Below are 127,260 nucleotides of genomic sequence, written 5' to 3' on the forward strand. Positions count from 1 at the left end.
GGTGATTATGACACCAAATGCTGCATGTGAAACCAGGTAAAAAAAATGCAAGATAGGTTAAAAACATGTCCATAGAGAGGTAATAATTATTCATTGTCATACTGTCAAGAGAGAATATCGCCCACGTCTTTGCTAATTTATGCTATTCCTGCTTCCGGTTAAGTCTTCCGAAGATAATAGGAAGAGTGAAAGGCAGATAAAATTCATTTGAAATACTCCTATCAAGTGTTAGAAACTATAAAATCATAACTGAAACTCATTAATAAGAAACTAGATCCACAAAATTTTTATGATTAAATTTTAGCATTTCAAAATGGCTTGCAAACTTTATTTTCATCGTATTGTCGGCAATTTACAACTGTACGGATCTTGATCTAAGGAAAATAGAGTTCCCAGTTCCTTGAAAACAGCCAATATAACGTATTTATCGAAATTATATTAAGGGGAAAAAAATCCCCACATTGATAGTACCAAAACCGGGCAAAAATAATACGTTCCAATAAAACGGGAGGGGATTCAATTCAAAGGCATCAATAAATTAATAAGAGGATTCAATTCAAAGGCATCAATAAATTAATAAGAGGATTCAATTCAATGGCATCAATAAATTAATGAGATACACTTGCAGAATGGTTGAACTCATGTTCGTCTAAACGTTAACAATCGAAAGAGATCTAGCTACACTATAAAGATCTCAATCAGACTTATATATTAGAGCCGCATGGATCTAACCCCTTGAAAATAATACAACTCACTGAAGACTTGGACCAAGTACAAACAATTATTCTTGGATTAGCCCTAACACACTTCATGAAGAAAAAGAATGAATATATTTCGCTAGGACAGTAGGACCGGGCGACCCAATAACCTAACTAAATCTTCCTAAAATCTTAGATTTGTAAGCGATCTGTGTGTGCAAGCACCATTTTATGGATTTCTTCAGCTGTAGGACGTTTGCTTGGATTTTCTTCCACGCACTTATGAAACAAATCAACAAGGAATTTCAGCATGTCTACCCCAGCATCTGATTTTTCCAGCTCTTCACCAGATGGAATCATTGTGGGTCCATTCATTGAACTCAATACTCTCAGCTCATCAGTCAATTGTGGTCGTTTACCCATCTGTATTGGTCATTGTAATAAAATTAATTAAAATAGGTAGGTTAGAGTTGCACATGAACCCAAATAGTACAAGCACACCAAAAGTGGTACAAAAGATGACCATACCTGCAGACTATCAAGGAAGTGTGAATCTGAAAGTCCAGAATATGGAATTTGCAGAGTCAGCATCTCCAAAAGCAAGCATCCAAACGACCAAATGTCAGCTTCCTGTCACAAGATAAAGATAGATAAATTACAACCCAAGATACTATATCTGGTTCCGGGGCGAATTAAATTATTTTCACTATACATCTATTCTTGACCAAAGTCGTGAAGCAACATATGCACCTGCACCTCTAACCAAAACAAGGGGGGCACGGGGGGAATGCATCAGCAATTTGGTCTTACTACACAGGGATATCATACAATTTTGATAAACTAGCTGAATTTTAAGAGGCAGCAGAACAACAAAATTCCTAAAATAATTTTATTATTACTGATGTTTTTATTATTTTAGCTAATGCAATTGTGGTCTCTTCCAAATTATGGATTACGTGACATGTCCATCCAAATTAGTGACTTAGTGTCCTAAGGAACACCTGATGCTATTGAAACACTAGAATAAAAGGGGAATCCAAAAAGAAGACATCAGACAATAAATTTATCTATAAAGTTCAAATGAGAAGCAAACCTAGCCCCACACAAGATCCTCAGGAAAGCACATAAATCATAGTATCATACAATGAAAATCTTATGAACAAAGTTCTCTTAACCTAAAACACAACTTTTCACATTATGTAAAACTAAATTTTTAGTTTTTTTCTCTTTTAAATAGTTTTTATTCAACAATAGAATATACAAAACATTTAAATTTCCTAATACTATGTCTTCATTTTGTGAACATGATTCAGTTCTAAAATAAAATAGTAATTAGTTACTCTCTTCAAAAAATTGGCCCATGCATTGCACCAGCTTACATACTAGTATAGTAACCTAAATAAAACAGAAGACAACTTTTCAAATTATATAATATTAATATCAGTTTGTTTTACTGGTTATCCATGTCAAGAATACTGTTAGATATATACATGATTTGCTTTTGAGGTATCTCTTTCAAGGAGATTATTATATAATAATACAGTCAAGAATGCACTGCTGGTAACATCAAAACAAATTATTTATAAAACTAATCTAGTCTCCGATAGTCTCATAATAATTTCTCTTTTCACATAGATTAAAATATCTAAAAAGCACAATCAAAATAATCCAACTTCAGCCATGTACTTTAATGAATAATGAATTTACCTAAATTACTGAAACTATTTTGAAACTAAGGAGGTGTTTGGTAGAGGGATTCTTTTAAGTTTCCAAGGAATCTTAAGTTGAAAATGTTAATTTCTATGTTTTGTATGATAATTTTAAAAACCATTCATAAAAATCTAACATTCCCCCCAGGAATCATTTTTTAATTATGTTTTTCACTACGACTTTCCCATGAGAGGGGATAGAAATTCCAAATTACCCTCATGAAGGGGGAATTTTTTTTATAATAATTATGTCTCTCATTCCAGGGAATATTTTAGACATACCAAACATATATATGACATTCCCAAGAAGCATGATTCCTGGGAACAAAAAAGATTTTGTAGACTAAACGCCTCCTAATCTAAGACTGGGTCTCCAGTTTCATTCCCTCTAATTTTGCCAAAGTTTATATTCACTCCCCATTAGCATATGTAATATAACTACATAAAATGGGTACACAGCTATGTGCATGAATAGGTGGGAGATAAATGGAGAAATACAATAATAGGGACAGTGAAAAAGAAAAGTGTTGAAGAAAGCTAGGAAATTGCTGAAAGAAAGGGAGAAGTCATTATTCCAATATATATTTTACTTTATCATAGAGAACTACCTCCCATAATTTTGCATGCATAGACACAATACCTTTTTCCAACATCACAGATAATTTCAAAATCAAAGGACCAGGACCTATAGTTTAACTTTTGAAAATTAAATGTCAGTAACACCATTAGTGACATTGTTCATATATTTCAAACTCAAAATAAATAGCTGATCAGTAGGAAGAGGATCTTACCAATCCATAGGAGTTTTTTTTATACATAGTCCGCATAACCTCTGGAGCCATCCACCGAGGTGTTCCAACACATATACAGGGAGGAGGTGTTCCCGCATGAGCAATACAACACACATGTAAAGTTGATCTTAGTGGCACTGCACTATCAAAATCACAGAGCTTCACAGTGGGAGTTCCATCATCTCTCTTCCTATCCAAATTAAACAGTATGTTTTCACTTTTTATGTCACGATGAATTATGTGCTTTGAGTGCAGCTCTGACAAAGCACATGAGACATCTTTGGCGATATGCAAAGCCAACTCCACAGGAACATGCTTTTCACCAGCTTCTGACAGCTTCTCCAGATAATTCTGCAAGAAAATAGAGTGTGAATTTAAATAAAAGCAACCAAAAATGTGTTAATAATAACAAAGAAATGTAGAGAAAATCTTACTTTTAAGGAGCCCCCTTCCACATACTCCATAAAAATTGCAGATCTTAATACACGGTGTTCAGGATTACCATCAGCTGAGACAGACCATTGACATGAAATTTGGTGTCCGTACATTTCCACTATGCAAGGGTGTTTTAAAGCACCAAGAATTCTAATTTCTCCCAAACAATTATATTCGAAGTTTTTAATTTTGTCTGCCGAACTCCCCTGCTCTTCCAAAGTACGCACCTACAATACCACACAAGATGTGTGTAAAGTGCACCATATTATATTTATATTATATCCAAATAATCACAACAATTTAAATAACAAGAGGAAAGTGGAACAAGTCATGACCATAATGCTTAATTACAAACCTTTGCTGCAGCCTCAACTGATCCAAATTTGCATTTAACTAAAGTAGTTGAAGCCTTTGTCTCAAGTTCATCACATGTAGTGAGAGATGGAAAAGAATAATCAGGACCTGGACTTCCTATAGATGATATAGGAATTGTGGTTCGATTAAGAGGTATGTACCTGGAATCCAAGTCGTCAAACACTCAATAACCCCATATAATTTCACAGAAGTCAAATTTAAATAAAGTTCTCAAACGATGAATAAATCCATAGTAAGAAATTTTAATTAACATGAAGAATTCTGCCACTGCCAACCAAGTACCAAAGATAAACATTTGGGTCCAAATTTTATTAATCATTGCAATTGTAATGCTGACTAAACACCTTATCCAACAGTACAAAAACTATGATTTTCAAAGTCACTAATATTCATTTAGTTTCATACTGGACAGGGTTCCATAAAGATATTTCCAAAATAATTACAAAATGTGATGCCAACTTTCATAAATATGCTTGAAACCTTATCCAAACATGCACTGAGGCTAAGACTGAGTTTGGAGAAATCTATGATATTCAGTAATTTATACAAGATTAGGCTCCATGAAGATACTATATAAATATTTTAACTAAAATTGGATCCAGGTTTGCTGGTTTTAGTTTGGTAATTTTAAACCATAAGCAATATTCTTTACATGCTACAATATGATATAAGATTTAATTTCAAAATCAATTGAAGTTTTAAAATGCCAAATGATTGATGATTATTTAACATATACTAAATTTATAACAGGATTGGGAATAGAACTAATACCAAAAGTTATCTTTCAACATGAATCAAGAATAACTAAACTTAATTGACAAATAAAATTAATCTTAAATATAGCCAACTCAAGTGAAAGCAATATAAATATGACAACACTATACACTACCAAGCCAAACTGTGTTTTGCAAAAAGAAAAAGGTGTTCCACATCCACTTTTGACTCAGGACGTACATACCTGCAAAAATATTCAGGATCTTTCTCTTCTCTTATATCAAGAGGTCGACAAGCATCAATCAGCATTCGAACCCATGTAGCACCCCTCTTAATCAGAATGATATTCCAGGCATGTGGTGAAAAATCTAGGTAACCCCTGACAAGCTCACAAGGAACTGGTGGCTCCATGTGATCACATAAATACTGTAAAACAAATCAACTAGCATTAGATCATAAGGCGCAAAAAATGAAAAGCTACAGCACAAAACTATAGCATGAACATAGTAACCGATCACCTTAAAGTCACCAAAATAAAATGATCACCTTAAAAAGCAGAGCTCTATGTCTACATACACCATACTGCACAGAGCCAATTGGAATTATGATCGAATTTCGCCTTTTTTTTATAGAGTCGAGAGATTTTTCCGACATCTTCGAAAGAGTGATATCTTCTATGGTGTTTGCAACTGGTTCAGTGGGAGAACTTATACTGGTGCTGCTTCCAGCTGAGCATGTACAGACAAAAGGCTTATTATAGTTTGAACCGGACACAGATTTCCGTGTCCTTTCTACAATACCACTTCTATCACTGCCACCAAAATGATCAGATACAAAGAGTGCAAGCAGTGATGCCATCTGCAAGTTATCAACCCCATCCTGGTTCCCATATCTGCTTAAACCATTTAACTTCTTCAAATTATAAACCAATGCCTGAGCAGCTAGCATAACAGCATCCAACTCTTCATCGATTTTTCTGGAAGATAACAAACAATCTAAATACATTAGGAAGAAAATTAGTGTATCATATGCTACCATTACTACTAGTCTGCTACTCTACTACTAAGAGTAATAATTGTAAAAAAAACCTGTCCAAAAGGATGACTTCACGAGAAGCAAGACAATGATTTTGCTCATAACACTCAAGAGGCATAAACAGCCGATCTCGTCCTGCATCATAAAAGCCATCTGATAGATGGTCTTCAATGCCACAAAATGAGATCTTGCTGTACTTGCAAGACAATAATGAACTAGAACTAATTGACTTTCTAGACTTGCATGGTTTAGGATTATCAAGATCACGATCTAAATGTCTCTTTGATTTAGAAACACACTCCAAAAGTTCTAAACAAGATGCTTCATCCTGTTCACTTGGCCTCTTATCTAAGGAGCACAAGGATTCCTCTTTTTCATCTTTGCTTTCGGTAGTGCAGCAATCTTCTCCAGAAAACTGCTTTTCAGTAATTACTTCATCATTGTTATCATTATCAATTGCATTGTCATTTACTGCTCGTTCAGAGGATATTCTTTTATTATTATCATCCAGGCTCCCATTCTCTGATACAATTTCTGCACAACTTTCAGAAGCAAGACTATCATGATTTTCTGGTTCAGAAATTCTGTGAATCTTCTTGCTCAACAACTGGTCATCATGATCTACAGCTTTCCACTTTCTACTATTGTTCAAGCGTTCTTGACGAGCTTTCTGCTGTAAATGATGTCGCCTTTTCCACCGTTTGCCTGACTTCCGGGAAGCAAAACATCTGCTGCTAGACGAGGAGCTTGTTAACATGCTTGATGAGGTATTATGAGGGCCTGCAAAAGAATTCATAGAAGAGTACTTAGCTTTAAATACATGAACTCAATCATTCACACTGCAAATGGGAAGAGAAAACACTAAATGAGGGGGAATAAACCAAAGATGGAAATACATTATAGACCTATAAGCCTCACCGTCAGAAAGGGTTTCATCATTTTCCTGAAAGTTGCTTTCATAGAGATCCATTTCAACAGAAGAACTGCAATCATCTTTGCATCTAGCTTTATCATTTCCATCCATATTACAACATATCCATGAAGGAATTTGGAAAATCCCAAGCAGCTTGTTGTACTTGAACAATAAATATACATACAAATATGTTAACAGCTATTTATGCATATGAAAATCATACGATTTAAAAAGAAAATCAAAACATTAATATATAGCTAGAACTTAATAACACACAGAAGTAATGTAAAATGTAGATAAATGTGCAATCCCATTTACACCCAGAACTATTATCGTTTGTTTCATATGCTAGCTACAGCTACAAAATCAATACCTTGGATGCACAGAGGCACCTTCAATGCGGTCCCTCCAGTTAAAACACTGTCAGATTCCACCAAATTAAATGCATATTAAACACCAATTCAAGCAAAGGAAACAGGACAAAGATTGCATATCAGACACTAGTACGCACAATCAGCCATAAAAGGAATGCAAACATGCACTGTCGGTTATTTAGTTTAGACCAAAAAGCTGATCTAAAAAACCAAAACAAGTTTACACTTACAGACCTTAAGATGTAATTTAAAACAACTATAATAGACACCCAAAATTTTCATGCAATGAATCAAATGAGTAAGAATTTATTTCTCCCATCATATGTGTGTGTGCATTTAAGGTAAACAAAATTAGCTTCAACATATGTTAAAACAACTAGCAAAGTCTGAAACAGCAAAATCCCCAACCGAGAATAACACATATTTAACTAAGCACCTGAAGATTTAACTCTTGAAGTCTATGCATTGAGGCAAGTTCAAGGGACCCTAACGAAGTCAACCTATTATTCGACAGGTCCAATCTCTCCAACCTTGACAGAGAAGACATCGCTGCCGGCAGTTCCACTAATTTATTATTCGCAACCTTCATCGATATCAAGCCTTTCAAATAACTAATCTCCGCCGGCAATGTCTTCATTTTATTGAACGAGAGATCAAGATACTCCAGTTTCTTCAAGCATCCAATTTCCGGAGGAAGGTATCTATGAGTTCCAAAACATACATACACACATAACTTAATGCTCCAAAAAAAAATCACATCTTTGTAATCTAAAACCAAAATTGATTGAAAACAAGAAAAACGCAAATTAAGTGGAAGTTTAATAGCGAAAGAGGAACGAGCACTAACCGAATAGAGAAATGGCAAATGGAAAGCTTGGTCAAACACTTGAGACCCGAAATCTCGGTCAAAATCGGAAAAGCCGAAGGTCTGGGAGGTCCTTTGGAGAGTTCGAGTTCCTTCAAACCCTTGAGCGTGTGCAACTGCAAGCCTCCAATCCCCGGCGAGGAAATCTTCATCTGCAAGCACTCCAACGCCGTCAAGTTCCCGAATTCCGGCGCAAAAAGGTTAATCTCGTTTCCGAAGAACTTCAACGTTCGCAACCGCGCGAGCCGCGACACCGACTTCGGAATCAAGCTGTAAACGTTCTTGTACACGTAAAGGCTCTCCGCGGAGTCCCCGGCGTTCTCCGCCGCCGGAAATTCGACGCTTTTTCCGGTCACGTCGAGAGCGGCGCCATCGTCGGTTCCGGGGTCGAGGGAATCGGTGTCAGCGTTAGGGTCGTCGGGTTTCTCCGGCGAGTCGCCACGCTCGGGCGCGGGTTCGTCGGAGTGAAGAAGCTGCATTGGCTCCGATGGGGTTCGCGAATTGGGGAGTGGAGAATGGAAAAGGGAAAAGAGAAACCCTAGGAGGCTAGAATCTAGAGGCAGCGTTTGCGGTGGATTAGAATATTTGGGGAGTAGTCGCGAATCGAGACGTTGGTTGCCAAACGCTGCGTTAGGGCAAGGTACGATAATAGCCCCTGTTTTCGGCACTATTTACTAGGTTTTCAGGGGTCACGGTCAAAAGAGGCTGCGGGGTGTATCATCATACTTAAAAAACAGGAAGAAAAAAAAAAAAGGTAAAAACCCGTGCTCTTTCAGCTTTACCCAGATTACAATTCATCTTGTTTTTTGGAAACTTTTTTTTTTTTATAAAGAAAGGAGAGAGAGAAGTAACCAGTATAATATAGGATTCAATCCAAAGATTCAGTGTGTATTTTGATTTTTTGGAGTATGAATTTTCAAACCATTGAACATACAAGTACGTGAGAGAAAGTTTTGAAATCAATGTATGTTGAGGGTGAGAAAATGGAAAACCAAACACACTATAAATTTTTGTTGTAATTTGTGGATCGAACAACATGATTGTGTGAAGAGAGAAAAGCTTCAATCAACAACGGTATTTTATCTTTAAAAAAAAGTTTTTTTGTTACAATTAGATATGACAATGCGTAAAGTATTCACTGGATACCCACAAAATCACTAATAATAAGTAAGATATATAATTACCCATTAAATGAATATGAGCACAAATTTGAGTACCTTAATACATAATTCTTTCATTTTTTTATGAAAGATTATTATGGCATATCATTAAGAAGAACAACAAATACAATCAGGAATATTATGAAACATATGTGGACTAGCATAGAATCAAGACGCTCAAGCTAATGAATGAACGACTAGATTGATTTGTCTACGAACTAAACTCATAATGAGTTATGGACTAAGCTCAGATTTTGTTTACACATGGCAATAATGGAATAATGGACCCGACTCTGTAATGGAACAAGTTGGACATATGTTGTCATACACTTGTTTGCAGTCGACTTCAAAAAATGACATTTTTGCAAGCGCAAGTTAATTGTCTAAGATATGGTTTTGAGAGAGTAGAACCAAAGTTACTTTGACCATTGTGGATAAGCAAGCTCCTAGGTCTGCAAAGATTGAAGCATCAGGCTTAGTCCATCTCGAGACATGGTCAGCGCCAAGAGTATGAGGGGCTCAGGATGTTAGTTACGAGTGAGTGATCTTTTTTGGTCACCAATGCAAGACATAATCCTTAGCTATGCCCCAAGACAAATTAATTGGCTTCTCCAAATCTTCCCAAGCTTTTTCGTTTCTTCTGCGACACAATGTCCAGAAGGTCGAGATGAAAGTTACTTAATTGCTGACCAGAGTTCAAGTACTTTAATGCCCAAAAGATGCATTTACAGACAATTTTTTTTATTACCAAAAGAATCTTGATATGATTCCACACATATAATAATAATAATAATAATAATAATAATAATATTTACCGAATAAATCATGTTCCTTAATCCATCAAACATAAGATCATTCCATCATTTGCTAAGATATAGATGTCATATTATCATTTAATGTTGTAACAAAAATTAAAAATAAATAAAGGATTAAAATCAAAACAAAAATCATTAAAAAGACTAAAATAAAAAATATTCCTTATTTTATAGGGACCAAATGTTTATTTAAGGAAAAAAAAACTTAAATATGTTTGTTGCGCCGATAAATATATTAAATCAATATGTAGTAATATATCATTCATAATATATATAACAATATTTATTATAATTTTTTAATCTACATATTATCTTTATCATATATATATATATATATATATATATATATATATATATATATATATATATATATATACACGTGTGTTGTTATAATAATTTATACACATAAATTTTAATTATAATATTAAAAATATTTGAATAATAATCATTATGTTACAAAGCTTACATAATTTCTTAATAGTTATAAGAAAAGTATTTGCATGAATAAAATATTGTTTTGTATAATTTTATATTTTTCATACTCTGTAAAAAAAGTAAGTTGAAAGCTATTTTTAGAAAAATATATGTATGCTTGATAAAACAATAATTTTATCAATAAATAAAATAAAATAATAATTTTTCAACTTAATTTATAATATATCATAATGTTATTTGGTTTATTATTTAACGTGTACTAAATATTTGATAAAGCTAAAGTTTATCACGTTATTAATCTATTATGATTTTATCTTATTCTTGTATTCTATTTTATTGAAACCATCAGATACGTCTTAAAAAGAAAAAGTACTTTAAGATCATTTTAGTCACTAAAAGGTTCACCTGAAAGAAAAATATTGTTTACAATGAAACATTTTCTCAGGTATCATCAAAGGATTCATTTAGAATTGTCATTTCTCTTGTAGCATATTATGATAATGATTTGGAATTTTATTAAAAAAAATGAATGTAAAGACAACTTTCTTAACTGCATCTCTACGAAAACATTTATACGCAAACAACATGAGGTTTTATAGATAGTAAACAGGAGCGTTGTTGAAAATTTTATGAATTCGTCACTTGACTTCCACAAATTTTTTTAAGGAAAATAAAGTGGATCAATATCTCAAGGTTTGTGGGCTTAAATTTATGGGTAGTTTGTTTAAATTTATTTATTGAAATAAGTATTTATTTTATTAAAATAAGTAACTTTTATTTATTAATGTATTTGTCTACCATATTTTTGTTTTTAAAAAATATTTATTTTAAGAAATAAATTTTATTTGTTTTTTAAATAAATGTTTATCTTAAAGTTGTTTTTTATTCTCTGTATAACGAAATGATGGACACATATGACGTAATACAAAGGAGTGACGGACTAATATTTTTGGTGAGCTTAAATCACGTTCTGTTGGTGTGCTATGTGCCATTGCATTATGCCATTGTCAAAAGCATTTTAGACTATGTTGCAATTAATTAAGCAATGTTTCTTTAGTAACAGCTAGTTCAAAATTTCAATTTTTAGGTGGAAAATCATATATATATATATATATATATATATATATATATATATATATATATATATATATATATAAACGATTGAAAGTCGTGTTTTACACATTCAAGTTTTTGCAATAGAGATTCAAAATAATAAATTATACTGAGAAGAACTAGTAAATTGCACATTAAACATCACAATACATGAATACAACATATATAAAAATAATAATAATACAATAATTTCCCAAAGCAAGAATACAAATTCTAATAAATCTCACTATCTTTAATGACTTTTTTTTACTTAATAATACTTATGTCATTTAATTATAAATTAAATATTATCTCATTTAATTATGAATCGAATAATACTTACTTCATTTAATTATGAATAAAACATTCAATACAAAAATCATATAATCAAGCATAGGTTAAGGAATAATGAAGTCATACTTATTAATTCATGAGCAACTCCATTAATTTATCTTTTAACAAATCTTATTGCATAGGATGAATAAGTAACTAAAATCTTTTTACATTCAACAATAATATTTCTCAATTATATCGGTTTATTTTTATCATTTTATCATTTAATTCAAATACTACATGATTAAATTTCATTATAATTACAAAATAAATAGTTGTTAATAGATTCCCGTTTCACTTTCTTTAACATTCATGCATAGTTGTCTCCATAATGTCATTAATAAAACCAATCTTTCTTAATTATCACGAACACACAAACCAATTCCAGTATTATTATGAATTATATGAAAACTATAATTCATGTTGCATTTGAGTCATCCATGCTATGATTTTTGTCACCCTTCAACGACACGATTTTAAGTGTCAATTCTCCTCCATTGATCTTTTATCTTTGCACACTCTTAACTCTAATGAAACTCCTCATTACTTTCCTAAACCTTGTCATTCCTCCTTCTCCATATGCTCCATGACAAGATATTGATCTTTCATTTCTTCCTATAGTTTTGAAAACAAGGTGAAGAAAAATTTCTTACATGATTCAGTTTGTAACAAGATCTCCTTTAGACAATTGTTTAAGTCAAGCTTCAACCCACGATTTTCATTTTTTGTGCAGGTAAAAAGCATGTGAATAGTTGTTTCAACTTTAAATTTATATAACAGAAAAATAATGAGATACAATACGCCACTAGAATTCAAAGTTGCTCTAGTTGGAATGTAGCCTCTAGGTATTCTTCATATCAAATTTCTTACTCATGATGAAATATTTGCTTTCTAAATTTCTTATTCATTATCCATTAGCTCATTTATTATCACTCTATACGCACTATTTACTGAATATACTTCATTTGATGTATAATCTCATATTTTAGTGTTTTGTTGATCAACATTTAACAATAATATTCTTAAGATGAGCTTCACATCCTCCACTTTAAAATTTTGCTCAAGAAATACGTAGTTCCAACAAAAAGTGTCTTTATCATCAAACTCTCACTTTTAAATCCTCCACGCCACTTAGAGGTGGAGTTCGAATGAGTGCATAATCCTTATGCCTCAACCACAATTCTCCCAAAACATTACCATTCTCCCAATTTCCTAGCTTCCACCTCACACCTTCCTTCAATCCCGTTTTAAAAAAATATAATATGCTTCGCTAAAAATATGATGGGTTATTACACAACCCATAAAATCCCCTTTTAATGATCTAGAGCAGTAATACCATTGTTTTATGCTATTATCTTAAAATTTAAATGAAATCTTATTTTACTTTAAATTCTAACAAATCTCATTATAATTATATTATTATCTTAAAAATTAAATTAAATGTTCTTTTTATAATAGTTTATTTCATTTAAAGTATAATCAAATGATTTTTTGTTTATCAAAAAAAGTTTTAGTAAATTGAGTCTGATGATTCAATATGATCACGGTAGATCTCAAAATTCAAAAAAACATGTTAGTTCTCTATTTTCCGATATACTTATAAATTATTCAGCATCAAACTCCTCACATTAACAATAAAAAACAAACACACATGTCTTTGTTAGATATGAATTTGTTCACCATTGCCAGACCAACATTTATTGGTATAATTAAATGCTTTTAATCTATATAATTATTAGATGACGATATAAATGAGGGAAATAATTTTTTTGGTTAATACATGTGTAAAAAATGATAATTATGCATTACATATAACTTAATTATAAATTAATCTCTATCAAATTAATTTTATTCAACATTACAATTTAATAACAAAAAATCTCACAAACTTAATAACATAACAAAATTATCATACTTTTACATACATAAAGATTAAATTATAATTTTTTTCTTTAAAAGAATAAGTCATCACTAATTTATACAGAACGAAAAATCATATGCCCATATAAAAAAAAGTTTCCCTTAGGTTCACTTTTATTTAATTAATTAATTATTCAAACGTCTTCTTCGAGTTGCCGTTGAAGCGAGGACAATCGGTGAAGGCCTGGAGGGTGAATCACTTCTGATCTGTTCTCCATTGGAAGCCGTCGTCCATTCTGAGTCAGATCGAAAACTCACAGTCACACTCATTACGAGTTGAAATCGTTGGAACCTCGTCGAACAACCATTCAAATTGAGACAGACACACGTGCTCTGACTCGCCGGAATCTCACCGGAAAACAAGTTCGTCGGAACTCAGTTGGCGAACTTGAAATTGACGCTTAGGGCAACTCCAACCAAAAATTCCGTCCAAAACGAGGGAATTCTAAAATTCCCATTCGCTCTCTCTCTCGCTCTTGCAGATTCACGCTCGTTCTCACTCTGGCGGATCGTGGCTCGTTTTCGCTCTCAAGCTTTCTCTCTGGTTCGTCTCTCTCATTCGAATTCTTTTTCTCTCTAGTTCGAATTTCTCGCTCGGACTCTCTTTTTCTCTGGTTCGTCTCTCTTTCCTATTGTTTGATTAGGGTTTGATTTAGGTCTAATTCACGATGTTCCTCTTGTTATAGAAAATCTAAGCGATTGAGTTTTTGAATTTGTTGGCTTATGTGCAGGGCCAGCCTTGAACACCTGTGTGTTAGATTTCACCCCTCTGTGTGTTTAGTTAATTTGGGGATTTGTATAGATTTCTGCAACAATGATTATTCATGCTCATCATGATCTAAAATAATATTCGCTCGAATGGAATTGTAAATATTTATGTCTTCTTCCCTGTGTTGATGCATTTTACATGGCTTTATAAATTATAAACAATATCTTTTCTTTTTTGTTAGATATCTGAATCTGATACACAGCACAATATTGTGAACTTTATGACTTGATTAAATTTTATGAATAAACTCCTTACAATTTTGTAGAAAAAATTATCTGTAGGCTGTCATATTATCATATATGTCTAACATTATGCTGATATATCAATCTAGATCATATATAACTTTCATTATGCAGATTAATGGAGTAAGATAAAATAGTTCTGGATTTCCTTCATCAGTGGTGATTTTGCTTTGAGATGTCATTTTTGAGCATAACACAATTATGCTAGAAAGTGGCAGGCTTTTCTTTTTCTTTTATTTTCTTCTTTTGCTTTGCTTATACATTTCTCATATTTTGCAGGTTGAAGCTGAAGAGTAACCTGAGATATCCAAGGATTATTTTGCAGGTTGTGCATGTTATTATTGTTATGGTATCCAGTGTCTGTTGTCCCAGTGTTTTTTTTAGTGTTTAGTTAGTGTTAATTCTGAATTAAATGGCTTGGTGACTTAATGGAATTTAAGTCTCTTTGATAGCTTATGAGTCATAACACTTATGTTTTGATGTGTTTATCTGCTATTGTAAAATTCCTAGCCACAAACATATAGAACTAACCACCACCCGCAGAGCCTGCAATCCAGTGGCTTATATAATTGCTCATAAAAATAATTTTCAACGCCTGTTTAGTTTTACTTTCTTTTTAAATTCAGGTGGAATTTTAATTAAAAACCTGCTGCTGTTCTGTTTGTGTTAGAATTTGAAAATGTCAATGGCAAGCGAATCAAGCTGGGTCGGGAGGAAGCCAGTGAAACGCATTGGGGGAATGTCCGATGCTCTTTCAATTGCAGCCGATCTTGGTTTCTCCTTGTCCCCTCCCCCATCCCAGGTACCATGCTATATTTGAAAATTGCTGGCAACACACTCTCTAACATACTCTTATAAACACATTCTTTATTGTTAGCTGAAATTTATTAGAAATTACAGAATTCTATGGGTCCCACTACTTGTCTGATGAATCCATTGATGGTTTTGTAGTTTCCAATAAATTTTAACCAGTAGATGAGAGTGTGCTGGTAGCATTCCTCATATATATTTTATCCTCCAATTCGCACTATTTGTTTGGCAAATTGTGGCATGTTATTGTCTTTCTTTCTAGGAAGGACTTCAGAATTCATCCCCCACAACTGGGGAAAAGGGTGAGGACTTGATCAGGGTTTTGAGAGAACTGACTACCGTCCAAAGAAAAATTGCAGATTTGCAAGTTGAACTTCAAGGTCGAAAGGTTAGCCTTTTAGCCATTCCAGTTGTATCTGGACCATCTGATGTTTCCTAGTTGGTTAAGAATTAATTTTCTGACATAAGTAAAACCAATTCCTTCTTTTGATGTTATTTTAACTTGTATCTGTCTACTCATCTAGAGATTTGTAAAATTTTTAGGATGACAAAAATGTTGCACATTTGACTCATGTGAGTGAAATGGAAAAGAAGATTGAGACATTGGCAAGGATTACTACTATACTCAAAGATGTTATTCAGAACAAGGTAATGTAATCTGCCCACTTTAGCTACCACTGCTTTAGTGCATCACAATCAGGTTTTCCAGGTTTAGTTTATTATTCTAAGCATCTATACAATATAAAAGAATTTCTTAACAAGTATCATTTTATGCTTTCGTATCCTCTTGTTCTCTTTTCCTGCTTAACAGTAGTTGGGGCTTATGTGATCCAGATATAACTAGACAACTATTATGTGCTTTCTGAGATTATTTCAATGCCAAAATTTTGCAGGATCGCATTATAGCTCGCCTACAGCAGCCATATTCCCTTGATTGCATTCCTGTTGAAGCAGAATATCAGGTTGGCTTAATTTATTTTTTCCCCCCACTGTGTTAGTGGCATTTCTCATTGGTATACATTTTCTTATTTTGTGTTTCATTCCTGTGTTTGCTAAATGAAGTCTATAATGTGATATTTCACTACTTTGCTTGAATAAAGGATGTTAACTAATTTTAAACCTTAAATATTTTTTTCCTATACTTTCACCTAGTTATCCAATTGAAATTACAAATTTTAATCTTGGGGTCAATAACAAATTAGTTCTAAATTCTAACATCACCATATATCCTCACTACCAACTTTAGTAGAAAATTGATGTAAATGTTGAACTATTATTGAGTGTAAATTTTAATCAATGCAAGACAAGCATTGTAATGCCTGTGTCATATTTCTCTAATTTGTGCAGAAACAATTCTCTGAACTACTGATGAAGGCAGCTAGTGATTATGGTGCTTTGACAGCATCAGTGGCAGATTTTCAGTGGAGTCAGAATTTCAAGGAACCTCCTTCAGTTTGGGGGGTATGCTTCTACATTCCTTTTATTGTTTTAAGCTAGTCTTGATTAGATATTAGTTCATTCTGTTTCCATTAATTATGTCTCAACTTGTTAACCAATTTGCATCAATAGACCCTAGTTTTAACCTTCTCTTTTGCGTTGCTTACCTACCTTTAGTATTATAATTTATAAATGCTATTTGAAAGCATCAAGAATATGACTCAGTGAGTAATTACAAGTCTATTTAAGTCCACTTTGACACTCAAATTTCTTCAAGTTCGATCAACTAACCTGCAGTACTATAAATGGAGTTTAAAATAGTTTAATGAAATCACTGACATGTGAAAATAAACCTGTAAGTTCTTTAATTCTTATTTTGAGCATAAGAAACTAATTTTAATGTCTGTTACATGTTCTGAAGGTTATGCATTCTATCACATTTCATTAAGTGTTTCCCAATGCAAACAAAGTGCACAGGCATGTGTATGACCATCCCTTTTTTGTGTTTGCTACTTTCATTTTAAATGAAATTATTCTTTATTGTTTCTTCAGGAAATGCTTCGGCCCATTCCTGTAGCTTTGGCATCTTGCACTCGGTTCTTTGAAGCCATGTCTGCCACAAGAGAGTCATTTGCATCACTTCAAAAACTGAGAGTTGGCCATTTTGATTCCCCTCTATCTCGAACACCAGCTGTAGATTCTTCCCAAAGAGTATCGGGAGTTTCTGATTATCTAACACCACCTCCATGGAAAACTGAAACGAACTTTGATGACTTGGGTATCAGAAACCAAAGGAGACAACATCTAGATCAGCAGGTGGAGGATCTAAACAGCTAGGTGAATGAGATCCATCAGAATATTTGTACAAGCCTAAGGATCTTGTCTTGCCGTCCCTCATTTAAAGAAGAGTGTTACATAGATATCTAACATACTCTCTGTATCATTTGTGTGATATATCATACTTCAATTATTTTTGCAAATCAATTATGCCATTGTTGGTTTAGAATTATATATTTTTTGAGTCACTAGAACTAGCGTCACAACTGATGTGTTAAATTCTCTAATGGTTTTGCCAATGCTGCAAGGCTAAAAATCCGGGTTGAATAATTTAAGGTAACTTATGCAACTACCACTTTAGATATATAATAAAATAAAATTGCCTAACTTGTTTTTAAAAATAAAGATTTTTGTAACATTAATGATAAAAAAAAATTAATTTGTATGTCATGTTTGATATTCATGATTTAACTTAGAATTTTGTAAAATCTAATATAAAATTATGAGATGAGACTCGGAATCTTCCATAATTTATGACATCTTACAAAACTAAGATAAAATCAAACTAATAATTTTTTTTTTCCAATGGACAGCTAAAATAGAATTGGAACAGTAAATATGTTTGTTAGGCTGTCTGCACGCAAAAGCCAATTCCTGCCGTAAATCTCTGCAGTGAGGCATTCTGTTGGACAGTGTTCTGCGGCTTGGAGCTAAAATTTTCGATTCCCTCTACTTTAAAAGCATTACCACGTCAATGCACGTGCATGTCAAGGTCAAAGAGTAAATTGGTTCCAATTGAAGAATATCTTGTGTCCAGCTCTCTGTTGATACAGCAAAATGAATTTCATCTATCTTCCGTGAGTAAACAAGTTCAATTTGTGCTTAAATTTGTTTTATGAAGAGTGCAACCTGAAGCATTGAAAACAATGAAAGGCATCTTGAAATAATGAAATCATATATCTTAGATGTAGACCTCCATCCCCGTTAAAAAGAAAGTACACTATTTTGGGTGATGGACTCAATGACTTTAAAGAGAGAAATTTACGTACGCTGACTTTTCCTTATTTTTTTTATAAGTAAACAACAACTTAAATAATAGTTTATATAAGTGAATATCAACTTAAACAAATCGCTCGCAACTCACTTTCCTTCTTTAAAGTCATTGAATCCTTGCCAATTATTTTGTGAGTATTTGTAAATTTAACTTTGAATTATTTTGATTTTATAAAATTAATTTTAGTAAAAAGTGAGTTGAAATTGAAATCATTTATGTTTATATTTTTTTCTCAATTTCGTATTAAAGTTTAAGATAAAACTTTTAACAGAGTAAGAGTTATATTTATTTTCATTTTTATTGAAATATATGTTTTTAGGAGTAATTTTAATTTTGGTTAAAAATCAACAAACAACTGTTTTTTTTTTCTTTTGCAAAATCTCATTACACACGGTGTCGTAGAACCAAACATATAATTACTAATACGGATATTACTCATTTTAGAATTATGCTGATAATTAATCGATTAATTATAACTTTGCTCTCATTTATATTTTTTTCATTTCTCTTTATATTGCCCTCTTCATTTTACATCAAAGTATCCAAAAAGTGTGACTTTGATTAAATTATATATACCAACCTTTTTTTTATAAAAAAAACCTTTCAAATTGAAAGACTACAAATCAGTGTGGATTTTTACGTGACAGATAATATTATAATTTCGGTAAAATTATAATTTGGTCATTTACTTTTTTTTATTTAGTCTTCTGTTTTATTTATTAATTTTGATAACATATTTCTTATTTTTATTTCAATTTGATCTTATTTGTCACAAATTTATTTAACACAAAATACACACGGACAGATAAAGCAAATGAAAATGCAATAAAAGAAAATAGCGGGATCGCTAACCGTTTGCTTTAACGAGCATCATCTTATTCTCGTTTCCCGCTCTATATATATTGATTCCCTCACTTCTTCAGACCTCATTTATAATTCAAAAACCTCTCTCTCTCTCTCTCTCTCTCTCTCAATTCTTCAGGCACCTTCAAAATTTCTCTCTAGAGTCACGATGCTTGCGACGCTCAAGTAAGTCACAAAATCCATTACTATTTCTTCTCCATCTCAGAATTTCAATTCTACCTCACAATTTGCTCGCCAATGACTTTCAGATCCGAAGAGTCCAGTGGTCAGTTACAGCTCGTCGAACGAGAAGACATAGACGACGATGAAGATCTCTTCGAAGCCATCGACAAACGTATATTCATTCTCTCAACTCTGTTTTCTCGTTCGTTTTCGTCGTTCTTCTATTTTCTGTATCGACGCACTAAAAACCGATATCTGTATTTAGCATCTCTCCGCTCTTCGTTCTGAGCGTTTATTTTGCTTTCAGTTTCTCTGCTCCTAGCTGAGAGTTTTTGTTAGATTCACATTTTCACCGAACAAATCGTTACGATCGTAAAACCTTCATCCTCAGCGGTCTTTATTTTCCTTCTCTCCGGTGTCCGGTTCTTCTGAAAATTTAGCTAAACATACTGTTTCACCGAACAACGATCTATATGAAATCCACAATACCTTACTCGTTTGAATATTAGAAAACACGTTTTGTCTTCGGTTCACAACAATATGCATCTACGCAGTGATTGCTCAAGGCATCAATGCCGGAGATGTGAAGAAGCTTCAGGACGCAGGGATATATACTTGCAATGGCTTGATGATGCACACGAAGAAGGTTTAACTTAAAACACATCTCTGATTTGAATATCTATGGACGTGTGGTTACTCTGCACTTCAATTGCTAACATAATTTTGTTATATTTTCGTAGAATTTGACTGGAATCAAAGGTCTATCCGAGGCTAAGGTTGATAAGATCTGCGAGGCTGCTGAGAAGCTTGTGGTAAGGAGTCGTAATACATGAAATATAAGTTAGTTCATAATACTATTTCAAGTTTTCAACTCTTCATAATTTGACCTTCCTGCGATGCAGAATTTCGGTTATATTACCGGAAGTGATGCTCTGCTCAAAGTACGTTGTTTATTGTGTTAGGAAGTTTTTTGAATTATGCATTCGATTTAGATCTGCATGTCCTAAACGTTTTAGAAATTTAGGTGGCTTCCGTTAAGCTTAACTCATCTTAATTAGTTTTACTTTTATCGAGTATTTATTTATCCAATGTTACTACAGAGAAAGTCAGTGATCCGAATTACTACTGGAAGTCAAGCGCTTGATGAATTGCTAGGAGGTAGCTTAACGCTGAGAATTTCTTTCTTACTACTGTCTTGAAATTTGACTGTGTAATATGCTATAAATATTTTGTCTCTGAAATTTTCTTTTTAAAAAGGCGGGGTCGAGACATCGGCAATTACAGAGGCGTTTGGAGAATTCCGGTGAGAACACAACTCATATCTGGATTCGGATAGATTCGACTCATTTTGAATTTCATAAGTTCATTCTGAGGATATTGATTTATTATGTTTCAGATCTGGGAAAACACAGCTAGCTCACACTCTCTGTGTTTCCACTCAGGTTTTCTTCTATCCTGCATCCTTGATCATGACATATTATGACATGTTAGGTCTTAATTACTATAAACTAGTGTTTGTAAATGAAACTGTTCTCTCATGTTTTCTTGTAACCTATAGCCTTAGGATAGGTGAACACTGTTGAACTTAGTTGAATTGCCACTATTTTTCTTTTTTTCTTTTTCTCTAGCACATTTTTCTATTATTGTATGCATATTGTAGCTTCTTAAACACCAAATTTGGTATGCGTACGGTGCTAGTCATATTTTCACGCACACTGAAATATTTGGTGTATACAACTGACCTTTCCTGACCCCTCCCAGCTGCCAACTAATATGCGTGGAGGCAACGGAAAAGTTGCTTACATTGACACAGAAGGAACTTTGTATGTTTTTCTCTCTTTGCATTTAAATAAATATTTAAGAACTTATAGTCACCTCTGCATCGATAACTTGTGAATTGTGATTGTTTTTTCAACCGATATCGTCCAAATTTTACCAATGTTTCCCGTTCATTGACAAATAACTGTAGCCGACCAGACCGAATTGTTCCCATAGCTGAGAGATTTGGCATGGATCCTGGGGCTGTACTGGACAATGTAAGTTTACTTCGTTTCAAATATATCATAATGGGTTCTGAAGGAAAGTAGTTTGGTGTTGACACCTAAACATTTTCTGTTTGTGATTGTACAAGATTATATATGCTCGTGCCTACACTTATGAGCATCAGTACAACCTCCTCCTTGGTTTGGCTGCAAAAATGTCCGAAGAACCATTCAGACTTCTGGTGAGGTCTTACTAACCAAGTAACAAAGTTATCTTCCTATGCACTATGCAGTTTGCAATATCATGGGATATGGACAGTTGACCAAATTGATTTTTGGCAGATTGTGGATTCGGTGATTGCTCTGTTTCGAGTGGACTTCTCAGGAAGAGGAGAGCTTGCAGATCGCCAGGTCTGTCATTTACATGCACTTAAAATAAAAGCCCCTTCTCCCTATGTAAACTTCTACTGACTTGAACAACCATTTGCAGCAAAAATTGGCACAGATGCTTTCTCGATTAATAAAGATAGCTGAGGAATTTAATGTTGCCGTCTATATGACAAATCAGGGTAAGCGATTTAAGTTTTTTATTGGGATTGATTTTTCACTCCCAACTTCCAATTGATTGTTTTGAAGCTGTTGTTTATAACAAGCAACAACATCATCATTTGATTATTAGTTGTAGCTTTTATGAGAAGACCAAAGGCATATTGTTTATCTACTCTACATTGTGAGTTTTGGTTGCAGTCATATCTGATCCAGGAGGTGGCGTGTTTGTAACTGATCCAAAGAAACCAGCAGGAGGGCATGTGCTAGCCCATGCAGCCACGGTAAGGTTGATGTTCAGAAAAGGGAAAGGGGAACAGCGCATTTGCAAAGTGTTTGACGCCCCCAACCTGCCAGAGGCTGAAGCAATATCCTTTACCTGAGTTTTTGCTCCTTTAAAATAATCTATTCGTTGAACAAAACATGCCTGTAGTTAACTCAAAGTTAGTGGTTTAAAATCCGCCACAAATCTGTAGTTACGAAATTATGGTGGTTAAAACAATATGAAATTAGCTTACACATACTTAGAAATTAGCTTCTAAATAACCAGCCTCATTAGTTAATTTTTAAAATGGGGGCGAAAACATTATCATACTTAGAAATAACCAGCCAGATCAGCAATACCTCTACTATCCGCGTGTTTTTTCTTGACAGAGTTACGTGTTCCAGATAACAGCAGGGGGAATTGCAGACGCTAAGGACTAAAGAGTCGCTTCTGAGTTGTGACTTCTGGGCCGAATCCACAAAAGAAACAGTAGTGGCTGAATATTTCTGGTAACCTTAATCTTCCAGATATTTGCTACAGTTTGTATGAAAAGTGTTGTTCCTTGAACACTTTTACTATTTTCCAGTGATATGATATGAGTTCCCCTTAGTTATACTTATACACGTTTCCTTTATTGTAAGTTGCGATACATTTTGCAATTTGAACGTTTCACAAACATTGAAAATCTTGCTGCAAGTTTCTACTTTCTAGAGAGAGTCTATTTTTGACATTATATTCATCACCTTGATAGTTTAGGTAAGGCACAGATAAGGCTAAATAAAACGAGATAAAACAAAGGCGGTAAATAATCATTTGGATGAACCTGTCCGCAAGTTTATATTATTACAAGATAAGTGCGAAGAGAGTATGAGCTTAACCATTTGCTTCAAAGCAACTTTGTATAACTTCATGAAATCATGTCAGATTCAGTAAATAAATTAATATGATAAGCAAAGCCTCAAAGTTATCATAATATAGGAACAGGTCCAGAACTTGCAGCCGAGTGCAGCTATGATAAAATAAAAGCCCATAATTCAAACAGAATAGAGTCGCAATCAGATATTATTTGACCAGTTAGCAGCACTCCCAACCCTTGGCATGCCAGTTGCTTCCTTCTTAGCCTCAGCATCCACCTTGAAAGTTGCACCACACACCTGTCCGGAACTGTCAACCCTTGGTACAGGCTTCACCTCATTCAGTGGATGCTCAAAACTGCTCAAACCTCCGGATGTTGAAAAGAAAAATCCTGAACATGGGATAATATATGTTATTTCTTGCATAGACCATTGAATATCCGATTAGGAAGAAACGTGAACAGTGAACAGTAAATTAACCTTGAAATGAAAGGGATAATTGCAAAGTAAACAATAATATTGAGAAACCAAAGAAAATATCAATTGTAAAGCAACTTACAAAATGTCAGAGCACTTGCATTTCCCATTTTCAATCCATTGAACTTGTCATTCTTTTCTTCAACTTAACTTACTTTTAAATTTTAATATAGTTGTACAATTTTTAAAGGAGTGAAACAGAGGGGTCTTATACAGTGACCACAAGTCTTATTATTACCTTTGGGGAATGGTGCGTAAGATTTCCCACAGCTCTTAGTTACGATCTCTGTCTCATCTGAGAAAACGAGATTTCCATCAGCATCAGTTCCCCAGACAAAGGGAACACTCCCATCAGCATCCTGTAAAAGATCAGGATATGTATGCCAGGTTAGAGAAGAAAACCATTCACAAATATGACATGGAAATTTTGAAAAGAGAATAACTCACCGCAGCAACAAATGCAGTCTTAGAACCACTGTCATACAGAATAAATGCAAATTTGCCTTGGAAGTCTCTCACAACCTGAGCAGCAGGATAGGGACCACGATCTCTTAGAGTCCTGTATGCTTCAATGATAATGATCACCTCAGTTGCTGTTTTGTTCAATCCATATTGTTGCTTAAGGTTAGCAACATTCTCAAGATGACCTTGAAACAAACAGAAAATGTCATCCACGACTGCAAACAGCCTGCCAACATAAGACAACCAACATATTAATTGATTTTCAAGAAAAGAGTAATCTTTAACAACTTTATAGGCTTTTATAGCATCTAATTTCCTTCATAAAATCAGATTATAAGAATTCAGCATAAGGTCATTCCACTGTTCAAAGCGAAAGCAGAGCAGAAATTTCATCTTAACATTGGAGAGGAAAGATTAGGTAAGTATTGCTCTAAGGCCTAAGCAGAACAGTAACCTTGTGATATATGAACTTTTTATCCCATTTGAATTACTAAAATAACAATAACAAGAAGCAACAGAAAATGGTTAAGCCCAAGGTAGAAAGATTATAAATAGCAATCCAAACTATCTTAGAGTGCCTTCTACTGGTGGGAAGGGAGAGCAAAAGGATGGGTGAGAATCCACAGTTAATATACTAACAAAATATATCTTAAGATCTGCGAAAGAATAAAAGAAAAAAAAAAGTAATATATCATACCCAAATAACCATCAAGGAGAATCTAAAGGATTTTTATATATGGTATAGCATGGGTTACTACTTTTTTTCTTTTGTCTTGTATTCAGTTTTAAGGCCATCAATAGAAACAAGATAGATAATGCCAGAACCGAAAAAAAATCATACTCGGAATCACGTGCATGCTAATAAAATAAGGAAATCATATCTACTATCATCATAAAACTAGGCGGCCAAACCTGATGTTCGGCCAAATTAAGGTCAGCATAAAGAAAACAACTTTAAAAAACATCATAAAGCCACAAGAATCCAAGATTTTCCATTAACCAATAATAACCTAATGCTACAATAAGATGCCAAGCAACACAAAAGATTCAACGACACACCCTTATCCTAATAAGTGTGAGGTTTAAACTTACAAACATGAACGAATATACACAGATTAAATTTACCAACACAGCAAGGAAGTCAACTGGGTTTATAGAAAAGATTTCAACTTTAATCTCCCTTCAACTCAAACGAGCACCCCATAAGGACAAAAAGAAAAACCCAAATCAAGAAAAAAATGAGTCTTTTTTTTTGGATCCAAAAATGATGAGAAAATAAGAGATATTGAAGAAAAAGGAAAAAGAAAGTGAAGGACCTTGGGAGGAGGGGGTTCTGTTTGTGAAGAGAATAGGCCAAGAGACCGGAAGAGCCAAGGTTAACGGTGACGGAACCAGGGTGAACGGAAGAGAAGTGCTCTGCGAGAAAACCGTCTTTTAGGGCTGAGACGGAATTTGAGTGAGGGCTCTGAAGACCCTCTGGGCTCTTTGCCACCGATTTGTCGAAAACAGCCAGCATTTTTCGTTGATTGGATGTGAAAGAAAGCGAAGAGCGGAATGAACGTTAGTCAGCAGTTGAAAGAAGATGCTAAACATTGTGCGATGCGATGTGGTTAATAAAAGCTTCTCTGTAATAGAACGTCTCTTCTCTTGTTGCCCATTTTGCCCCTTCATTTTGGGATATTTCTTAATTTTTTTTAGAATTTTTCTATCACCAAACTCCAAAGGCCAATGCCCATCCTACGTTCACACTTTGCAAATTCCAATGATGATTCTTGGCGTTTGTTTTTTTTTTTTTCTTTTCAGGAAAATCATTTTTGACCAAAAAAATACAGTAATATTTTCAAAAGTATATGATATTACGATTAAAGTTTATATTTTTTCTAGGTCAGATATTGGTGTCCTTTAATTTATTAGATCAAAAAATAATTTTGATTGCTTATAATGCGTGACTAACCCAAAGAATAAAGTTTAATTTTAAGATGTTGTTAGTATAAATTTGAGTTTAATAGATAAATGTTTTTTTCGGTTAATCAATTAAAATATTATTTTTATATGATTTTTATACTGTCACTTTTAAAATTATTTAATGTGATCAATTGGCTTGATTATGTGTTCTATCCTTGGTTGAATTGGGAGCGAAAACCGATAAAGTTTATCATTCAGCGCAACAAATATATCCAATAATTAATAAAATAACCTACGTGATACATATCGATAAATTTGTCATTGAAATAATTGTCAACGTGATCATCTATCATTGACAACATAAGGATATATTTATCATATAATATTTTATTGACTTTTCGTCTTTCCACTTCGTTGACAAATGTGTCCTGGGAAATGAAAATACAAAATTTAGTCTACAGATATATTCGATGTTAACTTTTGTCCATCATCGTTAATAAAATAGTGAAGATTCAAAGAAGTGAAATATATGATATATTTATCTTTTATTTATAGTAGAATGTGATTAATTATTATAGTTTGAAAATAATTATAATGATTGGTACATTGTTACAATGTTTATTTTGGTAAACTGGTATAATGTTTATTTTAGATAATTTATATTGTGACAGACAAATTATGATTGATAATCAATATTATTATTATTATTATGTTTACTAATATATTTTTTTAAGTGATTATTGTAATATTATGTTTGTAATGATAAAAAATGGAAAAATTTTACCCTAAAATTATATTTTACTCTTAAATGAAATGAAATTTCGGATAGAAACATACTGATATTTAGGTTCAATAAAAAATTACTTACATTTTCGTCCAATAATGATAACTTATTGACATTTTGATTCAATAGAACGTACTGACATTTATGTTCAAAAATGACATCTTATTGACATTTTCATCAAATCTAGTCAACATGATCACATTAACAATTATTTTAGTGATAAATTCGTCTTTTTGTGTCACATAGATTATTTTATTAACAATGATGAACAAAAGTTAACGATCAAATATATTTATTGTACTTTTTACACTTCGAGGACTAAATTTTATATTTTCATCTTTCAAGTTAACGATCAAGTAACTATTAACCTTTTTATTATAAAAAAATTTAATATAAAAATGTGTATGATAATTATGATAAATAAAAAAAGTAGTTATGTTAAAGAATTATGATTTTCAAGATTCATAATTATCATGAATGATAATTTGTGGACATGAACAAATTTTCTTGCATAAAAAAGTTAAAAAAAATGACAGTTATATATAATTTATATAAAAAAAATTATAATTTTACTATCCTAATTTTAAGTGAAATGAAATTAACTCTAAATTATAGGGTAACATATGTAAACTGGCAAGTCTCACGCAATTTAGGGCGTTTGTTAATGTGTTATTCATTAGAGAGAAAAGCAGATGGCATCTTATTGTTGAATTGTTTTTCACACCAATATTTTCAACCTACCACATTTCAAATTTCAAATTCAATAATTTAATTTTTATTAAAGATTACAACGAGCTACAAGGTTTTTCACATCGTTCGATCTTAAAGTTTGACCATGAGGTATTTTTAGTAAGTTCTAAATTCTTACATTTTAAAGTACTCACGGATAATTTGCTAAGTGACACTATGCGATTAATTTATTACATTTTTATTTTGTGCCTTATTTATACTTTCAACTTTGTAAGCCAGTAGAATTGGATAAATAGTGTGTTAAAATATGAATTGTAAGAGTGAAAGTGGGTTCACGTTGTCTTGTGAATGGCTGTTGATTATTTGTTGCAATGTGCATTAAATAATTCACGTCCATTTCTCATTGTTTCCAACGTGGAAAGGAGATAATTTCTTACACTCTATGTTGTACATGGGTTGGTATCTCTGTGCCAGTTTATAAATATAATTATGTTGTTTAGCTGACAAAAAAAATTGGATAAATAGTAAAAGATTAGGCAGACAGAATATAAGTTCAAATTTCATTACCACAATTATAACAAAAAGAAAATTGATCTCTATATTATATAGAGTATGTGACATATTTTGTTTTTTTTCGTTGATGGTACCATTCTTTAGTTTTTTTTTTTTAATAAAATGCTCTCATATTTTTGTAATTGGGATAATTTTTTTCTCGGGTATATATATGACCCTAACTAAACTTTCATAATTATTTTCAACATTTTTCAATATTACCCACATATAATATCAAATAAAATATTTATTACTTTTATGAATGTAAACAATAGGATTTGCATATTTGAAACGGTGATTACATTTAAAAAAAAGTTTAAAATTATAAATGGCAAGTACTTTATTTGTTTTTCTATTTTCATGCTATAACTAGTACTGTATGCTAAATATAAGTGTAGGAAAAATTGTTGTTTATTAGGAGTGGTCATGCTGAATAAGTCTATTTTTTATGTTACTTAAGTTGAAATCTTGATAAGATTATTAAATTTTAGAAGCAAAGTTGATTCAATCAAAGCAATCGATAATATATTGAACAATATATTAGATTAATTCGATTTATTAACATAATCTATCAATCTTAATATTATGTATAATAAAAATGTAGAATTAAAAATATAAAACTAAATTTAAAATTATTTTGCAATATTTTTTTTTATCAATGTCAATATAATATTATTTTATGCAAAATATTATCTATTAAATTAAAGAAGTCTTATTATTGACATGCATAATTTTTTAAAGAATATACTTTAATCAAGTTGAGTTAGGATGGTTTATAACATGCATGCTTGGTTTCATATTTTAAATGTGATTTTTTTACATTTTAGATGTGATTTTAAGAAGTTAATGTTTATAATTGTTATTTCTCAAATGTAGTTTCTTCATTTTTATGAGTTTTCAAATACACTATTGAATTATTAAAGACAAGACAAATCATGAGCGCTCATAATGTTGCTTACCAACAAATTACTCCTATGTTGTAATATTAATTTCTTTAAAAAATGGTATATTAATAAATTTAATAATTTGAGTTTTTTTTGTATGTACTAAAAAAGAGGCAAACAAAATAATAATATAAGAAGATGATTTTTTAAAAATTTAATTATAATATATTAACAGTGTAATTTTGTATATGTTTAATCATAAATTATTATATATGATAATAAAATTTATTATGACTACTTAAAAAATAATAGTTAAAATAATTTATAATTAGTTAGCGTAATAATAGAGGAAAATTTAATTCTTGAATTGTTTATATGGATTAAAAAAAAAACTTTCTGTATTATAAAAGACTACAGAAGTGAGGAGGCATGCTATCAACAATTGAAATGTGTATGTATAGTCTGTTATTTCCTATTTTTTAAAACAGAAAAGCAATAAAAACTTGTTTGATAATAGTTGATTTAAAAAACTGTTTTCAAAACTAAATATCTCTTAGTTTTTAAAACCAGAAAATCAAAATATCTCTTAAGGTGTTTTTGTTTGTATCTTTAGTTTTCTATTACTCACGTGTTCTCTTATACTTAACTTCTATTCTTTGAAAATCAGTTTTCGAAAATTATCTATAGAATAGATTTTAAAACAAAAAAACAAAACTCAATCAAAGTATCAAACACACCTTTAGTTTCTTTATATTGTTTTCTTCTTCTACACTTTCTGTGCACCCTTTAGTGTTCCATAAGAAATTATTTTTTGGTATCATGTAACATTTCTCAGGTACACACAAACTCATTCTATTTTAATTGTTTCATTCTTTTCTTCTTTGCATATGATTTAGATGAAGATTGCAAGATTGTTTCCAGGATTAGGCAAAGATCGTCGTGGACATGGATTCAAGCATCTCGATCTCCAGCAGGTATACACATATTATAAAACCTTTCTAATATTAAATTGTGTGAAAATAACCAACGTGGGTGTTACACTAATTAATTATGCGTTTATTCTAAATCAAGAACCTTTCTTTCTTTCATAGAACAAGAATGTTTGTAACTAAATTACGTTCCAAGATTATGAATCCCCTTATTTCAATTTCACCGATTAATTAATTTTGTAAATTCTTGAAAAAAGATTTGCACTAATTGCTAAGGGATTTCTGGGTCGAATTTCTGAATGATTAATTTGGGTTTGTGTTGTTATAATTGCAGTGTGAGAAATTTAAGGAATTTGGAGCACCTGAGTTTCATCATGACTGCGCGAAGGAACTCGAAATTCATAGTGAGTTCAAAGTCTGTTAGGTGGCCCTATTCATAACACGTGTGAAAGGTAAGTGTGCATATAGACCCACATGAAGAGGTGCAATTAATTAAGTAAGGATGTTGGATCAAGAACGTAGATCAATTAGGAAAAAACACATTTTCTTGGATTAATCTATTTTGTTCATAAGGGTCTTAAGTTTGAGTATAAATAAATTATTTTGGCTGCTCATAATATATTTTCATATAAGTTATTTAGGACCTAGGGGAAAATTGTAGGTTTTGCACTTATGCTTAGTTTAATACATGTGCAATTTTGCTTTTCAAATTTATTTGTAGTTTCCTATAAGCTTAACTTGGTTGAAATAGTGTATTTCACCTTTTCTTTCTTGTATTTTAGATAATTTCATCCGTTTGGAATTTGAGTCTAATTTCCTTACTTAGTTAAATAGTGAATCAAGGGAAGATCTAAAGAATTCAATCATACTCATGGGCTCATGGGTTTGTCCTTCAGCCGGAATTGGATTTTTATTTTACCAAGATTTACTATTATTTATAAAGAGAAGGAATTTTTTCACATTTTTTTCCTATAAAATATCAATTGATCAGTATTTATACTGAAATTCAAATTAAAGTATGAGTTAGATGTATGGAAATGGATCTCTCCATTTCCTTTTCTTTTTCTGTTTTTTTTTTTTTTGAGAGAACAAATGTCGCTCTCTATAGTGTAGGTATCATCTTAATTTTTTTAGAGTTTATGAAATGGAGGAAAAAAAATGGAGAGATGTATTTCTTGTATTAGATGTTGGAATTTTTGCTAATAACGTCGTGATGTTTTTTCTTTCATTTTTTAAATTTTAGGTGTATCTGAACATTTTAAGGAAATGATATACGTATCCGTACTCTCTTCAATCTTAATTTACATAAGGATATAATTACTGATCAGTTTGTTTTTTTACAAATTATAAAAATGTTTACTTCCTTTGACTATGAGGAATGTTTTTTAGATATCTTATATTTTTAAACACTATGAATGACATTTCTTATTATTCCCAATCTCTCTTATCACGTATATCATATATACTCATACTTATATTTTTTGTTCATTAGATGTTGAATAATGAAATACATAGACTTGGTAAAAAATTCTGATTCTGTAGACCTTACACCCTTTTCAATTAAGCAGCCATAGCCAGATTATAATGCATATCAAACTACCAAAACATAGGGGAGGGGGTGATACACACTAGTTCAACAAAGTGGCTTAAAGCTTCTACAAAACTACAAACATAGGGGAGGAGGTGATACACATGCATTAGAACACAAGAGCAAAACTGTTTATACATCATGTATATTGTGGTCAAGAAGATAGTATGTATCTGAGCAGCCAAAATAATTAATTTATGTTGAAATGAGCAAAATGGATCATACTCAAAAATGGTGTTCTTCTCCTAATTGTTGATCAATGAGCTTGATCCAACGACTAGGAGGACCCTTTGATTTAAGTAGTAGTTGTTGTTGGTGTAGGTGGTGTTTCAATATATGTAATACGTACATATCCAAACCCTTTCCAACCCGAAGGAACACTGACCTAACCACATGCACACCCCTTTGTAGCAGCACACTCCATCTGAACCCACCACAATAGTTTCTATATATGTGATGCATTCTTGCATGCAAAACTGCTCCTTTTGGACCCACTTTGGCCATCCTCGTAACCCTAGCGAAATCTACCCTCGTAGGACCATGATTCTACTATGAATTTCGTGTTCCATCCTGCAGCCATGACTGATAGCAACTCTGGTACCCCCAATTCCTTTAATTTCTCACACTGCAAAAACAACAATCAAAGGACAAGAATATCAATTCATCATATTGAAATTCAACCGGAAGATATATCCATCCATTTGGTATGTGTTTAATTACTACAGAATCTTTAAGTTTATAATTTATCAATTACTTTGTTGCATGCATAACCAAATTTACATACATCATATACAACCAAAGTTGTAACTGTGCCAAACAAATTACGTATATGTAAATCAAGAGGGAAAGAACAAGAAAAGAAAATGAAGCAGCTAAAGAAAGAAAGTTATACATTATTATGTGATTGATGCTTCTCTTGAATTAAAGGGTTCTTACTGATTTAACAGTGTCGATGTAGGCTTTCAATGCTGATTCTGGACACCAAACGAACTTCATGGTGTGTGACTGTGTGTGAGTGAATCTCTTTCTTTTTGTTTCTTTCTTTCTAGCTGTGCACAGTTATATATCTTCACTTTCTGAGTTTTTTTGGATATTGTGTGAGGGTGATTAATAGAGGTAGTGAGGGATACACTTTGACGTACGGGGTAGAATTAGGAATATATATATATATATATATATATAGTAGGCAACTTGATTTCTTAGTTTTATTCTTCTCAATATGCAACTTAAAAAAAAAAAATTAGTAGCGCCTATTAGTTGTGGCCCATAAGGAAATATTTATCGAGGAACAAGAAAGGAGCTTCCGTATAAACTTGATCATGCAAAGAAAGGGTATGTTATTTCTCTACTCCTTATCTATGCCTATAAGTTCCAACTTGAATTGATTTGAGAGTGAGAATTCTTGTAAGTGACATTTCCATCGTCATGTTGTTCCAAAACTGACATAAAAGAATTATATTTTTTTTATCAAGATTGTAAGAGACACTTGATTGTCACATCTAAGTTTGAAATAAAAACAATTTTAATTTTAAAAAATATTACATTCAATATTAAATAATGTTCATATATTTCTCTGGTGAATAATGTATTACTGATCACATTAATTGTTTTCCTTTATTATTTTTTTAAAGTTGTAGTGGTGTAATGATTTAGGAAATTATTAAATAATTTTAGTTATAAAAAAATTAAATTCATTGGTCCGAATTATCATTCATTAGAATGATATATTGAGGTAAATAATGTAATGACGGCCTTTTTAAAGTACGCTTATTCAAACCAGCTACTCTCTCTATTAATCTTCCTTTAATATACATGTTATAAATTTTAAAATATGTACTACTTACGATTTATAATAGTTAAGAGTTGGATATAATAGTAAATTGGTCTATAACTGAACTAAAGAATTTGTTTCAACATACAATTTTGACTTAAATAATTTTTTATTGTCATAAAATACATCATCTTGATTTTACTACTTAAATTAATATTGTTTCTATTTTAGTACCTCATACTTTTTATATTTTAATACTCACTTTTATTGAAAGATTCATAAATGATTTATAATTAATGATGTGATACTTTATTCTTATTAAATGATATGCAATTGATGATATGATACTTTATTAATTTGTTACGACATCATTTAACGAAATTTTACTTATCATATATACTAAAATATATCTAACATAAAAATGTAAAATACAAAAAATAAAAGGAAATTATAATTTAAGTAATAAAATCAAAATGAAATATTTTTCCGGTAGTAAAATGCTAGTTAAGCCTATAATTTGTTATGCCGTCAAATGTGCATAATGTGGACCGCAAATCTAATTGTTCACATGATTGAAATCCGAATAAAACCACTTTTGAGATTATAATAATAGAATACTATTGGTTTATAGGTATGTTTGAGTTCACATTCATTGTGAGGTGGCGCATGTACTCATGCTAATTGAACATACGAACCTAAAAGATAGATTTTTTATCTATTGGAAAAAGTCATTTAGACCACTCAAACATATATTGCATAAGAAGATGAAGAGTAAGCTTTAATATCTCTTTATTGTGCAACCCTCTGTTTTTCATTCCATAAGAAAATCAAGACAATTGAAAATTATAGATTGGATTTAATCCTTTACTATTAGATTGACTACACCAACGATATTTGAAGTTAAATAGTAACAAATTACAAGTGTAAATAGTGTAATGAACTTTCAAGCACAGACGCACAATTTAATCTAAAACTAAGTAAGAAAAATGTTGATTTGAGACTGAAAAACTAATTTTTTAGAATACAATTCAGTTAAAAAAATAGTTTAGTTCGATTCATAGAGCAATTTGATTCGAACTTGTATAATTTTTTTTCAATTCAGTTTGCTTCAAACAAATTATTTTTTTAGTTCTGCTTAATTCTCACACAATTCAATTCACTTTTTTTGTCTGTCCCTATTCTAGCAGCAACGTACATGAACATTTCAAGTGAACTTTATCTTACATAAACACCCCTATAGCAGGTCAACAACCATTGTGCTTAGGCTATATATCATACAATACAAGGTAAATTTAACGGGAAAGTTTTTTTTTCCACCAGAACACTAGCGTAAAATATTTATTAATTTTATTAATGATTAAATTTTAATCATCAGGATCATTTTTTCAAACATATTTTTTTATTTATAAAATTTGAGCTTGAAATCTTACTTAAAGTTTAAGGAAATCGAATTTAACTCATTATCATTCATATTAATGACTAATGGAAAAATTAAATATAAGATATCATCTCCGAGATTTATTTTTTAAGTGTCATGGATAGATTTTCTTAAATGTAAAAAAACAATTGAATATAATTAAAGATACATTATAGATTTTTGTAAGAAGCAAAATGAAATACTATTAATATAGAGATGGACTGGAGTACAAGATGGAGTGAAGTACAAAGACGATATATTATAACTCATTCATTGCATAGATTTATTTAAATATAAAAAAATATAGTTTGGATACATTGTATTTATCTTTCTATTTTTTGTCTTTTTCACTCTATTTTTCTTGCACTAAACAAATGATAACTGGGGTTAGGTGCGACTGCGTTCATTTACAAGCATGGGGTAAGAGAGGAGGGTTGACAATAAGTTCGATCTTTCTTTTCTCATACCACCATATAATTAATTATGTTGAGAATACCATAGTTAGAGAGAGAACCACCAGGAAATTTGAGTAAAAGTAAAGAAAAATGATAGAAAATTAGAAGAAACTATTTACACCAAGCAACAAAAAAATAAAAACATTTTCATGGTAAATGTCATCACTGTGAGAGAAAATCGAGAGAATGCAACAAATTAGCAATATGTTGTCTAAACAAACTAAGAAATGAATCCCTAGAGCTAAACTATACAACTTTATGATCTACCATTTACTCTATCCAGATTTATTACTATGATAACTATTAGACATTCACTATACAAGGTAGTTTGTTACTAAGGTCATAAAAATATGATCAAATGTGTAGTTGTATGTGCAGACAACAAGTTTTTACCTACGTAGAGGAATTCACATATACAAAGGGTATACGGGTCCATTTGGATGCAACCCAAAAGATCTTTTACCATCTTATCTACTAGAAAAAGATCTTTTTTATTTTTTTAAGAGTGTGTGGTTATTAAATTTTTTTAGCTTTTATAAAAGTAAAAGCTTTCAGCAAATCTTTTTTTGAAGCTCAGATTTCCAGCTTGTGAAATTTTCTTTTCGAGAATCTGTTCCCTAAACAATGCTTGGACAATTATGTCCTAAAAAAATTTCAAAATGACAAAGCATGCCCTCCTCATTTTCTAAAGCCTCACAATTTATCTCTTTTGTTCCTCACAATGTGTTGTGCCTTCCTCAAAATTTCTCTCTCGTGATTCCGATCATCCTTCGTCATCTCTTCTTCCTTTGTTAGCATCACATGTTAACCAATTCTTCATTAATTTATTTTTCTTCTCATTAAATTTTGAATTGTTATGGATTAGAGTTATGCTTTTGTTTGTTTCATTAAGCTTGTGAAATGTCTCTCAATCAAGTTCCTGTGAAAAGAAAGAAAGCAGAATGCTGTGATAAAAATACTGAGATTATGTTGAAAGTGTGCATAGAAGAAGTGAATGCTGAAAATAAACCTCACAACCACTTCACTAAGCTTGGTTGGGCAAATACTACAGAAAAGTTCAATAAGGCAACAAATTTGAGATATAAATATAAACAATTTAGAAATAGGTGAGATTCTTTGAAAAAGGAATCACAATTATGGGCTAAGCTTATTAGGAAGGACACATGTCTTGGTTGGGATGGGGAGAAGAAAACCATTGCTGCTAGTGATGAATGGTGGGAAGCCAAAATTCAGGTATGTATTATTCAACGAAAATAAAGTTTTTGTGGAGGTTAGTCTTTTGTTCTTTTGTTTTTTATGTGTGATTTTGTTTCAATGAAAGAGTGATTAATAGTTTATCTTGGAATTCTGTTAAAAGAAAATATATAATCATGAAATTGAACAATGTGTTTTAATTACAAAGATTCTTGATCTATGAAAAAAAGATTAATTCTTGATTTTAGAACAGAACAATTACGCACATTTAGTTTATGTAACACACATTTTTTCACACAATTTAATATCAGAAAGGTTTTATCATATGCTTACCATAATAAAAATGAGATTTACTATAATAATTTGAATTACACTATTTCCTATGATATGATCATTAATATCATAAACATAAATATGAAAAAAAGGTAAAACAAATGACAATGTACTTAAAAGTAATATTTTAATAAGTTCAAACTTTCACTCCTTAGAGTTCCAATATTAATAATATTTAAAATCAAATCAAACAATTATAAAAATCTTGATCGGTTTGATTTTGACCTGATCTATAAATTTAAACCTATGATCTAACCTGTAAGATTTTGATCGATTTGTTTGATTTTGACCCACATAAATAAATGACTCAATAAAAAATCAAACCAAACACATAAATGACTTAATCAATATTGTTCGAATCGAATTTGATTAATTTGAATTCCCGAGTGACCCCTAACCATAAACACCTCTACTTAACATCTCTACCGAGGCGGATGAATGAATAAATATGTTTCTGAGATCGTTTTTGTATAATTTAATGCTCAACTCAAATAATTATATTATTAATAAAATCTTTTTATTATTGAAAAAATATAATATTATTGCATTTGGTAGTTGATGGCAATTTCTCTCCTTTAAGTAATGTTTTCAAAGCATCACATTCTTAGGATAATATTTTTTATAGAAGTCAAGAAACTTTAAGAATAAACTTACAAATTGTTTGAGCAAGAACACTGAACATCTTTGATCGTTATATTTAGAAGAATAAATATATTTTGTATTTACAAGAATAATAATAAAAAATAAATATTACAGTCATAATTATCCATGACCTCATTTACTTGTCATTCTTTTCCTTTTGAGGAATTATTGGTGTTAATTATGTATATCTTCCGTCTTTGTCTTGCTCAATGCAGTGGGGGTGCAGAAAGCTCTACTGGGAGATTTAATTTACCGATCATTGGCATACATCACATGGAAGCTCATGCTCTGGTTGCCACTTAAAGTTATAATCCTTTACTGATATGTTAATCTTCTACGAATAGATGGATGAGGACTACAGAAGAGAGACACGGTAAACTGTAAACCGACATTTCCGCAGACCTAAGACGGGAACGGGATTCCGCTTGACTGAATTGAATTGCAAGTGCATCGAAATCGAAGTCATCGTCCAAATGCAACTCATCTTTGAGACTTTGCCTAAATTTATTGATTACTAATTTCTACTAATATCTACTAACATTGCTTAAAGAATTAATATTATGATAATAGTTTTTTATTCAAAATCACGTTAAAAGTATATTCAAGTATTAAATATTATGTTAGATGTAGTATTAAATAGTACTCCTATTTTAATAATATCTTTTCATTTGGTAAAAAAATTTATTTATTATTCTTAATTAATTTTTTTAAAATATGATTAACATTTAAAAAAAAAATAATTTGCACACGAAGGATTACTTGTCAAGTAATTTCTATGCAAGAGACGGTTGTCACCTCCCAAAATAAGGTTTGAATTGTCAAATAAAGAAAATGTTTGATACACATCCCATATGTTATTTTATATTTAGAGAGAAAAAAAAAAGAATAATAAAATTTATGATGTGATTAAAAGATATATAAAAAAACGAGAGATGTCAGTGAATTGTTTAAAATAAAAAATAATTCTTATATCATTAGAATAGTTATATAACTCATAAATTTTAAATACCTAATTAATATATTTATTTTCTTTTTATTTTTTTCCCTATCAAATCATATCATTATTTCTATATTTTTTTCTCTTTCTCTATCATGCTGTAACATAACACGAGTCTTTGTATATTTTTTTAACTTTATTTAGCTGTAGTTTCCTTTCTATAACTTTTTATTAGTAATTTTGTTATTATTAATCTTTTCCTAAAATTTATATTAAAGTAGAAAAAATCTTAGTTGCAATTAAAATTATGATTGATACAACTAGAATTGTAATTATCAAACAAAAATAAGAGACAAAGAAGGGTTTATTAATTTTAAAAAATATTGAAGGTAAGTTAAAATGTGAAATTATAAAGAAATAACGTTTGGTTTATGATTTATCCTAATAAATAATAGAAATACTCGAAATACAAAGGAGTAATGTTTTTCCAAAATAAAAAGGACTCGTAAATGAAGTTATCTATCCTCTAGAACCGTATATAAGTAAACTGCATTAGTTCCAAATGACTCTATTTGCCGACATCATATATTTTTCAATTATCATGAAAATTTGGAATACTACTCAGTTTCAATTAGTACTACGTGACTTAAGTCCCGTAATTTTATAAGCTTTTAAAACAAAGTGATCACGATCAAAATATTTTTTTTTTGAATTTTCAATATTCTCATTTTGTTTTCAAAAGCTTAAATAAACAGACTAAAAAAATTGAAGTGTTTTTTTTAAATAAAAGTAATTTTTCTTTAAAAAAAACTGGAACAAGCATTCTCGGAAATGAATCACTTCCAAATTTTTAGATACTTTAACAATGTTATTTTCTTTAATTCTAACTATTTGACTGTTTCCAGAAAATGCTAAAAAAAAGGAAAATTAGGGGGTATACTTGGCAAAAGAAGATTGAATAGTTGATCCATTTACGAGGCCATATTTGCTTAAACAAATAATTATGTAACTAATGATGCATTAAATTATCTACTATGTCGTTGGTCCCTATAACATGGGACCCGGGCGCCATGGATGATTCATATAATTTATAATAATGTACACATAAATTCCTCACAGCCATTCACAAAAATAAAAAATCTGGAAAACAATGAAGCATATTTAACAACAGATTCTCAGATAACCATCTTCGGTTCCAATGAGAAACAATCGAGAGAATGGAAGTATACTAATACTTGATAACGCTGACAAGCTTCTCTGACCATTATCAGAAACATATAGTTTCTGAGGGCTAATGTGATGCTGCCCATCCTGTGCCATTGAGTCACATAATCAGGATTAAAATTTTAAAAAATTGAGAACAAATCAACATCTATATCATTATCAGGCTTTCCTTTACTGATGAGCTCCCCCCAAAAAGTAAACATCAAGCTGAACAACTTAAGCAATTCAATATGGAAACTAAAGGGCTTAAGGGCACAAATATCAAGCATATGCATTGTATTCTCTTAAATCTGTGAAGAAGAGATTATGGGCAGTCAGGAAGGCTCTGGGTTTTAAATAAATATTTTTAGCACATTCATATACTATAGAGGAGCAGAATCTATGAACAAGAAGGGGGTCACATCAAGCAACAAGATATAACTAAAGCAAGAATGAACCATTATCTTGACATCTAAATTGGGTGCTGGACAAGCAAAAGTAACTGATCTTTTCTAATTCCTATCCTCGTCATGCAAGTTGTGAGCCCCCCAAAAGAGAATCTTACTGTTTCATTGGGAGATTTAGACAAGGAGAGAAGCCCAATTCTATTCCGGGAAATTGAAATAACATCTTGGCCCCAAATGGAGAAACTGGATATGCCATCTGAATGACCTCTGAAAATAATGGGCTGCGATGATAAATTCCTGCAAGGGTAATAGAGATGAGCTTCAGGATATAATCCTTCCGGATATGAGAAAGAAAGCTCATCACTTTCTTTTAGGTTCTTTTAGAAAAATATCTTCAATTAAACACATGCAATATATCAACCAAACTAAAAAAGATCATCACTTTCATTTAGGTTCTTTTAGGAAAATATCTTCCAATTAAATACATGCAATATATCAACCAGACTCAAATGTATGAAACGCAAAACAACAGAAACATGGAGAGCAAGGAAAGTCCAATACAGACATACAATGAAGAGAGAAACAGAAAAAGAGTGGAGGTCAAATAGGTTTTTTCGCTCGTCTTGATCATTGATAAATTCTTTAATTTCCCAAGTTAAATTATATGCACCTAGTCACCTACATCTTATAAAAACATCTCATCAAGTAGTTTGTAAACTACCAGCAGATTTATATGCAATAAGGTTGATCATTCTTCAAACCTCAATCAGCCATTTGCTTTACCTTCTAACAACTTTCAAGTGTCAAAAGGCACAAGCCTTTGATCTCTTAATAAAAGAAAGCTTAAGAGAGACAGTTCTAAATGGTCCAAAACTCTAATGAATTGAAGTTCATGAAGGTGATAGCTCTTACATTCTTAAGTCCCAGACTCGTAAAGTTCTGTCCAAAGAGCTGGAAACAAGCAGATGTTCCTCAGGTGCTGCCAACTGTAAACAAAGACATTGATGAAGCTGTGTGTAAAATCAGATTGGGTAGCCCTCTAATATTTTGAACATAACCCACATACCTTTGTCACATATCCATCATGAGCTCGCCAAGAGGAAATGACATTTCCACTCTTTGCATCAAATAATTTACAGTGCCCAGAACTTAGTCCAGCTGCAATAAAAGATGGAAAAGTGGAAATTCCACCTGCTTGCATCTTGTCAGAGCCAGTGGAACAAATAGCAGAAATAAGTGAAGGAAAACTAGATTCAGTAGATTCGCCTCTCCAGATATGAAGCTTTTGACCTCGAGCAACATCAAAGAACCTGTACAGTACAACAAAGATTCAAATGTTGGCAGGCATCGAGATATTTTTTATATATCTGATTGAAATGGCATTCAAAACAGAGAATTAATTTCACCTCAGAGAACCATTTCCAGTTCCAACTACAAGAGTTTCAGCGGAGTTTAATAGATGCATACAAGTATAAAGGCTTGAGTCAAAAGCACTAGACAATATTCCACTGGATAGTGTATTCAAATTAAGCACATTTGCCTGGTCACTGTTAATTTTTGATGAAGAGGATGGATGGCTTGTAGGATGGCCAGATTCTGTCTGGGACTCAGCAAATACTAATATTTGTTTCCCTGTTTGACTATTCCAAATGTGAATTGTTCCATCACAAGAAGCCACTCTTCCACTAGATGATAAGATGCAAATATCATTCACAACCTGAAATTGGAGATAAGTAATGATTGGTGTTTTCACAGCAGAAGTTGTTACCATAGAGAAATACATATCTATATGCCATTCACAAGTAGTTGTTATGATTGGCTAAAGTGCTAAACTAATTAACTGTATTTTGTTGCACTATGATAGGTCTGTTAGGTTAGGGTCAGTTAGTGGGTTACTCAGTAAACGAGTCAAGTGGCTGATAATGTATATAAGTAGGAAGAGGGGTTTGTGAGGGGATATATTCTGTGGGAAACTAATGGGAAGTGTGGAGAGGTACTGAGGTACTCTAGAATTAACCACAATAAGCGTATCAATTGTTTAGAAACAGTAACTGGGCAGGGACAATAGAAGTTCTTCAGTTTCTTGGGCATTCTTTACTTTTCTCTCTCTCTTTTACCAGTTGGTTCTATCACACTAGTTACTAATACATTCAATCACATCATAGCCCATTTTGTTTTAAATCGTCAACAATCATGCTTCACTTTGTACTTTGCAATTTGCTTATTGATACCATAGTTTATACATGATAGTACTGAATAGTTTTCTGCTATGGAAATATATAAATACTGTAGGGATCTATATCAAGCAGTAGTTTCAGCAAAGAATGAAGAAACAAACCTCCTCATGGCCATGATAGCCGGACAAACAGTTAGTTCGGCTCAATTCCCATTTCTGAACAGTTCCTTTATATCCTTGGCCAATTCCTGCAGTAAAAACAGTACATTCGTCTTGGTTAACAGCCAGAGACCTCACTGCTCCATGATGTGCACGTATAGAGTATATAACAGTTGCTCTGATCTTCCATGGAAGATCATCTTTCTGAACCCCCACCCTCCCAAGAAATTCAGGCCCATCCCAGATGGTGGCTGGACTAGGGAACCAAAACCAGGGTTCATGGTTCATTTGGTATGACATTTCTTCATGCACTGCTACTGGACTTTGATGAACTTTAAATGGTTGTCTCTGAGGGATCAAATTTTTGGCACTTCTTCCTTGGGATTGTGGAATTGACCATCCAACCCCATTAAGCAACAGCTTTGCAGGATTGTATTCAGATGTAAATCCATGGGCTATTACAGGTCTTCTAGCAAGAACAATTTCTGAGCCGTTTTTTGATGATTCTCCAGCATATTCCCACTGAACCACAACATGTTTAGAAATAAGCAAAGAAAGATTACATGAGGCTAAGGGACAGACATTATCACACCAACAAAACCATGTAACTTTTCCATTCATATGGGGGAAAAGAAGTAAAGAAAATATAGCATACCTTCCAATTATGATGGCGTAGAAGATATTGTTCAAGAATCAACCATGTAGCACAACACTGACGAAGTTTCTCTATCCCAAGAAGAGATGCAAAGGAAGGATAGAGAACCAACCTACATATGCCCCAGAAGATTTTATATATACTAAACAAATAAATAAGGCCAATAGAACAGATATATTATTAAATAAAACAAACTTGAAAGTGAGTATAGGAGGACAGGACACAACCTATTTACAGTAGGGAATCAATGCACTTTGATGACAACTTGATTTATTGATCCAATTGCACTTTCCCATGACTATAAAACTTAACATTTAAACCTGATTCAGTGACAGTTTGCAATGCCCGACCTCATGTCCAAATTAACTCTCATGGTTTCAGTAGAATGTGCAGAGTATGTGACTTGTTGGATTGAAAGAAGATTTGACAATAAGCTTATTTATCCTAGAAATGATGGTTTAAGGGAATTAATTGATCTTTCAAGTCATTTTCCCATCAGTAAGTGAAATGCTTCGCACCTGTGCCTCATATTATGATAATTAACCCTGTATTCTGAAGATAGGTGGGACACTACAAAATGCAATATTATACAGGGTAGAAATGTGCATAACCTTTGCAAATCAAGAAGGACACTGCAATCAGGTTGAAAAACCTGGTTAGCAAAGTAAATTGAAACACATAGTGGGTGTGTATGTACACACAAGGATATTTAGGAATACACTCAAGGAATTTGCTATTATATGTTTGGTTTAGTTAAGCTTATTCAATGATGCATTTTATTTTTATTTGGTGTTAGAAATATGGATTTGTCTTATCATTAGAATAGGAAGAAAGATATGAAGCCAAAGGTGAAGAATGGAGTTTGTGTCTTTAGACACTATGCTCTGAATTTTATCAAAGCAATAGAGCTTATTTTACAAGCTTTTACAGCTGTACAAAATAATATAAATTAATAACAAGTGAAGCTGAAGATTTTGAACTAAAAGTCTAATAAAACAATAATAGTAACAAAAACATCCCTATATGTGCTAACTGTTAGGATTGCCTAACCAAAGACAGTCTCTGTTTATGTGATCCAGCATTAAGGCGGGCTAGGGGTGACCACAATTAAGGTGGCTTTCCAACATATGGGATTATATTGCCTAACATTATAAAGAGATTTAGTACAGTGTATTTTTAAATTTGACATAAACCACAAATATGACTCAAAAACATTCATTCTGTTAAGTCTTGCATGATTCCTTCTCCATCACTTTCCTTATTTAGCATTCCCTCTTCTCCTCTAACTAAAGTTCTTCTAGTTTTCCACTAAATAGCAGGAGAGCAATTTGTCCCAGCATTAAACCTACTTTAGAAAGCAGAATTGATACTCACACTAGATCCATACGACTTTCAATATGCAAGTCCCCTCCAATTTTTATTTTGCCAACCTTCAAGTTTCTGCCAACAGTAGTTGAACCTTTAGAAATTTCCTGGGAGAAAGCAAGCTCATCAAATAGTTCTTTAAGTTTTGGAAGAATATGCAATGCTGTCAAATCTGCTCCAATCCGCTGACAAATTCCAAAAAGAGTAGAAGCAGCCACCTGACAAAGAGAAGGCAACTCGGATTATTTAACAATTTAAGTGATTAGCTAAAGAATGAGATGCATTATGGCAATGAAAAGGAGCAGACATCACCACACTATCAGGATGGAAGCCAAATAAACGGCAAGAGAAATCAATCTAAAGTGTTTCAAATATAACTTTGGGGAATTGCACAAAAACAGTTTGGAAGGAGTGCCAAATTTTGTTTTATGTGCAATGCTCAGTTTAATGGCAATGAGCCAAGGCACAAAATCATTGGCATTGTAACTGTTCATTTTTGCCATTCCAATAAAAACAAGTCATAAAAAAATCCTGATGTTTTCACATAATACGTTATAATTACTTGGTGACTTATGACTGAAAAGTTAGAAGTCCCTGGTAAGGGTTAAAGCTAAGATGCCAATTAGAGCCAACAGAACCAAGGAATGAGTGATGGATCCAAAACAAACCAATGGATAATTTGAAGAACCTGAAGCACTGCAATTTCCATATGTTTCTGCATAAGAACCCCAATGTGTATGCAACTTAGGTCCTGTGTATTTTTCCAACAAATTCAACAATTAACTGTTACACAATATTTATTGGCAATTAAAGCATTTTGAAGCCAAACAACAATAAGAACCATACTTCAAGAAGCTCTTTTACAATGACCTCTTCTGTCAAGAAAGCTACAAGGCCATCTAAAGTCAACATGCAATCAATAAGTGCTAAAGCACTCCAACTCTGGACAGGATCAGGCTTATTCATGCATGACACATCAATGAAGGAACGGACAACATTTTTCAGTAAAGGTACCATCTGTTTGACGATAAACAATTCCCCAAAAATGCCACCTGAAAAGTAAAAAACGGAAGGTCATTAAAAATTACAGGTCTCAGTGATGGAAAGATGAAAAAATATGAAAGTCAATAAACTAAGAATACCAATTCTGACCAGCACATCAATGCCATCCGAACATAGTCCTTTCCCAAAGCAGTGAACAAGAGGCAAGATAGTCTGATTCACGAACAGAAGATAAGTAAAACAATAATTATTACACATAAGTAGGAATGGGGGCATGTGGATAAAGGAAAACATAGTAAGGAAGGTTGCTGCAAAACCAAAAAACCTGATGGATGGTAATAGGTACACCTAGTTCCTCACTAGAACTGATTAGAAGCACTGAAGCAGAGGCAGCTGAACTTTTATCTGGAGAAATGTATAAGTTTGACAAGACCAATGGATGAATAGTTTCCAGGTATGCTTGTTTACCAACTCGATTCCATATTTCCCGTACAAATGAATCTTGTAGAAGGGAAACCTTTAAACGTAAATAACTTGTGGTCTGAAAAAAGATGTCTAAATAAGAAGTCAATTTGTAGTTAAAGAAAAAAGGAAAGAAAAGAAAAGAAAATATTTCTAAATTCTACAGACTAAACAAAATTCACAAAATCAATTTTGCAACTAGCCTGTAAAATTTTCTGTATGGTTGGCAAGATTAATGTTTTCACTGCTTGCACTGTTAAGCATTTCATGAATTCCTTCAGTAGCATATATGCCCATTCAGCTTCAGTATCACTCACAGCAGTCACTATAAGCGGTAAGCAATAGGTAGTGCACATTTCAGTTGCAAAGGTACCCATTTCCCTGAGAGCTCCGTGCTTTGCAAGATTTGCAGCATAACGAAGACGAGTTTCATCTTTAGCTACAAGCTGAAGTGGAGCAAGAAACAAGTAGGAGGATTTGACAGTATTTGGAAAATAAGGAGATTCCAGAAGAATTTTGGCAGATGGCCTCCTACATAGCAAAAATCAATACTTAAATAACATGATAGATAAACAACCACCAAAATCGTACATAATTAGGCCAAACACATGCATTTAATTGTATGTGTGTGCAAACACACTGATACCTCATCCAATCCTTTTGGATGCATGCTTCAACAAGTAATCTAATATCAGGAGGTAGATCCTGCAGATACCCTGGTAGAGTTCCATCTTCCAAGTATATTGCCAATGAGATTGGATCAAAGAGCGGCCTGCAAAGATGAAGTTCAGCCAAGAGACAACCAACAGAAAATATGTCCCTAGCAATATCTTCAGAGCAAAGTCTTGAAGAAGATAATTTCTGCTTCCAGAGTAGCAAGTCTGGATATCCTGAGGAGCCTTTATCTTCCTCTTTCATATGTTGAAGAAAAGATATTAGATTCATTTTATATGGCACCTGGTAATTTCTGTCAATCAAAGATAGTTTGCTTATACTTTCACTAAATGTCTCAGTTGTTGGATCTCCCGAAGATGAGATATTCTTCCCTCTCGTTTGATTCAAGGGATAGTGGTAAAAGGCATTCAAATGCCTAGCATGTTCAGAAAATGTAGATGCTTGCTCTAGTTCTTGTAGATAAGCAGTTTCAGATAGAAGAGATGTCTCTCGGTGCGTTGCATTTGCTTGACTCCAAACTTTGGCATATTTATTGGAACCATGACGTTTTGTACTGGTAGTGGCATGACGGATAGGATGTGGTTGTGTAAAGAGCTGACGACGTCCTGTTGATCTTGGCATCATGGGTTCTGATATAGGAAGCATAACATTCTTAGCAGCAATAGCAGCCTGGCCAGATATTTTGTAACCAAAGGTTATATCTATCCAATGATGGAGTTGAAATGACACCCTATTACTTTCTAATGCATCACGATGCAATTTAATGAAATCCTCATGACTCTCCGCCCAAGAGGGTACAGCCAAATCAGCCATTCCATCATGTATTGACTTAAAAATTTGGGCATCACAGTAAAACTCTGGAATGCATTCATCAGGGGTCCATTGATAGAGCCTCTGCATTGTGGAAGGATATTCATTAGGTTCATACACTGAACGAACAGCCACTCGGAGAACACTCAAAGGGAGTCTTCTTGCTTTATAACTACAGACAGCCAATTCAGACAGACATTCATCTGAAACATGATGAGGGATTTCAGATGTTGAATAGGTGAAATCCAATTGTTCATCACCTTTTGCTAAGCGCCATTTGCTCTTGCTCAAGTCTCGCCACCCTGTGTCACAATTATCATCAGGTTTTGAGCTAAAATCAATTACCCAAGGCATTACTGGATGAAATGTATGGTCCCCCCACCTTCTTCCTGCTAATCTGTTTAAGATGAGTAAATATTCAAAATTACTTAATTCTCCTCTCCACCATTTATGAAAGCAAGATTGCCAATCTATTGTTGGAGAAAGCCTTAGATCAGCATAAAGGCCATAAGAACGACAACCAACATTACAACAACCAATTCTTGCAGGTTCGGAATTAACTCTTTCACTCTCTTGCAAAGTTAAATTAGATTCCAATACGGGTTCATTCCATAATCTCAGCCAAGACCATAATGAGTCAGTCAACATGATATTGGATGGGCATATATTACCATGAGAAACCCCTAAACCATGTATGTACGATAAGGCTGAGAGTAGCTGATACATAAGAAATATTCTATTCCAATTAGACTTTAATGCATCGGGGTTAAAATGAAGAATACTTTCCAAGTTGTATGGATTCTTTGGAAGCACTACATTAACGTGATCAGATGTTTTAAAAATTGCAAGGACAGGAGCTATGTTGGGATGCCTCAAAGAGCCTGGAAAAGGATCCTCTTCAAATGATGGCAACCCAATTAAACTAAGGAAATTTACACTGTCCCGTCCAGACGCTTTCCCTTCAATGAAGAGATCAAGCGACTCTAAGACGTGATCCTCGATTAACCCAGACAAGAAATCAGTAGAGACCTCTTGAAATGTGGAATAGGAAGATATTCCCACACGAGCAACAGGCGCGAGTGAAGTGATTGTCCTCAAGCAAGAAAACCTTTCAGAATGACTACAACTCGTGCTTCCAGAAAAAGCTTTGCCACTGTCAGAATCATCTGATGATGTAATTCTAACATTAACAGCATTATTATCTTCACTGCTTCCAATACCAGGATCACTACTCCTAGTAGTGATTTCACCACTATCCAAAATATATTCATTTCTGCAAACAAAACAAGAGTTTATTACTTCCAATTTCCAAATCAGCCAACAACAAACCCAACCAATAACTAAAACATCAATACTTTTTTCCCCCCTTCTATTTTTAATTAAAAGAATGCACAAACAGACCACATAAAAAATTGAAGAAAAGAGTAATTTGCAAAAAATGAAAATAAAAATAAAAATGCAGAACATGAATCTTACACATAATTGATGAAACAATTCTTATCACGACTCGGCATGTACTGCAATATAAATTGAGCGCCCGAAGCTTCGCCATCAGCTGTACCAGAAATCTAATTTTCAAAAAACAAAAAAAAAATTAAAATAAATAGATTAAGTAAAAATAAAGAATTTGATCCGAAAATTCAAAGAGAGAGAGACATTAACGATAGCCGAGGATCCGAAAGGAAAAGCAGAAGTGGAGATGGCATAATTGAAGAACACTTGCTCCGAGAAATCGGACTTTATTCGAAGTTGGAGGCACTCGAAGCACTCAATCTCTTCTTCCTCCTCCATCGATTCGCTCTACTGAGTCAACTCACCGATTTCTCATGCTCTCTCTATCTCTCTCTGATTCTTCTCCGACCAGCAACACTCTTCTCCAGCGTTAAATATAAAGGCTAATTCTGTCATTTCATGCCACAACAGTAAGTTTAACGCACCGCAGCCTTTTTAATTTAGCAAATAAACTCCAAATTTGTCCTTAAAAAATCTTAACAGTAAATATTAGTTTTTGAGAAATGTTAAAAAAAAAAGTTCTCGAGAAAGACTAATGCGATTAACGTATGCCCTTATAGGCTTACAGTATATATATGGTGGATTAAAAAAAAGGAAGGGGAAAAATCTGTCTAGCAATGTTGCATTCGTTGATTGAGAAGATGAATTTATAATTTTGAATATGTGCTGCCTCTACATTCTTTCTTTTATTAAAACTAACCAAAAACCAAAAAGTTAACACCTACCATTCTGCCGAGAGCTGATGGCTGGATTAAGATGAATCAACCAATCAAACCATCGCTGGTTTTTATCAATGAGGATTCCACACTTTTTATTTCTTTGAATTTCACGGCCATAGGAAATTAAATCAATGATAAAATAGCATTCAGATTAAATAGAATGAAATTTAAAAAATTATAATAGAAAGTTTTCTAAAAAAAGATTCTTTGATAAAACTAAATTATATCTTATTTTTAAGATATATACCATGCACGTTTTATGAAATGAGTTTAATGATTATATATTATAAAATCGTTTTATATTGTAAATCAATTATAAAATCATTAATTAAATATTTTTTAAAGTATTCATTATACATTATATATAAAAAATTAATTATTATAAATATTGTTAGTTTGTGATGGATAGGATAAAATAATTTTATATTTAAAATAAAAGACACTTTCTGTGCATTGACCCTCAACAGAAATATGGGCATGTTTGAAATTAGTTTGAAACACAGATCAACATTCTCTCTACATGCAAAGACAAAAAAAACATAGAAAGTGGAAATTATTCAAGTTGTTTCAAGTGAACATAATTTTTCATATTTATAGTGAATTTCCAAACCCACTGTATATCGTGGTCATCAAATCAAAACCTATATTTTGAAAATTAAACAAATTTAACCTCTTCATTTTTTTTCTTAAAACCTTACAAAGCTGTTTTCTATTTGAAATCCCAATGAAATCAAAAACATAAAACATTTCTTATAAAGTTGGTGGAAAATTAATTGAAATTTAATATTGTAGTTGATAAAATGTTAACAAAAAGTGTTTAAAATAATTTAATCACTTTATTTATAAATTTTTAAAGAAAAAATTAAAAGTTTATATTTAAAAAAAAAAACAGATGGAAGAACTGAATTATAAAAATTGAAAGATTGAATTTGCTTTCAAAAAATACTAAAAAACCAAGATTACACATTCGTTGTAATAGAAGGACTAAAAGCATATTACAAATTACAATATATAACATCAAATTATTAATTTGTGGAGATGTTTCACCTCTTGTCAGTAGAAGCGAACAATATATATATATATATATATATATATATATATAGAGAGAGAGAGAGAGAGAGAGAGAGAGAGAGAGAGAGAGAGAGAGAGAGAGAGAGAGAGAGAGCAAAATCATAAAAGAACAGGTTAAAAATAAGCAGTATGGGCTTAGAATTACAAAAAACGTCTTATTTTACTTTCAGGTTTTCAACCATTTTAAGAACTCAGACTACCATTTTACAAACTTAGCATTGATTCCCACACGGTTTGATTTCTGTGAATCCATTGAAATTCAAGTTGTAAGGAATTTAAATATCTTGTTGGGTATCAACATACAAGTGGAGTCTCTCTTGAAAAGAAAAAAAGTGTTCACCAAGGGATTGTAATCGTACTGTTGAATAGAGAACGCATATGTAATAAACCTAATCCTGTTGCTAATGAAGGAAACCATAACGTTAATCATGAAGGGGACTCAAACACGATTGTAGGCCACTGACTTGCTGAAGAGGCGCCTGATGTATATGACTTGCAGTGCACTAACAGCAGCCAAGAGAAGGTACTCTCCCACAGTGTAGAATACAACACGCTTCCTTGTGCTCTCATTCGCTACAAACAGAGTTGAGTTATAAGAACACAGAAGAGGATAACATATATTCCCAAGTACTTATTTACTCATGGAAACAGTACAAGTGACAAGATGTAGTATATACAAGCATCAGATATAAATGATGTGTATAATCAACAGATATCATGTCACCGAACAGTTTATCAACCCCAAAATTAGAGTGTTCTAAGCCAACAATACGCTGTACGAACAAACTGGTTGAAGAAAAAAGAAAACCACTCACTATGGCGATGTCTCGCATCACGAGCTTTCAAGTACTTTTGTTCAGCTGTAACAGATTCTAGTGCCTCTCTGAGCTCAGCAATCTTAACATTAATTGGGTCCAAATGCTCTGCAAACCATCAAAGTTAAAGGGGAGCCTTGAAAACCAAAAAATAGAAATGAAAAAGGAACACTTGGACCATTCTTCATAAATGTCATGAACTAGGATAGTAGAATCTACTATGAAAAGCTTCTTACACAGAACTTACCATCTTTGGCAAGATCATGCTCAGAGGGGATGTGACCAACATGAATGTAGAAAGAAACAGTCTCAGGTGTTGAGTAAGGGTTATGAAAACAAAATTTATACATTCCATGTGTTGGGGCTTTAAAACTGAACTTGTCACCAGAGGTTCCCTTGATATTGTGGACAGTATTCCCCGCAGCAGATGTCACCTACAGATAACTGAAAAATTAGGATATCTGGAAAGCTAGAGTTTCAAACTATTTACAATTTTGGGCAGGTCATCTGACAAACTACCGCTAAGCCACAATTAAATCATACAATCAGCAACCAAAGATGGCTGCCAATGTGCTTCCCACGATAGAGGCTAGCACAAAATGGCCCTTCATGCAGAGGTTACCAACCAACAAGAGTCTTCAACAACTTATATTGATATAGTCAAACCTCCAAAGGACTCAAGGTCCCAAGATGCACTCCACAGTAAACAAAAATGTACAATACTTGAACATTAAATAAATGCCATCCATTGGTAAAATGCATCATATCCTTTAAGCCCCCCATGTCACCACTTTCTGCCATTCAATTGCAACCCAACTTCACCGCAAATACTTCAAAAAGGGAATGGAGAATGTTTTCCAGATTCCAAGTTAATGATCATGTCTCAATTAATCTCAGTCATAAATTTCTATTGAAATGTGTGATTTTTATTTGAAAATTTGAAAATTGATTTTCTAAAGCAAAAAGCAATTAGGGGCTTATATCTCCCAAACAAAACTAAGATGAATTTCCATCGGCGATTTTGGTGCAATACTGCTGTTCTCCAGTCAGAATTGTTTCCCCACGGTAATCTATGTTAATCATTAACTGAAACCTTTATCATGCGACTTAACACAGTGAAACTCCAATTCTGATTGGAGAATAATACCTAAACACGGGTGAATCTGCATCTAAGTTTACCCTATATCCCCAGCAAACACGCAGAATAAACTAGGATTCGTAATTATGTACATACATGGATCATCATAATAATAATTGATCTTCGTAATAAACATAAAAAATCCCTCTAGAAAATAAAAAAAAAAATGTCAACTATTATAAACCCTGGACAAAAAAATCGAAAACCCCAAAGTAAATTGATAATTGAGTCAATTAGCAAGTGATTAGGGCAAATGATTAGATGAGAAAAGTGATAGAGATTGCACTGACCGTGAAATCAATGCCGGGGTGATCGGAGTTCCAGAAAATATCATGGTCGACGACAACAAAGTTCCCCGAAACGGTGTCGCCCTCGTAAAGCACGTACTCGTAGACGCACTCGACGTCGTTCACCGTCACAGACAGCGATTCAATGCGAGCGAAGAAGCTCACCATCAGACACATCAAAACCGTCCACATCTTTGCGCTTCTCATTTTGCTTGCAACCCCTCTCTTAGGGTTTTATTATTTTGAAGCTGAAAATTTTGAAATTGAGAGGAATTGTTGTTGTGGGCAAGTGAGAAGCGCTTCCAGATCTTAAAGACTGTGTGTGACAGTCACAGACACTTTGACTAAGCTTGATTCTTTCTTCTCTCTCTCTCGCTTCTTCTGCGAGTGCAGCGCTGCAAAACGGCACCTTTTGATGGAGCCGCCGTTTTTAGTAGAGCTGACGTGTCAAACGTAGACGTGCACCAGCCAATCAGAGAACGGATTAGGTGCTTATGTCAGAGGCTGAAACACAAAATTCCATAATTTAAATCAAATTTAAAAATGTATTAAATCATACAATAAAATTAAGAAAATAATTTAGTTAAAAATTTAAAACTCAGAATAAGGAAATCTAGTCATGAAATATTTAGTTTTTTTTAAAAAAAATATGATTTTTGTCTTCACAAATAAATAAGTAAATATTCAACATTTGTTCCTAATTTTTTTAATATATTTTTCGTTTTCACATAATTGAAATATATAGTTTTTTTTTAAACATAATTTTGAATTTAAATAAATTCAAATATGTGATGATTATTTTTTATATTGATTATTTGTTATAAACTAACAAACATTGTTAAAAAAAAAAAAAACATATTTTATCCATATTTCAATTTGAAACTAAGTGACAAATTGAATTGAGTGCTCGAACCAATATAATTTGTCGGTACAATTTTCAAATAACAAGTTGGTCTTTTTAATACGAAGGTGTTCCTTCCCTTCTCATTGAGAAAAACATCAAAGCTCAACAGCTAGCGTTGAAAATGGAGAAGTTGCAGCTGCATGTCCCGAGAGTTAAGCTTGGAAGTCAAGGCTTAGAGGTAGTAACCTTATTGCTTTTTTCACCAACACTATAGTATCTCTCTATACATGAACCGCAGTTGTGTTTTTTTTTTTATCCTTGTTTTTAACTGGTTAGTTTTATTGACTAAGAAGAGATTAATTAAACCGTTCCCAACTGTCATTTTATGCTTCTTAATTGTAATCAATCTCTGCAGTTGACAACTTAGTTTGAATGAAGAGTCACTGTCTGTTACCATGATCATCCCAGCTATGAGAATAAAATCTTGCACTTACAATTGGTTCTAAATTTCTAATATTGTGGTTGGTAAATAGGTAATTTAAGTCAACGCTCTTGTCTCTTCTTCATTCTCGATTATTATACATCACTATTAGTGTCATAACTCATAAGACTATTTGCGGACAAAGGATCATTCAAATACACACTTTTCATCATTCATAATAGGACCTTTTCTACCCCACAATTTGCCTGTGATTATTTCCCCACCCTGGCATCTTCAATTTGGTGGCTCTTATCCTGATACATACATAATAAATAGCTTTTATTATTGAAATTGGCTTTTGTTTTAAGCACCAGATAAAATTAAAAAAAAATAGTGTTGATTTTGAGCCACATGAATGACTGGGCTTATAATTAGAAATTTAGATAATATTCAAAGGTAATAACAGGAGTAGTGTCAGTTGTTAATTTGAGCATATATATTTGGCCAGCAGAACTGAATGTTTCAATCAAATTTGTCATACACTGTTGTTTATTTTTCATGATTGGTTATGTTAGAATATGTATGTGATTATTCTCTGAACTTTGAAGTCTTGCTTATTGCTATGGAACCAAAACATGGTAAGAGGAGAGATTATCTGCTATACTGTATGATATACCAAAAAGACTTCCATACATCAATTTTTTTGTTCCTCTTTCCCACCTTCTCCCTATCTTCCTCTCTTCAGTTCTCTCTTTTAGCCGATTAAGTCTTCGTGATGAAATAAATAACTTCCTGTAATTATTCTCTTCTGGAGTGCAGATATCAAGGTTGGGCTTTGGATGTGTAGGACTATCTGGACTTTATAATGCTCCCCTCTCGCACGAAGCTGGATGTTCAATTATTAAAGAAGCATTCAATATGGGTGTTACCTTCTTTGACACATCAGATTTTTATGGACTTAATCATGATAATGAAATTATGATTGGAAAGGTAACATATTATCCAACTAATTGCTTTTTTTAATTGATTCTAAGAGCCAATAATATATTATCATTTTATATCAGCTGTAGTTTATATGATGGTCAACAACTAATTCAGAAAGAGACCACACTATTTAGAATTTAATGTCCCAAATTTCATTATATGGCATAATACAAGTTTGCATTTAACGTGCTTATTGATTTCTTTGCTTCTGTCTTCAGGCTTTAAAAGAACTTCCTCGGGAAAAAGTCCAGTTGGCTACAAAATTTGGTCTTGTTAGATCTGATGGGGTGTTTGCTGGGGTAAAAGGTACTCCTGAATATGTGCGGCAGTGCTGTGAAGCTAGTCTTAAGCGCCTTGATGTTGAGTACATTGACCTATACTATCAACATCGAGTTGACACTTCAGTGCCAATTGAAGACACCGTAAGCTTTGAATGCTTTTTGTCTCTCTTGTTAGTTATGCATTCCCTTCTAACAGTTCTAAATTCTAGATGATTATATGCTTTAAAATTGGTCTTTGTAAGGAAGATGGGGGAGCTCAAAAAGCTGGTAAACGAAGGAAAGATAAAGTATATTGGCTTGTCTCAAGCTAGTCCTGACACTATAAAGAGAGCACATGCTGTTCATCCTATTTCTGCTTTGCAAATGGAATATTCTTTATGGACCCGTGACATTGAAGAAGAGATTATTCCACTATGCAGGTAATTTAAGTAGAATAACTACCTCTACTGTTGATATTGTCACTTGTTACAGTTATACTGGAGTTTGATATTCTTGTCTAAGATGTTTTCTAACTCTTTTAGACATGCATTTAAATAGATTGATTATCTGCAAAATATCTGAATGAAATTATTAATTGTCTAGCATAGAACATGTGCTTGCAGGGAACTTGGGATTGGAATAGTGGCATATAGCCCTCTTGGTCATGGCTTTTTCGCAGGGAAGGCAGCGGTAGAGACTTTGCCTAGTCAGAGCGCACTGGTATGTAGCTAGTGACTAGTAAACCAATTTCAGGTTTGCATGAATTTGTAGCCTTTTCCTATAACTTGTCAAAATAAAATTGACTGGTTCAAATTTCAAACCATTTGTAGGATCATATGATTGTGTTGGATAGGACTAATCTATTCCTGCAGGGATTGTCTATTGAATTTTGATGTTTCTGATACAGGCTGAAGATGCCAGGTTCAGTGGAGAAAATTTGGAAAAGAACAAGCTTTTCTATAATCGAATTGCTGATTTGGCTTCTAAACATTCATGCACTCCTTCTCAGTTAGCCTTAGCATGGTTTCTCCATCAGGGAAATGACATAGTCCCTATCCCTGGTAGTGTCTTTATTACATTTAAGAAGACTACATAGTTTAACATATGTGATGAGTTGCTTACTATATGCTTCTACAGTTCCACATCCACTGTTAATTCTTGAACTTCCTTAATCATATGTATGTTTAACAAATTCTGCCAATTTATTTTACTGCATTTTACTTATTTCTCTCCTAAATACAACTTGATAAAGAAGGAAAAAGGATGATATTGTAACTTGCTTTATCGATCTATTATCTGTGCATATTGTGCATTTGTTGATTCGAAAACTTTTGTCCATAAGTAAGATTGCATAAGTAGTTGTTATAAGCTTAATCATATATTTCTTTGATTCTATAGGGACTACTAAAATCAAGAACCTTGAAAACAACGTTGGATCTGTGGCTGTGAAACTTACAAATGCAGAGTTGAGTGAAATTTCTGATGCAGTTCCTGTTTATGAAGTTGCTGGGGAAGCACCAGGCCTTGGTTCTTTATCGCAATATACTTGGAAGTTTGCTACCACCCCATCAAAGTAATTGTGTTAGAGAAGATAAACACGACTTTTTCTTCCCTCACAATCCATTCACGAAAATGAGTGAGTAGATTTTTCAGTGTATTGTTGATAATTGGTGAAAGGAATCGTGCTACTCTGTTGTGAATAAGAATTGTGTTTGTATTAAACCATTATGCTTATCTCTATAATGTATCATCTGGGAACCTCTCCAAGATAATGATGGTAAAGTTAACAGGTATATATAATTAGGAAAACTAACTGATAAGTTAACTAAAATTTATAAGCTATAAGTTAACAGCTGAAAAACTAAAAAGTTTATAGTTGATTTAGTGAAATTGTTTGATAATATTAATAGATAAGTTAGTAGCTTATCAAGACCATGTGACAAGGGATTACTAGTCACAATAAGCTAGTAGTTTTTTTTTTTTTTTTTTTCATTTTTACCCTTAATAATTTATACCAATCCACAAATAGCCTTGTAAAAACAACTACTCCAACCTACTAGACAGACACCATATACATATCATGTGTAATAATTATCCACATGCATCCAATATGTATCTACCCAGCAGCAGACCAATCCGAATGCTACAAATCAAAATCAGAAGGCACAAAAACTGGACCAGACCTTGAAACCAAGTGACAATATCAGTTAAATCAACAAAACCACCCCGACATGCTAGCCAGAATATATGACGAGTTCTTTTTGAGAATTTTGAAAATGAAAATTACAAAACTTCTTGGCAAATGATAATTACAAGAATACAATGCAAAGACTCTGGATTCTTTCGCTGGGGAATTTCTTCCTTTCTCTTGTTTTTTTTTTTTCTCTACGACGGCACCCTGTGTGGTCCTCTTCAATTTGGTAATGCTTTTTTTTTCTTTCAAAAATAAATCTACATTTAAAAGAATAAAATAAAATAAAAATGCCCAATTTGCTTTTATTTCCAGTTATTATTTTTGGCTTTCCATTATTTTAAAAGATAAAGAAGCATATCTTAAAATCCTACCACCTCTCATGAATAACATCAATTAAAAGTTAATTCACATTACATGATTTTAACGCTATTTTTTTTTGTTAATCTTATCACTTAATAAAAAGAAATAAGTGTATGGTCTGGTATCATTACGTATTTAAAATTATAATTGTTTTTTATTTTATGATAATATTGATACGAAATAGCCTCATAATGAATAATAATGCAATATTTTTCCGATTTATTTCATGTACAGATTTAGATTTGAATTCAAATACTGAACCACCGTTACCACTTATAATCTATTATCGTGCTATAGATAATTGAGTTTTATTAATTTTTAAATTAAAAAAATCTGGCGACATGATTAAGACCATGAAGAAGTGTAATGATCTGTATTAATTTGCCCTTAAAATAGAGAGAAAGAATTTTTAAAAGCAAAAGAAGTTTTCGCCTTTTCGGTTGGTAGTGTGGTGTGGACAGAGTGAACCACTTTACCAAGGGGAACTTTTTAAGTTTTCAACGTTTTGGCCTATTTCTTATTTTGTTGAGCACTTTTCTGTTTCAGAGTCTTCAACTTTGCATCTCAAGGCGTTGAAAAATGGAGAAGGCACATATGCAAGTCCCAAGAGTTAAACTGGGTAACCAAGGCTTAGAGGTAAAACTTGCTGCTTTTACCATCAAACCAAAGTGATCCCCAGTGTTGTTTACTGTTCATTACCGATAGTAGTTGTTTACAATGAACTGAATTAATTCAGCATTAAGAGGAACAACACATTCAACCATTTTTTAGTACCTTCAATTGTGATCACATGCTTGTTTTTGCCAATCTCTGCAGTTGATCACTTGATTGAAGGAAAGGATACCGTTTTCATGATCATCAACTCAAGGAATTATTATATGCAAAAAAATGACATGATTCTAATGCTTACATTACATATGAATTGTGAAAATATAATATAAATGAATGCTCAAATATCCTCTGCTGCTGCATATGTATACTAATGTTATAAATAAATCTGCTTTTACTAACCTGTAGCACCATATATGTTTTCTTTTCTTTTTTGTTTGGGGGGTGTTCATTTCATTAACAGACGCTTCCAGTTTTGACATTTATGGTAATTTGTCCTGCTTCTTCATTGAAATTCAGTTGGTATCCCCATAAGCAATGTTTTTAATTGTAGTCACGGTTGCGATTTCATTCCAATCTTTGACATTGTGAAAAATTACAGAGAAATGCGGTTGATGCAACTGCAATTGCAGTTGCAATATGGTCATGGAGAGTCCAAAGACCTTGATGTTGTGGTCAAAATTGTAGTTATGAACCGTTTTTGAAAACCTTGCCCGTAAGTATAGATTATCTTCCAAAGTACAAACCTTAATAGGACTCTTCATCACAGGTAACAGAAGCTTTTGGATAAAGAATCCTTCAGATATACTTTTCATCACTCATAAATCATAATAGGACTTTGTTCTCCCAATTTCCTCTCCATCCCTAGGAATCTTCTATTTGGTGGAATCTTACTGGGCATATACTTGTAGGACGAGTAACTTTTACTTTTTAAGCGGATGACAGTGGTAATGTTGAATGACTTTACTTATTTGGATAATTTTAGATTCAGATATTAAAGGAGTAGTACAATGTTACTATGTTAGTTGTAGAGTATAAGTTAGTTAGAAATTCAGAGTATGTACAAGAGTAATCTCTTTACTACATACAAGAGAGTTATATAATACATTAACATTTCAGATCCTCTTTCTCACCTGTTAGTTGACCTAGTCTTTGATTCAATATTTGTGATAAGAGAAGAACCTGCTGTGTATATTCAATTGTTGAATGCAGGTTTCTAGGTTGGGCTTTGGATGTGGAGGACTATCTGGAATTTATAATGCCCCCCTCTCGCATGAAGAAGGATGTTCAATCATTAAGGAAGTGTTCAATAAGGGTGTTACCTTCTTTGATACATCAGATCTTTACGGACAAAATCATGATAATGAAATCATGGTTGGTAAGGTAACATATTATCCAACTAATTAGTCTTTTTTATTTTATTTTAATTCTAGGTGTTAAAAGCACATAATCATATTGTATTAGTTTCAAATTGTAATAACTTGATTAGTCATTTGTTAACAGTGCATTCACAAATAGATCTCTACCTAGATGAGGTAAAGGGCATGTGTTAACATGATAAGTTTGCTCAGACAATCACATAGTCGGAGAGTAACAAAACTTGTGGAAAATTTAAGTCTATTATGATATCATCAGTGGGACACAATAAGAATAAACTAAACTTACACACATGAAAGCAAGAAAGGAGAGGAAGATATTCAAAAACACTATGTACTTCAACTCACTTCATACCACACGTTATAGGCAAATTTCATATATCATAAACTTCCTAGGTGATACACATCTAAGGCGGTGGAGTATTCTTACCAACATATTATAATTAAAAATGTCTTTTCTGCTGACATCACTCATCAGGCTTTGAAACAACTTCCCCGAGAAAAAGTCCAGTTGGCTACAAAATTTGGTGTTACGGTATCAGGTCCAGATGGGTTGGATTTTGGGGTAAAAGGTACCCCTGAATATGTGCGACAGTGCTGTGAAGCTAGTCTTAAACGGCTTGATGTGGACCATATTGATTTATACTATCAACATCGTGTTGACACTTCAGTGCCAATTGAAGACACTGTAAGCTTTTAATGCTTTTCCTCTCGTTAGTTATGCATATAACATTCCAATTTCCAGCACTTATAAATTCTTGATGATTAAGTTGTTTAATATTGATCAATGCATGAAAGATGGGAGAGCTCAAACAGCTTGTAAATGAAGGAAAGATAAAATATATTGGGTTGTCAGAGGCTAATGCTGACACTATAAGGAGAGCACATGCTGTTCATCCTATTACTGCTTTGCAAATGGAGTATTCCTTATGGACTCGTGACATTGAAGAAGAAATAATTCCACTCTGCAGGTGTTTAAATAGAAATATTAACTCTAGTGCATATATTGTCAATAACACAATTGTACATTTGCACTTGAGTTTTAATTTGATATATTAACTCTCAGTTATGCTTCTAACTTAAATTATCTACAAAACATCTGAAAGAAAATTGTTGCTGTATATGTCTAACTATGAAGCATTTTGTAATTGTAGACAACTTGGGATTGGAATAGTGGCATATAGTCCTCTTGGTCGTGGCTTTTTTGCAGGAAAGGCAGTGGTAGAGACTTTGCCTAGTCAGAGCTTGCTGGTAATGCAGCTAGTGTCAACTTGTAGCTCTTCCAGATTATGATGGTCTAAATAACACCAATATAGGTCATACATATCACACTGTTAGTTCTATTTCTGCAGTGGTTGTCTATTGAATTTTCTTGTTGTTTCTGTGACAGAGTATGCATCCCAGGTTCACGGGAGAAAATTTGGAGAAGAACAAGCTTTTCTATAAACGACTTGATGACTTGGCTTCTAAGCATGCCTGCACTCCTTCACAATTAGCCTTAGCATGGCTTCTCCATCAGGGAAATGACATAATCCCTATACCTGGTAGTGTCTTTACATTTAGGGAGACTTTCATGTTCAACATATTTGATGAGTTTCCCTTGTCACGTGCTTAACAAATTATGCCAATTTATTTTTCTGGATTTCTCTTAAAAAATTACTACCCCATGGAGAAGAAAAAACATGACATAAAATTAAAACTCTTTTCTTCACAACTTTCATAAATCAATTTTCTATCTATATGTGGCATAATGAGCACTTGTTCATTCATAGTACCTAGATCTTGTCCATAAGTAATTATTCTAACCCATTTATCAATTAATGCTAATGACCAAATGCTTTTATCGTGCTTTTCTATGATACCATAGGGACTACTAAACTGAAGAACTTTGAAAACAACATTGGATCTCTGACTGTGAAGCTTACAGAAGAAGATTTGAGGGAACTTTCTGAAGCAGTTCCTGTTTATGAAGTTGCTGGGACACGAGAGTATGGGATGTTAAGCAACTATACTTGGAAGTTTGCAACTACACCACCAAAGCAATTGAGTTGATAAGAACCGTGCAAGTTTGTAATGAAATAATGCTGTATTTGTATTCACTCATTATGCTTATCACAATAAAATAACCACTGGGATTCTCCCCAAGATAGTGGCTGTGAAATGGAAATTAAAAAAAAAAAAAAAACTCACACACTTTTCTTCCCCTTAAACTATGTTATTTATGCTGGTTTATTTTTTATGCTGGACTTATATCAGATATATTTTCATAATTCCATGTTATGGGGAAGGATAGCCCTTTCAAGCTTATCTTCTAGGATTTGCTATGTGCTGGCAAAAGGCAAAGCAGTAATTAATTTTACAACTTAACTGACAGTGACACTATGCTTTTAGTTAAGCAAAAAATAATGTTGTTTGATATTTCAAAATTCGCCGAAGTTATTCTTAACGGTCACTCTGATGTTCAATGATATGTTTTTTTACTACCTGTGGAATTTTGATATTTTTCTAACTGTATAAACTGATTATTACAATGGTTTTATAATGGGCCATAATTTCTGTATCAATAACAATTACAATGAACAATGATTGCGGGCCGGGCAAATTAGCATGTGACTGTATAAATTAAACGGAAGATTAACTATATGAAAATTGAGAAGTTAATTGAAAACTGAAAGTAGAAAAATTAACATAGAGCTTGATAAAATCAATCGTTGAATTAATTGAAAAGTATAAAATATTAAAAAAATGATAAAACCATAATTTATCTAAAAAGAATAAACAGAAAATTTGATAAATATATTAAAGATAAAAATAAAAAAATAAAAAAAGTTAGAAATTAGTATTTTAAAAAATACTAATTCAAGTAATGTTTCAAAAAATATTAAAAACTATTAAGAAGCTATAAAAAAAGACTATTTACCGGATGATTAAATGAGATTTTCAACTTGTCGAAAAAACTAAAAATTACCTAAAATGTCTTACCGAATATAGTCTAAATATATTTTATTAAATTATTTTAAAAATAAATATTAAATGACTTTTATAACTTTTTTATATTATATATTTTTGTAATATCTTTTATACTTTTTATTTCCATATGCAATGCTCTTTTGGCACCGATTAGTAATTTACATTTGACTATTTTTAATCAACCAAATAATTCAGAAGCTAAAAGTATTTATTAAAAATATATTTATTATATAAAATAAAATAATGTAAAAAAATATTTTTTGCAGTAAAAGTATTTGATAAATTTTTTTGTAAATAATATGATGTTAAGAGACTTATTAGCTTATGTTAAAAAAGAGAGACTTATTAACAAAACTCTTTTAAATATTATTTTTAACTAGCATTCAAAAAGGGATCTATTTTACACTATTATCATCCATATTCTCTGTTTTTTCTTTTGGAACTAAACAATTAATATAATGAGAAAAAGTCTAATAACAAATTAATAATTATGCACAAGAAAAAGTTTTAAAAAATCCTTTCCTTTAATAAGCTATTTCTAAATTAATATTTATTTACTTATTTTGCAGCTGAATTTTTTTTCTATTTTGGGATTAATTTGCAACCCCTACGTCTTGATAATAATAAAAAAAAAACTCTTTCTATTCTTATAAATTTTACTTTTTCTAAGACTAAATCATTCATCAACTATTACCATGATCATTATTTATGATGCCGAATTCTTTTAATCTATAATCTATAAAAAATGATAAAGGATGTATCTTCTTTTGTTAGACATCTTTATCTCTTATTTGATTTATTTTTTTTACTTATTTATCCTTTAATTGTGTAACTTCTGCAAATAGTTTATTGTTTTAAAATTTTAATTATTCAAATACTTTTTAATATGTTTATTTTTTATTTTATTGTCAAAGTTATATTTAATATTTTAATAAATAAAAAATATTTTATCTTCGGTTTGGTTTTCTGACAACATGACATCCCTACTATTTTACTTTTTTTTTTTAAATGTTGTTAAATATTTCTACGGAATCTTTTTTGAACAAATAAGTGTTCCTAATTTTTACAAAATATTTTTATCTCAAACTTCAAATTGGCATCACACCCAATTAATCTCATTTCGACCCAATCAATCTAGAGATAAAAACAATCTTCAATTGCAGCATTTTCAAGTTAGGATCAAAATTAGAGTTTTGAATAAAGACCCAACTACTGTCAAACCACTTGTATGCCAACAATTTTTAGTACACCTCTAATTTTCAAACGCCTAATCAACACTCTTCATTTCTTTCTATTTATCTCTCTTTTTATTACATTTTACTTGTCATAGTTTTGACACAGCTAGCGCTGTCTAAAAATTATTTTTGTATACTTCATCCACAATTTGAAGTCTTAGGTCCAATCAAATTCTTAGAAGGCATGTCATCTTAACTGCATGAAGCGTTCAATGAATTACGCTTGCCTTCCTGGCTAAACACGGTTTGCATAGAATAGAAAGCATTTTGGTTAGAGCAACATTAGTAACATTGTTTTAAAGGCAGTTTTAGCATCTTGGTTAATTATCATCAATTAATAAGGATGACGCAGAGCCACCAATAAATTATCTAGAAGATATCCATAGAATGTTCTAGTCCTTACCAATCTAAGAAGCAGTAACAAAAATTAAAGTCTCTAACCATTTTAAAACCTCAGATTCACCGAAGGGTTCCCTTGGTCCTCATGGAAGCCACGTCTCCTACTTTCACCATGTGTGGACAAGTGAACCCACGTGAACCAATGACCTTTAGGACCTATACGCATGGCGTGGAACCAAAATATCCACCAGTATCCTTGCCCTCTAGTTCTATATAAGCAACCTTCTCCATTAAGCTACCACATCAAGGTTTGTGAAGCATCTAAGTGAGATACACAGTAGTTAGGTAGCAAGCATAAGTGTCTAACCTTAGAAACATATCTGCTACATATCGTGTGCATTTTGGAATTGTGCCACTAAAATTCTATTCATCTATGGCTGCCTCATCTTATGCTATGCAATCAATCCTTGCAAACCCTATGATCCGCATTTCCAGCGGGTCTAGGGAGAACCATTTTGGTGTTCCTGCTTATCACATGAGAAGGAATGTTGGCCTGAGAGTTAGGTCCATGGCTGAGGTACGTAGTTGATCACAACACAATTTTCAGATCTCGTAGTATACATATATAGTGTTTTTGTTACATGTTGAAATATTATTTGTTATGTTCCCTCAGGCATTTTGGAACTGTCATATGTAACCATTGTTTTCTTTTTTTTTATATGCAGGAAGAGCAACCAAGTCAGCCTGCGACCCCAGTTACACCACCACCAGCAGAACCCAAACCACAGCCAGTCTCTACTCCTTCACCAAAGGTGAGCCTAGTGTTGAATGTTAGACAAAATATAACCTTTGTTCTTCCTGATTTGAGCTTTAAACAAATACTCTATGGTTAGATTTTTGTGCTAATGATTGCGGAAATCAAATTTCACATTCTTCATGTGTGTCATTAATTAATTTAAGTTGGCAATTAACTAAAGCCTAAAGAAAGCACCAATATAACTATATTAAAGGAGAAATTATTACATGGTCTCAGACTCTCATTATCTCTATGAATCTCCACATGACACAAAACATAGTTAAGTTGTATTAACCTTTTCTTATAAATTGATAAACTCAATAAATACTTAGAGACTAATGAAGTAAGTTTAAGACCGTTGGTGGTGCTAAACCATATAATAATTTCTTCTATCATATAAGCAATTATGTAAATGTCAATTTTGACAAGCCTCTATTGACATGATGGTTAATGGCAGGTGAGCACCAAGTTTTCTGATGTGTTGGCGTTCAGTGGGCCAGCACCTGAGAGGATCAATGGAAGGTTGGCCATGATTGGGTTTGTGGGTGCAATGGCAGTGGAAGTAGCCAAAGGGCAAGGTGTGTTTGAACAAATATCCAATGGTGGTATCCCATGGTTCTTGGGAACAAGTGTGGTCCTTACCCTTGCTTCCTTGATTCCACTCTTCCAAGGGATCAGCGTGGAGTCTAAGTCCAAAGGGTTCATGTCCTCAGATGCAGAACTGTGGAATGGGAGATTTGCTATGTTGGGTTTGGTTGCTCTGGCTTTTACTGAGTATGTTAAGGGTGGTACCTTGGTGTAATTCAGTCATGAATGCACACCAAAATGGTCTTAAGTCATTCGTGGTTAGAAAGACCAATCTCTTTTTGTACTTGGTGCCTTTATTTAATCAGCATATAAAATTATCATTTTTTTTTATCAAAAAATATTAATCATTAGTATTTTATTAATTTTTGTTAATAAAAGAAATTCAACTAGTAATCTTTATCTTCTACACCATCTTCATATAAAATTGTATCATTAATCATAACCAAACTTCTTGGCATTGAATTGTTGTTTCCTTGTGTAGGAACCTGTAATCACTACGATAACAACAACTGTTTCAAAAAATCAAACAAAGTTTCTTCTACTAAGCGAGGTTGCCTATATATATAGACGCCGCTTTCTAAATTCGTCTAAAATTAAACTTGAAATATACGGAGAAAAGTCAAATTGTAGAATTATTACTAGTGATTCTTGTTTTGCTTTTTTCTTTTTTTTTACTGGACTGATGATTCTTGTTCTTGTTTTGTAATCTTTCTTGTTTATTATCATTTGCAGTTTGAACTGAAAAATAGAAACAAAAAGTGAACATGATTTATGTGATAGAAATGATAAAAAAATAGTATATAAAATGTTGTAAAAGGAAGTATGAATAGTATATTTAAAAAAAAGTGAACTTTCCTTAATATGACGGTATTTGGTTTTTTTATATAAATAAGAGGGATGTGAAAAGAAGTAACAAAAATATAAAATAAAATGAGTGATATGATGAATAGAGATTAAAAAAAAACTATACAAGTTGTATAATTTCATTATATAAACGCAATATCTATAATAGTGTCATTCCTTTTTTTCTACTGAAAAAATAGTCATTCCTTGTCATGTTAACAAAGATACCCATTTTGAATACTAAAGTTAGGACATTTTACGACACCTTCTCCAAACCTTGAAGCATTTCAATTTGTGTAATTAAAAAATTAATAACATTGGTTTCTCTTTAATTTTAAGAATTATTTTTGGGATATGTATATATGAAAAATAAAAAATAAAATAAACTAATATACCATGTCAGATACAATATAAAATATTTTAATTTACGAGGATGAGGATTCAAATCAATGCGTTCCGGGACCAATACGGTATCACCTTAGCCATGAAAAGGTAATTGGCTCTAGCAGATAATTATGAAGGTAACTTCACAATTGTAACTAAAATATTTAGGGAAACTGAAGGAATTTCCAGTTCCACAGCTCCAAAAACTTATGATATGACATGGATAATTAGTGTCACCCTTTATCGATTACACGGATATCAGATTTTCATCTGCGGGAATGAACCTCTACACTCAAATTTATGAACAGAAAAGAATGAGAACAATACACATCTTAGCAGTTTGTTTTTTTTCCCCCCAGAAACCGTATCTATTGCATATGTACAAATATTCACCGATAGAACTATATTGTCTTTCCCCTGTTATGGATCAAGCTGATACTCAGGCTTGTCAAAATCACCATTTTGGAGTGTGGTTCCCACCACCCCATTTTCAAGTCTCTGCAAACCATTACAAGTAAATGACCAGAACAGAAGAAATCAGAGTCTCATATCCAATACAAATGCATTGATGTTTGACCTAACACTACACAGGACAGCGCTACACGTTGGAAAGTGGGAACCAAATCTTCCCCTTTAATTACTTGTTTTATACATCAAATACAATGGGGATGGTTTGATTTTGTCAAGTGGACAAAACATTGGTTTCTTAGAAAATAAATAAATGTGTCTTCAATTGTGCATTACATAAATCAGATATAAGAATAATAATGATGGAAGGCAATTATCCATCATAAAAATAATAATAATAATAAACAAAAGGTAGAAAGGTTATCACCTACGGGAAAAAAAATCAACAAAAAAGAAACAGAGAGGTTCAGATACATACTTCTGTTTGTAGATCAACTGGAAACAAATTTATGGCTCCTGTGTTGAATGAGAATCCACTGAAGGTGACACAATTTTTGCATTAGTGACATGCACAATGGGAAAAAAATGGATAGAAAACAATTTACAAAAGTTAAAATAAAAAATAAGATAGATACTACAATGAATTCCTTGAGCTAGCGTTTCTCAAGTCTCAATACATAATGATTATCAAGGTTGGTACTAATCGAGCAAGCACATGCAAATTACAAGCATAATGAAATGAAATAAGGCCAACACAATTCAAAATGTAAGAGTAAAATAATTATATGTAGCCTTAAGACAATGTGAATAGAAAAGCTCCAGGAATCATACCAACGGGATAGCACTAGCTGCCAGACATATGGGATAAAAAACTCCTCTGGATGACTCTCTTGTTCATATGTGAAGCGCAGTTGAGTAAACATCTGACAAACAAGATACAGCCTCATAGAAACAAGACAAAATCCACCTAATGGTATTCCACACTGGAAGCAAACCACAAATCAAAAAATATATTTCCATCTTACCTTCATTCCATCACCCCTCCAAGAACGACAATTGACAATTATGACTTGTAGCACTTCGTGGACTGACCAGTCACCATCCTCTCTTTGAGCATCCATACGACTATTGAAAAAATCTAATACCTGTAAATATTTAATAGATACATTTTGCACACACTTGAGAAACATGATTTTTATACAAAGACAAGCTTCATTAATGTGACTAAAGATAGCACAAAACTGACTCCTTTAAAAGTTACAAGATTTTCAAAGGGTCAGCATATTTTGGTACTTTCATTTAAATAAAATATAGGCTTAAATGCAATTTTGGTCTCCCTATTTTAAAATAGAGATATTTAATCCTCTTATTTTTTTAAATCTGCATTTTTAGTCCCCTTATTTTAAAATAGAGACATTTAGTCCCCCCGTTTGTAAAATCCATGACTTTGATTATTCTGTCAAACTTAAAAGCGTGACGGTTAAGAGATTAACGTAGACTATGACGTAGATTAAATAAATAATCGTGTGTTATGTCACTAAATTTGGGTCACGTTAAGTTAATTTAATTTCTTATCGATCAACAATTTTCGAATTTGAAGAAGGACCAAAATTGCGGGTTTTACAAAACTAGAGAATTAAATGTATCTATTTTAAAATAGAGGGACTAAAATTATAGATATTAAAATATGAGGACTAAATGTCTCTATTTTAAAATAAGGGAATCAAAATTGCATTTAAACCTAAAAAATATATATGACACATACAGTATAAATGTTATCAATCAGTTCATTGAAGCGTGGATGATTCTTGAATGGCTGAAAGACTTCCTGCCTGTGCATTATTGCATACACTACCTGCCCCAGTCACACAAGAAATCAGTAAGATAGATGCAAAAGGTTGTAATGTAAATTTCTATTACAGCAAACTAGATAAAAATAGGCATGATAAATCTTCTCAGTCAATCAAGATCATTTACCTCGGGATTCCGAGGTAGTGCATAAGTCAGGATTGCATTTATTATTTCTAGTACAAGCCTCAAGAAGTCAGTATAAATGTGCAATTCAGTTGACTGCACCAAAAGAGTCTATAATTTAGAAAAAAGGAATAGTCTAAGTTTGTAATCAATAAAACCACAAAAGCACCACGACAGTGTATACCATATCTTCTACAAGGTTGTTTCCTTCAGAGTCGCCTTTTGCAGTATGGAGCTTATTATCTCTGCGTTCAGCTAATTTGATATACCTAATAAGAAGCAAATATATGGTGGCCAGATTTTTAACCGGTGATTACAATGTTCTAAGACATAAAGAAATGGAATAGAACATTATGAAGACAAACAAAAGAGTGACATACTTGCGTGAAAGCATATCAAAAAGGCTGACTAATCTCTGAGATGCATATGCACTCAAACGATGAACATGAGGTGCCACGTTTGCCAAGGTTGCCAGGCATGTTGTTTGGAGATAGACATCCTATCATAATTCAATACATAACAGAAATTTATATTACGTATTTTTTCCATACAATATATGTAATGTATGAATTAAATAATCAGTCAGCGGAAAGGCTAATTTTAGATACATGAGATTAAATTAATAGTCCATCTCAGTTTAAGATTTATACCCGTAGTTTTGACAAATTATACTGTACAGTTCTGATAAGAATTACGACCATGAGGGAACCAAGAGAAGTCTGATGGAGAAGGCGTTCTTTGTACCATGGAACACCAGTCAATATCTGTCCATTCACATACCACATTAGCATTTAGCACAATCCTTGGATTTTCACAGCAAAATATATTGCCAAAAGACAACTCTTACCAGCTTATGAATGCTTGCATTAAAAGAAGAATCTTGACTGAGTATGAGAAGTATAATTAGCAACATGTAAATTTGATTAGCTGTCCTACTTGGAGCATTGTATAGAGCTTCCAGAATTGGCATTAACTGTTAATTTCATAAGATATGTAGGTATCAGAATAAGGCTTAATTGTCCATCATTCTACATCAGCAGGTAGTTACATATATCACATGACAATCAAGTAAATACAAGTTTTACAAAGTAATAAATAAAATCCTCAACATAACTTAATCTAAAATTCTACTTGACTTATATAAAAGTAATTAATCTATTCCCACGTTTTTAATAGGAGAAACTTAAGTTTGCTGCCTCATACCAATGTATCCAGATCTGTCCGCACTAATACATACTCCAGAAAGGCAGAATTCCCTTGCAACAATGAGTAAAGCAGTAGAACAGCTGCCTCATCAGCTAAGCATCTGTAGAGGAATAAATGTTGCAAAGTTTTTTCAAAAACTAACAAATGTGCAAAATCCAAAATTATGAATTGCAACTACTATGAATGTATGACACTATACACAAACACACACTGTACATTAATAAAATGTCCATAGTGACAAGAAATCCGACAAATCTTGCTATATCTAGAAGCAGGGAGAGTGAAGGAAACTACTTGTTAGAAAACTGAAACTGATGGACCACAACATACTAGAGCCTCAAACAATGACATTGAGGTAATAGGGATACAAAGTTGCAAATAACAATTATATGCCTGAACCATGAAAGACAATGAAATCTGTAACTAACTAACTGAAGACCAAACATGAAAAAGGGGGCAGGGGCATAGGGAGAAAATTCGTATTTCTTCTTTTACTTTTTCCCTCCCTTTCTTGATGTAAGAATCAATTGGTAAACAGAGTGTAAGAAACAAGTTTTCTAAATGTCATAAAAAGATAGATGGGCAACTAGGCATGCATTCTGATCATGTGACATTTGAGAAACCGAAGCTTTCGACTTGTCATCATGATAATAAACAATTACAAGCATGCAAATTGTATTATTGTATTTTGCAGAGATGGACTCAATTAGAACCATAGGTAAGCATGAGTTGGATGTAGTAAGTTAATTGTCAAAAACTACAGGAGCAAGAAACTCACATGCCAAGTGTATCAAACAATGAAGCAAAGGGAAGCTTTATGTGTGGAGCACTATGTGCATTGCCCTCAATATCTACACGATCCACTGCATTTAAAGGTCTGATAAAAAAATTTGCTAGCCTTCTCAATCAATTAAAATAACATGCATAGATATGAAAAATATATTACATTCACAATCAATTGCATGCTCTAAGGCCTTGCAGTAAGGATTGTCAGAAAAGTGAGGATTTTCTTTGAGTAAAGAATCTGATGTGGAAGATTTGTGATTCGCGTAGTCCTCACTCACAAGACATTTATGATAATGAACGAGAACAAGAAGCACATGAATACTGATATCTGCAATAGGACTTTTTGATTCTTCACCACCCGAACTGACCAGATAACTAAATGGAAATAAAACAATATTTGCTGCAAGGCAAAAATAAAAAAGCCAAAAAAAGAAGCACATATGAGTAAGTTTCCACTTTCCAACCTTTACAGGAGAATCTTCGAGCAATAAGACAATTATGATAATATCATCCAAAATGGATATTTGACTTCAAAGAATCCATAAATATTACCAAAAAAAAAGTATCTACAGTAATCATACCAGCTGCAGAACCAACTCTCTGTAGCACACTACTCTGATTTCCATCATACAAGATGGAATAAGTAGCCCTATTAGATGGAACATTAGAACGGACCATGAAATTTAGAAGCAATCTGCGAACAACTGCACCAACCAGAGAGCTGTCCTGCAAAAATAACAATACACAGCTGTTTACTATCTGCTAATACACAATAACTCAACAACCAAGGTTTGATGCTCAAATTTCAAGTTCTAACCTGATCCATTGCTGCATCGAGAAAGGGGTTCACATCATTTGGTCCAGGAGATGGCCCACAGAGAAGTTGAGTTGACATTGCAATAATCATGAAATTAAGCAGCTCTAGATGTAGGAGAAATGTGTCGGGACTATAATAATGATAATAATAAATTGTCACTTGTCAGGACAAAATAGATTGCTCAATAACTCAACAAGAATTAGCAGGTCAAATTACTCATGAGTCATGATATACCTCACTTCTACTGATGCTATAAAGCTCAGCACATTACGCATAACAAGATTTTCAATGGTTTGATCTGTATAAAAATTTAAAAAAAATTAAGAGATTTGAATAATACGGGAAATACATTTATAAAAACCAAAGAGACTTGAAAGGGTAAAATGACATAATTCATGTGAAACCCAAGAAAAGTAAGGAAGTTCCAATTCAAACAAATGACAAAAACCATGTTTAAGTCACATCAAACATAATAAGATGACATCGGAACCAGCATTTCTCACTCAGTAGGAATCAAAATTAAGTTTCAGCCTTCACACGAATCTTATGCTAAAACCCGCCCAAAGTCATACATGCAACAGAGTTCAATAAAATCTAGACGTGTGTACATTTGCAGCTTTTAATTCTAAATCTGAAACAACGAGAGTCATACATACCTCTTAAAACATCCTTCTGCACATCCTCATTATCTTCAAGAGACGGGTATAACTGGATATTCTCACCTTGGTCGCTCTCAATCAAGTGCTTTAAAAATATCGAACTGATATACACTGCATTAAAAGCCTTTTCATAGACCAAGGGCGATGCACCAGAAGAAGACATGGACTCTTGCAAGCAGCACGCTAGATGGAACAAAATCTTCGCAAGATGCCTGGTGTGACAATTGTTTTTGGCTGCAAAACAATTAGGAGGGAAAAAACAGAGAAAAAATTTCAAGTAAGATCTTGCCACGAGAAACAAATGTACTCTTCTTAACAGTCAATACATCAATTAACATATCATAACATAACCAATAAATTCAAAGAGAGTTAAACTATAAATCATTCAGAATTACTTCAAATAGAAACCCAAATTTTATAGAATACATAATCACAATTCAGAAGTCCTTGAAATTATCATAATTTCGAGATAGGAAAATCATACTCCAGCATTCTAAGCTATTAACCAATACTATATGCCAAGAATCGAAGAATTGAAGCCTCTAATGAGAATATGACTAACCTAATAGCTCGCAAGCTTGTTGAACACGCTGAGTGGGCCATTGAACATTGAGAGGGAGCTCCAGCAATTTCTGCCAGAACTCCGATGAGAGGGGGAAGGGCGTGTCGCCGACGAAAGTTCCGATCAGATACTCCGCCGCCTCCGGCGAGAATGCGCCACCCCTGCGCGGCGTTGACGGCGCCGACCCCATTCGAAGAAGTAAGGGTTTTTTTTTTTCTGGCGATGTGGTCGTAGATAGATAGTGTGTCAAATCTAATTCGGTGTTAGATTCAGGGTAACGGCATTGCGCAAAAACTCGCGGTGAGACCAAAAGGGTTTGATCCGAAGGCGAAAACGGAAATGGGTTTTTAAAATCTCGCGAGCTCGGGAAGAGAGTGTAGAGGGAGAAGAACGGCAATAACAACGACGACAAAGAGCTTCGAACTCGAAGCGAAGGTTTAGCAGAGAAGTAAAGGACTTGTTTGGATGTTTACGCGTTTTACCTTTTCTTATTTGGCGAAATCGCACTTGTAATTGTGGCAACCCAAACAGGATGCATTACAATTTCGTCAAAAAAAAAAAAACAATTTCGTCAAATAATTATTTTTTCTTCTTTTTTTTCATTTCATTAATAAAGTGGATAATAACACTAAAATATTAATAATAAAATATCGTATTCAAAATTTCTTTCCCATTTTGTCGAAACAAAAATTAGTATGAAGATTTACGTTTGATGTGAAAATGTGAAAGATCTACCTTACAATTAAATAAACCACGGAGTAGATCGAATAATAAAACCTAACGTAATGGAAAACAAAACATTAAGCAGATGGTTTTCATGATGCAATGTGCATTCGACCAAATGCTTGACTATAATCCTATGCGGCTCTGCTTGATTGTGTGCCAATTGCCAAACATGTTAGTGGAATAGTTATAGGAAAAACATTTTTTTTTAAATTATGATCAAATGCTCTAAAATATGGATACTCCTAAAATCATGGAATAACATACATATAAAAAAATAAACTTAAATATATATATATATATATATATATATATATATATATATATATATATATATTTAGTCCTCTAAACTTAAAGTTTTTCTTTTAGTTTTTAAAATCTATAAAAGACTTTTTTTTAAGTCAAATGGAAATAAAATATTCACAATTTTTGTTATTCTTGACAATTAAAATTTGATTTTCTATTTTATATTTTAAGATATGATTTTTTACAATTTTAAACCGTCAAAATTAAATAAATAAGAAAATTTAGAACAATTTTTAAAGCAGTTAATGAGTTTTTTTACTTGATTATGATAATTTTAGCCATTAAAAGTATACTTTAAAATATAAAATAGAAAATTAAATTTTGACACTAAAAAATTATTACAAATTGTAAATATTTTATTTCATATTTAGTTTGTATGGTATAGAAAGACTGAAAAAATATTTTTTGAATTTTAAAGACTAAAAAACAATTCTAAATTTAAAGGATGCAAAAGAAAATGATTCAAATTTAAAGTATTAAAAATATATTTAAACTTAAAAAATATTTAAAAGAAAAATAAGCAATTCTTACTTAATCTAGCACATCGGTATGGGAATGTATCCTATTCATATCTTAGGTTTGGTAAATAAAAACATTATTCTTTAATGAAAAAATTTATTATTAAAGTTTCTTTTGATAATACTTACTTTAATTCGTCATGTTGTCGCATGTATTTGGTCATGTATAATGAGAATAAGTGACTAACAATATAAGGATTTGTCTATAGCTAATTGACTCCAAGTGAAAATGAAATTAAATAATTTAATCTTTAAGATCAATAAAAATTAGATAACTATCTCATATTTTAAATTTTACCATTAATGTTATGATTATCACATTTAATACATTATGTAAGCTTTTTAGTTTTTCCTTTAAAAAATATGAAGCTTGCATGTATGTACACTAAGAGCACCATATGCATACGACAGTCAGAAAAATGTGCTTCAGAAAAATAAAAAATAATCGCAGTTCATATAAGTTCAACATTTTGTTTTTAACTAGTTGGATGAACTGTATGATGCATTGATGGTTAAATAAATAAATTTGTATGAAGTTATTCTTAATATAATTTCGTAAGTTGCCAATTGTATTGCGGTTTGAAAATAAATAAAATAAAATAAAATCTCCTTAATTTAAATTGCAATTACTATAAATAATAGATAAGTATATTAAAAAAAACATAAATTGTATTTTAGCATGAATAATTCTTCATAATTTATGCTCCTAAATTTAAACTCCAATCATAATTTAGTATGAATAATTCATCTTTTATCATTTGACGTGTCTCATTTGCCTCATGAACAGAATATTGTTTTCTAATTATCAAGCATAAGCTATAACTATTTGTATGTCAAATGAAGTATTAATTAAAGAAGACATTCGGACTTGCATTAAAAACGCGTGCATTATCTCTTTAATGTATGAGGTCTAAAAATCTTCTTGTAATCTTCAATTATTATGCACGCGTGATTGGGATAGGAAGCATGAGATTATATAATTAAGTTTTTTTTTTGCATGCATTTTGGATAGATTAAGTGGGACATTGGAGATAATTACGTGAAATTAACATGCAACAAAAGGCGGGATTTTTTGTATGGAGAACTACTTCAATTTAATAATAAGAGATACTTGACCTTTCTATATATTTTGAAACTTCTGGGACTAGCTAGCCTTTGTTTCCTAAATAGACAGGTTTTGGAGAAAATTGTTAGTGAATCCAATTGCTAATTTTCATTGTCTCTTCCCTCATATTTTTGTTTTCCAAGACTAAGTCCTTACGAGAAAAGCTGCAATGGATAAATTAATATGGAAATCGTGAACCAATATTTATTTATTTTTTACAGAAAGGGTGAACCAATATAAACTACATCGTAACATAATTAAACAAAAATAGATTTGTTAAAGAAAAATGTATTTCATTTCCGTTTACTGCATTTCTGCGTAAGTTTTTCATTTGTGAGTTGTGTACATATAGACCCCTCAAGCGGAGCCCCATCAAGAGACACCAAGGACTTCTTCATATAGACCACTTTGCGATAACGTAATCAACATTTAGAAATAAAACATAAAAACCTCAATACCCTCGTCCAGGTACATGAGTGATTTCTAATTTAATTAAGTTCATTTTTTATATATATATATATATATATATATTTTTATCCATAGAAATAAGAACATGTAACATGAAAAGGAGGGAATTTAAAACATAAAAAATTAATAGCCTTCAAAAGACTGGGTCATAAGAAAAGGAGGGAATATAAAAAATTAATTTAAGCTAAATAGTACCAAAACGAAATTCGTAAGAAAAACGGATTGGTGTTTGAATTTTCTCTCTCCAGCTAATTAAGTCTAGTCCTTAACTTGATTGATAATGTTATCTTTTGATTGGTTAAAGGTTTTTTTGTGCACATTTGTACTCAATTTTTTCAAAACAAATGACACTACTGATTAAAAAAAAAGCTAAATAGTAGTAATAGACATAAATTTTCGTACAAAAAAAAAAGACAAAAGGAAAGACCAAAATGAGAAGAAAAGCTTTTTTATATATATATTTAGTGAAAAACTTTAGGATTGACTTTGAAGCACACATTAAGTAGTAGGAATTAAATTCCAGGATAAAGAAAGATACACATGCCCTGCCAGCTACACTGCTCATGCATGTCATGTGCAACCTTATCACTTAGGCAGACAATTGATGATGCAACCTATGATCCAACTCACTTTAACAGCATCATCAAAATTTCTGCAACTCAAGGGAGCGATTATTTTAAGGCCTTTTCTTTGTCTTTTCCATTAAAGGAAATAAAACATTGCCAACTCTTTCTTCAAAGAAAATTTCACCAGCATGTATTGTTGCTATGACTCTTGTTACATATGCTCCCTGTTGGTACGCATAAGACTGACATGCATGACAACAATTTTTTTATTTAATTCTTAATGAGAATGTTATTAAAAACTTTTAAATATATTTAAAAAATATCACAAAATTATAAATAAATGTTACTAATATATTTTTATAATATTTATGAAATGTTATGTATAACTCATATTATTAAAGTTTTTTAATGATATTTTAAAACTTTAATAACATAAATTATATTTAATATTTAATAAAATATCACAAAAATATATTAATAATATTTATTTATTTGATAATATTTTTTGAATATGAACAAAACTTTTAATAATATTTTTATTAAATATTAGATAAAAAATATTAGTAAAAGTCAGATATAACAGTGTACCTAATTTTTTCAACAGCGCACCTACTTTCAGCCGAGTTTTGACTAATTAACTTCAATGACAACATGAATAAATAGACACAAAAATTGATAATAAATATACTCAAGATTATTTCTAAAGTTGATGTTTCGAGAAACGCTATCACTAACAAATACACTAGTGCATCAGCATCATTATCTTGAAAAATGATTAAAAGCCAATTCCTCATGAAGAATACAAAATGAAAAATATATATATTCACCCCCCAAAAATTGCAGGTATGTATACATTATTACTGTCAGCTAGTTACGATATAATCCCAGATGTGTCCCTCTCCAGTGTACTGCATGCATGGTACCAGAAACCCTTCTAAAAGATGGCGTGACATCTTGAAGTTGAAATCACAAATTAATTGCATGTAATAATCTTAGCTAAACAAGAGTACGTTCCTCCACAACTCATTGCAACAAACTAGAATTTTCATGATCATGAGATATATTACCTTGAAATTCGGATATAAAGTTAACTTTGAAATAGACTAATTGAGACATCGAGCACGGAGAACAACCACTCCATTAATTTCTTGATAACCACGTGCTTTAAATTTGGGCCAAGAAATTGAGTCTGGCTACACAAAAACTGGTCAGAAAGTATACATCTAAGGAATTATAAGGAGATACTGTCACCCAGCTAGTTCAATGAATAATAGAAAATACAGCCTTGATAATCTCCTATTTAGGCCAAATAACCTAGTTGCTTGGCCAATACATCTACATCTTCAACACCTAGTACACCTTGATCTTCTATACCCTCATTGAGCAAATCTTGCCAAAACACTTCATCAATATATCTCTCTCTACTATTTTCTAGTTGAACATGTTCTTCCTCCATTATTCTCTTCTGGCTTTCAATATTCTCCTCATCGAGATTCAAAGCAAGGTCCAAGTCAGGTACCTCAAACTCTAATACCTTGTCATCACTGTAATATTCCTGCGGTTCAAGTTTAACGAAATCTGAACACTCTTCAGCACAACCTAATAACTCATCATCGTCATCGGCAACTTCAACAACATTAGGCCCTTGATCAATAGGCCTCCTCTTCTTGTTGGAAAAAACTTCCTCAAGCTCCTTTCTCCACTCCTTTTGCTGAGCCAATTGTTGCACGAAATTTGGATTCTGCATTGCCCTGGCCAAGAAATTCATCATTTGTTTCTGTTTCTGTTCAGTCATTTTGATCCTTCCTTCCATTTCTTGGAGGTGAGATTTGGTACTTTGTTGCTGTTGTCTGAGCTTCACCAACTCCACCATAAGAACTTGCCTGTCTCGCCTTAACCGATCAATTTCTCCATCTAATTCAAACTGCCCCACCTCAACAAAAGGCTCTTCTACACCTTGCTGCATCGCGTGCTGATGGGATTGATGATGATTTGCTTTCCTCCTTCTAATGTTCTTCAGAAGAATCCTTTGCCCTCTAAGAAACATCTCATTAGCAAACTCCCACTTATCTGGATCAACCTTTTTAAACCCCTACAGTCATGTCATCGATCAAATTTCCTTCTTCATTTTCAAATCTATATATAAAATATCACTGATAATAATGGTTTGACAAATACAGCATATGATAAAACTCTTACGTACCTAGCTAAAGCACCTAGCTAGATATAAGTGGTAAGTTTATCAAGCCTTAAATATATAAAAATATAACAACATCACTGCAGATTAAAGGTGCAAATTAATCAATACTAACTTTTCTGCTAGCTTTTTCCTTTTCAAGAAACAAAATAGGGAAAGTGCGGAACCTAATAAACGAAAGAAACCGGGGCCAATCAAACCTACCAATATATACCAAACCAAATATGATAAATGAAGATAGAAGAATTAATACTGACAAATTAATTCATGAACTTCAAATTAAGAAAATAATTAAGGTTAGATATCATTGAATCTAAATATACAATCTATAATGTCAACAACATTTCATCTCATCACAGTAGGAGAAGAATAAAATAAATTAGCATCATGTTATGTATGATTGTGAAGTAGAAAGAGAAGTTACTGACATAGGTGTTGAGTTGCCTGACAAAACTGGAGAAATTGTTGTGCTTGAAGAATTTGGGGAGAAGGGTTACCGAAAAGGCCTGTGGATCCCACACAACGAAGCTGTTGTTCCCTGTGCTCCAGGAAACTATATGGTTCGTGGAAGGGTCATCAACTATGTCGTATGTTTTTGTGAGGAATGGTGGAGGACCAGTTTCATGAAGCCCCTCAATTGGTTGGGGAACAACCATTATTGGCTGCGGATCATAGCCACCACAAAAGGAAGAACTTTCTCCAAGAAACTCTTCCTTCACTAGACCATGAGGATTCATATTTGAATGTATATATATATCTCTAGCTTAATTTGATCTAGGTACCCTTCTTAATCCTTCCTGTGAAACAAGATGATTGGCTTGCCTTTGACTTTGACCGACCTTGTGACGAGGCTCTCTCAGCAGCTAGCTATATGGAAGTAGCAATCAATAAGATTAAGTCTAGTAGAAAATGTTACTTTCTGATAACCTAGTGAATCAAGATTCAAATCTCTTTTAAGAGAGATGTTTGCATTTAGTGTTTGATTGAGTCTCAAATAAGATTTACTAAAAAGAGAATAGGTGTTTGAGATAAAAAATAAAAATAAAAAAAGCTATGGAAGCAGCCAATGCAGTGAAGTTAAACTATCCACAGAAGAATTTGCCAGATGGGTTTTGAATAATGACAAAGTGAAAAGAAAGATCAGATGTTTTGTTTCTCTAAAGCTCATAGCACAAGAACTTAGAATAGAAGGGAGAGAGAGAAGAGGGTGGAGCGGTGAATGTAGACTTGTTGTATAATGTTATGGTATGATGATGGGGAAGGAAACTTTTGGAGTAGAGCGACGTGGAGGAACCAGAAGCATTTGCAACATGAGTTTTGTATATTATATAAATGGTTGTTGTTGATGCCAGTGTTCTTTTCCCTTTTTGCTTTTTCTTTTTTGGGCTGATATTATTAGGGGTCATATGCCTAATGGAGAAGGTAATTAGGTAAGAGAAATCTAACATGTCAATCAGATATTTTCCTCCATTATGTGTGTTTTTTCTCCTTTGTGAAAGTCGTTGCGTTGTATTTAATTTTGTTTGCAGTCACCGAAACAATATAATAGTAAAAGAAGGATAAGATATTTGTATATTAGAATAGTAATTCCTTTTTGGTTGGCTTTGGTTTTTTTTCAACGGCTAGGGTAATGAAAAGCGGGGTAACACGGCATGTGCTAAGAGAACCAAGAAGTTACCAGAGCAATTTGTAACATGTTTGGGTGACAGTAACGCGAATCAAAATTAATTATAAAAATATTGTCAATGTAAAACAACATATGATTACTTTTAAGAAAATTATGATAACATCATAGTTTTGAGATATGTACCATAATTTTAAAGGGTATTTAAATATGTTATTAGTTTAGTTTATACAAGTAATTTGTTTTATTTTATTATGTCCTTTTTGGTCATCTTCCATCTGATTATGGTCGTTCCTTTCCTTTAATTTCCTCTTCTGTGTGGTTTGTCAGGTGTAGGTCTGCTAGTGGAGGAATTACCATGGCTGAATAAATTAGACTTCCAGTTCCAGTTTGCTGTGCCAATGTAGCACATATACAAGAGTATTATAAATGAATTTCCTATTCAACTAAAACAGCAGTAACACACTAACACTTTTTACACCTTTTATTATTTTTCTCAAATCACATTAATTATATAATCACTTATCTTTTATTTCATTTTATCTTTCTCTAATTTTTTTCTGGCTGTATACCCCTTTAACTGTCTGTTTAGTTTTGCAGATTTAAGAAGAAAGAACGAAAAAATAATAAAAAACAAGGTTATCCAAAAATATTTCAGGTTTTGATTTATTTATCTTTCATCTCTTTTAATCTTTCTCTGGGTGTATATATGTTTAAGAAAATATAATTTATGTACTAATAATATAAAATAATTTTATAATTATAGACTATTACATATGTTAATGTTTAATAATTATTTTAAATATCATATCAAGAATGATTTTTAATTAATTGATAATATAAAATAAATTATATTGATAACATATAATCATTAAATTCTATTTTGAAGAAATAGAAAATATGAAAAGATTATTATTCAAATTTTAGAAAACGAAAAGGTATTTTCAGGAATATATAGTAAACAAGCATATCTTTGCGATAAGACATTTAATTTTTTTCCTTTTACGAATATTTCTTATGCTCTTGTCCATTCTTTGCCAATGAAAGTGACCCCAAAAACGTGTCATTTGATCATTGATAGAGACATAGGGTGTCATATTTAGAGCCCAAAAAAATTCACTCCTCAAGAAAGCAGCGACGTTTCAGAATGTGTATGCAGGCCAATGCTACAGTGGTCCAGTTTTTTTTTGGTGAATAAATATGACCTTGTAATAAAGGTTATATATGAATTTTGATTAAATTATTTATTTAAATAAATCATGTTGTGATGACTTTTACGGATGATGGTCTATCATGCACAATAATTAATAGTCATTGGATTCATGAAGGTGCATAGCTTTATCATACATCCTCCCGCATGAAACATCTCCACCTTCATTTTAATGTTTATCATAAATCAAGGAGATCCCAAAGAAAACTAGTTTATTCAGATTTGAAGACGAGTAGTCCACCATGCTTTAGATATTTTTGTTCTCTAAATCAAGGGCTATTAATAATGTAGGAACAAACATGTCAAATACCTAACCACGATTATAAAACATTAAACTGTTTAATAAGGTTCCGAAGATGTTATCTACACGTTCAATATTAAATTTATGTATCTAAGGATCAAGGTCATTGTTCATTTTTGTGTTTTTTTACCACCAAGCACAAAGAAAATTCCTTGACCACCATAGCCCATGCCCTTGTATACATAATTTCCTCTCGCTCGAGTCGGGTATACATTCGATATTTTTATATAAAATACTTTTGAGTTTTTAATTTATATATAATGTATTATAATAAATTAATCTAAATACTTTTTGCATTGTGGGGCAGCCGAATGGCTTTTATAATGCGAATATAAAAAATTAAGTCCATAGAAGCACTTTTGAAATGGGACGTGCTCTCATTACTCAACTAAGAAGTGATGTTAATACTAAAAGGATGTCAAAAATTTGTAAGAAAATAATTAATAACTTTATGATATTTATTTAAAAATTGTTCATTTGTCACATAAAGAATATTCTCATATACTTTTATGCAAACGAAATAATGACAATTTTATAAAACTAGCTGGTACAAGTATACCAAAACCTTAGGCCTCTAAGTCTAAAATAAAATAAGCTTTGAAAATGCAATAAAATCTTCATAGATAAAATGCATAAAATATTCCTTTAAAAAAAAAAAAGGACCTAGCATGTCCATGAATTAGCATAGAGACATAGTGACGGAGATTTGGTCCGTTTGGAGACGTGTAGAATCGGCGAACTAAAGATGATGGAGTAGGTGGAGATTAGCTACTCAAAGTTGTCAAAATTAATATCTAGGCACACAATATTATTTTATTCTATAAATTCATCTAAAACAGTTTTACATCTATTATTTTATTATATTAATATTGCATCATGACACACACATAGTCACGGGGTTGCTCCGCCTCCAATATCTCTTGGGATTATATATATATAATTTTCGATAAAAGAAAAGTGGAAATTCAGAGTAATTTATGGATTAAAAATATTTAATTAATTTTTTAAAAAATTAATATGTGAGTTTTATAACTACTCAATCATTGACACTTATTTAATGTGTTTCAATTAACTTATATTATTTGAATTAATTTCAATTTTTATGAAAATTTATTTTAAGGATTTTTTTAAAAAATAATCGCCATTAAACTGTACTTATTCTGAAAAAAAAAATCCTTTTTACTATTGACTTTTATCTTATTTTTTAAAGTTCTTCTAGAAATATGAAAGAATTTATCCTCTTGCTGTCTCTTTCTCAAACTAATATTAAACACGCACACAAAATTAAGCCTTGGTTTGGTTGTGTGAAAAAATTTATTATTCATGAATAATTTTTCAAAAAATAATGTGAATTTCATATTTTTTTAATTTTAATTCAAATATATTTTTTTTCAATTTCCTTTCATTTTTTTCTCTTACACCACCAAACTCACCTCCAATATCTACTGTTGATCAAAAGGAGTCTATATTATAATCAGAATTGGATAAGTAGTCTTCTATTTTATGTTTCCTTGGGTAGGTTTCTTGCAGAATAAGTGGTGAAACTTCTAGCTTAGCTGGATTTAAAAGAAACTAACGATTTCAAACTTTTCATGAGGTGTATATTATATAGAGTAGTGATATATGTATGAATCACTCATAATATTATATATCTCACTAATATATATTTTCTTATCTTTATTTTTTTATCATTTCATAAATTTTATTATATTTATATTATTTTTTTTATTTTTTCCTTTCTCAATATTAGATAGTATATTAGGTTTCCAACAAAATTTTCCTAATTGTATATTGAGAGTAATACCTAACACAACACAGTACAGTTAACTGAGGAGTGAGGAACGAATTAATTTTGCCATGTTTGTTTATTATTCTTTCTTTCAATCTAAGCATCTTTAACCTTTTTTTATTCTCTTTTAAATGAAGTTTGGTGGGCATCGATTTATAGCAACCGTCATGATCTGAATTAATATACAGAGTTGTCAGGTCCAAAAAGGTCAAAAGAAAAATATTCAAACCCACAAGATGTTACTGTGGCATGAGATCCATCAAAGAAAGTAGAAGATAATCTAAAAAAAGAATCTGAAGGCTTTCTTTTTATCCTTATGCAAAAGAACAAGCTGCCAACCTCCAATATATTGTAAGCAAAATAGCTTCAATATATTTTCATGTCATATGATAATAAATTTAACTAAAGGATATTAATTAAATGATCGTGTTGCTTAGTTTCTAAATGAGCCAATTGAGAAATCAATAAAATGCTTTTTTATATTGAAAATTATATTGGGATGTATTGAAAAATCATAGAAGTACATTTTTGGCAGAAGTGCATTAATGACACTGTTTTAAAAAATATATATATTTTAACTCTTTAACTAACTAGTGTCCTAATATTTGTCTTAAATTTAAAAGAGAAATGATAATGGTATCTTTAAACAATTTTTAATATATTATTTATTATTAATTAAAATTTATCGGAATTCATAAAAAAATATGAGACTAGTTACATAAAAATAAAACCTACATATTTAATGAGTTTTCATAATTTTCATTAATAATAAAAAGAATATTAAAAAAGTATAATAAAAAATATGTTATTAACATTTTCCTTAATTGTTTAAAAGCTAATGATTTAATTCTTGCTTCTTCTTTTTTTTCTCGAGAAAAGATTTAATTCTTGCTAATCGACGTTTATTAATAAATTATTGATAAGTATGATTGCATTGTATATATATTAAAACTCATTGATTGTTCAAACATGCTCATTTTTCATTAAACAAATAAGCTCAAATCTAATGATAGATTAAATTATTTAAATATTAACATAGACATATATTTCCCAGGAAGTAATATTTTTATTTAATACATTTAATTAGAGAGTGATAATTATTTGTTATTATTTTATATTTACCGTGTACCTAACTTTAGTTTTCAAGATTAAATCATCGTTTTTTAGGAGATCTTAAATCATCGTTATTAATGCAAAATATATATTTTTTATTTTCATTTGATTATTTAACATAAAATGTATATTAAATACTAAATTATTAAGACAAAAAATTTATTTGAATGAGAATTTGTTAAAAAAAAATAATAAAAGTAGTTAAAAATAAACTTTGAACGTTATATTTAAAAAAAACAAAAAAAAATAAAAGTTGGTTATTTGAATTAATATATAAAATTTGAGGGGAAAATTATAAGTCAAATCTAAGGTATTAAGCTTTACACGTAGTTGTTATCAAGTAAATAAATAATAATCGAGGTGAGAAAAATCTTCATAATTTGACTTTAAATGTAGGTTTTTTAGTGGTAAAGGAGCTTCACGCGAGACACCTGGCCAGATTTTTTTGCATCAGAAATTGACAGACACGTGTAAGCACTCGACCAATATTTTAATGCTATAATGATAATATTAGAGATTAGAGATGAGTGTAGAACTAGAACGGCATCGAATATACCCGACACCACCAAAGAAAATGAAAGCTTAGTGACAAGGGTCCCATATATATCTTGCCTTTTGTTTCTGTTTTTCTTTGGAGCACTTAATATTTTCTCTGTCTAAAATCTATATTCAACTTTAGAATCAAATTATTGCGCCTAATATTAGGCAAAACTTGATTAGGGGTACTTTTTTGTCATGCAAATAAGACCACTGATCTCACTCACAGAACACGTAGTTTTCTAAGAACTGGCATCAAACAAATAGAAAATTCATCATTTCATCCTACACATTGTTTTCCTTGGACTAGCTATGAATTGACTTAACTAAAAGATTAAGTTTGAAGCTGAAGATGAAGAAAATAGCATAAATTACTTTATTTTGTTTTAATTTATATTATATAATGAATTAATAAGATATAATAAACTTATCCTTTATATTAATTTATTATATATTTTAATTTAGTTTAAGTTATATCTCGTGAATCACTAAGTTATAGATAAAAAAATTCCTCTTTTATCCTTACTCTCATGTTATGCACATTACAAAAAAAATCGTGGGTTATTAGCAAAGAAAAATAGCAGGGGAACATATTTTTTTACTAATGTCTCGCTAATTAGTAAGGAAATAACAACTAAATTATGTTCCCTCGCAAAAGCAGTCAATTGTTTAATGAGGGAGTTATTCCCTTACAAATATCTCGTAAATCTCTTGCAAAACTTTTGTGCGGTATAGAAAAATGAAATTTTAATCCAGCAAGAGAATTCATAACTTCATCACAATTTAGCGAGGAGATAAGTCCCACACAAATTCTCCATGAAGTTTAGAAAAATGGAATTTTAAGGTAAAGGGAGATGTTACGGCCCAATTCCTATTGGCAGTCCAAAAGAAATGTTATTAGTTTCTTTTATTAAAAATAGGAAATAGGTTATAGAATGGGTTTTTTTTAGGAATTGTTAGGAATCTGGTTTGGCCTTTCGGCTTGTTGTTAGGTGTGTATGTAGCAGCTAGGTGTGGGTAATCTGTGGTTTATATAAACCTATTGTATTGCTTTGAGGAGTAGAGAAGAATGAATTCAGAATTTAGTTTCTATTTCCTTCCCTCCTTCAAATTTCTAGAGTTCTCCCTTACTCGATAAGAGCCATGTATCAGGCGAGTTATTCTCCCACAAATATATAGCAAATTAGCAAGAGAATAATTTTCTCACAAATTTCTATGAAATTTAAAAGAAAAAAAAGTGAATGTAATATTCCTTCAAAAGTTATCACTAAAAATGTAATTAATCTAAAATAATATTACCTTTGTTTCTATAAGATTCAACTTTTTAAACTTGTTCATTCATTTATACAAGACTCAACCTATATTGTTTCATGCATTAATTATTTTAAAGACTAAAAATATCCCTAATTAAATAAGAGATGTTATATTAATGGAAAATGCGTATTTGCACAAATGCTTTTTGTAAAGATGCATGAATTCTTTGTTTTGCACCAAAGCAAGTTTTATAGTTTTTTTAATTTTTAATTTAAATTATATTAAAAAAGATATTGGTCTACGTTATGAATTCGTGTATTCCATACTGTGTTTTGTTCGTAACAGATAACATTGCTTTATATTAATATGCATTTAGAAAAGAGAGAAACATTAATGATAATGATATTTTTGAAAAAATATATAAATTTAAAACAAATTTATTTTTATCAACTACATTAACTACTTTTTTTTTAATTTTGATAAATCAGTTAATTGAATCTTATAAATAAGAATAAAGATAGTACTTGATAGCATAATTTTACAAATCAACTAAATATATGACATAGCTTAAAATGTACTATAACTTAGATGAATATGTAGTTATAATATTATGGCTATCTTTCAAAGGGTCACCTACACAGAAACACAGGCGTGGGTAAAAGGCTTAAAGGGTCATCTACACAAAAACCATAACATAAAAAGCTGGGACCCTTTATTTAAAGGCACCATTATTTTCATTTGTTCAAACCTTACTTTAGCAACACAAAGTCTCAGTCCCACGTACTACGATTAGGCGGAACCAGATCTTACGCGGCGGCATCAACAGCATGGTTGCCAACATCCTTTTCCACAAAATCCTTGACATATTGTTGTCTGCACATAGAAATCATATTATGAGGATTGAAAGAAAAGCCTCTGAGTCTCTGATTGAGAGACTGTCTAAGACAATAGAATTTATTAACTCACACCTTGCAGGGAGATGGTCATTTGGACGATTGTGTGGAGTCCAAACTGGCTCACCAACAAAAAAACGCAAAGCCTGCACATCATAATCGTGTAAGCGTTTACAATGTAGACTAAACTAATAAAAGAATTAATATAAAAAAAAGGATGAAAATGCATCAATAAAATAAGATTGCAAGATGTCATATCTCAAGTTCACCATATTCATCAATCCTAGATAGCAACACAGAGCAACCCACTCCAAAACCACTATAGCCAGTATAATGAAAATTATAAATACAAGATAACAATTTATCCAAAAAATATATATCCGTGATTAATAACAAAAAAGTCATAGTCTAATTAACACACATTCACCATTAAATTAAGCTATACTTAAAAATAAGAGCATAAAAATGAAGGCTAGGAGATAAATAATAAGATGGGATTTATAGTGAGTTGTGACAGAAAAATTAGTTGAATGTAAGGGTGCAAGTGCAACAATAAGGTTGCTACCTTATGACCCAGAGGGCATGGGCTCAACCTCTCCACTTGCCTTGGGTAAAGGCATGAACATATACCCTCTCCAAACCCTACACAAGATTGGAACCTTTTGCTCACACTAATGAACTATGAAGTGCGATAGTAGAGCAATGCCCTGTTATCTCTACTATTTTTTAAACTACAAAAGATGTTGGAGGTGGATTTGGCTGGAATATGAGTTGGATATATCAAGGTTTGGCCACAAAATGGAGGGTTGAGCGTGAACGGAAACAGCAGTGCTATCTGCCACTATTTGGCTGCTATCACGCAATGTGATATGCTAAACTACGAATTCATGGTAGCAGCCACACAAGTTCCACCTTCATTTTAACATATCTACGAGAATACAACTAACCAAATTTTTGCAATCATGTGCTTTTCTTTAAAAAATATACAAAAACAAGACTCACAAAAGGCATTGAAAAAAAGGGCACGGGACAAAGTCAATAATGTAATAAGTATTCCGAGAACCAACTTCAAAACATCAAGTTCCCAAACAATGGGCCAGAGGAATAGAAGTACAAGGATATAATGTTTTTCTATTAGCAACAGACAAAAGTAGCAGTGCAGGTACTACTTGTAAATATGCAACCAATACCTTAATGTAGTTGCTCTCATCTAGTGTAAAGCGATGATAAATTCCAGCAGGTAAGATGATCATTCCTCCTTTCTTGACCCACACTCGAATCCAAGCATCATTGCAATCCCTAACATCAAAATACCCTAAAGACAAACAGGATATATTTAGCAACTTAACATGGTAGGCAAGGTGGCAAGAAAATCAAAGTAAAGCAGAAAATTAGTTTGTACCACTTCCAGCAGCACAAAAGCGGATCTCCTCATCAGTGTGAAGATGTTCTTCAAAGAAGCTTTTGATTTTCTGCTCATAATTTGGCAACTTTTCTGGGCAGACCTCACAAACATCCTGAAGAAAAAGGTGACTCAGGTTAAATTATTAAAAAACATAAACATAGCCAGAATGCCAAGATGCATAAATAGTGCACAATGTTAGACATAATAATTAAAATTATAGTCTACATATATTCATTAATATTGAGCAAAAGGAAAGTTAATTCTAAACCATTATAATGAAACATTAGTATTACAAACCATGTAGGTGTAGCCACGCTCTTCACGAATCTTTTTCAGCTCTGGATCATTTTCATGGTTATCAGCATCTAATTTCCAGCTAAGGACTCCAAGTTCTACAATTTAACACCAGCCAAAGATCAGATGTTAGTGTAAAGCCCTTAATCTGCACATAAATACAACTGATAGATGCAGCAAGAAGCTTACCAGCAAGTTGGTCCAACGAGACAAACTCCTTGGGTTCTTTGTGGTGGGGGAGTCTTTGATCTTCATCACTATCATCCATGTACCATGCTTGAAGGACTTCCTCTCGTGGATCCTATGAAAAAATGACGTTTGATTAAAAAAAAAATAAGATCCTCTTATTTCTTGGGATTTCTTAATGAAGAATTCATATAACCTCTAAACAACTGAAAAAGTAGCAGCACCAGTACACATCTAACTGATTTGACATAGTTTGAGCACATGATCAAATATATACTAGTAATTGGAAAGCAAATAATCTGTTTCAAATAGATAACTGGCTTGAGAAATATCACCAGACCAATGCTATAATACCGTATGAGACAAAAAGTAAAATCTCCAGGAGTAGGAACAATGATAGTCAGCATAGAGATACATGGCGTTATATTTTTCAAACAATTAAGGAGAGTTAGCGTAGGAGTAGATTTAAAAAGGAGTGGTATCTGAGAGAAATTTGACGAAACTTCATGATGTGTCAGTATAATTAACTCGTTACTTCAAGGATTCCATCTCAAAACTCCTAGGAATTTTACGGGTAACATGGAGCCTGTTCTTTCCACAAATTTCTTGGTAACAAATCACGAAACTATCAAGAATTCCACATAAAAACATAAAAATACCCACAAACAGAAACAAATAGCCAAGTTGAATTCAAATAACAGGCTACGATCATTAACATAATTATTCAGGATGAAATCTACAATAAATTATCGAAGCGGAGCTAAGAGAAGAAATAATATCTTTAAGGTAAAAGGTAGAATTTGCTGATTAACAAAGGAAAAGAGAGAAAAAGTTTGTCACAGGAAACAAACAAGAGAGTTGGATTAATAATACCTTGTCGGAAGAAACCATCGTAACAAGTTTTTTTGCTCCGGTTTGAACCTGTCTTCTGATCGGATTTTTGCAACCCTGTGCTTAGTGCCTACGCGATTTATAAACCCCTCAATTGCACCCCAATATTTTCTTTTTTTACCAAAATAGCCTTTTTCGCCGTTGGACAATTTTGCTTTTGTTTCTTACTTTAATAATGTGAAGATAAGATTTTATTATTTTGGCTATAATTTTTATTTTATTATCAATTTTCTCAATCCCGTCTTTTTCAAAAAAATTATTTTTCAAAATGGAGTCCATATATTTAATAGGTGCAGCTCATTCAATATCACATGTTTAGTTTGTGAAAAAAAAATCTAGATTTGATTATTTTAAGTGTGGTTAAACTCTAAAATATGTCCTTACGGTGTGTTTGTTAGTAAAAAAAAATTGGAATCAATATTATCTGTATGCGTCCTAGGAAAAAAAATAATAACAAAAAAAACCCGGCAGCGTCAATTGAGGACTCATATTTGCACTGTTTCGGTGTGCAAAAAAAAAAAACCATAGTAAAATGAAATTGTGAGGCTGAAAGCCTGAAATAATGGAAACTGGAGTTGGATTCCTGTAGACATGTAGTTTATTTTTTACTTATCATATGATTTATCTATTTACTTTTTTTTTAAAGAGAAATCACATCAAATCAGTATGATTATGATAACAGTACATAATGATACAATCATTTTGGTTAAAAAATAATAATTTTTTTTATCATTCTGTTTTACATGTTAAATTATTTACATATTTATAAAATTTAATTAACAACAAATCACATCATATATTCATTTATCGAAAAAAATTCACCTCATATATTATATATTTACAAACCATTTCTTACCTGCCAATACGACACTTACAAACGCTAAGGTTAACATACTAATTTTAATTTTAAAACAAAATATTTTGTAAGACTAAGATTTTCTACAGTCAAAATTGTAAATGCAGAGGATTCTCTCCAGAGTCCATATCCAAATTGAAAGGTCAACTAAATAGAAAAAGTCTTCAAAAATTCCTTTCACCCACACATGTTACTTGCCTTATGGTAGCGTCTACGAATGTAGTTTGATAGTAATTTATTTGTAACGTTTGGTTCGGAGGAGAACGGAGAAAGGTAAAAGGGAGGATTTTCTAAATTTTCTTGATTCAAATTTTAGGAGTGAAAAAAAATTAAGAAAACCAAAATCTTTTATTATCCAATTTTTGCTCTCTTTCAACATTAGCAAAATTTGAAGAGGAAGATAGTAGATTTAAAATATTTTAAGTATTGCTTCTAAAAAAATATTTGAAGTATATTGACTAAAATAATCTTATATTTTAAAATTCAAAATTATAAAAGTATAAAGATAAACTAATTCTTAAAAAAAAACCCTTTCTCTCATGAAATTAAAAAAAAAATACTTCCTCTCTTTCGTCAAAATCTCTACATTTTTCTTCTCCTTTCCTCCCCTCCCCTCGTTTGAAACAAGGAGTCCATTAAGATATGTTTGATTTGGGAAAATACATAAATAAATAAAATAATTTTTTAAGTTGTTTAATAGTAAAATAAATAAATCAATAATTTAAAATAGCCTTTCCTCTTATTTAATTAGATAGAAAGTAAAAGAAAAAAAACAAATAAAAAATCACATAAACGTCTCTAGTTGAAAAGAGTCATACAAAAAAATGTTAATTTAATCTAAAATGAAGAATAAGAAAAGATTTTTTTTTGTTTTTTCTCTCTTTATTTTCTCTTTAATCAAATAATAGAAAATTTTCAAATTTCAAGAGTTTTCTTCCTGTCTGATTTATTGCTCTCCATCCAAAACATAAGGGAAATGGCAATTTAATTTTACAGAACTAAATTCATCTGCATGTAATATAATAACAGTAATGTACAGATAAACCTCTTAACACACTGCATGGAAAATGACAGAAACATACCATGAAAGATAAAATGAATGCAACTTATATACATGAGTTAAAATGAATGATTTTAAAAAAAAAAACACATTTTTTGCTACAAAATTGTCATATTTATACACTGATAAAAAATATATAACAATTTATACAGCATTTGTTGTCTTTATCTTTCTCTAACACATTATTTATTACATCTCATACTTTTCTCTTTTTCTCTCTTAGTTATAAAATTTGTAGTGCAAATAACATTATTCGTACTTGAATAAATCACCTTGGATAGTACTACCTTTTAGGAATGTAAATTTTTTTGGATCAGAATGGATTGCCACTAAGGCTATGCATATTCCAAGGCTCTAGTTTCTAATGCTATTGATATTTCCTGCCAAAGATGAAGAGCATGACTATGTCAGAAGAAATACTGCTTAAATAGTAAGCAAAAAGATTTGATTGGAACCAGACAACAATAAAAAATACTCCTGACACGTAAAATATACTAAACATCTGCTTGTACACTATCTACGTTGATGCAATAAAAGAGTGTTCTCCTAAAGAGTCATCATCCCTCCTTTAAGTTGATACTGTTGTTCTAATGATTTATTTGTTACTCGATATATCCATTTGGTTTTCGGTTTCAGAGAGTGCCAAGTGCTGTTTCTAAATGCCGGGCATCCAGCAAACATGTAAAGAATGCAGATTGCCATAAAATGAGAGAAATTGGAAGATTCGTACTAATCTATTCCACCATTATTTGATATCTCCACAACTTTTTCTCTTCATTTTTTCTCTGCTGTAAATAGGTTCATGTCTTACTCGACCCTAGATATTATAGATTAATATATTATACAAACCAGCATCTCTAGTGTTGGTGATTCTATACCCAAATGTGGATCCCCTCTTCTTAACTTCAGGAGCCCAGAATAAGAGCAACACACACATACACACATTTATTGAAGTTAACTGACTTTTAAAATATTATGTGAGTGAATCTTCTACATCTATCAACATCTATCATTAGTTAAAAAAAAGAAACCTATTTAGCGTTATTTGTAACTTGCCTGTGGCTTTGCAGTGCTTGAGAATAAGCAGCTTGATGTGATTGCCTGCCCATGATCTAAAAGCCATCCCACTTCACTTAGAGTTTCACCTTCCTTGCTTTTTTTAAGAGAACACCACAGCTGCTTAGGAAGCAATATATTGTTATCTCCATCTCTGACAGAGTTCTGTACTTTGTCATCAAAAAGCTCTTGAAATATCTCCTGGAATTAAATAGAAAAGGACGTGCCAATGAAGCCAATTAAACAAGAAAAATCCAGATATATAAACAGAAGGGCAAGAGAGATCCATACACTCACAGTGTTTGGAGTGCCGAAAGTGGCGACAGCTTTAGATCCCTTCCAGATACCAGTAACATCTGAAGCATTCATGGGTGCAGTAGAAGCAAATGCCGAATCACGGATAGCACAACCTCCTAGTTGATCACCATTTCTGAATGGCCCATACCACTGCTCACGATACACTTTAATACCCTTTAGCACAATCTCTGTGTTATTTAATACATCAATAAGCTGAATAATCCTAACCCGAGATTCACAATCTTGAGGATTGATCAAGCAGTACTCCAACTCTAATAAGTTATCCTTCTTTTGCCAGATAGCAACATAAGAACCACTGGATTGGTAAGCAAAGGCAGTAAGTCCATTATTTTCCCCTCCCACTTTCCTCTCATCCACGTTGTACCGTGTAGCAGCATCAGCCTCACATCCTACAGTTGGAAGTAACTGAATGGATTTGTATTGAAGAACACGTTCCTCTGGTTCAGCGAGAGTGGGGCATTGAGTCTGCCAATCAAATACTTTAACCTCCCACTCCCGGTATGTTTCAGGCACTACCGACTCCGGCAGTTCAATTGCCTTCCCTTCATTACTGAAGTCTGCTCCAAATCCATCCCATTCACCAGATGCTCTTTTAGCAAATTGTGACCATGCTTCAATACTTTCATTCCGCACCTTGGGAATAGTTCTACTTCCATCCTGCATGGAATAGCCAAATTGGTATCCAAAGTACTAAATATTGCATGAATTCTAATTTCTAAACAAGACAAAGAAAGCATAAATTTGTGTAATCATGGGTTATGACCATTATCCAAAGGGAAAACTGTTAAAGCAACAGCACCAACAAGTTACACAGTAATAATCTTGTTTTTTATAAGAAAAACATAGAGTTAGCACCCATCTTGATCGTTAAAAGATATAGGCTACATCTACATGCCTACGGCACATAAGTCCTCAACTTATATCACATGTGTGCCTTCAAATCAAAGGTTATATACCATTAGTTTCACCCTTCAAAGATCAAGCTGGGCAAAAATCTGACATTAAAAAACCAAATTGATTTCATGTATATCTTCGGTGAACCAATTGGAAGACCATTGTAATGACACATGTATCTTTAGTTTAGAATACCAAAATGTACACTTTCTCAAAAAACTAATCACTTCCAGTAAAGACAACAAGAAATAGAAGGGTAATAAGGACCAAGGAACAAATTGCAAAAGTGCCCCTCTTCTTACTTGGTGTGAATCTGTTTCTCCGAGCACACCTATGAGGCTATCAGTTTCACCAGTGTCTTTCATCGCTTCCATTGCATCTTGATTGACTGCACACATTAAAGTTCTCCTGTTTTTAGATTCAAACACGCCAATTTACTATTCACAGCTTCAGAAATAGAGTATTTTATAAGTAGTATAACACAACTAAGGGGCATTTGGTAGTATGAGTTAAAATAGTTAGAGTCAAAATAGCAACTTATAATAAACTTTTAAATATATTGACATTTCCCACTTTCACTCCCATCAAGCATACCCAACCAAGTTGAAAAATAAATCGTAAACACAACACACACACACACAGATAGTAAATTCAATACAGCGATAAGTGTAAAATCCTACCTCCTCAAATTGAAGGAAAATGGTCCGAAAATCCCAATTTTCTTATTTTGTGGCCGTGGTGAGCCCTGAATTTAGAAAGATAGCAATTTTAAGCATAATCCGTAAAACCGTCGACATAGAAAGAGCAAAATAGCGAAAAAAGAAAACACCATAAAGCAGGGGCAAGGAGAGAATTACATGTAGATAGAAAGAAGGGGTGGAGAAACGATGTCGTTGAAGAAGGCATGAAGAAGGTGAAGTGGTGGCGGTCACAGAGAAAGCAGCCATTAGTGGAAGCAGAGCAAGTTTGTTAGTGGCGGTGAAGGGGCTTAGCCTTAGCCTATAACAGTAACCACCGTTCAACAAGATATGTGCCCACCACTTATGTTTAAAAAATTCAATAATATTACTATATAAAATTCTATAATATATTTTCTAGCATAAATAAAATGCCAATAAATAAGGTGCACTGCAAATTATTGACAAGGACCCGAATGGACGGAGACAAGAGATTGTCTTAATAGTGAATTGAAATGGAATATTCTTCTATAATTTGCAAAGAATAAAAATATAAATGTATCTTTTTTAATCATACGAATAAAAAAATACTATAATTCACGCACATTTTTCAATAATTTAAGCCAGATTCCTTAATAAAGTAGAAACATATCATGTTTAAGAGGAATAAAACTTGACAAAGAGGGCAACTTGTTTAAGCATTTTTTTTCACCAAACAATTACTTTTTTCTATATAAAAAATCACTTTTCTTTTATTTTATATGTGTTTGTTACAGTTTTTAAAATAATGAGAAGTTGAACAGAAATAAAAATTTATAATCAAAAACTACTTTTTTATGCAAATTAGAAGCTACTTGAAACTGTTTCTCAAGAAACCAATTATTTTTTTTAAATGGAATGTTTTTATTACAAATAACATGAATCAAGTTTTGTTTTAAAAAAAAATCATTAAATTATTTTATACTAGAATCACTAACTAATCTTCAACAAATTGATCCTGAATTTGGAGTTGAAAATGAGTAGAATTAAACTAAACTCAAATTTAATCTTAATTGATTTAAAAATAAATCTTTCAACTCGAAGTTTGATTTTTTCCAACTTAATCTTAAGTCTTAACATTTTTTGTTGTTCGAACTAGACTTGAATCAAGTTCAGAGACAATTTAATTTGGTTTATCAATTTAAATTGCATAAACCACATGTATATATAGAGAGAGAGATAATTCACAAACTAATGCTTTGTTTAAACTAGTTATATTTCAAGAATTTTTCTATCTATCTTATTATGGTAAATAAAAATTTTATAAGTTTTAATATTAGAATTGCAATGCCTCATTATAAACTATATGCATGAATTAATTTTGTGTATCATAATTTAAGATATTTGCTGAAAGTTATAGGATATACACATGAAGACTTTACATGGAATGCTTCATATAGACTTGAATTTTTTAAACGGGCTAAACCTATTTACACAAATCCTGTTTAACTTGGCCTATTTTCACCCTAAGTGAGAGGTAAAACATTTTTAGTTTAACTTTTCCTTTAAAAGGATAAAAATAAACTTTATAAAAAACAGACACTGCCTAAAGCAATTTCTCCTTATGTGTTTGGGTATTTACTCGGTTCATGAGTCTATCCCTAAACTGAACCCAGCACTGCTCTTACAAATCAACAAAAATCCGAATTCTACTAAAGTAAAACTTTTTTCATAAAAATTTAGTCAAAAAAGTTATCGTAGATTCAAATTTAATTGCGATTATCAAAAGTTAAAACCACAAACAGCTTTTGGCAAACTAATTAGGATTCTTCATTAAAAAAAATGAGACTTCGATAACCTTCGGCGAACAAAGAAATATTAGAATGTGTAGTTTTAATTTGTTATTTTTAGTTCTATTGTAGGTTTGAAACAGACCAGATACAAAATTGAACTCATATTCCATTCCATCTCACACATTCATCAATATTAGCTTAGAAAGCCGTGGACATTGAAGCAAACATGGAACACAACACGGGGGTGGAGGGACTTAGACGCGGGGTCTCATCAAAGCCTTCATGGTGGTGGAGGGATTTATCTATGCTTGGTTTTCCAGCAATATTCAGTGGAAGGTGATGAGTGCTTAAGGGATCTGTTCAAAGCCTACATCACGTGAATATATGCCAGTATCACTATCTCCTCAAAGGAAAAAACTTAATCTAAACAACTGAACACGGGCTAACAGAACATAATAGCAGCTTCACAGAGACAAAAGCTAGTAGTATGTAAACATATATCATAAGCTCTTAGGTCTGTTTCATCTCATGCTTGGTATGTTTCAGGTTCATAGACAAGTCTACTCATGGTAAAACTACACAAATATTATACCAACAATTACATCACAGACCTTAAGCTGTGATTAATATCTGAAACAAGATATACTAGTGTATTTCAGGGCCCTAATGAGCTGCAAGTGGCACTCCAAATTTCTCAGTTAGGCCCTTAATGTATTCCTTTCTAGCAGGATTGTCTTCCTGTGGTCTATTATATGCTGTCCACACTGGCTCGCCCTTAAACAGCCTCATTAACTGAACACAAACACACAACAAAACAATGATTAATCAACCTAGAAAAGCCTTGAATCTTGATATATTTAAACAATCTTAGACTGGCATCATTTTCTTCCTTCCACATCCCAAAAACGAAGCCCTAGCAAGAGAATATATGGTTGTGGTTACCATAAGACTTTCATACCTTCACATAGTTACTTGGGTCTAGGGTGAAGCGATGATAAATTCCTGCTGGTAAAATGATAAGATCACCAGCCTTGATCAAAATGCGAATCCAGCGATCATCCTTGTCCCGCACGTCAAAGTAGCCACTTCCTTCCAAACAATAACGAATCTCTTCATCCTGATGAATGTGCTCAGTGTAGAAGTTCTTCAACTTCTGTTCATAATTTTCCACCTTTTCTGGGCATAAATCAAGCAGGTCCTACAGTATAAGATGCAAACAAATCTTTATATCACCTACAATATTCATAACAATGGTTAGCAAACAACAGCAAACTTGAAAGATCACCTTGTTCTCCTTGATTATTGAAATGGACTCATCAACAGGCAAGAACATGTTTAGTCTTAGGCTCTTAGAAAATATGCTACTAAGTACTGAGAAATGGACACAGTCTCAAAGCAATATAGTGTAGCTGCTAAGCTCTGTATGTCCTATCCCAGGAGTCACACACACTTTTCTCCATAAAGTATAAAGATATTTTGCAAGCGTTATCCGGATTGGGCATAAAGCGTTGGCTTTTTAAAATTCTTTTTAACAAATTTTGCAGAATTTATTATCTTTTCAAGAATTCTGTTTTTGTTTCCTGAACTTCACTGATTACTGTAGCAACTCTGCTCTATGTATTCATAGCATGCTGGGAATTCTAAATACTATTCCTATCCTGGATTAATCAATGAAGACTGAAGAGGTAGCAACTGAAGCACTATCTAATTACAGAAAGCAAAATAAAATTAAAAGATAAATAGAATATTACCATGTAGTTGTATCCCCTATCTTGTCTAATCTTGGTCAACTCTTGATCGTTCTCATAGATAGTTGGATTGAGCTTCCAGTATAACACACCCAATTCTGCAAAATTCACCAGAAACGTCAGAATGAAGTAAAATTAGAGAGGGGGAGAGATGAGATGAGCTCACCTGCTAATTGGTCCAATGAAACTGATTCGTTGGGATTGCGACGGTGAGAAAGCCTTGGATCTTCATTGCTATCGTCCATCAACCATGCCTATCATGTCATGTCACGACTTTTTATTAATAACAATAAGTCCTAAACTTAGATTCAGATTACTTCATGGAGAAGAACTCACCTCAATCGCCATGAATGACACTCCTTTCTTACTCTGGCTCGTTCTCTCTATCTGAATTGCAATTGGTCAGAGTGACATTATATATTTATTATCCCAAGACATAAAAAAATTAATTAATTAAAAACCACATGACATTATTGTGGCGCATATATTTCTTCTTCTTTTTTTTACCATCTCTTCTTCCGTCGCGTGACCTGTGTACGTACGTGTGGCGGGTGTTTCCACCCAGAAAAAGAATATCGTTATCGTCGGGTTTTTTTTTTTTCAGATTGTTTGAGTGCTTGCGCCCAATTGTAAACTTTATCTAATTTTGTGGCAGATAAATGTTTAAAATTCCAGAATATCACTTTTTTACATCGCGTGACAAAATAAATTTAGACATTTATATAATTTCTCAAGTTTTTTCCTGTCACAAAAAATATATAATATTTTAAATTAAGATATAAATTAAACTCAAATTTTCCAGTCATTACAAAATTAATAAATACTTCACATCAATATAAAAGATTAAAAAAAACTGTCTGTGGCCAAAAAAAAAAAATGGCAGTATAGCGTGACAGATTTATCCTACAAAATATCAACGTTCAGTGAAATTACTAAAGTTGTTTGTCATGAAACAAAATCGAAATCAGCACCAATAGAGTAAACAAACATAAGATATAAGAAGAGTAAGAGAATAGTTTGGCTAGAGTGAACAAACATAAGATATAAGAAGAGTAAGAGAATAGTTTGGCTTGCACAAAAGCTATTAACATTTAACAAGAGGCAGCACGATGAATTTACATATCATATATTCCTGGGAAAATAGCTGCTCCTGGCTCTACATTTCAACTCATAAAACCTTAAAACTTCAGTAACAAGATATTCCCGAAGGATGAAATTAGATTACAAAATTGATCAGGTAGGCAGGACACTCCACTATCCTAAACAAAAGAAATTTGCCCAAACAGTTAAATATACTAAAATTGACCAGTCTAAGAGCAATCCAATTCTTGCAGTAGGCTGCTAGACGCTATGGTCTCTTCAGTTATAATACTTTCGTCATCTCTCTTCAATCATCTACGAGTCCCAACTCTGCATAATCTATCTAGTTTGAATTTTAGCATTCTTGAACATCTGCAAAGACACTGAGACAACATAAATCTATGACATAAAATATTGTTTAACAAATGGTAACCTAGTATCGAGGCTGACGGTTTATCATATCTTGGTTCACCATTTAGTTTTTAATCACCACCACAAATATTATACTTTGTAAACTAGTCGTAAAAGATTAACACCGGTTTATAAGGTTGTCTTGGAAGCATTGCACACAAAGAACCCCCACTGCTTGTCAGATGGTTTGCAAATCTCACTTCCCCAAATATCAAGACAGCAAGCAGGACAATCAGATTCAATTCAATTATTATATTTCTCTGATATAATCTTAAAAGCTTTAAGACTAATTATCACATTCTTGTAAGGAAAAAAAAGGTTTTGTTACTTAACGTTGAAGAAAGATTGCAACTAACCTTTGTCATTGAGATCAATGGGAAGGGCAACCTTTAGCTGATCTGAACCACTGGAAACTAGAGGCAGTCTAGGTTGTGGTGGAGAGCTAGTACTGCTACGGCTTGAATTCCCATTTGAGGAATGGACCTTCACTGGAAGGTTCAAATACATCTCGAAGTTAGATGAAGTTATCCCAGTCAATTTCTTGCCTTTCAATCTTCCCCTAACATACAGGGCAGATTAAGAGAATAATTCAGCAGACTATCACTAAACTACACACTTGTAACAAAATGGATGAAATTGATGTCTATAAACAAATGGCAGTTTAGTACTGCAAATACCTGTCCTTACGCTTTTCAAGATATCGTTGCAATGACACTTTTCGGTGTTCCTGACCCTCTACATCTTATGAAACAGATATATACATATATTATGAATACTTGTGTTCTAGGAATTTGATGTATGAAAACTTATTACAATGCTTTGAAGTTTAAACAATTCTCTGTAACTCATAAAGATACTTGCAATCTAAGATGAATATTATGCTGCCATGTGGGTGCATAAATATGACATTAAAGTTGTGATGATATAGTACATCAAACCCACAAGATTTTATCATATTTCATTGCTTTTAGATTCACAAAGAACAGGAAGTTCTGTTAACCAGGCATGTTTTTCCATGGACTACAATGATCAAACAAAGCCATTGTGTTTTATCCAAGAAAGAGACTTAAATCAAGTTGGCGAATTTTGTTTTTCTTGATTAAAAAAAATAATGACCTGGTATGCCTAGGAAAAAAAACAAAAAAGGGTCTCCAAAGACTTGCCAAATCAGTGAAAAGAAATGGGTAGGACATGTTGAAAGAGATTCAATAAGGGAAGTAGCATGGGTCCAAATTCAGCTCACTAGTTTATCAGAAATTTATTTTTCTACTTCGAGATTTTCTGTAAATTTTCCTCACAATAGAACAAGTTCTAGCAGACTGAAAATTCCAAACAGTTAATAATACTTACCAGCATCACGAGCTATGCTCCCTTTCTCCCTATATTGCAGAGGATACTCCACCATCTTATCTGTAAAAAACAATTCGGAACACCAATTATGAAGTTAGCAATATCACAAAAGTAAATATGTGGATCTTAACATCTTTAATTTCAAATTATGCAAGTTATCATGATTTAAGCAAGTCAAAGATGTTATGCTTGTCCATCTTCAAGACACACAGACTCAAAGGCTATAATTCAAAAAATCAGCATTCAGAGGGAATGTGGTCATTTTAATGACTGGACATCAAAATACTTTTCAACATGCACAGCAAAGGAACAACCAATAGCATGAAAAACTCAACGAACATGGCACATGAAATAGTAAAATAAAAAGCAACAATTAGCTTGAACCCTATTTCATGATTTTTTTCTGTAAGACATAGCAAGGCAACTTAGCACTGCATCCTCTTTTAAGAAATAAATTGAATCCGGCAGTTAAGCTAATAAAAAGGCTACAATCATTTTCTTCATCTGCTCATCAGATGAGATCATTCCTTGAAGAATTCCAGATTTTGATGCAATGGGCACTGAAGAAGACTCATTTCCTTGCACATCAAAGTACTTCATACTACTACTTCAGAGCAAAATCAAGCAATCTTTGAACCCACTTGCTACCTGCTTGAGCAACCTGAAGGATTGTAGTATCAACAGGAACGAGGACATCCTTATCCATCGGTAAGTGGCAAGGAGAAGTCCAAACAGCTGCATTTCCATTTAAAGGATCATCCTGAGTAAGCTGGACTGGACTCGTTGCAAGCTGCATGATTGCTCGTGCCTGCAAATCCAAATAAGGTTGCATTGGAAGGTGAAGTCTTATTGGATTATGGCCAGCTATTGATGCAAGAGGATAGATCATTACCAACCTTATCAGGCGAGACTCTGTCATAGACATTCACCTTACCACAATAGAAAATTGTCATTTGCCCAAATGATCCACTAGTTGCACACCCTCTATGACCACATTTGTAAGTAATGTTAAGAGTATGAATGGACAATACTACATAAAAGGAACACTGGCCTGCCACCAGTCATGTATATTTTATGCAAATGTATTGAATTTAAACTATCTGACATTTTAGGTTACCAAATCGCTCCATTCATACGGAAAGTAACTATATAATGAAAGTTTTGTACACTTACTATCCTGGACTCCTATTTTTGTAAAGAACTGCACAAGAGCCGATTTTAATTTAAACATGAATCTGGGAAGACACTTGAGTAAATCTATAACACTTAACGTTAAGGCAGAGGGGAAGGGGAAGTTAGTTAGGGACAGTTGGAATATTAGTTAGTTAGTTAGTTAGATAGATAGAGGGGGTTAGTAAATAATAAGATAAAAAAAAAAGGATACAAGGGAAGAGGCTTCCTTACGTTTTTGTTATCATTTGGAAAACTGAGCATTAGTTCTATTTTGAAAACAGAAACCCTTCGTCAAGGGGAAACCCTTGGAGGAGATTTAGTTTTCCTTTGTTCTGTTCATTTTAATCAAGAAATTAAATCTTTCTCTTCTTTTCTCTATTTTTTCATCCAGGTCCCTAATACCTAATTATAATACTCATGTCAGCTTTCTTTTCAGCTAGGTATGATTACCACTTGCTGCAGCTGAAAGCAAAATCTCCCAGGTATTCCATATCAACAAGACATATGACTTCCTAGCATATCCATGGCTGAAATCAAGGGTTATTGGTTATCCACAAATAAACAGGTTCATTTATTTGGATGCTACTAATAAGGAAACAAGACTTGACATAGATACCAACACAAACTTATGGATGGAAACTTCACTATTATTTATTTGTACTCCTTGAATCTTGAAATTCATGATGTTAAAACCTAAAAGAATCACTTCTACACCTAAAGAATTCCCCTTCCTCCTTTTGATATTTGCCACGTATTTAATCCGCATGAACCTTTCTCCACCTCAATCATGATATCTAAAGAGAAAATTTTAAATTAAAGTAGTATGACACAATCGTATAAGGTCAAACATGAATGGAAAACAAAAAACAACAATTAAATATTAATTAGTCAACAAAGTGCAAACACAATGCAACAAATATAGAATAACAACAATATTAAAGTTATGGGGATATCTAGATTTGGAAATAACAGATATTTGCTTCGCATGCTCTGACTGGTTGTTTGGAATTGGACAGAAATCCTTAGTGCTTCTAGAAGGTAGCACTTTCCAATCATTCTTCTCCCCACCCCGACCCAAAAAATAAAACCAACCCTGCTAAAAAAAACAAAGAACCCACCTAATACATCCCAGAAAAATCCAAACATCCAAATTAATGGCCATAAACCTTTTCCTAACCTCACAGTCAGAAAGATCCAACCCATGATCCCAGAAATACACCTAACATTTTCTTAAACTGCAGGAATATACAAACTGTTTCAAGGCCCTATTAGGATAAACTTCTTTATAGGTACTGATGATAGGCGAAAATAAGAAGATAAAATGAATTGAGCTTCTCCCATAAACTAAAACCAACCTATATACACTACAGTTTTAGGATAAGTTAAATTGTTAAAAGTGAAAGCTTATATAAAATTTAACATTAGCTTATAGTAGAAGTCCAACTCATTTTATTTTCTATTTTTTTTCACCTAAAGTGTTTATGGAGAAATGTATCCAAACATACCTAAGAGCTAAGACTAGTTCACTAACAGCTTTTCCTCCACTTTCCCCACCCATACACATTCAACGGATACCAAAAACCCACCGTCCGTATCATTTTCCACCTCACGAAAAAGAAAAAAATAATAATAAATAACACAACACAATGAGCCAATTTTCCAAGCTAATGCCAAAAGAAAATCCACTTAAAAAAGCAAACCTTAACGTTTCAAGTTTTAACCAACCTACACTCTTCACTGAACTCCAAAGCACACTTTACCAACCACACTATTTTCTTCCCACAAAGTACCGAAAGCAACATCAAAGATCCAACTAGCTTGGACGAGATTCCACACCCTAAAACCTTAAAAAAATTATTAAAAAATAACTATACCGGTCACACAAAAAGGCATTAAAAACCATCAAGAGAGAGAGAGAGAGAGAGAAAAACAAACTTGGGGCTAGCAACGTTGGTGTTGGTGTCATTAGTTTCCGTAGGCTTTTCCCCAGACGACGCAGATTTCTGAATGTCTTCAGCAGCATGAAAAGCGGGTTCTTCAGGTGGCGGAGCCTTGGGCGGAGGAGGAGGAGGTTCACTCAAATTCACCTACAAGCACACGAGGATATTTGAGGTTCCAGAAGCAAAGGCGAAAGAAAGAAGAAAGTAGTAAGTAACTCACTTGAGGTTGAGGTTGAGCATGGCTACGGTGGTGCATGGCGGGAGGAGGAGGAGGAGGAGTATCATCGTCGGAAGGTTCCAGCAGCGCTTTCAGGGAAATGACCTGTTGGATCGCCTGCGATTTGTTCCAGGAAGGCCTACGCATCCCTGTACGAACACGTGTCTTCGACATTTTAATTAATTAACTATTAATATCATTCTCGTTAAATTTAATTTTTAAAAAACCCGCATCCCGAGCGAGCGATTAATGTTTTAATAAATAATATGATAATGTATTTAGGGGAATGGAGGTTTTTCAGGTGCCGGAAATCATGGAGGAGAGAAGAGAGAGAAAGAGAAGGGACCTTTTTCTTTGAGGAATCTGCGACAGTCTTCGCGAGTGAGCTGAGAAATGTCATCCTCGGTAAGCTGGTTGAGGGGCTTGTCGAGGATGGATCGGAAGGTGGCGGTGGTGGCGCCGCCGTTCATGGCCTCCGATTCCGACACCCGCTCGTCGGTGGGACCATCAATTTTGTAGAGAGAGTGTTGTTGTTGGCAGCGTTTGGGTTGGGGGGGAAATGGGGGAAGGGTAGGGAGGGGGCGTTTTTAGGACTTGGGGTGAACCCTAAGCTGCCACGTATGTTTCTGTCTTAATTATTAGCAACTAATCTTCCTTCTCTTCTCACTATAACTATAAGCTTTATTTCTTCTTCTCTCCAAATACAAATAAATTCTCCTGTTATATAAATGCTATAGAATTTTACATCATTATACTAATATTATCGGTTAAGGTTTATTTAGTGTATTTATTTTATTTTGTTGGGGTTGGGGGGTTTCTTGGGTGAATAAATTGGCTTTGTCCACTTGCATTGCGTTGCGTTCCGCTCCGCTCAAACCTTGCTTTTGCTTTTTGCTACTTTGATTCACTTCACCATTGCTCTTTGCAACGGTATGGGCTTCCACTCCCCCCACACGCATGGCCCTCACAAGGTCACTCCCCGCATTGACTCTCATCATTTCAATTACTATTACCTTTCTGAAAAATTACTTTTCATAAAAATATTACTTTTCAAAATTTACTTCTTCATTTTTTTTTTTTTACTGAAACATTCACTTCTTCATAAAATACATAGTTCACCTATATTTAATATTATTTTTTTTATCAAAATTAATTTTATTTTGGATCCAAGGAATCAAGCTCCTTCTAGACCGATCAATCCAGCTCGACTTAAATCAATCTCAACCTAAAGGCTCGTGAGGGGTTAAAATCTACAATATATGATCCAATTGTAAGTAGATTAAATATGCTTAGAATGAGAAATTATACCCCCAATCAAGAGTAACAGCATAATAGGTAATATATTTTCAAATTAGGACTCGTCCTATGTACAATTGGGTCATTGCAAGTAATAATAAAAGCGTAATCGGTCACTTTAATATTTTAATTTGTTATCCGTTGTCATGTTAATTCTTAGATTGAGAAAAATTTGAAAAATATTTTAAAGGATTGTTGTAATGGTGTAAAGAGATATTTGTTTTATATGTTTGAGAATAATTTATTTAATGAATACATGTTTGATTTCCACCTTATGTTAAATTTTATGTAGTCACATATCATTAATAAAATTAGTCTTCCAATAAATTATGAAACACCCGTAATCTCTAATCTAAAAAAAATAAAAAAAAATAGTCTCTAAAATTATATTTTGGTTATCATGTTAGTTTGACTATTACTAGTTATCATTTGCTAAAGTTAGTATTTTGTCGATGTGGTGCATTATATGAAAGTAAAAAAAAAACTTTTGAAATATAAAATTTTACTAACAATTAATTTGAAATAAATAAAAAGCAATTTAAGGCATTATAAATCACTTTGTTTGTTAGAACATTCACAGCCTCGTCTATCACAAGCTTTTCTTACAATGAAATCCTACAAATATAAGCCAAATGGCGTATACTACAAGTTCAGGACCTCAAGTCTTTGTAATAGTTAGAATAAACCAAAAGGGTGAGTTTATTGACTTTCATATGTTAAAGAATGTGAATGACACAAAAATATAGTTGATAAAAAAATTGGAGGACAATTGTAACCTTTGATGCATAATAAAATTTAATGAATAAAAAATATAAAAATAGAAATTTATAATTGTTTATATATATATATATATATATATATATATATATATATATATATTATACATTTTCTTAAAATATCCTAGCAAAACAAGGTAGACATTTAACGCTCCCCAATGTTAAAATAGATGACAAAAAATAACTAGAGTCTTGACAGTTGAGAGTCAATAAGACAAAAATTGAAGATTAAATTTTACTACATTTTTTTATTTTTAGACATTAAAAGAACTCCATAGAAGCTTGTAAATCTTTTATGAGTATTTAGACTATCATCTGTTGTACATGAGTATTTACAAATATTATATAATTAGAAATCAAGTAGTTGAAGTTTGAAATATTAATTTTAGAAATGAAATAAATTATGTTAAGAGAAAATATTTATTTTATGTATGTCCACTTTCAATTAAGGCTATTTTACATTAATATTATCATGAATAAAAAAATATCATATAAAATGTCGTTAGCATTTATCTTATCACAAGAGGTAAAAAATGTTTTATTTTCACTCATTCATTAAATAATACTCACGAATTTTTTTTATTAAACACAATAAACTTTTGTTTTCATTCATTTTCCAAAAAAATGTCCAACCATTTCTTATATCAAATGCCAATTTATATTACTCGACTATTTTTTAAAATTTATGTATTTAAAACTAAGAATGTACAAGATAAAAAATGTAAATGTTATAAAATATCTTTATTGCAAATAGCAAGAGAACCATTTTACTGAATAAAAATAAATTAAATAAATAATTTGTCGATTAAAGAATAAATTATTAAAATGAAATATTGAAAGCAAAATACGTGCAGTAACGTCCTCTCTATACTTATCAACTGAATATAATGCATGAAAAAAATTAAATTTAAATTACCTTAAATTGAGTAAATTTAAGTGATACTAATCTAATTGGTAAAAAAAACAGTTTAAGTGATATTAACCGAAAGAACTAAAAAAATATAAGAAAATATGGAGAAAATACATAATAAATACATTAACAATGTAATTATTTGTTTTCACTATCTTCTGATTATAATCATATTAGATGATAAATCTTTATAATAACTATCTTAAAATTATAAAAAAAATAGTTATTTTATTTGATAATGTAAAAGTTTTACGCTCACGTTACATGCATGTATTTGTTTTTTTTTCTGAATTCCCGTTACATGCATATTAAACTCATGTGAATACTACCAGATATAAGAAAATTTTCCCAATTCTCTTAAAATATCTCAAGAAAAAAAAAATATTGAAATTTAACATGTAACTATGTAACTGGTAACATAACACATGCAAGGTCCAACTGTTTTTTCTTACTCTGTACTTCAATGCCCCATTTGATGCATTGGATCTCCTCGGGGCGAGGGAAGGTTTTCAGATGTACTGCTGGTTTCACTGTGCTGTGTTCAATGACAAGTCGTAATCTTCCTTCCTGAGTCTTATGAAGTTATGACTTCCTTATCATCTTTTATTTTTTTGGCAAACATATTCTTGCAGATTCTTGGTGTAAGATTCGTGTTTGGTTTACTTTATTGAATTTTTTTTTTATTTCTATTAACTTATTCATAAAATTAAAAAATATATACATATAGTCGTTTTTTTCCTCCTTCAAAAATAATGTATTTCCACATTTCTGTGAATTGGATTAGATAAGAGTGTTTGGGTGTTTACTTCAGTGTCATGTTGATCTTATCCATGCCCTTTAAAAGCATGCCGAACGAATGTGGTCTAAATATGTCGTTTTATTCATGCTATTGGTTTTGACTTTTGAGAGAGAAAATTATATAATCCAATTATTTATGTTTAGATCAAATTGATTTTTGTTTTTTATATATAAAAAAAAAGTCTAGCCGTATAAAAAAATTAAATATAAAATTAATCAATATAAAAAATCGTAACTCGATCGTAACATTTTTTTTGCCAGTTATCGTGAGGAGTATCCATCGTTTTGCATAGCTTGTAAACTATATGGATGCAGCATGTAAACGAATAGGAATAGGATGTGGCGTGCACCTGGCAAACAGCTCAACTGCGTGGGTTTGCATAGCTTCTGGTCACTGCACAAGGAAGATTCTTCTATTTTGGGCCAACTATTTCATTATTTCTCACGCCATGGAAAGTGATGTACCGTTAATAGTTAATATTATTTCTGCTGGTAATATTTCACAATAATAATAATATAAAGTTGATGTAATCGGTAAGGATAAGACTCGTATCTCAAAAGATATAAGAGTTTAGAGATTTCTTGAAATATTTCTTAAATGAAAAAAGTTAAAATGAAAAAAAAAAATATGTAAAAGTGTGAGTTTTTTAAAGTTTCTTATTATTGAAATAAAATTATGCATGAATTTTTTATAATGTTATGATATTTTGAGGATCACAAAAAATAATATAGGAATTGTAAAAAATAATTTAAGAAATTAACTTAAGAAATCTCCATTAGAGATACTCTAAGTTTAATTTTCGCTGTTAACACTTTGTTAATAGATAATTTTGTAAATATATAAGCATTCATTGAATTTTGAAGATTGAAGTTTGAAGGTATGTTTAATTCCGAGAGTTTCCGAAGTCAACTTATTTAAATTTTTTGTTAACATAATAATTATTATTGACTCCCCACATTTGAATATCTCTTTTTTAGGAATACTTTCTTTACTGTGAGAGTCACTACAAGATTATAACAGCATCTCTAATGGTGATTTTTATAGGAGTTCTAAAAAATAACTACCTATTTCTATGAATTCTTACTATTATGACTTGCTCACACGACTTTTAAATTTGAAATATAGAATCTGTTCTTATATAAGAATTGAGTTTGTAGAACTTAAAAGCAACTCATTTTAGATTGTTAAGTGGATCTAAAGTGTACTTCGTTATAACACATTACATTAATATTCTTTAATTTAGTAAACTCATTCACGTTTTACTTTAATCGACCCATATATTTTTACTTTTTATATATACTTAATTTTAGTTTACTATTATAATATAATTTTTTAAGCATCAAATTATTATTTTTTTATATAGCCACTAATAACCTTCTTTTAGGAAATATATTCTTAATATTTCTTGATGAAACAACACTTAAGTTTAATTGTAGGGATATATGAACCTAGATCGGCAGATTGGTCCATTAAGTCCACCTTATAGGTGATATATTTCTTTTTTTAAAATCTGCATAGGTATATCAAGTTTTTACGTCTGATCCATTAAACCTGCATACTCTTAGACTATCCAAATTCAATATGCAAGTATTATTGATTTATTACGTTAAGATTTTTATTTTGTTATTGTTAATTAGTTATGTTTAAAATATTGATCTATTTTAGTGTGTTATATTTTTAACTTAAAAAATTAAGTCAATTTTTCTTCTAATTTTATACATCTTTTTTCTCTTTTTAAAAAAATACATAATTTTTTAAATTTTTTTTTTGGACTCGTGGACCAGCCCATTTATTCCCGAACTACCGGATTCAAATGTTAAAAAAGAATCATTTATTTTGCAGATTGAACTTTTACAGTCCGTATAGGCACCGTTAAATGCAACTCACTTTGCTTGTTGTCAAACACATCCTATTTTTCTTAATAATTGTCAAATAATTTTTTTAATATATTTAAAATAATTATAATGTACCAAAATGATCACTATTCATCAGAAGGCGAAAGCTTCCAATAAACCTAATATGTGTTTGGTTTAAAGTTTTTTCAACCACATTTTCCTAAAATTCACCTCCAATTCACTAGATTACGCCGAAACATATAATTCTTGCTTCAAGAATGGCATAGCCTATACCTGTGCAAAGTGTAAAACACAGGGATACCCTGTGTAGTTGAATTATATCGTTACTGAAAATTATCGGTCTAAATTCGCTGTGTGGATTTACAGCAAAATTGTTGTAGGATGACACCTAAAACAAACTCATCTTGCTTTTTTTTACTCTGCACGGGCTCATCATTGATTATTTAAAAAATGTACACTCATATATCCTTATATATTATATTAACTCTTCTTAATTATTTGAACAAAATTACAATGTCATTTTCTATAAGAAAATTTACTGTACATCTTAAGAAAGCAAGAGAGAGCTTGTTTAATTTTACAAAAATTTTGGAGTACTTGATGTAATTTACTTTATAAAAAAATAAAAAAGATAAAATAAATTAATTTTTATAAACCAAAATTAACATATGTATTTATTTTTTATTAAAAAGTTAATTTAACTTCTTTAAAAACTAACATGTATAAATTGATTTTAACTCAGGAAAAATTCAATTTATTTAAAATCTTTAATAACTCGTCTTGGCGAGGGTATCCCTATGTCATAAGAAGTAATGGTATGATTCACTTTCTTAAAAGGTGTACTTCACCGAGTCCAAAATCAGAAACCCAGAAGCGGAATGGGCCCATTAGGACCATCTACAGGGCCCGAGTCTACGGACCTTACCCTGTCAACAAGGAACCGAACCCAATGATTTTTATTTCCAGTTTCATTGAAACAAAAATGGGGGCAATAGAGCATTCATTGCATAATTGGGTTATTCGACAAACCAATATCAATACCATGTTCCATGGTTAGTGTAACAGTATCACAATATTTCAACTACTAAATCCAGTTTATTAAATTCGACAGAAACAGTACGGTGACAAAATTTAATACTGTAATAAAAAAAAAAGGGCAGAAACTCTCACCATGCACGAATTTTATTTCTACCTAATTAGTTAGTTAAAAGCAACTTGAATTGTTTCAGTATCCTACAGATTCCCAGCATCACACAAGATCAGATTTTCTTACACTTTCTCAGTGATGAGTTCGAAATGTCACAGCCTATACTACTATACTGTTACTACCTCGTTGGTTTGGTGTGTAGTACGAGCAAAGGAAAATCCAGAAGAGGAGGCAGCTAAACATTGTTGGTCCTGAATCACACAAGGTGACATGCATAGCCATAAGCTTTAATTAAATTTCACTTGTGGGTTCTGGCACTGTAGTAGGTTTAGGATAGGCATGCTGCACCTGCATAAAGATAGATAGATATCATATGCTCTTGGTCCAATAACCACAACTTGCTTCACCTTTTTCCCTTTTTAATTAATTTCTGTTTTTATAGTTGGATTGTCACTTTTTTTTAAAAAAAAAATAATTGTGGCCCAAATAATTATTTTGTAAAAAAATAATTTTGATAGATAGGAAGTAATAAATGTTGTTATAAATGACTGGGGTGTTTGTTCTCTGTGGTGTGGGTACCCAGTCCGAAATGAATTTATATTCACCCACGTTACGTTGTATAGCAAATGCAATGCAATAATGATGGGTTTTAGGGTTAGGGTGTGTTCAGCGAAAAGGTTGAGATGTTGGGCCCGTACGAGACATAACTCTGTCTATACTCCCATACGTACACATTCACACGGGTGCTGTTCCCATCAACCTGCACACCCTTCTTAACCTTTTCGTTTTGGACCTTTCTGCTCATTTACTTGACATTCATCATTACCACCATTCATGTCCTTAAACTCTACCCAACCCTTTGGCTAGCTTCAGATACTTTTGGAGGCCTAAATTAATTAATCTTAGAATTTGAGTTTTAGATATTTAATTATATTAAATCATTTAAGAAATTTTATGACCTATAATATAATACAGAGTGTGTAGATTAATTATATAAAAAAATAGTGATTATTAATTGATATGAGATTTATCTTTAATTTGAGTTTTCGATATAATTATATTAAATACTTTTAAAAAAAATATTGTCTATGATAATTCTATCTTACTCAAACAGTAATTATTCAAGATTTTCTTATTAAGTGATTTCTTTGTTTTTCTTCTTCTATGTTATTTAAGATTATAATACAGATGAAAGGAAGTACATAAATAAATCATTTTTGTTAAAATTAATTGGAATTGCTTAATAAATTATTAATCTTCCTCAGTTCCTTATATATTACTTTAAAATTTCTTAGATATTATTATCTCTATCTTTCATAAAAGTATAACTGGAAAAGATAACAAATAATATGGTGTTGAAGTTTTAAAATGATAGATAATTACAGTAAAAAAAAATGATAGATAATTTGACACCAAAATTTGTTTCAAACTGACGGACAGAAGGAAACCAAATTAAAACTACTTTTTTTAATTTTATAGTGTTTGCAACTGCAAAACTAGCAAATCATTTGGTTCGTTTCCCATGAGCTCAAACTGCCAAACAATTATTGTTTTATGCTGTAACTATATTTCAAAAAAAAATTAATTAGTTTATTTTTTTTCCTATAGGAATTTGCATCAATGACATCTCTCAAGAAAAAAATAAATAGGATGCAAAATAATTTTTTAGGTTTTTAATATAAAAAATGAAGGATACATTTTTTCTTCTTATTTGTTTTTGTAGAAAATAAGAAGAAAGAAAAATATATGTATACAAAACATAATAAATATTTCTAATAAAAAATGCAAAAAGAAGGATAAATTAGAATTTTCAATACGCAAACTGATCTTTCCAAACTCATTTCCCTCCCAATTGGGATGGGTTAAAAAAAAGTTGATCCTACCTAACTTTTATGTTTCCTTCCTTCCCAATTTAAAATCTAACAAAGGAATGATTATATTTTGTACCAAATTTTTTTAGTCTATTATCGTTCTATTACCATATTATCACTCCAAACTCAATGTAAATTTAAGGTGAAAGACTAATATTTTTTTAAGGTAAAGATTACCAAATAGAGTTTTGCCTCACATAATAAATCTTTTGTATATCATGGTCAAAAATTAAATTCCTATACTTACGGGATCGTACTATTTAAAATTGTGTTTTTATTTATCAGGAGTGTGTATTTCTTTTAAAGTTTAATAAAAATAATTTGAGTTTTAAATTGTTGAGTGTTTCTAAGTTATTTTTGTTTAATTAAATGCATTGAATTATATAAAAATAAGTATTGAATAGTTTTATATTTACAATAAAAATATATTTTTTAATAAATATTTCAAAATTTTATTTCTTTAACTAACATCCCAACAAGTGTACCAGATTTATTATATTGGGATTGGTCTAGTGATGATATTATGTAATATGTATGTGGTATTAGATTAGGATAAAGATAAAACTCACTTCAATAATAATCTTAATGTATAGATAGATTTAAGTTTTGCCTATCGATTGAGAGGGATATTTTTGGTGAAAAAAAATACATTATCCTGGATTGAAATCTTACTGTCGTTACTGTATATTAATAAATAAATAAAATGATAAAAGCATAGCTATTATTATTATTTTGATTTTGAAGCCGAGCATAGCTATTATTAAAAATGCGAGTTTAGCTGTAAAATTATAACCTTGTCAAAATTGCGAACAAGTGACCAACAGCAATCCTGGTCAATACTCACTTGTTTTCTTTGTAGGTTTAGCCCAATAATACAAGGAACCATAAATTGGGCTAATCGGATTATACTTTTGGTCCAAGTCCAACCCGGCAAAAATAAATATCTTATAAAGTTATGGTTCTGTGAACAAGAGACAGCGTCGTCCCATCAACAAAAATGTTTTAATATTTAAATTCAAATGAAATAATTTAATTTATGAGTAAATAGTGTATATTATATACGTTGAGAGTGTAAAGATTTTTATACTAAATCGTTACATATAAAAAATCTGATAACTTTTATAATATTTTTCTTAAAATTTATATCAATAATAATTTTTATTTATTGTAGTATAAAAAAGCTTTCATTGACAATACATATAAATTTAAAAATTTATAATTAATATTTTTCTTGAGTCTGTTTCATTGTGATATAGACATCACATCACATTGAATGAATGATTAATTTAGGTTGAAAGAATAGAAATACCATATCTGATAAGCTTTTCTTTCTAGATTTTAATTCAAATAGAAATTTTTTAGCAACTCAAATTCTAAGTTAAATTAGGGATATTTTGGTACAAATCAAACAGAGAAAAGAAAAGAAAATAAAATCTTCTATCAGTTGATTTATGTATTTGGAGGTGTAATGAATAATTTGTTTGAGAATTATTCTACATCAATGTAGAATGGTGACCAGAAAATTTGTGCTTAGACGGAAGATCACGCAACCTTAAATTGTTTCATTATTTGGTTTCAATGAGAGAAAAAATAATCAATGAAGAAAATTGTGAGTATCATTGTATAGTGTTATGCCCAAAAAGGGAGAGAAAGATAACTTGCAGGGAAAAGACCAACTAACTATTATTTTGGACCCTTGTTTTTTATTAGGAATATTTATATTTTTTTATTTACTTTTTTTCACTTTTTACCAACCAAATAAGAGAGAGAAAAAAAAACTTTCTTTCCTATCAAATAATTTACAAAACTATTTTATTTTCCACTCATTTTCATTCTTTTCCTTTTCTTTCACTTGATTTTTTTTCTTAAACCAATCATATTATTATGAAAGAATAAAACAAAAAAGAAAAATTGAATAAATTTCTCCCATAAAGTAACTTATATATAAGTTAAAATATTTTTTGTAGTGGCTAAATGATATTACCTTATCTATCAAATTCATTTTATCTTATAAAAGAAGTTTATTTTATTTTATTTCTTATAGAAAAACTTATTCAAGCACATGCTAAATGAAAAGGACGAAAGTCATGGATGGTGCATAAAGTTTTTTCTCAATTAGAGTAAAAACATGAGAGTAAGATAAGAAATTTACTTTTTACGTTTTTAAAAGTGGGGCATATGAAGTAAAAGTATCCGAAGTACATTGTTGATGTGTGAAGAATGATGAACTTCTCATTTTATTTGTTTTAAAGTTAATTTAGTTTTGATACCCAGGAGTATTTGGTGGGTAAGGTTTTTGTGTTATTACTCACATAAGTATGTTTTTGCAAGGTTGCTTGTGGAGTTATTTGCCAAACAATGCTGAAAGAATCATTTATATAGAACAATGAAAATAAAGTTGCAGTTGAAGTTATATGAACTCTTAGATTACTTTTAAAGACTTATTATTTAGGATTTAGTTGAGACATATGTTGCATCGTCTATCAGACAAATTTAATTTCTATTTCTATTTTGGACAAATATAGTTATTCTTGTTCATTTGAAAATAATAAAGTTAAGTTCTATTGTGATTCAAATGATGTTGGTTATGAGTCTTTAATTAATATTAAATGTTCCTATAATTAAATGCGGTGAAGGATTCGCACGGTACGAAACATAAACTAAATGAGAATTCTCACTTTATAGAATTGACACTTAGGTCACATCTCTATACAAAGAATTTAGAAGATTGCGTTTGAGGAAAATTTTAGACCTTTAAATTTGTCAGACTTTTGAGTTTGTATTGAGTGTATTAAGGGAAAACAAACAAACAAAAGAAATTTAGGTGACAAAAGAGCTACAGATATCTTAGAAATAATTCATACAAATATTTGTAGTTCCTTTCCCATGGATTCATGAAATAGACAAATATATTTTATTATTTTCATAGACGTCTACTCTTTATTTAATTTATGAGAAATCTCAGTTTCGGGATGCTTTTAATTCTTTCAAAGTTATAATTGAACTTTAATTAAGAAAGAAAATTAAGTCTGTCAAATATGACTATGACAGTAACTACTACGGTAGAAATGACAGTTAAGGTGTGTAATGTGTAGACCCTTTTCATGTTTTTTTTTTCTTCTTCAATAAGTGTGAATTTTTTCTACAATATATAATGTTGAATAAACCTAACATGAAAAGAGTTGCAAAGTGGCGAAACTAGACTTTTAAGGATACGATAAGAAGTATGACTCTCCTCTACCAGAGTCACTTTGGGGGAAAACATTAAAGATTGCAGTTTATATTCTCAACAAGGTACCAATTAAAGTAGTCGCTAAATCCCTCATGAGTTATGGACTAGGAATAAGCTCATCATTAGGCACATGCACATTTGGAAATGTCTAGCTGAAGCAAGGCCTTACATGTTGCGTTAAGGTAAGCCAAACTAAAGATATAATTACTACTTTATTGGTTGGATTGAATGTTCTCGTGAGTGTAAGTTTTACAATCTGACTATAAGATCATTCTTTGAGACAGAAATGCAAAATTCCTTGAGGAAGTTGAGTTTGGAGGGGAAGGAAACACAATCAGTATTATCCTTAAAGAATAATCTATTATTGACAATGAATAAGTCTTTGTACTTATTGTTCAAGAAATATATTTGGTAATTAATAATGATGTTATTCTTAATATCATTAAAGGACAAGACAACATTGAGATTCACACTCAAGCACCACCTATAGTTCAAACTCAACAAGCAATAAGTGTCATTTCGAAGATCTACTAGAAAAAAAATGGAGAAATACAACTTTGGATTATTATGGTACATCTCTTTAAGAACATGAATATGACATTAGGCTGACTGAGAAAGATCTAATAAACTTCAGTCAAGTCATAGATGTTCTAACCCTTAAAAAGTGGATTATTGTTATTAATTATGTGATAAAATCAATGATTGACATAGACTCTTGGAATATCGTTGAATTACCTAAAGGTGTGTTATAAGTTGTAAACAAATATTTATAATTTAAAGAGATTCAAAGGGTAATATTGAGATATACAAAATTCTCCTTGTTGTCAAAGACTTTACTTAAAAGAAAGACAATGATTATAAAAAAAACTTTTCTTCGATTTCATAAAAAGACTCTCTTAAGACTATAATGACACCGATGACTCATTTTGATTTAGAGTTGTATTGTATGGATGTAAAAACTATGTTTCTAAATGAAAATATTGATGAAACAATATAGTGCAACTAGAAAATTTTGTTAAGGTGATTCAAAGTTTGTGGTGTGCAAATTAAAAGAATTCATCTATGACTTTAAATAGGCTTTCCGTTGATGGTATTACAGATTTAATCAAGTTATTACCTCTTATGGTTTTGATGCAATTTTGGATGATGATTGCATATACCAAATTTTCAGTGAGAGTAAAATTATCCTTTTGATTTTATATATGTTAATGAAAACTTTATAATCCTAATATAGTTTTGGACATATTCAAGATGAAAGATAATAAACCAAAAGATACACATGTTGGTAAAGGAGACAAGTTAGTCTTAAACAATGTCCTATTAGTAATCCTGAAAAAATAATAGATGCTGATGATTCCTTGTGCTTTAGTTGTGAAGAGTCTTATGTATGCTTAAGTTTGTTTCCGTCCTAAATAGCTTGAGAGATACGCGATTAATCATGGTATGCGACACTAGAAAGTAGTAAAACACATAATTCACTATTTGAAGAGAACAAGAAACTACATGCTTACATATTAGAAGTCTAGAAATTTAGAGATCATAGGGTATTATCACTTTGACTTTGTGGGATGCTTAAATAAAAAAAGACTCCACATTATGATACATCTTTAAACACGATAGTTTAGTTAATATCATATTTTAAGACATCAAATCATATGATATGATTGTTAAATTTTATCATTGGTTTGTCTATTATTACATACATTAAGAGACCATTAAATATTTATTGTAATAATAACTCAACAGTGTTATACTCCAAATAAAACTCGTAAGTGTTAGAAATTTTAGTTTCTAATTTTATAAAACTTACTTTAGTTTTTAATTCTATAAAAATTTATTCAATATACTATTTTTAAAATTTTCTTCCGAGTCATTATATATTTAAAAACTAAAGCGAATTTTGTAAAATCATATATTAAAGTAAATATTTTATGAAATTTATTCCTGTTCGGATGTGTCAAATATTTTTCAGTTGGTTGGTTGAGTGTGATGTACAAATGCTATAGATTCTTTAGTATTTATTTTTAATTCTTATAAATAAATAAAATATTATTTGAATCTGTTCATTAAAACTAGCCAATTTTTTCATTTAGTGTATAACTTTCTTTTATGATATCTTGAGATTTTCACATTGAATGGGATTTGTTTGGGGGATGCGAGTTTTGAATTTATATTTAAATAACATTTTTCCTTACATTTAATAATCTTGCTGTGATCGCCGTTACCACTCAACTAAACCACCTAAATAGGGTCTAATGTTATTAATTAAATAATTTTTAGTTAGACGTACATAAATATAATTTCTTCAAATGTCACACTGATTATGAAATTAACCTGCCCTGCCACTGACATGAGTCCAAGAATCTTTTCCCACATCTTGAGAATTCAGCCAATTCCTATACTCTTGAATGCATGGTAGCCTCCTTTTTTTCGCTTTCTTGTCTTAGGAGACATTTTGACCTTAATGCTTTGTTTGCTTTAGCTAAAAAGGAAAGAATGATCCTGAAAACATGATATTTTGAAATCTTTTACCGTTTGAAAGTACTTAAATATGAAGTTTTACAGAAAATAAATGGATGAAAATGAGATTTAAAAGATAAAAGTACCATCAATATGAAAAGGATAATTTTTTAATATAATATCTCATTTTTTTATTTAAAATATTTATGTAATTTTATACACTTTTTTTATTTTACTTTTTACACAATTAAATAAGAAAAATTAAAAAATTATCTCTTTTTTGTTTTCAATAACTTAAAAACTCATATTACTTTCTATTCATTTTTCTTTTCAATATTTTTCCTAAACCAAGCATATCCCTACAATAGAATTCAAATCACTTTTGCCCCACCTTATTATTTTAACTAGAAGTATTTCAATAAAATTTTATTCTGCTTTAGTGCTAATACTGTTTTTTCTTAATGGCAAATTTTCACCCAGGTGTTATTTTTTCATTAGAGATTTTTTTTTTTGACACGAGTTTTGGCTTCTATCTAATGATGCATAAATAAACTAATGTTATATCTTGCGGTTTTTAATGCTTGATTGAGTTTAAAATGAATTAAACAAAAATAAATCGTTCAATTTGAAGAGATATGATGAATTAAGTATATGTTTGTTCTAAATTTTAATAAAACCAATTTAAAATTACTAAATATAATTAAAATTTTATTTCAATTAATTTTGAAAAATAAATTTTACATTATAATATATATTATCATGTCATAATTAATTATATTTGTAAACCAAATGGATGATAGGTCCAACTCAAAATAGCTGACTTAAAATGAGTGGGCGATAGCATTGGATCCAAATTATTTCAATCTTCATTTCGTTTTATTTTATTTTATTGTTAGCTGCCCCTCTCAGAAAATGAAAAGACGTTTACTTATACCTCTGACATGTCTATATCTGCAACACAATGTAATGAATATAATTTTAGAAGATAAATAACAATCATTCTAGACTTTATTTTTGGTACCAGAGATGAACAAAATAGAATAAAAAAATTAAATAAATTATGCGACATAATATAGATTTAATTCTAATTTTGATTAGTTTCTTTTATTTCATATATACTGTTTTAATTATATAATTTTGGTTTAACTATTAACTTAATGTATAATATTTATCAGATGCCGACGTATATAATAATAGAGTCTAACAAATTTTTTTTGGGTGACATATAGTGTCTAACAAATGAATCAAAGTTATATAACTAAAATAATGAAAATTAAATTAGAAAAAAATAATAAATTGAATTTAAAAATAAATGGTAGTAGAAGAACCAAAATTACAATAAAGATGAAATGAAAGAAAAACAAAAATATGACTATGTTCTTAGCTTTTAAAGTATAAAGAAAAAGGTGAAGGGGGTTTTATTCCAGTTGAATAGAATACGCGACTACCAGTATCCATTGTGGAGAACCTTCCTATCAAATACTTAAATTATTAATGACCAATAAATTTTTTCCTCTAATACTATATGCATACTCAGGATTAAAACTTAATTATGTATATTTAAAACTTAAATTCAAGATAATAATTACTTAAATAGTTTTATATCAATTGATTGATGTGATTGATAATTTGATTGAAGTAATTTTATCAATACATTTATAATTTATTTATGAAAAATATAAGTTATGTAGTCAGAGATAAAATAATTTTATATTATATTATATATATATATATATATATATATATATATATATATATATATATATATATATATATGATGATTAAACTTTTTATTTTAAAAAGAAGGAGGGCATGTAGGTTATAAGCTGTACCATATTAAAGGGATCAAATTAACACAAACATGTGACAAATGAGAGGGTTGTTTGAAGGCACCCATAAAATTTACCTAGTTGGAACCCACCCTATCACAATCATTCTGGAATCTGGACTCTGGTAGGGCCCATGCCCCCTACCCCTTTGGGCCTTTTTTTCCCTAATACTCAAACACAAACAATCTTCTCACTCTCCTCTCTTTTGACTTGGACTTTCTCTCCCACTCTCTCACGCAACACTCTCCCTCACTTTCTCTTTTCTTCTGCAACAAAACAATAATAATACCACACACTCACTCACATACAAAACTTCCCTTCAACACCATCCTAGCTAGCTCCTCACTCTTCAACACCATGGGCGTAATGCGCCGCCGCAGACATCACCATCACTTCCGTTGGTTACAAACCTTCACCACCTTCTCTCTTCTCTTCTTCTCTTCCACTTCAGCCATTACCAATCTCGCCCCACATCCCAGTAAGTACACTCTTCCACACAACACAATAAAGTCTTTTTCTTTCTTTCTTTTTTTTTTAAAAAAAACACCCCACTTCTTTTTTTTTCCAACTTCAATTCTAATTTTTCACGGTACTTACTATTTTTTTAGGTGGTGGGGCAGTGAAGCAGCTTAACCAGGAAGAGAAGCAAAATGGGTCGCCGGTGGATAGGGTGGTGGCGGAGGAGAAGAGGTTCGGCGGGCCAGGGTCGTCGCCGCCGTCGTGCAGATCCAAGTGCGGTTGGTGCAGTCCTTGCTTTCCGGTTCACGTTCCGGTCCAACCGGGTTTGATCATTCGCCTCGAGTACTACCCCGAAGCGTGGCGTTGCAAGTGCGGGAACAAGCTTTTCATGCCGTGACATTAATTAATAATAATAGTAGTATATATAAAAATCCTAGTACAAAAAGAAGAACACAAACGTTGTTGTTGCCAGAACCGAACAGGTGAACATTGCTGGTACTAGCAGCAGCCAGCCATCTTAAATTTTCCCCTTTTGGGCTTTTTTTTTTTTTTTTAATCTCAGTATTAGTGCCTTTCATGCACTGATTAATGTTGCTGAGGTTGGGATGTTTATGAGTACTATGTTTATAGTAATATTGATGTTTATAGTTATTGATTTTTGGGTTAACCTTTTGAGGGATGGTCAGACAGCAAAGGAGTGTTGGGAATGTAAGATATATGTTCGGGTGTGATTACCGAGAGGAATATATCTTAAACCTTTCTCTGCTTTTAACACACACTACACTACTACTTCTCTCTATATTTGTATATGATTTCATTTCATTCCCTTTTTGGTTTATGTTAATTTGTGGCACCTTACATTACCCTACCACCCTCTATTATTTTACAACAGAATATTTGACGTTTGTGAATTGTAATTATGACTAGCTAGTTTCTCTTCAGATTTCAAATAATTTATAATTCCATCTTTTATTTTCTGTGCTTCCATCACGTGAAAGGTTGAATAGAGGTAGGGATGGAAGGAGCATAATCTTTGAATGGGGCTGGGTTGGGTTAACTTATTGAGCTGTTACTGTTTGTATTTGTAGTTGTTGAAGTTTATGGTATCTCACTGCTTCAAGGCACATAGGTATCTGAGGTTGTATTCTTAATTTTTCTTTGTTTGGTTTTTGTACTGTTTGGGATTTATTATTACGTAATCTGATCTGTCTTATCGATCTCAGTCTCAGTGGTTCCTTCCTTCATTGGATATTGATATTTAGTATTTACTTGTTTTCTGCTCAAACTGTGTGAGTGTTATTTTATATATATGTGCACGCGCCGGTTCCCCCTTCTCTCCCCTTTCATTTTCCATTAAATGTGTACATGCCAACAAGTGGTGTTTTCACCTCTGCAGAAAGCAACGTTTGACACAGCAAGTTCAGTATGTGGTGAGAATGAATGAATGAAGTAACAAATGAAACACAGTTCGTTCTATTGGGCGTTTTTTGTTTCATTAGTGTCAATGGATGATAGTTATTGTTTTTTCCCCGTACAGGTTGCTACTTATGATATCGTTGTTAAAATTCCTCTCATTTCTTTTCTTTATATAACTGATCAGGTGACATGATATTTTACCTAATTAAGGGAATTCCTCGTTTTCACTTTCTGTTTTCAAACGTTAGTTCACATTTCCAACCGGCTAGAATGACCATTTAAATCCAAATCCTATTAATTCTTCCATAAGCCTCAAGTGCGAGTTGTTGTACTATGGAGTTAATGGATCAATTTATACGAGACTATTTTAATTTAATTAGGAACTGAGTTTGTATTTAAGATAGTTAACTGTAGTCTACGAGTATAGTTTAATTAACAACACGTATCTAATTTATAGGGATGACTTGTATTTGATTTTCATATAATACATTTTAAGGGAATTAATGATCAATTTTAAGTATGATTAAAGTCTAACAAAAAATTAATCTCATATTGATTTCAAAGAATATTCAAAAAGCTATGGGAATACCTGGAGACCCTAACATTCTAATTACAATGATATCAAATAAAAAAATATATTTAACTGTGTTAAATGTTAAAAAAGGAGCTTTATTTTTTTTTATAATGGTTCTACTAATGTTCACCTGGATTTCTCAATCTTAAAAAAATACTAGTGTTAGTAGTTTTTTTTTTTAATAAGGAGCTGTAGTACTTGAAAAATTGCTAGTTAGTTTTTTTAATCTTTGTTTACACTTTTTTTTAAACTCACATTTCTTAATTCTTATTACTATATTTTATAGTTTAACCAGTGTGACATTAATCTTTTTGTGTTTACTCATTCGTCTCCTAAATCTCAGTCCTATGATTAAAATTTGAATTCAAAATTTTCAATTATAGTAAGAGATTTGAATTTTAATTATCAATGGAACCAAATTAATAATATTTCTTATTTTAGCTTGTTAACTTTTCCTCTTGGGGTCCGTACATATGACCTCATAGAATAAGAAAGTAGAAAAACCAAGAAAATGAACCTATGCCCGATGATTCAAATATGCGTATCTATGAAAACGCCATGCACATGTTCCTCCACCATATGAATTATGTTGAAACGAAACTTTGCATAAACAAGCTGACGAATGGACTAATGATGCACATCGAACGTGGGGGAGACAAATTATCTCTCACAAGTCCACCTCTTTTCTTTTCAGAGCAGATTAAAGTTGATGTCTCTTTTTAATTAACCTAAATTAATAAATTGTAGATTAAGATGTGTGTGGTGTGGGTTTCATATTTTCCTAAACTAAAGAAGAAGAAAATAATGGGCCAACAATTATGGATACATAATAGTGGATGACATGTGAGTGACGACTCTTGCAACTACTGGATGGATGTGCTCCAATTCCAAAGTAGAGGAGAGAGTTCAAAAAAATGCATCAGTACACACACGAGGGGGTGAAAGCTCCTTTGCAATTGGGTTGAACAGAGATAACACAGTTGCTTTGCTTTGGCTAGCTACCCCTGCTGTCAGTGTTGCTTGTATCAATTGAGGTAAAAAGTAAAAACTGACAAAAACAAAGCCCCCATTCACAAAATAACGCAACAAGTCACCCTAACAGGTCCCCTATGGTCTATACCCACAAAATTTGAAAACCTCCTTTCACTACTTACCACTCCCAAAACAGCAATGTATTATTATGTGCTGGCTATTCGGATAATTACTGTTATTTTCTCCATTTTTATTTACAAAAAACAAATAACTAATTTATGAAGATTAATAAAAAGGATTAAACTACTTACTTTTAACTAATGATATCATAACTTAAATTTTATTATAAAAATACATATTGAATTAATTAGTTTAAGTAGTTGATATATTCAATGATATTACTTATTTTTTAAGGATAACTTTTTACTAACCGCTATCACTTATCTCATTAAAAATCTTTATAATAAATAAGAATATAGAAGAAAATTAATAATTAATATACTTAAAATGATCATATGCTTCTTGTATTTAAGGTAAAAAAATATTTTTATTTTATTTGTTATATATATAAGATTGAAAGTAGTATCATATACTATTACACAAGCACAAGTACACAAATTTATTAAAATTTTCTTTACCTTATATTAAATTTATTTTTATATATCTATCAACATATCATTATATGTAATATTTTCCTTATAAAAAAATAGCTGGCACATATATACACACACAACACAAATGTACAGCCCAAGGAGTCTGCTTTTTCACGAGGCGTGGCAGTGTTGTTGTTTTTAGTTTGTTTTTTTCTTCTCTTGCACTTATAATATGTCACAGTGCCGCAGAAAAACATGTATTTAGCAGTAGTTTTATTTGAGAGGGGGGGTTTGACAAGACAGATTGACAATGAGACGGGGAATGGGGTGATGAAGGGGTTATTACTCCATCCAAATCCAAAGACCTAGTCAGGAATGCCCACTACACCACACATGACAGCACCCCACCTTCAACAAAGTTTGGTGAGGTCTCTGAAAAAGAGAGATCAGAGAAGTGATGTCTGATTTGACAGTGTTGTTAGGATTGCCTTCAACACTTTGGCTCATGAAACTCACATCTTTATTCCCATCTTTCACTCAAACAAGCCCTCTCTTCTCCTTCCATTATCATCATCATTCACTCACACCAACTTCTGAGTTCTGTGATGAGATTGAGCATACATACATGCTTGATGTTTCATCTGCTCGTGTTATTTCTAGGAAGTTTCAATGTCAATGCAGTGGATGCACACTATTTATGTCTCGTTTGAAATAGATATATAGTGCTTGCTTGTGCCTTTTTCTTTGCTTTAATTGAAGCCGTGCTAGTCAATGCAGAGGTTACAGCCTTACAGGACATAGTATATAGAAAACCATTGCCTTCCGACCCACAAAAGAATAATCAGACAACATGTGAAGTGATTGGATTTCGATCCATAAATTTGTTAGATACCGATGACAGAAATATGTATGAGCATTAATATTACTAAGTATTAATTGGACACCAAAAAACGATAAAGTTGGTAAAGATCAATGTCTGGAAACTTAACATTGAAAATGAAGTATATAATTAATTATTATTGTACTTTCCACAAATATATAACGACTATCATTTAGCTCTCAAGTCTAAATAATTGAATGGAAAATAAAAGTATACTTGCCCCTAAAATGATGGTTTAGCAGCACCTGGAGTCTGGACCCATACATGAGACGGGAGGCTTCTAGATTTAACTCAACTCCCACGAAAGTGTAATGAATGTCCCTTTCCATGTATAATCTGGATCCACATTGTTGTAATTTTTCTAAATTAAAAGTTAAAACAATTCCGATTTTCTTATGCTCTCGTTTTTGCACTTCTTTCATACCTTACTTTTATTTATCTCTATCTTCTAACTTCTGTTTTTCCTTTTCCAATGGTCTTATATGCTGGATATACAACTCCTTTAATTTGAGCAGGAAGAAGGTATAGTTTGATGATAATAAAATGTATATATTTTTATAATGAATTTAATTGACATATATTCTTAGGATAAAAAGTGTTATTCAAAAAACATTTTTTTTTATGTATCTTACGGGCTTAACTTAACTCAATCTTATAAAATCAATTTTTAAGGTAAAAGATGTTTTCTACTTCAATTTTAACAATATTTTAAGTCCATGTGGGACTTAAAATTTACCAATT

The 127,260-nt window shown here is 31.7% G+C and overlaps 17 protein-coding genes across 33 annotated transcripts; 6 read left to right on the plus strand and 11 right to left on the minus strand.

The window, feature by feature from the left end:
• Positions 1-585: 585 nt before the first annotated feature.
• On the minus strand, positions 586-8,588 carry LOC100819959 (uncharacterized). The gene is made up of 11 exons (XM_003535591.5): positions 7,892-8,588; positions 7,481-7,745; positions 6,676-6,832; positions 5,811-6,537; positions 5,269-5,698; positions 4,967-5,148; positions 3,989-4,148; positions 3,633-3,860; positions 3,199-3,549; positions 1,227-1,328; positions 586-1,121 (listed from the first exon to the last, which is right to left on the minus strand). The coding sequence occupies exons 1-11, from the start codon at positions 8,386-8,388 to the stop codon at positions 891-893; spliced, it is 3,330 nt and encodes a 1,109-aa protein (XP_003535639.1). The 5' UTR covers positions 8,389-8,588; the 3' UTR covers positions 586-890.
• Positions 8,589-13,727: 5,139 nt separating this feature from the next.
• LOC100808048 (AUGMIN subunit 2) lies at positions 13,728-17,902 on the plus strand. Its single transcript, XM_006589514.4, has 8 exons — positions 13,728-14,208; positions 14,955-15,000; positions 15,346-15,477; positions 15,748-15,873; positions 16,029-16,133; positions 16,379-16,447; positions 16,833-16,946; positions 17,475-17,902. Exons 3-8 carry the CDS (start codon positions 15,355-15,357, stop codon positions 17,757-17,759), a joined length of 822 nt encoding a protein of 273 aa, XP_006589577.1. The 5' UTR covers positions 13,728-14,208; positions 14,955-15,000; positions 15,346-15,354; the 3' UTR covers positions 17,760-17,902.
• Positions 17,903-19,663: 1,761 nt separating this feature from the next.
• LOC548075 (RecA/Rad51/DMC1-like protein) lies at positions 19,664-23,326 on the plus strand. Of its 2 annotated transcripts, NM_001251496.2 has the most exons (15): positions 19,705-19,782; positions 19,866-19,951; positions 20,334-20,425; positions 20,520-20,591; positions 20,682-20,720; positions 20,880-20,937; positions 21,037-21,082; positions 21,176-21,221; positions 21,541-21,602; positions 21,749-21,815; positions 21,911-22,003; positions 22,104-22,172; positions 22,252-22,330; positions 22,509-22,675; positions 22,968-23,266. In NM_001251496.2, the coding sequence occupies exons 1-15, from the start codon at positions 19,766-19,768 to the stop codon at positions 23,010-23,012; spliced, it is 1,038 nt and encodes a 345-aa protein (NP_001238425.1). In that variant the 5' UTR covers positions 19,705-19,765; the 3' UTR covers positions 23,013-23,266. The 2 variants fall into 2 exon arrangements, with proteins under 2 accessions (XP_006588512.1, NP_001238425.1); XM_006588449.4 differs by lacking the exon at positions 20,682-20,720 and having other exon boundaries at positions 19,664-19,782; positions 22,968-23,326.
• Positions 23,327-23,360: 34 nt separating this feature from the next.
• On the minus strand, positions 23,361-25,963 carry LOC100500104 (stem-specific protein TSJT1). Its single transcript, XM_003536454.5, has 4 exons — positions 25,682-25,963; positions 24,351-24,591; positions 24,142-24,262; positions 23,361-23,818 (listed from the first exon to the last, which is right to left on the minus strand). Exons 1-4 carry the CDS (start codon positions 25,879-25,881, stop codon positions 23,628-23,630), a joined length of 753 nt encoding a protein of 250 aa, XP_003536502.1. The 5' UTR covers positions 25,882-25,963; the 3' UTR covers positions 23,361-23,627.
• A 5,796-nt stretch (positions 25,964-31,759) lies between these two features.
• LOC106794866 (uncharacterized) lies at positions 31,760-32,693 on the minus strand. Its single transcript, XM_014762774.3, has 2 exons — positions 32,634-32,693; positions 31,760-32,243 (listed from the first exon to the last, which is right to left on the minus strand). The coding sequence occupies exons 1-2, from the start codon at positions 32,691-32,693 to the stop codon at positions 31,923-31,925; spliced, it is 381 nt and encodes a 126-aa protein (XP_014618260.1). The 3' UTR covers positions 31,760-31,922.
• Positions 32,694-39,430: 6,737 nt separating this feature from the next.
• LOC100809116 (protein GFS12) lies at positions 39,431-49,363 on the minus strand. Its single transcript, XM_003536455.5, has 16 exons — positions 49,017-49,363; positions 48,837-48,928; positions 46,522-48,633; positions 46,079-46,406; positions 45,739-45,954; positions 45,554-45,626; positions 45,258-45,463; positions 45,100-45,162; positions 44,421-44,629; positions 43,047-43,158; positions 42,395-42,913; positions 41,463-41,773; positions 41,123-41,366; positions 40,969-41,042; positions 40,215-40,353; positions 39,431-39,757 (listed from the first exon to the last, which is right to left on the minus strand). Exons 1-16 carry the CDS (start codon positions 49,149-49,151, stop codon positions 39,608-39,610), a joined length of 4,983 nt encoding a protein of 1,660 aa, XP_003536503.1. The 5' UTR covers positions 49,152-49,363; the 3' UTR covers positions 39,431-39,607.
• Positions 49,364-51,061: 1,698 nt separating this feature from the next.
• Positions 51,062-53,287, minus strand: LOC100306668 (uncharacterized). The gene is given in 4 exon segments (NM_001251524.2): positions 51,062-51,235; positions 51,478-51,585; positions 51,725-51,911; positions 52,906-53,287. Coding segments are annotated over 4 exon segments (633 nt in total). The 5' UTR covers positions 53,110-53,287; the 3' UTR covers positions 51,062-51,101.
• A 544-nt stretch (positions 53,288-53,831) lies between these two features.
• LOC100810870 (auxin-induced protein PCNT115-like) lies at positions 53,832-57,133 on the plus strand. Of its 5 annotated transcripts, none has more exons than XM_006588422.3 (7): positions 53,832-53,984; positions 54,987-55,157; positions 55,370-55,573; positions 55,679-55,851; positions 56,020-56,131; positions 56,319-56,472; positions 56,810-57,133. In XM_006588422.3, the coding sequence occupies exons 1-7, from the start codon at positions 53,928-53,930 to the stop codon at positions 56,986-56,988; spliced, it is 1,050 nt and encodes a 349-aa protein (XP_006588485.1). In that variant the 5' UTR covers positions 53,832-53,927; the 3' UTR covers positions 56,989-57,133.
• A 1,250-nt stretch (positions 57,134-58,383) lies between these two features.
• On the plus strand, positions 58,384-62,095 carry LOC100811411 (auxin-induced protein PCNT115-like). Its single transcript, NM_001255549.2, has 7 exons — positions 58,384-58,601; positions 59,787-59,957; positions 60,429-60,638; positions 60,749-60,921; positions 61,105-61,201; positions 61,341-61,494; positions 61,818-62,095. The coding sequence occupies exons 1-7, from the start codon at positions 58,545-58,547 to the stop codon at positions 62,000-62,002; spliced, it is 1,047 nt and encodes a 348-aa protein (NP_001242478.2). The 5' UTR covers positions 58,384-58,544; the 3' UTR covers positions 62,003-62,095.
• A 2,701-nt stretch (positions 62,096-64,796) lies between these two features.
• Positions 64,797-66,216, plus strand: LOC100306375 (chlorophyll A-B binding protein). The gene is made up of 3 exons (NM_001250913.2): positions 64,797-65,071; positions 65,220-65,306; positions 65,748-66,216. Exons 1-3 carry the CDS (start codon positions 64,928-64,930, stop codon positions 66,090-66,092), a joined length of 576 nt encoding a protein of 191 aa, NP_001237842.2. The 5' UTR covers positions 64,797-64,927; the 3' UTR covers positions 66,093-66,216.
• A 1,116-nt stretch (positions 66,217-67,332) lies between these two features.
• LOC100810001 (dymeclin) lies at positions 67,333-73,995 on the minus strand. Its single transcript, XM_003536457.5, has 18 exons — positions 73,518-73,995; positions 72,953-73,189; positions 72,531-72,594; positions 72,297-72,426; positions 72,061-72,205; positions 71,640-71,879; positions 71,472-71,556; positions 70,691-70,793; positions 70,335-70,460; positions 70,138-70,251; positions 69,868-69,986; positions 69,672-69,756; positions 69,491-69,583; positions 69,279-69,368; positions 68,539-68,658; positions 68,345-68,436; positions 67,992-68,049; positions 67,333-67,603 (listed from the first exon to the last, which is right to left on the minus strand). Exons 1-18 carry the CDS (start codon positions 73,705-73,707, stop codon positions 67,526-67,528), a joined length of 2,169 nt encoding a protein of 722 aa, XP_003536505.1. The 5' UTR covers positions 73,708-73,995; the 3' UTR covers positions 67,333-67,525.
• Positions 73,996-78,327: 4,332 nt separating this feature from the next.
• HSF-23 (heat stress transcription factor 23) lies at positions 78,328-80,701 on the minus strand. The gene is made up of 2 exons (NM_001353447.1): positions 79,829-80,701; positions 78,328-79,295 (listed from the first exon to the last, which is right to left on the minus strand). The coding sequence occupies exons 1-2, from the start codon at positions 80,135-80,137 to the stop codon at positions 78,504-78,506; spliced, it is 1,101 nt and encodes a 366-aa protein (NP_001340376.1). The 5' UTR covers positions 80,138-80,701; the 3' UTR covers positions 78,328-78,503.
• Positions 80,702-87,734: 7,033 nt separating this feature from the next.
• LOC100812492 (putative 1,2-dihydroxy-3-keto-5-methylthiopentene dioxygenase) lies at positions 87,735-91,036 on the minus strand. Of its 2 annotated transcripts, XR_001383296.2 has the most exons (8): positions 90,880-91,036; positions 90,010-90,121; positions 89,824-89,918; positions 89,524-89,638; positions 89,312-89,436; positions 88,197-88,267; positions 87,982-88,101; positions 87,765-87,861 (listed from the first exon to the last, which is right to left on the minus strand). XR_001383296.2 is itself a non-coding variant. In NM_001360369.1 (7 exons), exons 1-7 carry the CDS (start codon positions 90,895-90,897, stop codon positions 88,035-88,037), a joined length of 603 nt encoding a protein of 200 aa, NP_001347298.1. In that variant the 5' UTR covers positions 90,898-90,955; the 3' UTR covers positions 87,735-88,034. The 2 variants fall into 2 exon arrangements, 1 of the variants encoding a protein (NP_001347298.1); NM_001360369.1 differs by having other exon boundaries at positions 87,735-88,101; positions 90,880-90,955.
• A 1,910-nt stretch (positions 91,037-92,946) lies between these two features.
• LOC100813031 (uncharacterized) lies at positions 92,947-96,149 on the minus strand. 3 transcript variants are annotated; one of them, XM_003536464.5, is made up of 6 exons: positions 95,939-96,149; positions 95,762-95,826; positions 95,384-95,489; positions 94,167-94,844; positions 93,870-94,070; positions 92,947-93,193 (listed from the first exon to the last, which is right to left on the minus strand). In XM_003536464.5, exons 1-6 carry the CDS (start codon positions 96,026-96,028, stop codon positions 93,149-93,151), a joined length of 1,185 nt encoding a protein of 394 aa, XP_003536512.1. In that variant the 5' UTR covers positions 96,029-96,149; the 3' UTR covers positions 92,947-93,148. The 3 variants fall into 3 exon arrangements, with proteins under 3 accessions (XP_003536512.1, XP_014618846.1, XP_006589580.1); XM_014763360.3 differs by having other exon boundaries at positions 94,161-94,844; positions 95,939-96,138; XM_006589517.4 differs by lacking the exon at positions 95,939-96,149 and having other exon boundaries at positions 94,161-94,844; positions 95,384-95,469; positions 95,762-95,829.
• A 1,527-nt stretch (positions 96,150-97,676) lies between these two features.
• LOC100500632 (1,2-dihydroxy-3-keto-5-methylthiopentene dioxygenase 4) lies at positions 97,677-99,885 on the minus strand. The gene is made up of 6 exons (XM_006589518.4): positions 99,786-99,885; positions 99,615-99,665; positions 99,445-99,532; positions 99,282-99,376; positions 98,489-98,728; positions 97,677-98,322 (listed from the first exon to the last, which is right to left on the minus strand). Exons 1-6 carry the CDS (start codon positions 99,786-99,788, stop codon positions 98,194-98,196), a joined length of 606 nt encoding a protein of 201 aa, XP_006589581.1. The 5' UTR covers positions 99,789-99,885; the 3' UTR covers positions 97,677-98,193.
• A 457-nt stretch (positions 99,886-100,342) lies between these two features.
• On the minus strand, positions 100,343-106,165 carry LOC100813937 (protein TIFY 4B). 9 transcript variants are annotated; one of them, XM_041005935.1, is made up of 9 exons: positions 105,796-106,165; positions 105,453-105,598; positions 105,228-105,379; positions 103,016-103,103; positions 102,768-102,927; positions 102,120-102,179; positions 101,447-101,504; positions 101,126-101,328; positions 100,343-100,730 (listed from the first exon to the last, which is right to left on the minus strand). In XM_041005935.1, exons 1-9 carry the CDS (start codon positions 105,917-105,919, stop codon positions 100,714-100,716), a joined length of 1,008 nt encoding a protein of 335 aa, XP_040861869.1. In that variant the 5' UTR covers positions 105,920-106,165; the 3' UTR covers positions 100,343-100,713. The 9 variants fall into 9 exon arrangements, 6 of the variants coding, with proteins under 6 accessions (XP_040861869.1, XP_014618848.1, XP_006589582.1 ...); XM_014763362.2 differs by having other exon boundaries at positions 100,343-100,741; XM_006589519.2 differs by having other exon boundaries at positions 101,447-101,510.
• Positions 106,166-121,793: 15,628 nt separating this feature from the next.
• On the plus strand, positions 121,794-122,735 carry LOC100815004 (EPIDERMAL PATTERNING FACTOR-like protein 5). The gene is made up of 2 exons (XM_003536467.5): positions 121,794-122,103; positions 122,234-122,735. The coding sequence occupies exons 1-2, from the start codon at positions 121,983-121,985 to the stop codon at positions 122,479-122,481; spliced, it is 369 nt and encodes a 122-aa protein (XP_003536515.1). The 5' UTR covers positions 121,794-121,982; the 3' UTR covers positions 122,482-122,735.
• Positions 122,736-127,260: the final 4,525 nt, after the last annotated feature.

This window comes from Glycine max, chromosome 10, assembly GCF_000004515.6.
Source record: "Glycine max cultivar Williams 82 chromosome 10, Glycine_max_v4.0, whole genome shotgun sequence".
Lineage (NCBI taxonomy): Eukaryota > Viridiplantae > Streptophyta > Magnoliopsida > Fabales > Fabaceae > Glycine > Glycine max.

Excerpts from the sequence above, each read along its gene's own strand:
- HSF-23 (NM_001353447.1), bottom strand. The coding sequence starts at position 80,137 with ATGAATCCTCATGGTCTAGTGAAGGAAGAGTTTCTTGGAGAAAGTTCT. Across the intron at positions 79,296-79,828 it reads TCAGGCAACTCAACACCTAT|GGGTTTAAAAAGGTTGATCC; the intron begins GTCAGTAACTTC and ends ACATGACTGTAG.
- LOC100812492 (NM_001360369.1), bottom strand. Across the intron at positions 89,639-89,823 it reads AGCGTGGCTACACCTACATG|GATGTTTGTGAGGTCTGCCC; the intron begins GTTTGTAATACT and ends CTTTTTCTTCAG. Across the intron at positions 89,437-89,523 it reads CTTTTGTGCTGCTGGAAGTG|GGTATTTTGATGTTAGGGAT; the intron begins GTACAAACTAAT and ends GTTTGTCTTTAG.
- LOC100819959 (XM_003535591.5), bottom strand. The coding sequence starts at position 8,388 with ATGCAGCTTCTTCACTCCGACGAACCCGCGCCCGAGCGTGGCGACTCG. Across the intron at positions 5,149-5,268 it reads ATAGAGCTCTGCTTTTTAAG|TATTTATGTGATCACATGGA; the intron begins GTGATCATTTTA and ends TTTGTTTTACAG. Across the intron at positions 1,122-1,226 it reads ACTTCCTTGATAGTCTGCAG|ATGGGTAAACGACCACAATT; the intron begins GTATGGTCATCT and ends TGACCAATACAG.
- LOC100810870 (XM_006588422.3), top strand. The coding sequence starts at position 53,928 with ATGGAGAAGTTGCAGCTGCATGTCCCGAGAGTTAAGCTTGGAAGTCAA. Across the intron at positions 55,574-55,678 it reads CAGTGCCAATTGAAGACACC|ATGGGGGAGCTCAAAAAGCT; the intron begins GTAAGCTTTGAA and ends TTTGTAAGGAAG. Across the intron at positions 56,132-56,318 it reads TGCCTAGTCAGAGCGCACTG|GCTGAAGATGCCAGGTTCAG; the intron begins GTATGTAGCTAG and ends TTTCTGATACAG.
- LOC100810001 (XM_003536457.5), bottom strand. The coding sequence starts at position 73,707 with ATGGGGTCGGCGCCGTCAACGCCGCGCAGGGGTGGCGCATTCTCGCCG. Across the intron at positions 72,595-72,952 it reads GCAGAAGGATGTTTTAAGAG|ATCAAACCATTGAAAATCTT; the intron begins GTATGTATGACT and ends ATTTTTATACAG. Across the intron at positions 69,987-70,137 it reads ATAATTTGTCAAAACTACGG|GATGTCTATCTCCAAACAAC; the intron begins GTATAAATCTTA and ends GAATTATGATAG.
- LOC548075 (NM_001251496.2), top strand. Across the intron at positions 20,592-20,681 it reads AGGCTGCTGAGAAGCTTGTG|AATTTCGGTTATATTACCGG; the intron begins GTAAGGAGTCGT and ends CCTGCGATGCAG. Across the intron at positions 22,004-22,103 it reads AAGAACCATTCAGACTTCTG|ATTGTGGATTCGGTGATTGC; the intron begins GTGAGGTCTTAC and ends GATTTTTGGCAG.
- LOC100811411 (NM_001255549.2), top strand. The coding sequence starts at position 58,545 with ATGGAGAAGGCACATATGCAAGTCCCAAGAGTTAAACTGGGTAACCAA. Across the intron at positions 59,958-60,428 it reads ATGAAATCATGGTTGGTAAG|GCTTTGAAACAACTTCCCCG; the intron begins GTAACATATTAT and ends ATCACTCATCAG. Across the intron at positions 61,495-61,817 it reads TGACATAATCCCTATACCTG|GGACTACTAAACTGAAGAAC; the intron begins GTAGTGTCTTTA and ends ATGATACCATAG.
- LOC100500632 (XM_006589518.4), bottom strand. Across the intron at positions 99,533-99,614 it reads TGTCATTCATGGCGATTGAG|GCATGGTTGATGGACGATAG; the intron begins GTGAGTTCTTCT and ends ATGACATGATAG. Across the intron at positions 99,377-99,444 it reads TTCATTGGACCAATTAGCAG|AATTGGGTGTGTTATACTGG; the intron begins GTGAGCTCATCT and ends TGAATTTTGCAG.
- LOC106794866 (XM_014762774.3), bottom strand. The coding sequence starts at position 32,693 with ATGAAGTTCGTTTGGTGTCCAGAATCAGCATTGAAAGCCTACATCGAC. Across the intron at positions 32,244-32,633 it reads ACATCGACACTGTTAAATCA|AATCATGGTCCTACGAGGGT; the intron begins GTAAGAACCCTT and ends AATTCATAGTAG.
- LOC100306375 (NM_001250913.2), top strand. The coding sequence starts at position 64,928 with ATGGCTGCCTCATCTTATGCTATGCAATCAATCCTTGCAAACCCTATG. Across the intron at positions 65,072-65,219 it reads GAGTTAGGTCCATGGCTGAG|GAAGAGCAACCAAGTCAGCC; the intron begins GTACGTAGTTGA and ends TTTTATATGCAG. Across the intron at positions 65,307-65,747 it reads TCTCTACTCCTTCACCAAAG|GTGAGCACCAAGTTTTCTGA; the intron begins GTGAGCCTAGTG and ends GGTTAATGGCAG.
- LOC100815004 (XM_003536467.5), top strand. The coding sequence starts at position 121,983 with ATGGGCGTAATGCGCCGCCGCAGACATCACCATCACTTCCGTTGGTTA. Across the intron at positions 122,104-122,233 it reads CAATCTCGCCCCACATCCCA|GTGGTGGGGCAGTGAAGCAG; the intron begins GTAAGTACACTC and ends CTATTTTTTTAG.
- LOC100808048 (XM_006589514.4), top strand. The coding sequence starts at position 15,355 with ATGTCAATGGCAAGCGAATCAAGCTGGGTCGGGAGGAAGCCAGTGAAA. Across the intron at positions 16,134-16,378 it reads AAGATGTTATTCAGAACAAG|GATCGCATTATAGCTCGCCT; the intron begins GTAATGTAATCT and ends AAAATTTTGCAG. Across the intron at positions 16,947-17,474 it reads AACCTCCTTCAGTTTGGGGG|GAAATGCTTCGGCCCATTCC; the intron begins GTATGCTTCTAC and ends TTGTTTCTTCAG.
- LOC100813937 (XM_014763361.2), bottom strand. The coding sequence starts at position 105,919 with ATGAACGGCGGCGCCACCACCGCCACCTTCCGATCCATCCTCGACAAG. Across the intron at positions 103,104-105,227 it reads ACCAACGTTGCTAGCCCCAA|AGGGTGTGCAACTAGTGGAT; the intron begins GTTTGTTTTTCT and ends ATGTGGTCATAG. Across the intron at positions 100,742-101,125 it reads CATTGATCTCAATGACAAAG|TGTCTTTGCAGATGTTCAAG; the intron begins GTTAGTTGCAAT and ends ATGTTGTCTCAG.
- LOC100500104 (XM_003536454.5), bottom strand. The coding sequence starts at position 25,881 with ATGCTGGCTGTTTTCGACAAATCGGTGGCAAAGAGCCCAGAGGGTCTT. Across the intron at positions 24,592-25,681 it reads CAGAACCCCCTCCTCCCAAG|GCTGTTTGCAGTCGTGGATG; the intron begins GTCCTTCACTTT and ends TTATGTTGGCAG. Across the intron at positions 24,263-24,350 it reads AGACTGCATTTGTTGCTGCG|GATGCTGATGGGAGTGTTCC; the intron begins GTGAGTTATTCT and ends GATCTTTTACAG.
- LOC100813031 (XM_014763360.3), bottom strand. The coding sequence starts at position 96,028 with ATGGCTGCTTTCTCTGTGACCGCCACCACTTCACCTTCTTCATGCCTT. Across the intron at positions 94,845-95,383 it reads GAGAAACAGATTCACACCAA|GATGGAAGTAGAACTATTCC; the intron begins GTAAGAAGAGGG and ends TATTCCATGCAG. Across the intron at positions 94,071-94,160 it reads GCACTCCAAACACTGTGAGT|GAGATATTTCAAGAGCTTTT; the intron begins GTATGGATCTCT and ends ATTTAATTCCAG.
- LOC100809116 (XM_003536455.5), bottom strand. The coding sequence starts at position 49,151 with ATGGAGGAGGAAGAAGAGATTGAGTGCTTCGAGTGCCTCCAACTTCGA. Across the intron at positions 41,367-41,462 it reads ACTGGAAATGGTTCTCTGAG|GTTCTTTGATGTTGCTCGAG; the intron begins GTGAAATTAATT and ends TGTACTGTACAG. Across the intron at positions 39,758-40,214 it reads CTAAATCTCCCAATGAAACA|GATGGGCAGCATCACATTAG; the intron begins GTAAGATTCTCT and ends TCAATGGCACAG.